The sequence below is a fragment of the Mesoplodon mirus genome (assembly GCF_964341445.2).
Source record: "Mesoplodon mirus genome assembly, chromosome: 7".
In the NCBI taxonomy this organism is placed as follows: Eukaryota; Metazoa; Chordata; class Mammalia; order Artiodactyla; family Ziphiidae; genus Mesoplodon; species Mesoplodon mirus.
In genome coordinates, this window is record NC_138983.1 from 51,103,127 (window position 1) to 51,247,305 (window position 144,179).

The window sequence follows — 144,179 nt, forward strand, 5'->3', positions numbered from 1 at the left end:
CAAAGGTGGTGCTAAATTGGCAGTAATTGAGTTCACTATGATGGTGAGAATGGCCATATCTCTCTGGGCCTCCAGGTGCTGGTAGGTATAAATGGGGGTAAAAATAGTGCCAACATCCCAAGGCTGACACAGGATTGAATGTGATAAAATGATCACAGAATAGACTCGTAGGTATTTCTAAGGGAAGCAGTTCTAGCTTTTTCAGGTTTCTCAAATTCAAGGTGCTGCCTCCTGGGTGGTACTAATACATTGTTGAAATGCAACATTTAATTCATAAAACACATGTTGAGTGTCCAATGGGGGAAAGCACTGTCTAGGCACAATAGATAAGAGAGATGACAAAGAACATGGCCCTTCCCTCCAGCTACACACTGACTCTTAAAGGAGGAAAGAACAAACTTAAAAAAAAACAAAACAAACAAAAATCTCTAATGGAGAGTACAGGGTGATTACCGCTTTGGAAATAAAAATGAGGGGTCATCTTAGAAAGAGCCGTAATACAGCTCTAGATTGTGTTGTCACTCCCAAATTTTCACTCTCTCTGCCTTGGAGGATTATACTCCCCCCACCACATTGATGGCAGACTTGGTCATGTGACTTATCTGTCCAAGGAAATGTTAGTGGAAGTGAATGTTCTAGTCCTAAGTAGAAGCTTTAAGATCAGTATGTGATTCACCATGTTCTCTTTTTCCTTCTGCGCTGAGAACTGGCAATGGAGCTGAGCTGCAGCTGACCTGCAATGGCCGTAGACGATGAGTGAGGAAAAGCAAACCCTTTGATGTCATAAGCTACTGAGATATTAGGGTCATTTGTTACTGCAGCATAATCTAGCCTATTCTGACAGACACAGAATACGAGACAAAAGAATCCCAAGGTAGAAGAAACCGCTGAAGCAAAGGCTTAGAGGCAGATGCAATATAAGTATCTCATGGACTGGTTGTTCAGACAGTCTATACTGGAAACACAGTGAATAACTAAATTGTGTGTGGCCAAGAACACATAATCAAGGAGTTTTGACCTCATTCCATACTCCGTGAGGAGCCATAAAAATCATTCGGACAGGAGGGTGATAGGATCAGGAATCCTTCCCCAAAGCCATAGAAAAACATATCCAGTGACCCTGCAACTGATCCACCAGCCAGAAGGGCTGAGAAGCCTGCAAACTTTGGAGTGTATAAACCATATCAGCTTTGAAATTATCAGCAGGGTAGCTCATACAAACCCATAGCAGCAGAGCCCAGCTTAAAACCTCAGCCCAAAGATATTTATGTGCATGCCCACAGTAGTCTAATTACTCTGTATCAAGTACCATGTATGAAAATACCCTTCAAGCTTATAACAGGTTTAGTTAAATGCACAGTGAAATCCACTTAAGATGAGCTAATTGGGTAGCACCTGATTTTCCTTCCCGCTGCATCTGACAGGCACGAGGACATTGCAGGGAAAGAGCAGCACGTAAAGGGATGTTGAAGGAGACAGGAGTCAGAAGTTGGTGCCTTAGGAGCCACAGCAGGACTGAGGTTTCCCAAAGGCAGCAAAGTGGAGCTGGGAAAGGCTGGGAACAAGCCCAATGACAACAATTCTCTCCCACCCTAGAGGGGACATTATTCCAAACCTACTCCCACCTCTATTCTTCCCCAGCTCAGTAATAGCAACTCCTACCTTCTATTCTTCAGGCCAAAGACACTGGAGTCCTCCTTGGTTCCTCTTTCTTTCCGTCACACCCCACATTTGTTCTAACAGCTAGTCGCATCAGCCTGGTGTTCAAAACACAGAACACTTCTGAATATTTCTCACCACTCCATCACACCTGCCCGGGTTCAAGTCACCATCATACATCATCTAAATGACCGACACAGCCTCCCAACCAGTCTCCTGCACCTCCATCCCAGCAATCTACTCTCAGCACAGTAGCCAGAGTGACCCTCTTTTAAAGCATAAGTCAGTTCATGTCACTCATCTGCTCTAGGCCCTCTTAAGTGCTCCCAACTCATTCAAAATAAAATCCAGTGCAGGTGCTTACAGTGACTTGCAAGGCTATGTATTGTTTCCTCCACACATAAAGCAGATTCTAAAATGGGGGTGGTTAGGAGTTTGGGATTAGCAGATACAACCTACTATATATAAAGTAGATAAACAACAAGGTCCTACTGTATAGCACAGGGAACTATATTCAGTATCCTGTGATAAACCATAATGGAAAAGAATATGAAAAATAATATATATGCGTAACTGAATCACTTTGCTGTACACCAGAAACTAACACAACTTTGTAAATCAAATATACTTCAATTTAAAAATTAAAATTAAAATGGAGGTAAAGGTTCTGATGGATGAGCTGCTTCACCTTCCCTAGGTGAGGCAAGTCCTAGACTTCTGGACTAATACTGCTCTGAACTGGACATAGACACAAAAACAAGAATTTTTGCTCAGTAAGTTTCCAGTCTTGTTGTTGGCAAGAGAGACACATAAGCTCAGATATTAGAAAGCAGTGTGACCACTGGTGAAGCATCAAGTTTCAAGGGAGTGTCAAGAAGAAGCGCCTAATCTAGTCTGTGGGGAAATCAATTTTGACAGCCGTCAGTTTTGTTTAAAGTTGATCCTTTCCGCAGTGATATTCATTATGAATTAAATAAGAAACTAATCGATTTGTTTATTGTTTAGTTAATTCATGAGTAAGGTATAATACTTGTCAGACATTTCAGGATCATACTAAAGTCTAGGTCAGCCCCACTGCATTTCTAATCCAATCATTCCAACCCATTCTCATACTACATATAATAAGAATCCATAATGGGGAGTGGATAGGCTCTTCAATAAATGGTATTCGGAATCCACCATTTATTGTGCATGGAATCCACATGCAAGAGAATGAAATTGGACCCTTTTCTTCTACCACACATAGAAAGCAACTCAAAATGGATTAAATGTAAGACCTAAAGCCATAAAACTTGTAGAAGAAAACATAGAGAAGAAGCTCCTTGACACTGGCCTTGCCACTGATTTTTTGGATATGGCACCAAAAGTTAGGCAACAAAAGCAAAAATAAATAAGTGGTAATACATCAAACTAAAAAGCTTCTGTACAGCAAAGAAAACACTCAACAAAATGAAAAAGCAGCCTATGGATTGGGAGAAAATATCTGTCAACCATGAATCTGATAACGGGTTAATATCCAAGGAGCTCATACATCTCAATATCATAAAACCAAACAACTCAATTTTAAAAGTGGGCAAAGTACCTAAATAGACATTTTTCCAAAGAAGATATGCAAATGACCAACAGGTACATGAGAAGGTGTTCAACATCACTGATCATCAGGGAAATGCAAATCAAAACCACAATAAAATATCACCTCACACCTAGTAGGATGGCTATTACCAAAAAGATAAAATGTAACAAGTATTAGCAAGGATGTGGAGAAAAGGAAACCCTTGTACACTGCTGGTGGGAATGTAAATTGGTTCAGCCACTATGGAAAACACCTCAGAAAACTAAAAATAAAACTAAGGTATGATCCAGCAATCCCTCTTCTGGATATATATGTGTATATATATATATATATATATATATATATATGCACAAAAGAAATGAAATTAATACCCCCAAAGAGATATCTGTACTGCCATGTTCACTGCAGCACTATTCACAATAGACAAGACTTGGAAACAACCTAAGTGCCCATGGACAGCTGAATGGATAAAAAAAATTGTGGTATATATGCATACACCGCCTTGAAAAAGAAGGAAACCCTACCATTTGCAAAAACACAGATGAACTTGGAGGACATTATGCTAAGTGAAATGAGCCAAACACAGAAAGAAAATAACCGCATGATCTCACTTATATGTGGAATCTAAAAAAGTCACATACATAGAAGAGAGCTGAATGGTGGTTACCTGGGGTGGGGTGCTGGGGGAAATGGGGAGATGTTGGTCAAAGGGTACAACGTTGGAGTTCCATAGGATGAATATGTCTAGAGATCTAATGTACAGCATAACGACTATAGTTAATAATACTGTACTGAATACTGGAAATTTGCTAAGGGAGTAGATATCAAGTGCTCTCCCCACAAAAGAAGCAAAAATATATATATAAAACTATGTGATGAAATAGATGTGTTAATTGGCTTGACTGTAGTATTGATTTCACTATGTATACGTATATCAAATCATCGTGTTGTATACCTTAAATATATACAAATTTTATTTTAAAAATACAAATTAAAAAAGTAAAACAAAACAAAAACAAAAAAGCAGCAAAGGCAAAGTGTTCAGGCCCAGAAAACAAGATCAGAATGCCCTGCTTTCCGTTTCCTGATACATTTCTCTTATAACAGGGCCTTTTGAGGGGTCTGGCCAGAGAGTTGGGCAGGTCATGCCAAGCAGCTCCACAGTTCAGATGTTCCCTGGATGGCAGGAGAGGGAAATATACTTGCTGAAGCAAAATTCCATGAAGCCAGTTACCCCAGAAGCACTTGTAAGGGGACACGGACCTCACTGTAGCCGGTATAAAGGGTTGGTCTTAGCACTGGACACACAGTAGATACTCACTAACTAGCTCAGAGTTGCACAAAAAGGGGCTCCCTTCCCAGTCTGCAGCCTTCCCCAAGGGAGTTGGAGGAGTGTGGTCTGCATTAACATCAATTTATTCAGCATGAATATAAAATAAAATCAGTCACAGTCCCCCTGCCACTGGGCCCCTGACTGACAAACACATGGGCCACTGGAATGGAGATAAGATAAAAGATCAGCAGGACCCCTTTACCACATACTTGGAAAATCAGAAGCATGATAAAAGTGCTGCTATTGTCATTTTTTCCATCATGTGGTGTTTTGAGTTGTTGTTTTGTTTGAGTTTCTGCATAGTTTATCATTAATTATAAATCTGTAAAGTTTGGTAGAGGTACAAAAATGCTAACACACACACAGCAGAGGGAAGGGAACATTTTTTTAAGCTTCTTATTCAGCAAACTTTTATTGAGCATCTTTATGTAATATGTCAGATGCCTAGCTGGGCACTTTTAAATCTGAAACAAGGGAGCCATCGAACTTAGTCATCTAAACCAGGAAAATTTGTGGATAAAGGGGGCACTATTAATATTTACATCTGGGTGACTGGCCTAGACCAGGACTGTCCTGGTCAAACCAGAGATGCAGCCCTCTATTTGTATGTCAATTACGTACTGTTACCCTGAACAAAGCACCGTTCTGCCTCCCATTTTACCACTGAAGATGCTGAGGCTCAGAGAGTTTGTGATGTCCTGGGTCACTTATTTGCAACCAGGATTTTCCCTCTAAAAGCTTATGCTGACTTCATCTCACGTGGCAAAAGTAACCATAATACAACAGAAAAGTGACAAAAGTTCAACGTAAGGTGACAAGGAAAGAGGAAATACATCTAAAAGAGAAATCAGAGGAAACATGATGGAGGAAGTATCGTTTCTACCTGCTCCTGAGAGGTGGAGAGGATTTAGACTCACTGAGGTGGAGGTTGCACTTTCTAAGGGAGGGAGAATAGAGAAAAGGAGAAGGAAAGGGCAGGTGCTGGTGTATGTAAGACCTCCCAGGGAAAGCAGGTTCCTGCCACCCAGGATGGCCAAAGGAGGGGATCCAAATCAGGATCCCCTGATCCTGATGAAAATGCAGGGCCTTTTGTTCAAAAAGTACCAAGAATTTCAAGAGGGTGCCAGCAGAACATTAAACCGAGCTTGGGGTCCGTATAATCACGGGGCCCACGAGACTGCACGCTTGCGAAGCTGACCTTCCATAGAAGGCTCGTTTTGCCTAAATTCTTACTGAATCTGAGCTGAGTAGAAACAGCCTGAAACACCCACTTTGGTCCAGGCAGCAGAGTAGCGAGGAGATGAAAACCCATCCTCTGCCTCAGATAGGAGTGGAATTCCAGAGATGTGCCCAGTTGCCAGTTTGGAAGTATTACTTTCCAAGGCCCCCTTCCTCCTTTCCAGCCCTGACAAGTGAAGAGGATCTTCACAGCACTATTTTTCTCATTATTTCCTCATCTCCTTTCCTTTGGTTCACTCCCATTGTCAGTCAATATATCTTTAGGATGCAGTTTTCATCTTGAGATCTGGGGTTTCAAAAGGGCCTTTTCATGGGTACCTGGCTCTTTTCTTCTTCCCTCCCAGTCCTAACAAATAGGCAGTCAGAAAGCTGCACTTGACATCAAGAAAGAGACAGGGAAATGTATCTGTCATAAAGCAGAGGCAGATTGGGCTCTGCTTCTGATCCCCAAAGTCTGGGCTGGACTCAGAGGATTCTCTGTGGGTCCTGGCAGACAAGCCATGGGCATTCCATAGGGCAGTACCACTTTCTGCCATACTCGCCATGAAGAGAAATTCAGATTTGCTGCAGAGCTCGTCTGCAGTGCCTGCCATTCAAGGGCTTTGTGAGCCAGCTCGGCATCACCTGTCCTTGCTTCTCCCCTGGCCCTGCCTATGATGGATCTCAGGATCCACCCAGATATTTATCCCCAATTATTCCTTATACTCTGGGCTCATAATGTTGCTCCTGTTGTGTCCTCTTCTGGAATTGCTTCCCCTACTTGATGGACAAATCCTCTTTATCTCTCAAGGCCTGATACAAACATCTCCAATGGAGTCTGACCTGAGTGCTCAAAGTGATCACTTGCATTGATGGCATGACGTAAGCATTTCCACCTGCTTCCTGAGCTCTTCGCTGAAGTGATCACTGTCCTGAATTCTCTCCGCATCTCTCGAGAATCTTCCTTCTTTATAATGTCATGGGCCCGTGCCTCTATCAGTTGGAAATCTCTGTTACAAATGACTGATAACTCCAACTCACGCCACTGTCAGCAATAAAGGGAACGATGCTGGCCCTGAGCTCAGCTGAGGGCAATTTCTTGGCTGTCCTTCCTCTGGGTTGGCTCCACTCTCAGCCTGCCTCCCTCATAGTAGCAGAAGCTCCAAGTCTCATATCCTTACTTCCAACGACAGTGCAAGCCAGGGTCCCCTCCAGCACTCTCCCCGCCAAGACTTAGGGCTCATATTTTCTCCATGAATCAGTTTCTGGACTGAGCTCGCTCTCTCCATAGCCAGGGGTGGATCCCCATCCAAACAACTTGGCCTGCAAGTAGGGAAGGATAGAGTCCTCTTGCTCCACAGAGAAGATGGATGCTGGTCAACAACACGTAATCTATCTCCATTGCTGGATAGTAATCTCCTTGGGATAGAGAGCATAGCTCTCACCTTGTACGCATTCACTTTATTCAACAAATATCTAAGGAGCCCCTACTATTTCCACGCAGCTTTGTAAGCACTTGGGATTTTTAAAACATTAGACATAGTCTCAATATTGCTAGAGCTGAAAGGCCATCCATTCAGTCAACTACTACTTGTTGAACACTTACAATGCAGCCAGGCCATGTGCTAGGCTTTGGAGATACAGCAGTTAATCTAACACACACCATCCCCACCCTCGTAGACTATAACCTAGACACCAAACCAAAAATTACAAATAAGCAAATAGACAGTTGTCCAGTATTATGATGAAGCAAGGTCCAGGGCAGTTTGGGAGCACAAAGTCTCTTGACCCAGCTTTTTGCAGGGGTGGGGGGTGAGAAGGTGGAGCCAGAAAGACTTCCTGGAAAATGTACCACCTACACTGAATTATGGGGGATTTGAGGTAATCCCCAGGGTATCTTATTTACTGTCTGGCATGGGATAGGTTTTCCATAAGTGATTGATGAATGAATGCATTAATATAAAAAATGTCCAAGCCTTTCCTTCAGGAAGGACAACTGAATTAATGAAGCCCTCATCACAGTGATCCACCCCAATGGAAGGGAGAGCTGTTGCTTGAAAAATCTGCAAATCATTTATTTTTGGTTTGAAAATGCATCATGATCCCTGTGCATCTGAATGTTTTGCCTAAGCTAACATTGAAAGGGGTTTGTGCGTTGTGTCCTCACTAGAGTTGGTAAGAAGCAGCCAGAAGTAACTTAAATGAAAGGAAAAGATCAGTCTTGAACTGAAAGTGACGTGAGTAATAGATGAAGTGGATGGATCGGTTGGGATTCACTGAAAGTTAACTGTACTGGGGGGAAAAATCCCCACAAAGCAAAACGAATTGTGTGTTATTGCCTCAACTGTAAAATGGGGATAATATCTACTTGTAGGGTTGTGGGAATTGGAGGCTACTGAGTGCAAAGCATTTAGCTCTTGCCTGACACTTACTATTTGCTTGAAATCTCACACCTGCTATTGCTGCTGTTGTTATTGTTGCTTTTATTGTTGACGACGTTGCTCTTGTTGTTCCCAAAATGTGTTGCATTCGTTCTTCCCTCCATCCCTTTATCCACGATGTCCCTTCATGCAGAGCTCCTTCCACCGCCAGGTTAATTCCTATTCATCCTTCAAGTGACATTACCTCCACTAAGCCTTTTCTAACCATCCCCTCCCCCAGGCTGGTGAGATGCTATCTCTGAGCCACCCTTGGACACAAGCACTGATCACTCTGGACCCTTACTGCCTGGGCATGGGTTTGTCTCCCCCACTGGTCTGGGACTTCCTTCAGGACAGCTAGTGGATGTATTTTTTGAGCTTTATCTCCAGTCGCGAGCACATATCCTGTGCTCTACACATGTTTGCTGAGTGAATGAAAGAATGAATGAATAAGCCACAGAAAACTATGTATTCATAAAATATTAGAACTAGAAGAGGCCTCAGAGATCATTTCATCCCGTTCATTTTAATTATAGAGAAGGAGAGGCAATGACTTGCCCAGGGTTACACAACAGGAAGGAGGACGGAACTAGACTTAAAACATGGGTCCCCCTGGGGCCCAGACACCCAGTCCAGGGCCTCTCTACTGCATCACGCTTGGTCCTGAGCCTCAGGAAGACTTACCAAGGGTTTGAATTCATTAGGTCAAGCCTAGTGTATTATTTCATCCAGTATGATCTGCTGTACACTCGCTCTGGGAGAAAATAATTATGTAGACAAATAAGTTTTAGTTATGTAGATAAATAAGTTAGACAGTAAAGAGCCCTGTCTAATTTTGTTTAACCCAATTTGACCGTAGGATCCCTCCTCCTTAATATTTCCTTTGTCTGCTTTTATTTGTTTCATTCTGACTTTTACTTGATACATATTAGCACCCATGGAACAATATTTTGAGAAATGTTGACCATGCACAGATAAGCCTGGATAAATTGTCATTTTCCATTGTCACAAACCATTATATCTGAAGATAACCTTAGGGAACATCTCTTCCTCCCTCATTTTACAGATAGGCAAACTGAGATCCAGGGAGGCAAAACAGCAGTACCTGAATCACAAAGCACAAATAGTGGCATATCCACGTTTTAATTGGTTTGGTCAAAAAGTGGTCTATTAATGTCATGGGGCCCAAAACTTTCCGTAGATTGCTAAAGACTTAAACAGTGATGGTTTTGGTTGTTGTGACGTGAGTTTCAGGACTGGGCTAGGTGTCTGCTGCCTGATGCAGAAGTGTCTCTGGTAGGTATGTGAGAGTCAAGTTCATTCCCCTCTCCCTGCCATGGTGACCTACTGCCCTATAATAGCAGCATGGGCCATGCTGCTATTATTCATTACAATATAACTCCCCAGTCTGACAGCATGCCTTCCCATCAGTGACTTCTGATTGCTTTTTTCATAGAGTCAGGCTTAACCTCATGACAGTTCTTAAGACCATTCTTGACAGTTGAGGAAAAAAAGATTAAATAAAGAAGGCCAACAGCCTTGCCTAACTAAGGTGTCACATTTAGTCAAAAAAGGAAGTGGGAATAAAATTCCTGGTGTCCTGGAGCCACGTTTAAAAGGTCTTTCCAGTCTCTTCTACTCCTGTTCCCTACTCACATTGTCTTCCTCTTGATTTGTTTCTGAACCAGAATTAGATGTGTGCTTCCCAGACTCTGTTGTTCCCCTTGACTGTGTGCCCTTTCCTTTTCTGAGTTTGCTAAAGCCTTAGCCCTATTTCAAGACCTCATTCAAAAAGTCCCTTCTCTGTTAAACTTCACCCCAGCCATGAACTTGGCAGCTCACCTGCCTCCAGGTTGAAACTGATCGCATCTTAAAATTTCTGTTCACATCTAAGTCTTCCTCTCACAACTGTTTTCTTGGGGGCAAGATCTTGTTTTATCCTCTTCTACAGCCTCTCTAAAACAGTGCCTTGGAATTCAGTAGAGCTCAAACACCACCTTTGAACCAGGAAGACGGAATGGAATTCTAAGTACAGCACTGCCTCGTCGTTACCTTTCTGAATCTCAGTTTCTTCACAGGCAAAATGGGGACAACCTTGCATAGCCTGCAGGGTAGTTATGTTGCCCAAATGAGACAACATGGGCGACTGATTTGCAAAGTGCTTTGGAACACACTGGGCAGCCAATGACTAATAGAAGACTAGTGTTAGCATCATACCCAACCAGCACCGTCATACATATATGTGCACATAGCACATCACGTCCTCTACCCTGACACCACCTTACGACCCTTACCCTTCTCCAAAGTCTTTGGAGGACCCTATGCGTTTCTCAGTTTAACTCTATGCCAGAAGCCCCAATGCACTTCCCAACCTTCTTTACCTTAAATACCACTTCCTCCCAAGAGTCCCTCAGCACAGGTGTCAGAATTCACCAGTCATTCTATCCTCTATTCTAGCTTTTAACTATGTTTAAGTAGTCAGCTAGTTTATGGGTCTGTCATCCTCCTTGGATTAGGTGTTTACAGCATGGTGACTAGCCCACTGTCAACACTCAGTAAAGAATGAATGAATGAATGCACTTAGTTTTTTTATTTTGAGAAAAAAATCCACAACCCCTCACAAAATAAATCCCATTTAAAATTGTTTCCTCCAAATCATGGATTTTTAAAATCTACTTCCTGCTTCAAAAAAATGCTTGTCGACAGGGTCGCTTCTTGGTAGGGCATTTGGCACACCTTCCATGCTTTTGTATCCATATTTGGATGTAGTTGTGCTGTAACACCTCTCTATTTAGAGATCAGAGATCCCCAAACCCCAATAGTCTGAGACATACTCTCAAACTCACAGATAAGAAGAAAAAAGTATCTGGATTTTTCAGGCTTCAGGTGTAAGTGAAAGGGAACTAAGGTTTGTGGAACCTCTGCAGGTACCATCCACCGGGCTTTGGGGAAGGAAACAGTTTGCTGAACACTTCTCAGGTCTCCAGCCCTGATCCAGACATCTTCATATACACGATGCTTTAATCCTCACAATAATCCTGTAGGGTAATCATTATCCTGTTTTCCTGATGGAAAATAGAAGCCTGAAACAGTTCACAGGGCAATTAAGTGACTGACCCAGCACTTGTATCCAGGGCCAACTGTCCCTAAAGTCCTTGTCCTCTGCCTCTCACCATTGTACTTCTGATGTCAAGAAATTCCACTTTTGTGCGATACCACCTCCTCTGACAGCACTAGACACATGAGGTTGTGTTATACATATACTCCCACACAGCTGCAGCTGCCCTTGCCTGTGATACACCAAAAGGAGAGACCCATCCCTGGATCATAGGCGTCCATTTCTCACTTCTAATTGAGAATTGCCTTTCATGTTTTTCCCCACAAGATAAAATTCCTCTATATTTATTTCATGGTTATTATCATTTTCATCATCCTAACAGTTATTCCATATATACTAGGTGTCTCTGCTGAAACATACAGGAGATGAAAAATCCTTGGGTAGGTTGGCACGCTTCAAGTTGTTAGTGTATTATTCATTAGTGTATTAATATTGCACGGACTGTATTTTTTATATGCAATTTAAAGAACAGGTTGCTTAAAATGGGAATGAGACAATATGATTGGATCAATCAGAAGCTTGAGCTTTCACTCAGAGCTTTTAAATGATCATTCCAATCTGTTGGGTGAGAGAATGTGTTGTCAGTATGGTGATGCATCTGCAATGGCTCTTTTCAGCAAAGGAAAATGCTTCTCAGCCTAGAGAGGGTAGGACTGTGAAAATAAATGCTTTTCTGCAGTATGCAAATGCAGGGAAATTGAGTCAAGCCCATGGTCCATCCTAGCAGGAGGCTGTCTCAGGCACGGGTGCCACAAGGAGGGAGGGTGGGTATTGAGGTTGCCATGAGGGCTTCTGCCTTGATATTCCCAAGTCTTTCTTGGTAGAGAGCTCAAAGTGTTCATGTGCATCTTCCTATAAATCCCCCATATTCTCCACCTTTGCACTGTCCTGAAAGCAAGAATGCGTGTAATGATTTCAATTTGGGAGATTAGAACAGTAAGATCCAGTCAACCCACTGGCCATATTCAGACAGTTCCAGGGAAAATATCCCTCAATCCTGAGTACCTTGAGGCTCCTGTCCAGGCACTGTTTTACTTAAAGCCCTCAAAACTCTTCAAGGTAGAGAGCAGATTAGGAGCATCCATTTTTATAGAGGAGGAAACTGAGGCCAGTACCATCTGAGACATGTTGTTTGTTCTAAGTCTCTGTTCTTCCCATTAAAATCTACTTCAAGGAGAACTCTACTTTCAGACACCCCCCAGGGTAGCTTATGTCAAAGGGCTGCCCATCCCTGTCACATACATACTTGAGCTGTATCTCTAGATCGCTGTGGAAGAAAAAGCCTGGGGTCAAGAGTCAGAAGTTCATGTTGAAGCCCCTTGTTGAAGTTACCTTCGCTCCTTCTTAGTTGATAACTTGTGTATAAAATAAAAAGACTTTTCTTTCAAGAGTCACAGACTCGAAGGCCTTGAGGAGCAGATTGGCGATAAGAATTAGTAAATCAGGAAGTATGTTAAGATAATAAGGGATTTTAAAACATTTAAGAATGAGGGCAGCCAAACAAAACCCTTCTGTGGCCAAACTTGGCCAGTAATACATCAGACTATAAGCTCTAGACTAGAAGACCACCGGGGTTCCTTTTAGAATTAGTTCTGCTCTATGTAATCTTAGTCACCAGCTGAGCTTGTTAAAGTAAGTACAGCATCCATAAGCATCTGAGGGCTCCAGAAGGGACTTCCAGAAAACCTGCACAGGCACTGTCTCTTGTGGGTATTCCTGACCCAAAATCAAGCTAAATATTATACTCGCTTCAAAAAGATCAATACAGACATGGGATTTCAAAAGTGGAAAGAGCCTTAAGTGTCATTTAAGGTAAACTTCCCATTTTTTTGAAGAGAGAACCAGAAAGAGGATGGACCTGGCAAAGCTCATACAGCTAATAAATCCTACTTATTTGTCTGGGAAGTCGGGACCCTGCTCAAATGATCCGGTGGGCCTAGGATGTGCTGTGGTAGGCAGTGACAGCCAGCCCTGCCCTGGCCTTCTCCCCCAGCACAGGGTCCGTGAGGCCCACAAATACAGGCATCAGCACAGATGCAAGTGCGGCAGGAAATGGCTGCCCTCTGAGCTCCATAAATGTTCCCAGAGAGCTGAGAGACTCCAATGACCCTCTTGTCTAATTACTGCTGGCCGTAAAATAATCTACCATTTATTACTGCCTCTGATAGCAGGAAGCGAGTTCTCTTAGGTACCATACTTCCTGAGTCCAGAACCACACGGCTCTGTTACAGTGGACCAATACCTGCAGGGATCATCCATTTTGACATTGTCCCCATTAGCCTTCAGTAGTTCATTTGCTCACTCATTGATTCATTGACTTGTGAATTGTTGTGTAAGTACCTTCTTTGGGTCAGGACTCATGCTTGGCTGTGAAGCATCAGAGATGAATGAGACAATGGCCCTCATTAGCAGCCAAGAGAAACAAACTTTATATTTACTGAACATCTACTCTGCGCCCGGCTTGGTATCAGCTCACGCTTATGTAATCTCAAAGTGCGAATCATTAGACATCTTACAGACAGGAGTCTGAAGCTCCTAAAACCCTTGCTCATTATCATCCAGCAAGCAAGCGACCAACTGAGCAAACTGCAGGTCCACCTGGACCCCTGTCTCCTGCTGGTTCCATATAATACTACACAGACGCAAAGAAATCTTTACACGTCAAAAATGCTCACAAAGTTTCCTTAAAAAACTACAAATAGAGCTACCATACGACCCAGCAATCCCACTACTGGGCATATACCCTGAGAAAACCATAATTCAAAAAGAGTCATGTACCACAATGTTCATTGCAGCTCTATTTACAATAGCCAGGACATGGAAGCAAACTAAGTGTCCATCGACAGATGAATGGATAAAGAAGATGTGGCACATATATACAATGGAATATTACTCAGCCATAAAAAGAAATGAAATTGAGTTATTTGTAGCAAGGTGGATGGACATAGAGACTGTCATACAGAGTGAAGTAAGTCAGAAAGAGAAAAACAAATACCGTATGCTAACACATATATATGGAATCTAAAAAAAAAAAAAAAGGTTCTGAAGAACATAGGGGCAGGACAGGAATAAAGACGCAGACGTAGAGAATAGACTTGAGGACACGGGGAGGAGGAAGGGTAAGCTGGGACAAAGTGAGGGAGTGGCATGGACATATATACACTACCAAATGTAAACTAGATAGCTAGTGGGAAGCAGCTCTATAGCATAGGGAGATCAGCTCGGTGCTCTGTGACCACCTAGAGGGGTGGGATAGGGAGGGTGGGAGGGAGATGCAAGAAGGAGGAAATAAGGGGACATATGTATATGTATAGCTGATTCACTTTGTTATAAAGCAGAAACTAACACACCATTGTAAAGCAATTATACTCCAATAAAGATGTTCAAATAAATTAAATAAATAAATAAAAGAGAAATGTTCACAAAGAAGTGTAGTTACAAGAAAGAGTAGGGGGTGGTGATCAAAATGGGGCAGCCAGCCTCACCCTCTCCTTACTCCTCTCGGTCCCCATCTTCTGTCTCCTTGCCCACTCCCACGTCCCGGAAGCCAGCTAGAGCACATCATGTTCACAGAGCAGGGCCTCTCTGCCACTGGGAAAACTGTTTGTGAATTTCTCAGAGTGTTCCTCATGGGCTGCAAAGACTGTCACCCCATGACCTCACCTGCCATGAGACGGATGATGAGAAAAACAAACACTAACAGCTTCTGTGTGTTAAGCACCTTCTTTGTTCCAGGCGTGTTACTCGCCAAACATTCTCTCTGAACCTCACGGCAACCTGACATGGAGAGCTCCCATCACAGATGAGGAGACCAGCCTCCCTTAGCATCTGCAGGGTCACCAGCTAGCCAGTGGCCAAGCCTGGATCCGGGCCCCTGTCCACCTGACTCCCAGTTCTGCCTCCTCCCCTCCATGCTACGCTGCCTCTTATGCAGTAGGAGCAGTTGTCATGTATTCAGTGCCAACTATGGGCCAGTCATGACGTGCATTTTTTCCGAATATCTACGACAAGCCTGAGGAGTGGGCATTAAGTGTCTCCATTTAGTAAGTGTAACTAAGGCTTAGACAGATAGGACCACAGAGCTAGTCCCCTGGATTGTGAATCAGGACCTGCCTGTCTCCAGAGATGATACCCATCCAACACAGAGTCCTTCCTTTCATCCCTTTCCTGCTGTCTTGTTTTAGAGATCAAGTGCTCTGCCCACAAGCCAAACTCGGACACTCTCTTACTGTGCACAGTACCCCACCCCCAGCCTCTTAGCACACCTCAGCGAGTAGATTACCTGCTCACACCGGCACCCTTTCTGTGAATGAGCTCAGGTGTGTCCAAGCTTAAACCTTCCCTCTGCCTGGCTACCATCTCTCACCGACCTCTCAGCCCAGAGCTTGCAGACTCGGTGGGTTCTACTCCTCCCCGCTACAATTCCTGCCATCCAAGGGCTCTTACAGACCATCCAAAGCTGCTCCCTTACAGGCCCCAGTCACCACCTGCTCATCAAAGATGGGAGCCTGGAGCCTCACCCTAGTGCCCCCATTGTGGCATGGCCTCTGCCTGAGCCACTTCCGCTTCAGGAGTCTCCCCGTCATCACTTTGCTGTGCCCTTGCACTGTCCTGGTTTGCCTCTAACCTAACCAAGGTTTCTTCGAGCTAGAGGGGTATTCAGATGTCTTCAATTAAATCCCCCAACCAGAGCGGGAATCCTGACTTCCAGCCCACCAGTGTCTTCCAACTGTCTTCCTGGGTGGCCAGCCCATTCCCTGGGTCTGTTTGCTAACTATTATACTTTATTCATCCGTTCTCATTCTGTATTCCCATTATTTCAGGTTTTTTAAATTATGAAAACAATTTATGTGCATTCCAACTAACGATGAAAAAGTGAAAATCTAATATCACCCGCTCCACTCCCTTTTCCACACCTTTCTTTGTAGCCATAAAAATATACGTATGTGTACAAATAGCGTTGTTGTTGTCATTTGTTTTTACCCTCAAAATTATAACATATACATTACGCTTGCTTTTCTCATTTAGCAGTACCATGTGAGAGTGCCCCAAGTCAAAATTTATACAAAGATGCACAACAAACTCATAGAGCATAACTGCATAATATTCCATAGTATAAATGTACTACTATTTATTCACAATTTTCACATTAATGGGCATTCAGATTGTTTCCAGGTCTCTTTGGTAATGTTTTATGTTGTTTGCTGCAAAAAAAAATTTGTTAAAAGTAAATCCTTACATACCAATATTTTTAGGTGTAGGATGGATTTCTAAATCTGGGGTCAAATGGTTTGTGTGATATTAATTTTAAAAGATACTGTAACTTTCCAAAACCATCACTAAATCATACTCCCACCAGCCATGCATGAGACCTGCTGCTGCCCCGCGTCCTCTCTGTAAATAGGTGCTTTTGCCATCTGTGGTGTTTGCCAGTCTAGATGGTGAAAAGTGGCATCTCACTGTGGCTTTAATTTCCATTTCTCTGGCTTCTAGCCAGATTGAGCATCTTTCACATGCTTATTGGCCATTTAGATGTTCTCTTCCATTAATTGCTGTGTATAATTTGTGCCCATCTTAAAAAAGTTAAGTTGCCTGGCTTTCTTCTATCAACTTGTAAAGGCACTTTGTCTACAGGCACATTAACCTAGGACCCTATATCCTTATTTCATATGCTTTGCAAATATTTTTGCAGACTATTGTTTGGGGTTTGGAGGTGGGAAGCGTGGTGCAGGGTTTGGCCTTCGTTTATGGTGTCTTGACGTGCACACATTTTCACTGCTTATATATTCAAATATACTTATTTTTTCCTTTCAGGCTTCTAAATTTCCTGTCTTGTTGAGGAAGGTCCCCCTAACTCCAAGGTTATACAAATACTCTGCTAATTTCCTTCCTTTTTCCATTTAAATCGTTAATGCATCTGGACATTATTGTTGTGTATGGTGGGAAGTAGGAGATTCATGAGAATACTGATTATTGGGGTGGAGTCTAAAGCTGCCTCCCTATAATCTCAATCCTGGGTCTTGACCTTGACATTTACACCGCACAGCTCAAGCTAACACTGTGGGGCACTAACGCTGGGCCACCTTTCTCCACCTTCTCCCACGTAGGCTGAACCCCCAGCCTTTGACAGGGTTCCAAAGAATCCTACTTGGGAAGACTTAGGACATTTGATTTTAGTTGTAGTCCAGTTCGTTGTTTTGCATTGTATTGGTTTTTTTTTCCCCTATCTCTTCCTCTAGTTGTGAGTTCCTTAAAGGTGTGAATTTCACCTGAAGCTTAGCAAATACTTGTCAGGTTGAATTCCCATCACTACACCTCAGATGGCAGCACCCTTCACCCCCAGAGGTCACCACACCCTCCCCTGTGCTGTCTGAGGCCGGAGCTCATCAGAAGTGTTTTGTCCCATTTGTCTGGGGATGAGCACAAGGGAAAGAGCCACACAATTAAGCCCTTTTTGGGTTTCCTTGGAGCACTTGCCAAGATCATAATTACATATTAATTTACAACTCAACTGGGTTTCCATGATTGCTGTGGGGGACGGGATCGGAGTCCAGGTACCACCTGCATCTGAGGGAAGAGGGGATGCTGCTGAGTCACAAATTTCTCCAAGAAGGGAAACGGGAGCCTCACAGAAAAATCCTCATTTCATCATCCCCCAAAGGCCTGATGGGTATCATGGCGCCTCCTTGGGCTTGGCTCATTTTCATGCACATGCCTGCCTGGGAGCTCTAGGAACTAGGATTCTTTTTTCTTGATGCTCAAGGTAAAAAAAGGAAAGAAAACATACACACACAGACGGAGAGACCAGAAGGAAGAGTTCAATCTGCTTCATCCTTCCCCCTCCCCTCTGATTTAGTCCAGTTAATATTTAGTTGGGTGACTATTATGACTTTTGAGGTCTGAGTCCTACTAATTCATTAACATTTACCCTCTGTAAAATGGGAATGGTAATTCACCAACTCATGGCTGTAAATGAAATGAATCATATAAAATGCTTTGCACAGTGTCTTGAGTGAGTGCTCAGTAAATGACAGCTACTATGATCATATCATTATTATCATTATCATCATTGTTATTATCATTACTTGGTTCCAAGTAATGTATGAGCCATTGAGAATAAAGTGATGAATGACAGAGGTCCTGCCCTCAAAACAACAAATGCCTGAAAAAGAGAGAAGAAATTCTAAGTAGAGGCAGGGGTTTTATGGAGGAAATAGGTGTGAAATATGAATTATTAGCAGGACTGGGAGAAACAGAGAATAAGGGGAAGTGTAAGATGATTGTCTATATGGTGAGAGGAGGTGGTGGAGAAGAGAATTGAAACAGAGTGTGAATATTTGGGACCCAGAGCAGGGACACCAGAAATGAAAGGCAATTTTCAGCTCTGTGTACTCTTTCAACACCGACTGACCATTATGGAGTGGCTCCTTGCTGAGACCACAGGATATGGATCAGTCATGGCTCTGCCTATGGAGACTAAGTCTCTGATGCACCTGAACTTTGAAGATAGGACCAAGCTACACAACCTCTTCCCGCAATTCAGCCTTCTCTGTCCACAGCCCAGAACATACCTGAGTTTGGGACTGCAGTCACAGCAGCCTGCTTTCAACTTCTGAAGGGCCCCAAATGTCAAGTCTAAGCTGTGACTGTTAGGGGTTTCCCCTCTTTTCTAAGTCCCCTCTGTCCCTAGAAGCCCTAGTTCCTCTCTGACAAGTGACATGCTCAGAGTACCTGATCTTGAAAGTGCCTTCAGGATCTGCTCTTCTGGGAATTCTCTTTCTGGACGCATTTCGCAAGAGTGGGAGAATAACCATCCATCAGATGAATCAGTGGTTCCTTTACCTTATTCAAGAAATATTTATTAGGCATCATACACTCTTCTAGAAGTGGGGTTTCTGCAGTGAACAAATCAGACAAGTGCCTGCTCTCAGGAAGCTCACATCTTAGTAGGAGAAGAGACAGTACACAGGCAGAAGCCCCTGGGTGCCAGGAAGAAAATAAAGTAGGCTACGGGGAAGATGGTGAGGGAGACACAGTAAATGGTGGCAGGAAAGGCTGGACTGAAAGACAGTGTTTAAGCAGAGGAAGGAGAAAGGGAGGAAGAGAGGGAAGGAGTCAAGGGGTCACTATTCCTCTTGAGTTGGGATAAGCCTGGGCCACCGTCTGTTCATCCATGGCAAGGAGAATCTCTGTGACCTGGCCCATGTTGTGGCCTGCCAGCTTCTTAGTAGCAACCTTCAAGACTTCTGTGTCTTTGTCTGACACAATCCAGAAGGAATCATTTATTGCTAATAATGAGACATCAGATCAGAAATTCTGCAGCTCCTGAATGGATCTCACCAGTGTTTTCCCTCCCCTCTGCATGATGCTTACAATTTACTAACTCTTGAACTTATAACCTCTTATTTGACACTCACGGGAGCCCTGCAAGGTAGGTCAGGTTCATTTTATGGCTAAAACTTGCCTCACAGGTTCTCTGGTCCAGTCCCCTGCTATTACAGATTATAAAGAAGAGCCCCATAGAGGGAAAGAGGTCCGTTGCCGTCCAAGGACCCACAAGTGAATGGTCGGTAGGAGGACCCAGACCTCATGACCCCCAGTGCCATGCTGTTTTCTTCACCACCACCCAACGTCTTGGTCAGCATCCAAAGATGATGGGAAATATTTGGTTTTTTCTTTTATAGACCAACAAACAGTACCCAAAGAGCTACAGAAACCTGTCCAGAGTTACACATTTAGGTGCAAGTCTTCTATTTCTTTGCTGTTTTTCCATCTCACCGCCTTTGCTATCTATCTCAGTCATGGTATGATAGAGTACAAGCTATATTGTCAGACCAACCTGGATTTGTATGCTGGCCCTGCCCATAACTAGCTCTTCTGCCTCATTAGGCCTTGATTTCATAATCTGTAAAATGGGATCATAATAAAAACTATCTGCACTGGTCAGAATAGGTCGGACTTTGCTGCAGTGAGAAACATCCCCCAAACCTCAGTGGCTCATTACACTCTGTATTACTTGCTTGTGCTAATAAGTCTGATGTGGGTAGGATAAACTTCCTCTGTCTTTTAACTACATTTCTGGAACATATGACCTCCAAGTTTGCTGTGGCAGGGAAGGAAAGAATTGGAGGATTAAACAGGGGCTTTTACATCAAGCCTGGAGGAGATATAACACTGACCCACCTCCCATTGGCTAGAACATAGTAGTATGGGCCCCAACATAACTGCATGTTGGGATGGGAAACGCCTTCCTTGTGTCTGGGAAGACATACGATGAACACACAGCAATGTCTTTACCATCCTGCTTCATAGTGTAAATGTGAAGGTTAAATAGGGTCAGGTTGTCAAGGTGCAGTACACGAGGTATCAGTAAATGGCAACCACTCATTAAAATGCAGCCATTGTCAGCATGGCATCACCACCTAATTTAGCTCTAGGCCTGGCCAGGGCTGGGCTAGCCACCAGCACTCAAAGCCTTCTCTCCTCTCTGGGCCTCAGTTTCATCATAAGAAGAGTGAGTGGGATTGGAGTAAGTAATCTCTGAGGCTCCTCTCAGCTCCCTGAAAACCTTGTCACTTGAGTGGTCCTTCCTCATACTCAGTGGTTCTGAAATATAGACAGAACTCCCCTTTGTAGTGATGACTCTAACTCTCCTTTACAAAGCTTAGAGGCGTCCTGCTAAACGGGGGATAAGTCCCCTTGAAATGCCTGAAGAAGATCTAATAGGAAATGGATGATCCCTCACCTGGGCCTACCACCTCATAGCTTTTCAGACTCGGGTGACATCAAGTTTCCCTCTGTTAAGCCTTTGCAGAAGGATGGACTCCGAGAGTCTCCACTACTAAGGAGGCTCGTGGTCACTCACACTGCAAAGAAGTTTTGGTTTGTGTCATTGTGGGAGAGGGGAGGAGTTGAGTATGGTGGCTTCTGACACCCATTCCCCTCTCTTCGTGGTTTTACATATTGGTCTTCTGTGTAGAATGCTTCTTCTAGGAAAATTGGTGTTCACAAGAAAAACTTGGAAAGCTACTGCTGTAGAATCCAAGAGACCTGAACTTCTGTCTACCTCTTAGGACCATCCCCACCCCCTTATCTTCAGATGACGTCTATTGGCAGCAAAAGCTGAGTCTCTCCCATCTCCCTCATAGGAAATCTCCCTAGGCTCTGCTAGCAAGTCATTAAACAAAATAAGGCAACCCCATGTTATTTATGTAGTATTGGGCCTCCCTGGTGGCGCAGTGGTTGAGAGTCCGCCTGCCGATGCAGGGGATACGGGTTCGTGCCCCGGTCTGGGAGGATCCCATATGCCGCGGAGCGGCTGGGCCCGTGAGCCATGGCCGCTGGGCCTGCGCATCCGGAGCCTGTGCTCCGCAACGGGAGAGGCCACAACAGTGAGAGGCCCGCATACCGCAAAAAGAAAAAAAAAAAAAAAAAAAAAAAAAAAGTACTATTATAATAACTTTTACACAGCACTTTTCTTTCCTTATGTGTAAAAATGGAATTATAATCTTATTTCAATTTTCAAGGGTTATCATGAGATTCAGCACTGATTATTAAAAGCTGCCATTCTCTGAGTGCCCGTCTGTGCCAACTACTACATTAAAGCATCTTCACTGAGGATGACTTAACCAACCCCTTTTCCAGATGAGGAAACTGAGATTCAGAAGGGTAAAGAGAATTCACACATATAAAAATAGTTCATAAAGCCCCATTTACGTATATGGTGTTACTCTAATCTTCTGAGTAGCCTTAAGAGATGGATCTGAAAGGTGTTATCTTCCTATGTCCCCATCTTCCTGCTAAGGACACAGAGGCTTCAGGAGGTGGTGACTTGCCCACTGTCCCAGGGCCAACAAAGTGAACATTTTGGATCAGCTTTGGAAAACAAACCCTGTGTTCTTGTCAAAACATTCTACTTCTTGGTATAGATGCTGTCCATATAGAATGTGCAAAGCAAGAGGGTGCTACATGTCTCTGATTTGAGGGAATGAGATCATAGTTAACTAGAGATTAATAGAAGATTCTGTGCTAGAAATTGGGTAAAATCAAAATTCTGTTCTGCATAGGACAGAAGACCCAGTTTCATCATTTTGAAAAGAATTATTTGAACTATGGAGATAACTAGGCAGCAGATTTCTGAATTGATTTGGATTTGTTAATGATACATGGCAGAGGGAAAACCGACTTGGACACCTGCGATCTGGCTGGTGTAGCAGAGGGAAAAGCAAGTGGCCGTGGAGTAGCAGAGAAGTGAGATCTTCTTAGCAGACTGCTAGTTTGTCCTTAAAGAAGGTCTATGTCAAATCAAGGATGCTAACGCTAGACGGACAAATTCCCTAACATCTGTTTTAAAAATGAGAACACTGACATCTAGAAAGGTAATGTACTACATCCCCTGGTGCACCAGGAGTTGTGGCTGAGCCCGCATCAGAATTCCCTTACCCCGGCATCCAATGCAGTCTCCACATTAATTATTTCCTTTCCACAAAGGAAAAGAGGAACAAAAGAGACTAACTCTTGTTTAGCACTCACTGGGGGCCAAGCAAGCACTGCTAGGTGATTTTAATATGTGATTTCATTAAATTCTCTCAATCCTGAGAGGTGGATGGTATCTTCCCTATTTTGCAAGTGATGCTTAGGAAGTGATTTGCCTAAACTAGTCAGCGGCAGAGCAGGAATCCAAATCTTGATCTGCCTAATTCTAAAATTCATGTCCTTTCCACAATACGAGGTCATCAAACACATCACTGAGTACTAAATGCCAACCTGTATCTGTCCTGTCAGAGACTGACTTTCTAGTTCCAGAGAAAAGTTGAGATGCAGACTTTTTTCCCTCTAAATAAAGGGCTTTACACAAACACAGGATTAAAACCCCTCTTGTCTTCCCCAGGCCCCAAGAATGAAAAAAGGAGGCTCTCTTGCCAGAAAAGAGAGTCAAGGATCTTGCTTTTCACACTTCAAGACACATACTGCTCACTCTTGCAATAATGAAGGGGCTGTGGAGATATCCTGACAGTGTGCTTGTCCCCAATACACTGTCAGCAGGAAGGAAACTTCTGAGGGCTGACTCTGAGGCAACAGCCACAGCTCAGATCTAGTGCACATCTTACAGCTCAAGCAGCCTCAGAAAGGTGGCCATAACACCCTATCTATTCATGGGAGGCCTAGGTGTGGTTTTCATCTTTGTAAAAGCATTCAGGCATCAGGACTGAATGTCCCAGATACAAGTAAACCCAACTCCATGAAAACATAGAGCTAAAGTCAATTCCTCACTAACTTTTCAACATGTATTTTTCCTACGTTCAAATGACTGCAATATAATTTGTTGCATCAGCATCAGATATTACGTCTATAGGCTCCAACTAAGTCAGAGAACAACTAGTGACAGAGAAAGAAAGCATCACTACGAAGTGTTCTGTTTTTTTGGTGGGGGCAGGGAGATAGGCAGCAAAAGGGGTTTATCTGGGGATCTGAACCAAGACATAGCCCTGAGCTGAATGCTGGAAGGACACAGCCATAAATTGTCTGAGGTCAATGGGCTCAAGGTGACTTACAGGAGATATGACAGGGACACAAATCCTGCTAATTCACGGGAGAAAGCAACATGAATCATGAAAGAAGCATAGACAGTGTGTTACAGATGTGGAAGATCACAGTCAGCCATGTATGATTGTTTAGTTTAGTTGTTGTGGTAGCCGTAGTGATGGGAGGTGTAAGCTACCTTTTGTTGAGGGCTTAATCCTGGGCCGAGCTCCCTGCCATGAGCTTTACGTGCTTCTCTTGTTTCATCCTCACCACAGCCAGACAAGGTGACTGCTAACATTAGGCCTACCTTACAGAGGTTCAGAAAGATTGAGTGACTGGCCAAGGCTTCCAGATCTGAGATGTGAACTCAGACATAGATTCCCAAGCCTCCCCATTTGGCCAGTCTGTTCAACACTGTGTGACCAAGAGGTCCTCTGGTGGTCTCCTGGCCCCTTAACATCTCAAAATCTCATTCTAAATCCTATGGAAAATCCAACATGTTCACTCAGAATGTTGCAAAGTCCATCGTCTCCAGTCCTACCTTTAGTCCCTAAAGAAGTTCTACCAGGAGCCACCTTGCACTTGGACTATCACCACCTGTGGAAACAATTTTCTCTGGGTCTCCTGCCGAGCAGAAAACCTATTTCCAGAACTGTCCTGGACCAATTATGGCAAGTGGCCGGTAGAGTGAGGTGCATGTGGCATAAAAAAAAGCTCTCTTTGAGTTCTCTATAATTCCGCAAGTCAAGGAAGTGATTGTATAACTATTCACAGAGATAATTTTGACATTCCACCTAGGAAAAGGGCAACTAAATGTGTAAACAGCATCTAAGGCTGGTAATTAGGCTCTTCTTTCAATGGTTGGAAGACTGGACCTGATCTGTACTTGAATTTTTCCACCAAATCTCTACAATAGCCAAAACTGTCTCCCTCTAGATATCGGCAAGCTTAGCTCAAGGCAACTGCTGGAAGCTTCCAATTTCTTTGAGGTTTCCTTTATAGATCTTAAAATGTCATGTAAATTTTGATATCTACTACCTAAAGCATGTCTTTGTTTTGGTATAAAAATAACACTTCGATTACTTATCATTTAAGTTATTTAACTTCTTTCCCAATCAGGGGTTCGGGAGTGGGGTGGTATATGTCAGGAAGTGTACTTAGAGCTTTACAATGCCATTTGGTATTATTCCCACAACAACCCTAGGAGAAAGGTATTAATATTACCATATCTTAGTTGAGGAGACTAAGGTGTGCACTGGTTAAAATGCTCACCCATTGTCATGTTACCAAGTCCACGCTCATACTGCTCGCCACACAACAGGCCAATAAATTGAGAGACAATTTGTTGGGGCAAGGAATAGTGACTTTATTTGGAAAGCCAGGAGAGCGAGAAGATGGTGAACTAGTGTCCCAGAAAACCATCTTACCCAAGTTAGAATTCAAGCTGCTTTTGTACTAAAAGGGGAGAGGGTGTGTGATTGATTGTTGCAAACTCTTGGAATCCTTTGTTTTCGCAGGTGTCCATATAGGTCAGGTCATGATGTTCCTGTAAACCTCCAAAAAGACAAATTTTATTCTCTGTTCTGCAACTTTTTATCTCTATATGAAGGGGAAAGTGTTACACCTTTAAAGGTCAGAGCCTTGAAAATGGACTATCCTGTATATTTCAGGCTATAGGCAACATTCTTAACTTGTAGCAAAAGCAATAGAGTAGAAAGATTCAAAGTAAAAGAAACGTATCCAATATGGAGTCAGATTTGTTCTTCCCTGTTACAGTCACACAACTAGTAAAGGGAGGAGAAGGATTCTAAGTCCAGGTTGTGTGACCCTCAAAGTCTAAGCTCCTGAACAGCGTGGCCCCTCTGTTGACTTTACATGGTTTGCTGAGTACCCATCTATTTACACACCTTTATTGAAAGAAATGTCCACATCCAGTTAATAAAGTCACACCGAGGATGGCACTCAATTTAGGAAAAAGTAGCATGACAACTCAGCCTGCCAGCCCGTCGGAACCCAGAAGCCCACGGAATCTAAAAGATGATTACATCATATAGAAGGAGGTCTCCCAAATTCATCCCCAGAGACGCTCTATCAGGAGCCCCTATGCACCTGGACTAACAACGCCTATGGAAATTGCCTGTCTCCAGCGCCTCTGTAAGCTGCCAACCCAATTTCCCGAGGCATCACGGGCGGCGATTAGCCTGAGCTGTGGTGGAGTGAAATGCACCTGATAAAATAAAAAAGCTTTGCACAAAAACACCCCAAATCAGATAATATGAATCTCAGCAAGCTGTCTGGAATCCAAGTATAAAAATAGCTCAAGCAATTTGGCTACAACTTGCAAAATGAAACAAACCCTATGACTGAAGACAGATCTCTCTCTGCACATGCCCAAACCCACTTCTTGCTAGACATTTGAGGATCACTTTTCAAACTCATCAGAAATGTTCCAAACTGAAAGAGAGTACAGTTTCAGAGAAGCAGACACTGTGTTCACTCTCAGGGTTGAGGTTGATGAAGGTATGCTGGGAATTGCCAGTGAATTTCAGTCCCTTAGCCCACTGCTCCCTGCCCCTCACATGTGCCATGGGTGTGAGAATGGGCCCCAGATTCAGCCCTGCCACTTTCATGCTTTGTGCTCTGAACAAATTACTAGACTTGATCCCTATTTTTTTCCTCCCCTTAAAATAAGGACAATGCTTCGCTAGCAAGACAACTGAGAGCATGAAATGCAGTAACAGATATAAAGCTCCTGCATGTAGTAGGTACTCATGAAGTCCAGTTCTCTTCCTCCTCTAGCTACACATCCTATATTTTCACACCTGCATAACTTTGCACAGGTTGGTTCTTTTGCCTAGAATGTCCTTCCTCATTTTCTGCCTAGAAAAATTTCCCTGATCCCCCATGGCCCATTTCAGAAGTCGTGTATTCAAGGAAGACTCCTAGGTTCTACCTCGTACCCTCAGTCACGGATGTTACAGCTTCTCCTTCCATGCTCAGTGGCCATCAGTCCATACTTGAAGCAAGTGCTGATCTAGGAAAGCACGTAGGCACCAGCAGGACCAGCAGGTTAGTCTGCTCATCCTGAGGCATATGGTGCAATGGCTGACAGGGAAGTTGCTGACTGGTGCAATGGACCCAGACTTCTGCAATTCCTGTGTCATTAATCCATCAGTGCCACAAATAGGGATTAGAGACCTACTATGGGCAGGCCCTGTGAAAGATGTACAGATGAATCAGTGGAAAACTCAGCTCAGAAAGAATCCATTGCCTAACAGAGGAAAATACATGGACAGAGAGACTATAAAATTCAGATAGAAAGCCAACCAAGTCGCAAAAGTGACTCAGATAAAGTGCTGTGGAAATTGGGAAGGGAAGTGAAATAAATATGCACACGGCATCCAGTTTGTGCCAGCCACTGTGCAAAGGACATTTACAAAATCATCTGCCCAACCAACCTGAGAGGAAAGCGTTATCATCCCTATTTTAGCAATGATAAATCTGAGACTGAAAATGGATTCGGCAAACCACCCAAGGTTATAAGGCCAGTGGGGACTGGAATTGAGATGTGAGCCCATGCTGACTCCATGCTGTCCCCCTTTATTCCCCAGTTTCCAACTCGCACGTGGTCATGGTAACCTACAAATCTAAAAGACACTACTTCCTTCATATTTGAAAGGACAGCAACATTTCATCCCCAGCCTTTACACAGAGCATGTAACAGCCTGTTATTAATAGGCTGATACCCTACAGTAGGGCCTCCAGGTCAATACTGGCTCATTTTTTCATAGTAAGTGAATGCTCAAGTCAATGGCCAAAACCCCCATTGCCTAACTCTCTGCCTGTATTAAGACAGAGCTGATCACTTTCTCTAAGGCTGAGCACTAGCCCCACCCCATGTATGTAACTGTTACATAGTTAATTGCCTTCCACTTCCAAAGAGCCAGGAATTGGGATACCCCTTTTGCAATGGTTCTTCGGTATTTTATCTTTCTTGATAGCCAGCCAATCCAACAAGGGACCCCTCTCATAATTTGTATTGATTTGCATTTATCCACAGCAAAGCCCATTTGCAGACCATCACTGGAGTTCTTGGTCAACTTCAATGATGAGGGAAACCATCATTTGGAGTTGACACAACTTCAAAGCACCCATGTGAAACTCAAGGATGTTCATCCCACTCACCTTGAGGGCCCCCAAATCAGCCCAATATCAGTGGCTTTAAATAATTTGACCACAAAGGCAATTGGAACTTTTCTCTTGCTCTGCAAGTCTGAGCCACTTGACCCATGGTACCATCTCCAGGGCGGCATCACAGGGATGAACAGCATGGGTCACGAGCTGGCAGGCTGATGCCTCATCTGGCTCACAGAGGGGATGTGTTTGAATCATGCAGCATTTTTAATTAGAAGTAGTTGGCAACATTCAAAATTTTGTGAGATGTCATTCACAAATCAGATTTTCAACTTTCTCTGGAACCTGCAGACTGGACTCCCATGCTCACCTGACAATTGTCAGCTGAGCTGTTTGGTGCCTTCCTCCTGGATACGCAGGTCCCCCCCACTTCAGATTATATTTCACCCACATGCTTTGGTGCTTATGTAATCTGCCTGGTCCCTTTGGACTTTTGAGTGTGTGGCGTATGATTTAAATATAAGAGATTGATGTTCAAGTCTTGATTCCCCTGGCAACCAGCTGCATGGAGTTGGGCAAGACCCTTATGCTCTGATCTTTTTTCCCCTCATTCATAAAAATGAAAACGTGATGCTATTCATTCTTTTCTAATCTGGGCTAGACACTCTGCTAAGGTGTACTAAGGATACAAAAACAAATTAGAGGTAGTACTTATCCCCAGGCTTATTATTTAGGATAACAGTTTAAAATGTTATTATATAGGCTTATTATTTGGGATAACATGTAAAAATATATTTCAAAATCACGTGTCAGCATGCAGCAATGCAGAAAAGTGCAGAGTGCTAGCAGGCCCATAGAGGCGTCATCCATTGCAAAGATGAGGGAGACCAGGAAGACTGTCCAAGGAGTGATGCTGGGCAAGGACCACAAGGTGGAAAGAGTGTGCCCAAGGCCTGTGCAGGGAACAAACCAACATCCATCCTTGACTTAAATCAAGAGAAGAGACAGAGAGTTGAAAAGTCGTGAATGCCTTAATCTAAATACTTTGGTCTATGGACATTGGAGAGCCACTAGAGATTTTGGAGAGGATGTGGGAGGGATATGACCAAAGAAATGTATTAATAAGGCCACTTTGGAAGAAATTGGGCACCCAGGCACTTCCAGCCTGCATGAAACTCTTGGGTTTGGTCCAAGAAGGCTGGGTGAGTGAAGAGCTACAATTCACTCTCCGAATGGAACCTACCAGATATCTGATATCCCTAGCCTCTGACAGATCTGATGGAAACCCCAGGCTGGAAGCCAGCTGGAAGGGTATGTTGGGTGTGTACCGTGGGAAAAGATCATCAAGGGTAGAGAGGCATTTGGATTATAAGAAACTTCAGAGATCCAGGCTGCTACAAGGGAGATTGTCTCACCTGTGCTGGATGGTCCAAACCACCGACAAACACTGAAATGCCAGCTGTCATTCACCTCAGAGAAGACCATGCATGGAATTTCTAGCATCCATCTTGGTTTTTGTTTTACTTTTCAGAGGTATAGGTGATACAGTGGTGAACAAGAGAAAAGCAATGGGTCTTACATGGCAAACATGAGAGAAAAGCAATGGGGCTTACGTGGCAGACACTTAACAAGTAAACAAATCAGTAAGAAAAACAAGTCAAGCAAGTGAAGCAAGACATGAAGAAAATAAAATAATACAACAGAGAATGGCCAAGGAAGACTTTTGATATGGTGCTGAAAGAGAGCCTTTTTAAGGTAGGGTCATATGAATTAAAATCTGAAAGATGAGGAAAAATCAGCTCTGGAAAGACCTGAGGAAAAATATTGCAGATCTCACAATCTACCATGACCTGGTCCAAGAGCACTGAGGGAGGAAACTGAGCCCAGAACAGTGGAGCTGCTGTTTTTATTGCTGTGACTTTCAGCAAAATAAGATGCAGAAGAGTGCCTTTGGGAAAGATCTCAGAGCCATGAGCCCAATAACTGAATAGAAAGAGATCTTCTTTTCTGATTCTCCAAGCTATTAATGGACACTTCTATGCTCTGTTTGAATTATGAAGGAATGCCAAGACAAAGCACACTCAAGCAACACTTTTTTTGTAAACCCCTCTGTCCGTCTTCCCATCTCCCCATCCAGCATCATGTTTATATCGAGGTCATCCAGGCATGAAGTGAATAGAGAGCCTGGCCAAACTCAGGTCACATCTTAAGGATAAGGATAGGCCTGCCTCCATTTCACTGATTGAGGATAAAACAGATAGGAATGAGCCAGGATGGGAAATCAGTCCATGGATATCAGGTAAATGACTCATACACATCACCTTCACCTCCCTTGCACATGGCAGACATTATTAATAGATCATGACTCTCTTTCCTGCTGAGACCAAATGTGACTGCAGAATCCTTCCCAATTCATGGTTCCAAGTACCACAATAAATCGACCAAATTTGGAACAAGAGATGAAATCTATTTGTCAACCCAGAACTTCAACTATTCACTGAAGCAAAACAAGATATTTTGATGCAGCTACATGGAAATGGAAAAGCTAATTTACCAAGTAATATATGCAGAGATATCTTTGTTCCCCATCCCAACACACACACACACACACACACACACAGCTCTCATTACTGATTTATTAGCTTGAATAAAAAATGGTCCCATGACAAAGTAGCTGTGTGGAGTATTTACCATTCTGACACCTCTAGGGAGGGGCAGTCACTAAGCCTCACTGAGTCCCCATATCATTGAGTCTTACCATCTCTGCTGCTGGTGAGGAGGACATAGTTGCCCAGTCAAAAGGCTACATCCAGGAATTCAGGCTCTGGAGCCAGAGACCCAGGTTTGTATTGGCTCTGCCATTTAATAGTTGTGTGACTGTTATTCAACCTCACTGGGCCTCAGTTTTCTCATCTGTAAAATGGATATAACAAGTATGGCTACCTCATATATCTGTTGAAAGGATTAAATAAGTTAATACGTGTAAGGTGTTGAAATCCATGCCCAGTATGTACCGAGGGCTTAATAAATGTGAGAGTATTTAGACAGATTAAGACAAAGCAAAATTCAGAGGCAGCTGAGACTCAGAAAAGCAGGCAGGAAGTTTGTTTGTCTTCAAGCAGTGAGTGGTCCTGTCGCCTGAGAGGATAACCAAGAAGAGGAAGGCAGGGTCCAGACCCAGGAGGCATGGGCTCCCCTGGAGCGTGGACTGGACGTGGGCTCTAGGGCTGGGAAGAACCGGGTGGTGAGCTCAGCTCAGCAGCTTCTCAGCTGAGTGACCAGGAGCAAATCACTTGCCATCTAAGAGGTTTAGTGTCCCCATTTGTGACGTGGGTACAGTTAGTAAAGCCTGACTCACAGCTTTGATGTGAGTATCAAACATGGGCATTGTGCCCAGCTCAGAGAGCGTGCTCAGGAAATGTGAGTTACTGCCCAAAAATGGGGGTTCTCAGGGCCAGGGATGAAGGGGCAAATGGAGAGGGAGAAGATGAGGAGAGGGGGGACGTGTTCTAGTGCCTTGATGGGGACTCTAGGTGGAGACTAGGAGCCAGGAAGTTGGAGATTAAAGTCAATTGCTGCAGAGGCCCCAACATGAGAGTTTGCAAAGTCAGAGCCAGGCCTGGAGCCAGGGCCATATGCTGCAAGTCGTAATTCCCACTTTGAAGATAAGGGGATTGACAAGGGATTGGCCCAAGGATCATGCAGCTGGAAAGTGGTAGATTGGGACTATTGGTTGTGCCACCATTTTACCATGGTGGATCCTTTAAGTAGGATCCTTAACCTCTCATGGCCAAGGTCTAAGAGGGTCTTAGGAGAGGGGAAAGGCCCTGGATGTGCAGGGCCTGGAGAGAGGAAGAAGGAGGCACTGGGCCAGCAGGGCCTTACAGCTCAGATCTGCTCAGCCAAAAGAAAGCCAAGAACCTGGATTCTCTAGAGCTGTGGTTTTCAACCTGTTTTCTCAGCATCTGAGGGAAGGTCAGGAGAGTCGAGCCCTGCACATTAGCCAGAGTTGCTTCAGTTTTACTTGTTTTATAAATTGGGATTACATGGTGTTTTGTTTAAAGGTAAAGTTACGCTGCTTTTTACAAAGGGTTTCCAAACCACTCGTTTGAAGCCTCGAAGTCTTGACTTTTAGAATCATAGTCTCTTGGGAATTAAAAAGTAATTCAACTGCCATCTTCCTTGGCAGTTGAACTGAAGAGAGGGACACACAGGGATTGAGATAACACGCAGGAATCTGATCCATCATGCCCTTCTCTGAGACTGAGAGTGGAGAAGCTCACAATAGCTGCTAGGAACTCTCGCTACAGGCTTCATGCATCCTGCAAGACTAAACTTCCAGAATCTTAGCATCCCGTAGAGTAATGATTTGAGTCTGTGTCCTCCACTAGACATGAGCTTCTCTAAGCAGAGGCCTGGTAAAAATGGTGACAGAACCAATCGTCCCAATCTACCACTTCCCAGCTGTATGATCCTTGGGTGAATCCCTTGTCAATCCCCTTATCTTCAAAGTGGGAATTACGATGCCTGTCTCATGGGGATTATAGTAAGGATTATATAAGTGTAAGACTCCCAGCGCAGTGCCCAGCCCAAAGCAAGCAAGCAATGGATGGGAAATCCTTTCCCTTTTCCTCCTCCAGGACAGCAAGCAAGACTTACTGGACTTGTTTCTTTAACTAGTTCCTAGCACCGAGTGAGGGCTTCATAAATGATTGGTGAGTGAGTGAGTGCGTAAAGCTTGGCATCGTGTTTGCTACCTTTGCACCAACTACTCAGAGCCCCTTGACTCACCTTTCTCCTCCCCTGCTTCTCACGGTGCATCATTTCTTTTGGGAACATGAGGTGCAGTCTCGATAACTGATCTGTGACTCACTGTGCAGAATGAATAGAATGCTGTTCTATCGCGGGCGGTTTTGAGTGGTGCAGCTGCAAGTTGAGGTGGAAGTACAGGGTTTAAAAAGAAACCACGGAGGTGTCTTTTCATGGAGCTCTCTGTTTTCTCACATTTAATTAATACAGAAGTCAAAGAGTTTGGGAACCATTTGTCATCACTGGGTAAAGTGGCCTGGGAACTTTCACTGGAGCTGATAGAGCCTGGGGAAAATGAGTCATAGAAGGAATGTCAGCGATTGTCCTCACGACAGTGATGTGTGACTTGCAGAGTGCATAAAATGTCATTGCCACTTAATCACATACGTGCAGTATATAGGGTCTACCCCATCATGGTCCAAAAATAAATATGTAAGGTAGTACATACATACTTGCTGACATTTATTACAGGATTATATTAGATGAGACACTGTGATAAGTCATTTGTAAGTAGCATATCATTTACTCCTGGCAATGGCCTCATGACGTAAGTACTACTTTGTACTTATCATATAAGCAATTCTACTTGCGGACTTGCAATGCCTAAGTGAAGACTTGGAGTCATGATAGCCCACCGGTAAAGAGTGTGGGCTCTGGAGTCAGAGGAGCTGGAGTTGCTTCCCTGCTCTGCCAAGTCCTAGCCCTTGACATTGAGCAATGGCATAAGCCTCTCAGAGTCTCCATTCTCTTGTGTGCAAAATGGAGATGATAATGTCATCCCCTCCTTATCAGATTACGAAGACTCATTGAGATAATCCAAACAAAAGCTTAGACTAATGTCCGGCACGTGGTACATGCACAATGACTATTAACTATTGTTATTAAGTAACTTATCCAGGACCACACAGCTAGTAATTAGTGGGAATCAAACCCCAGGCTTCCTGAGCTTGAAGCCACACTTTCCCTGCTAGGTCATTGCCTCTTCTTTTTCTCCCCACAGCCTCATGTGATCCTCATTCTGTCAAGTGAGAAATTTGATATGCAGTGTGCGTGGGTGTGTCGGGGGCAGTTAAGAACCTGCTCAGGGCCACTGAGTTGGTATTTGACAGGGCCCACAAAGAACCTAGAATTGCTTGCTTTTGGTGACACCAACCCGCCTTCCCAATCCTGAGGCAAATCCACATTATATGTCCAGAAAAACCAAGTTTCAGAAAGGTTCAGCCACTTGCTGGTGATGCACACATTCCAGTCATTCTCGTTCTTTCTCAAGTGTTCTCTCCTGTGCAGTAGACACTACTGCCTCTCAGAGAGGTTGAGTGGTCAGAAGACAGCAGAGAAGAGGAGACAGACAAAGGGGCAGACACAGAAACAGAGACAGGCAGGAAGAAAAAGTAAAGAGAAAAAGAAAGTCAGAGTCCTAGAAGCTAAGAACATCTTTTCATCTTTCTTCTTTCTTCCAAGAGGTCCTTAAAATGATGAAAAGTTGGTGACTTTTTAAAAGAGGCGGGTGAAAAAGAATACAGATCTTTGGCAAGTCTGAATAACTCAGGAGCATCTCTGAAACTGTTGAAAACTGAGAGGAAAATCATGGCTCTGACAAGCTTCAAATTGTTCAGTCAAATATTCACGCTTTCCGCCCCGCTTCCCGCTCCTGATCTGTAGGAAAAGTTCATGCTGCCATGAGGACTATCCAGGTGCCCCTGCACAGTGGGAGATCTGAGAATCAACTAATTAAGCATTCCAAAAGTAGAAACAAGCATTTTGCAAGTACATATTCCCATCACTTCTTGGAGTTACCACGATCTCACCTGTACTTGTTGAATATCAAAAGTGTCCTAAACAGGAAAGCCAGGGGATTTCTAAGCTTTTGTTGCACTGATGCAGAGCCCACCAGAGGGGAGAGGAGAAGCAGTGATCTGGGTAATGCAGGTCATTTAAGCACTGCAGAGGAAAATGAAACCTAGGGGTGCTTGAATTGTATCTCATCTGAAGGTGCCAGTGTTCTTCCACCCAGGACAATGATTTGTCTTCAGCTGGTCCTGACACGATGCTAGGCAAAAGGTCTCACTCATTTTTGCAGGCAGACATATGTTCCCACCCGTTTATCTGTGTGTATGCTTGTCCCTCAACCTGATCTGCTCTTCCTGCTCTTCCTGCTCAGCCCCATCTCCAATCCTGGCTTTTACTATCAGGGCTCAGTTCAGATACCCTTCCTCCAACAAGATTCTCTATTCCACAGGCTACAATCAATCCCCCCTTCTCTGAACATGCATAGCGTCTTCAAGTTTCTTGTGACTCTTGTAACTTTATTTTCCATGAGACTTCATAAGGACAAAAAACACTCATTGACAGTCCACACCAATTCAACATATGTGCGCTTACCGTGCCCAGGGACCCCTTCTAACTGACTCAGTCCTTCCACTGCCCCCAGCTCAGGGAACAAAGGCAACTGTTCTTTACAAGAAGTGACCACTGACTGGCCCAGGGCAAGTACCTAGTCCAAGAATGAGTTCTTCATTGGCTATCTGGAGAATCATTCATTAGTTCAAAAAAATGTTACTTAAGTGGTGATTATATGCCAGGCATTGTTCTAGACACTGGAAAGATGGGTGAAAAAAAAACAAGGTCTCTGTCCTCATGGAGTTTACAATTTGGGGTAGATAACAATAAATTTTAAAATAATAATAAATAAATACATAATACGTCAGGTTAGTAATAAGTGCTTTGGAGAAAGAGAAAGCAGGGCAAGGGGATTTGAAGGACCCTGAGAGAGGGAAGGAGTATCTTTATATATAACTGGCTGAAGGAAGTCTTATTAAACAATATTTGAGCAGAAACCTAAAGGTGAAGGAAAGAGTAGATGATGAATTTTGTGTGTCAACCTGACTGGGCCATGGGGCGCCCAGATAGTTGGTCAAGTTTTATTCTGGTTATTTCTATGAGGGTGTCCTTGGATGAGTTTAACATTTAAATTATTAGATTGAGTAAAGCAGATTGCTCTCCCTCATGTGGGTGGGCCTCATCCAATCAGTTGAAGGCCTGAATAGAACAGAAGGCTGATCCTTCCTCCAGTAAGGAGAACTCCTCCTGTCTGGCCGCCTTCAAGCTAGAACATCATTTTTTTCCCTGCCTTCAGACTTGAACTGAAACCTCAGCTTTTCCTGGGTCATGAACATGTAAACCCCCTATACCATTGGCTCTCCTGGGTCTACAGCTTGCCAACTGCAAACCTTGGGACTCATCAGGCTCCATAACCACGGGAGCCAATTCCTTGTAATACATCTCTTTCTATACATATAAACATCCTATTGGTTCTGTTTTCAGAATCCCGACTACAACAGTGAGCCATGTGGATAATAGGAGAAGGAGAGGTGCAGGCAGTGGGAACAGCGAGCAAAGGCCTCGAGAGAGGAGTGTGGCTAGTGTGGCAGAGAAACCGTGAAAGCAGGGGAAGTGGGATGGAGAGCTGCAAGGCCTGAGGTCAGAGAGGCACTGGGTCCAACCTGTAGGGCCCTGAAGGCCGTGGAAAGGCTTTGGGTTTCACACTGCATAAGATGGGGATTCGCTGGAGGCTTTTGAGCAGAGGAGTGACATGGTCTGATATAGTTTTAAAGGATGACTCTGGCTGAAATGAAAACAAGAGATCTGTTAAGCAGATATTACAGTGATCCAGGAGAGAGGTGATGGTGGTTAAGCGAGAGTGGTGGTAGAGGTGGTAGGAGTTGTTCATTTCTAGACATAGTTTGAAGCCAAGAGTACCTACAGGTGGTTTGGAAATGGATTGGTATAAGGGATGACTCCAAGTGCTTGAGCCTGGGTATCTGGGAGAATGAAGCTGCAATTTCCTGATGTGGGATAGGCTGCAAGAAGAGTGGGCTTGGGATGGGAACAGGAGTTTGGTTTGAGATGCCATTGGGCATCCAAGTACAGATGTCAAATAGGCCATTGGCTGTAGGAGCCTGGGGATGCAGGAGGAGGTCCAGGCTTTGGTGTGAATTTGGGTATCATCTGTATCATGAAGCTAGAGGAGCTCACCAAAGGAGAGTGTGAGAAAGAGAGCAGAAGAGGGGCCAGGAATGAGCCCCGAGGCCTTCCAACTTTTGGATCCGTGTTTTTCAAAGTGAGGGTTTCTACTCATTAGTGGATCATGAAATCAATTTGGAGGATAATGAGCCGTACGTTTTCTAATACGATAAAAAAAAGAATGGAAAATATCAGAGTACTTTGTATATAGTGTGGTTTGATGAAATATTTCTCAGTTATATATGTTTCTAAAACAAACATATATGCTTATATATGTGTGTGTGTATATTTATATATCTGTGTGTTTTTGTAAGTAGTACATATAAATTTATATCTTTACCTCATAATGTGTGTGTATATATATGTGTGTGTGTACCTACTCATGATGTAAAATATACTTTTTACAATAATGAATTTTTTTTTTTCCAAATATGAAAGTCACTGTTTTCAAAGCCCAACGAGTTATCTGAGCACCTGAGTCCTGCCCAACTGGCGAAGGGGCAATGGCTAAGCTACTTCCACTGGCCCCTCTGGGTACGGATGGGGAGAGTGGAAAGAGCTGGCCAGTCAGCATGAGGGGAGACTGGGGTAGGTGGGCAGAGAGCATGGAAGTCTACATGAAAAAGAAACAGATGCAAAGCCTGAATGCTTTCTCTCTGAAGCCACCTTTCTTTCCACCAGCCTGTGGCTCCATTTCAGGTCCACACATGGGTTTATTCACAAAGACTTAGTTTTGGTATCTTCCTTGCAACAAGCAAGCTCACCCCAGTAAAGAGGTAACCGCAGCAACTCACTTTGTTTCTTGAGCTTTGCACTTCTATATCAGTAAGACGATGCTAATACTATCTTCCTGAGGCTGTTATGAGGACTGAAAAGTAACAAGCAGTAAATGCTTCACGGAAGTGGTGCTTTATGGAAGAGGTGTACCCTGCAGTGCTCCTTCAATGCTGCTCCGTGCCCGGGCATCCACCCCATTGGTGGCACATTCCAGGCGCTGGGGAAGCCAAGGCCTCCTCCCCATCCAGAGGAGGAGCCCGGAAGTGCCCTGCACAGGCGCACACAGTGAAGCCTCTTGTAACAAGGTGGGACATTAAAGGAAAGGCAGAAAGGCACCATAAAAACAACTGGACTGAAGCTAGATTGTCTTCCCTGCGTGGCTCGTCTTCCTGATTGTCTGAGCTCCCTCCTTGGCAGCTCGCAGGGAAGATGGGCACAGGGTTGCCCTTACAGGGGCCAGAACAGAGCAGAGGAGAAAAGAAATACAGACAGGGTGGATTAAGTGACTCTGAACTAGGTCTTGAAGGAACAGGATCGAGTCATCTTCCCACTCACTTTTTCCTACAAAACAGTGATGCATTATTGAGGACAGGAGGAACCCAAATGGGGCCCAGATTGGAGGAAAGGGGTCAAGCAACAGGCTTCCACACCTTCCTCTTGTCCAGACCTGCAGCTAGAGATGACTGAGGAGCTTCCGAAACTCACACGTGGTTCTGCCGTATTACCAGGTTGGCAGACTTTGGAGCCACACCTCCTGATTTCCCATCTTTGATTTTTATGTGACGCTGCTTCAGGTAGTTGTAACACCATCATTTTAAGGAGGAGCTTCCATGAATGTGTATGTTCACCTGGGGTGGGGTGGGGGGGTCCTGAGGGCTACTGTCCTCTCTGCAGAGTGGTCTGTACATGGAGGGTGCTCAGAACCTCCCAGAGGCCACCTGACCCCACGCCCCAAGCTCACCACCATCCCAGTGCTGGATTCCCACCAAGAGTCCTTTCCCTAGTCAGAGACAGCATGCAAGCTGCCACTGCTGCCCAAGTCCAATGCAGCCAGATTGAGGCCAGGGCCTGAACTGCTACCCCTGCTGCTTTAGCACTGTGGCTGCTTCTGAGGGCAGGTGGCCTTGCCTGGTGCCCAGTGAAGTGTGTGCCTTCCCACACTATGGGAACTTGACAAACCAGGTTCCAACTCAAAGCTTACATCTAGGATGAATTCTTTTATTTGTAATTAGTTATATATGCTTTAGTGTCCAAGCTCTAAAACTCAGCCAACTGGGTTTCAGAAGGCAAGCCCTGATAGGACACTTGTTATGGTGCTCGATCAAGACCAAGTGGTTATCAGCTGCCCCAAGCCTCACACACTCTTCAGTCTGGATCCATCCTCTTTATTGTGGATAAATACTGTATATTTTAACTTGATCATAGTGAAAGAAACTACGGCTTGTATAATCAGATCATACCCCAAATATCAAAGGACTAGGCCAAATCTTGCCTTCATCATCCCAGTCATACAAATTTTTCTCTCTTCTAAAGTATTAGTGGTTCACTTCTAAGTACTGACTTACTACCTCGTGGTTATGTGTCTATTCTTTATGTACGTGGTAGCCATCCCCATTCCTGGGGCTTTCATAGTACTTACACCCACCTCTGTGATTCCATTGATGACACTCTGTTTTATGTTTTATATATGTATGTCATTTCCCAAAATAACTCCAAGCATTTAGAGGGCAGGATCTAGAAGCTACTCTTTGCACCTAGCAAAGAGTAGATCTAATAAATATTTGTTGGCTGAATGAATTTATCTGTTCAGTCCAGAAGCATTTATTGAGCATGTACTATATACAAGTCACCATAATAGGTGCTGAGGACACTAATAACCTACTTTTAAGTATCTCACACTTCAATAAGGGAGAGAAACATTGAACAAAGAAACAGTGTTGAGTGTGAGAAGTGTGTTCAACATACAGAGTTAGCCCAATTTAAAGGAAGGATTAATTTTTTTTATGAAAGAATGGAGAAGCTTCTGGGAGGCGGGGATACCTGAGCCGGGCTTTAAAGAATAAATAGGAGTTCAACAGGTGCACAGTGGATAGGGCTGGGTGAAAGAGGGAAGCATGATTAGACAAAGTAATAACGTTAACAATCAGGGAATGAATTGCCCCAGTTGCAGCAGGCGTATCGTCAGGTCAGCAATGTTTCTACAATGCTGTGAGCTTGGTGCCAAGCCGTCAGTACATTCTCAGGGAGTGCTGGCTGGTGACGGCGAAAATTGCTTAAACCTCCTGCACAATTACAAAGCAAACATGCCTTGGGAGCTGTCAGCGGTAAAATAAGGCAATTTTGGAAGATCGTGGGTATGAGGACAATTGATGTTCATCTTGTATTTTTTCTTTTTAATTTTTCTTCCTAAGGATGGTAGAATCTAATTTAACATGTTAAGCAATCTGTTCAAATGAGCCAGACTGCCTTCCAGGGCCGAGGGGAACTCCAGAGGCGACATTACAGAGGAATGTAAGTGTAGAGCAATCCAGTTGATCAAAAATGAATTAGCCAGAGAGTGCCATGAGTTATGGGATCAGAAAAGATGCTTCAGGGGAAGATGAGGTAATTAAGGGTTTAGTCATGTAAATGGCAGCCAGGGACCATGTAAGCTAATGTTTCAGTCCCATTGTCCAAACATATCCAGGCATTCATGGGGGCCCACTTGCTGTGTGCAAGGCCGTCCCTGTGAGGGCCGTTGAGATGCATGACGTGAGGCCTGTACCTTTAAAGTGCTCATGATCAAAAGAAACAAGTATGACTGTCAAGAAAGCAAGTATTTTTTGAGTACCCACTCTATGGCAGCCATTGTAGTGTATCCAGACCCAATAACATAACTCACCTTCCTTTCAACACTGGGATGTATCGTAAGCCCCATTTTACAGATGAGGAAACTGATAGACGGATACGAAGAAGTGCCAGGTGAGCACAGAGACAGGAGTTACAAACACCACAAGGGGCAGTCTGGAAGTATTCACAGAGGAAGTCATATGTCGTTCACTCAGCCATTCATTTAAAGGGCATTTAACGAGCTGTGAGCAAGCACGGTGGTAGATGCTGGGGATACATTCATGAACAGTGAAAGACATGGCCACTGCTATCATGGTCCTCACAGTCAAGACAGGGCATGGATTTAATCAGTAAATGTGTAACTGTAAATTAAAATAAGTGTTCTGAAGGAAAGAGGCATGATTTTCTGAGAGCATATGACAAAGGACCTGGTCACCAAAGGGGGTATGGGGGTGGGGTATGGGAGCAGCAAAGATCCCCTGAGGAAGGGATGCTTGAGCTGGGGAAGGGGGGAGATGTGCTTCATAGGGCATGTGGGTGGCAGCATTAAGAGCTGTAGTACAGACCAAAAAAGCCCTACAGGAGAGAGCACAGCACAGTCAAGGAGCTGAAAGTGGGCTAGAGCCCAGAAAGCCAGGGTAAGACAGGAATGGGGTGGAGGACAGGTGCTTCCGGGCACTTCCCAACAGGGAAGGTTTGGTTCTTGTCCTAAGAGAAGTGGGTTATAGTCAGAGTGACATGAACCCAAGGACATTGTGAAAAGACAACCCTGGCTGCCTTACCGTGTGTAGAATGGCCTGGAAGGGAGGCAGCGTGGATGCAGAAAGGCCGAGGACGGAGGCTCCTGCGGTATCCAGGCAACCTGCAATGGAAGCATGGCTCAGGGCAAGGGACACAGACGCAAATAGAGCGAATCCGGAGCTGCCTGGGAATGAAGTGGCCTGTTTGGTGATGGATTGGAGGAAAATGCGACCGAGCAGGAAGAAATATCAGGGCACGTCAGGACAAGTGCCCAAGCGAGGACGAGGTTTCTAACTAGTGCCCGCTTCTCTGAGATGGGGAACAGGGCAGGAGTGCTGCATCCTAGAAAATGGGTGGGAGAGTCAAGCAAGGACACTGTATTTCAGAATTCCAAAGTGAAGAAGACTTCCCTGAGGCCCCACTTCAAGGGGCCAGTATTGTTCCCGGAGAAAAGCTGCTGAGCCTCCACTTCAGGTGTGCCCTAGACATAGAAAAACAAGTTCCCCTTTATTTATGTACCCATCCTGTGCCTACTTGTACACTAACAGACTTCCTGGAAAGTTGCTGCTTATTGGAATGAAGCTTTGGAAGTGCAGGTTCTTGAACTGCCCCCAAGCACCTGCCATGTCCTCTTCTCAGTGTATAACTGACCACAACCAAAAGTACACTTGTGAAAGCAAAGGAGGGGACTGCTTGCCAGAGAACTGTAAGGTTTGCAGTCTCCCCAGCACAGCCTCACCACCCTGCAAGCTGAGGCAGAGTGCCCAGTGACAGTGTTGGATGTCCACACGAGTCTAAATACAGAATGAGGGCATAGGAAGAGACCGCCTTCTCTTAGCAGTTTCTATTATACATGGGAAGTTCTAGATGGATCATTGCCTTTGGCACTGCTCCATCGAATACTGAAGCTGACTGGAAGTCAGGAGACCTGGGTTCCCAGCCACTCACTCATTGGGGGCCCTTAAATCAATCTGTTGGCCTTATGCTCCCCATCTGACAATGAGGTGGGATGACTCACTCCTTCCAGAGTGAGGGTTTCCCACCCACTTCGTGTGACAGGAGGCACACTTTTGTCACACGTAGCAGAAACATAAGCTATATTGGGGGTTACCCACGTATGTGTTTCTCATCCCTCTGCCTGCTGTACCAGGATAATGAAACACCTTCTTGGTGGAGGATGAAAAAGGAGACAAGTGTAGGGACAGGAGATTCTGAAGCAAAGAAAAGCCTCGAGAAAGACTAAGCAAGTCTTCAAGATTGACTCCCACAAAGGCCCCAGTGTAGTAAGTACTGTTACTGGAGTCCATGGAATGGCTGAAGAAGCCAAGCTCCATGATGGGGAGTGGATGGGGGCAGAGGGAAGCAGGACAAGCATCAGTTGTTTTTTCTGATCATAATAATCCTCTAGGCTCTCTATCAACATTCTGTAAAGTTCCGAGAAATACTGAGATGCAGGGCAGAAAGAATTCCTCATAATTCCACTACCCAAAGGTAACCTCTCTTCTTCCAGCCTTTTTTTAAGTAGATTAGTTATGTTGTTGAGATCATACTGTATACACCCTTTGCATTCTATTTTTGTCAAGTAACATGGTATCTGGCTCGCACTTGTTCACGAGAGCCAAAGCTCATCTCTTTCCAACTCTGAATTCAGTGACATCACATTGGTAGTTTGAAATCAGCCACAGTGGGAATATTTACACCACAGAAATTGGCAGACACTACAAAGCAGGGCTGTTTTGTTTTTATTTTTTCAGACAGCCTGTGGTTAAACATTTACTAGCAAGCACATCACTGATTATATCATGAACATTTCTTGGGTCTTAAAAAATTGAAAATGTTAACGGATACATGATAATCTATTAATGATAAACATGGTAATCTTATTTCCAGACATTAGATCCAATTTTTCACTACTATAAATAATATTAATATACTAATACGAACATCTTAGGGCATAAATATTTTATATTTCTTGCTGTTTCCTTAGCATAGGTCCCTAGGTAGGGAAATATTGGGTCAAAGGATAGAAACAGGTTTCAGGGGGAATTCCCTGGCAATCCAGTGGTTAGGACTCTGTGCTTTCACTGCCGAGGGCATGGGTTCAATCCCTGGTCAGGGAACTAAGATCCCATAAAATGTGTGGCACGGCCAAAAAAAAAAAAAAAAGAAACAGGTCTTAAGTTCTTGAAATCTATTGGCAAATTGCTTTTCCTGAAAAGTTAGATCAATTATATCCCACCAAAAAAAGTGTGTGAAAATGCCCACTTAATTCACTAGCATTAAACATGATATTAACACAGAAAATGACAATTCAATGGAGCAAAACACCCAGCCAGAACAAATACTGATACATAAGGACTACATAAAAATGAAGTTTCCTTTAGTGCCACAAATAAAATTGAGATCAACAACAAACTAATCTAAAAATGTGATAACTTTGGCATATGGTGGGTTATTATCTTTAATGTAGAAAGAGTTTATGCAAAGCAATAAAAAAAAAAGAGGTTATAACAAATAAAAGAGCTAAGAACTTGCACATACTACGGTTCTAATGCATCTTCACATCTGACTTTGAAGACTTTACAGTTTTCAAGTCAGAACAGGAGCAGATTTAGCCTTGGGGTGACAGGGCTTCCCAGCCGAGTCTCTAAAATGTCTGGTTATGTGAGGAGAGCGCATGAATGGGACTGGAGTTTACTAGCATTTGTTATAGTGTGAATAAAACCAAATTCCCCCTTCTACTGAAAAAGCCACACTAAAAACAACACAAGGATCGTGATATAAATAGGCCATGTAGTTTACCACTCAAAAAAGAGAGAAAAAGAGAAATTCAGAGGATGCGACAACAATCTGAGGACAATTCCAGCAGAACAGATGGCTCTTCCTTGGTGAAACGGAAGCTCTGTTGATGTTGCCCACCTCCGAGGTTCCTGGAGTGGAGTTCATGGTTCCTTGAAGATTTTAGCTGTTTCTACAAAGTTCTGGCTCAGAGGCTGTGGAAAACTGAAGGAAAGTGGAGGATGGGGGGAAGCACCCAAGGCAATCATTGTTTCTGGATGCCAAACTGCTGTCAAGAGTCTGGTCTGTGTATAAGTTCGAGAAAACTAGTCTACCGGCAAGCAGATATCAGACCCAGAGAGAAACACATTCTGGTTTGTGATATTTACATTATGTAAATTGCATAATACCATGTATGTAAGCCTGTACTCATTCACCAAGCATGTGTGGAGTATCCTTCAGCATCAATCTAGCTGTGTGGGGAATAAGACAGGAAGGCCATGATCTCTGTTCTCAAGGAGCTCCGCATCTTTCCGTGAAAATTGTCTGGAAATACAACCAGAAGTAAAATAAGAGGCTAACTTCTGCCAAGCAGGCACAGAGCTGTTGGAGTTCAGAGTCAGGGAAGAGAAGAGCAACACAGCATGTTGTAGCAATCCCAGAAAGTTCCATGAAATAAATGGAGATGAGCTGGGCTTTGAACTAAGGATAAGGCCAAAGGAGGCTACTACCTGTCAGTATTAGGTACCAGCACCATCTTTATTTCCAGACCAAGAGCAGCACATATCTTATTTCCCCAAATAAACTAAACAGCGTCCTGAACATACTAAACTGTTTGGCAAGAATACAAAGTCCCCAGTCAATGCAAGGGCTGACCCAGCCTGGTCTCTCCTCTAGAATATCAAAAATGGAAAAAAAGAAAAAAGATATGTTTTTGGCTCTAGCCTACCAAGCATTAATGAGCAATCAGCTTTTATTTCCCCCTATTTTTTTTATTGTGGTAATATATACATAAGATGAAATTTACCATTTTAACCATTTTTAAGTGTACAGTTCAGCAGCATTAAGTGCATTCACATTGTTATGCAACCATCACCACTATCCATCTCCAGAACATTTTCAACATCCCAAACTGAAACTTTGTAACCATTAAACAATAACTCTCACTCCCCTGGTAACCACCATTCTACTGCCTGTCTCTATGAATTTTACTATTTATTCTAGGTACCTCATATAAGTAGAAGCGTTCCTTTTTTTTTTTTTTATGGTAACTATCAGTCAAGGTCCCAGCAAGAAACAGATGACACACTCAAATTGGATAATTGATGAACCTAAGAAAAGATTTGGACAGGACTTAAGGCAACTACAAGGGAGGATATAAACCACGTGAATGGTAACATCAGGGAGTTGTTATCACCCCCAGACCCAAAGGGACAGTTACCAGAACCAGAAAAGGTGGCTGTTTGGCCCCTGACAGGAGCTGTGGTCTTTAATGGAGGGCTCTGCAGTGACCCAACAGGAGGGGAGCCAGGGGAGTTGATACCCTGACCTCTACTCTCCTCCCGCCCTTTGACCTCCTGCCATTGCCTCCCATTGGCTAAACCCAGTAAAATACCAGAGTCAAGAAAGCCCACGGATGTAGAGCTGTCGCTCTATGAGTACAGGCAGGGTAGAGGAGAGTGGAAACGGGATCTGGGGGTCGAATGAAATATATCAGCATGGTGACCTCCTTTGACGTACACTGGGCATGTGATTAATGTGACTGAGCCAGAGGCTGAATATGCAGTAAATTAAGAGGAAGATGATGTGGAAAGAAGGAAGAAGCAAAAGCTGTAGTTTAGAATTTTTCAGACAATGGGAATAAGCATCTCATCTGTCAAAACAAAATAAACATCTAAGAGCAGGTGAATAAATGGGTCTAGTATTTGGGCCATGAGTGTGAAGCCCATACAGCAACTATTGCGTTATCACAGACTGTCAGAGGTGAGAGATTCCTAAGCTTGTCCACTTGGATCATTTCATGTATGAAAACTCTGAGATGCAGAAGGGGGTGGTCTCTACATCCTGTGCCTCTTCAAAAACTCCCACTTACTTGAAGATGTTTAAATCAGTGGTTCTCCTTAAGCTCCTGTTAGCCCTTAGTCAGCCTAAGTGTGACTTGGAACTCATCCATCACTTTGATCAGCAACAAGCCCAGTATCTAGAGGGTGGCTTTACTCTCCCGACCTTCGATCTCCACATGTGTGGCAGGGTATTTTTCAACTCTGAAGCTCCAGATGAATATAAATGATGTTAAACTCATCATTCAATGTGAAGAAAACATGGGGAATCCCTGGCAGATGATAGTATAAACTAGACAATATAACAAGTCCAATTAGCTTTGGAAGGGTATGAGGGAAGGCAGAAAAGATCATTTTGTAAAGTCTAAAATAGTCCATTAGTTTCTTTGCACTGGACACTGAACTAAGTGTTATAGAGTACAAGGAAGTATGAGAGGTAGCCCCTCCACGAGGCAGGAGCTTCCAGTTGGAGAAATGATCACAGGGATGAGCAGGAAACTCACATAGCAACAGGAAGGGAAGGTGAGTGTCCTGTGAATGTCAGAGCCCAAGGGACCATAGGAGAGAAGCCTCTGAGCTATGGGCTCTCGGTGTTCATGGAAGGCTTCTTGGAGAAGGAGGGAGTTGAACCAGATCCTGAGGGGAGGACAGGATTTGGAGAAGACCAAGAGGGCATTCCAGGTTGTCAGTGAGTGTTGGAACCAAACATACACTTACGCCTTTATTCACGGAGTCAAAGTGTATTGTGTCTGTGTTGGCTACACTGGGCTCTCAATGCTTCTGCCCAGGAGCAGTCAGTTGGATTTTCCTTCCCCCCACAAAGCATCAGGCTGAAGTGGAAAAGCCCCTGCAACACTCCAGCCACCTGGTTTACACAGAGGCTGGAACCAGCACTCAGGTGGCCCATCTTGTTCCAGCACTCACTCCACCCCCAAACTCCTTGGGCAATTCCAGAAAGCTCCACGGAGCATCCAGGTGCCTTCCCTTCTCTGGGCCTCAGTTTTCTCACGGATAAAATAACACACTTGGGCTAGATGATCTCGAAGTTTCCTTCCATCTCTCTAAGTTTGTGATTTTTGCTTTGGAAGACTAATTTTTTTGTGTGTTTTTTTGTTGTTGTTATCTATTTTATATAGAGTAGTGTGTGTATGTTAATCCCAAACTCCTAATTTATCCCTCCCTGCCATTCCTCTTTGGTAACCATAAATTTGTTTTCTATGTCTATGGGTCTATTTCTGTTTTATAAGTAAGTTCATTTGTATCTTCTTTTTTTTCTTTAGGTTTCCACATATAAGTGACATCATATATTTGTCTTTCTCTGTCTGGCTTACTTCACTTAGTATGATAATCTCTAGGTCCATCCATGTTGCTGCCAATGGCATTATTTCATTCTTTTTATGGCTGAGTAATATTCCACTGTATATATACACCACATCCTTTTTATCCATTCTTCTGTTGATGGACATTCAGGCTGCTTCCATGTCTTGACTATTGTAAATAGTGCTGCTGTGAACACCGGGGTGCACGTACTGGGTTGGCCAAAAAGTTCGTTCAAGTTTTTCTGTAACATCTTAAGGAAAACCCAAACGATCTTTTTGGCCAGCTAAATATCTTTTTGAATTAGAGTTTGCTCCGGATATATGCTCAGGAGTAGGATTGCTGGATCATACAGTAGCTATATTTTTAGTTTCTTGAGGCACCTCCGGACTGTTCTTCTGAAGACAAATTGGCTGATTCCTATTGTTTACCTTCTCATCATAACTACCTACTCTTAGATTTTCTTCTTTGAATGAATATTCAAGCTATGTTCCAGCAGTTCCCTGCTTCTTATAGATCTCCAGAGACACACTGTACTCTCAGGCTTTTACACAATCCATTTCAAATGCCTGGAATTTGTACCCACCCTCCCCCCACCTGGCTGGGACGGAGATGCTCCTCCCTCTGTTCCTATGTCACCTTTTACATTTATGCATTTTGCTACTCACTGCTGAGCTGTGTCATTGCCCCTTTACACATTTCTCTCCCCCACAGGACAGTGAAACCCTAGGATCAGGGATCTTACCCTGATCACACCTGTATCCCCGCAGTTAGTCTAGGGTTTACCGTAGACCTGTTCAATGCACAAACGCATAAATAAGGCTTTTGTAGTTCGTGGAACAGGCATCCTCTCAGGGTCTGCAGTCTGTCATCAGGATGCCTCCCTTCTGCACACGTCTGACCCATCCTTTCCTTCACTCTCCCTCTGCCCATGTGTCTCTGTACCACGACTGCTACTCGCTCATCATTTTGCTCGCATCTGACTTCAGCTTGCATGTAGCCCATCAGTACACCTCCCCTCCGGTCTCTCTCCATCTGACATTTCAGCTTCAGCTCTACGGTGGTAGAGGGATCAAATGTTTTAAAGGGATCAAATGTTCTAATCTCTGATTTCCTAAAATTGCTCCCAGAAATGAACAGCCTCGTTCCCTGGGGATACCTTAGTTCTCATTCCTAAGACAGTAAGTGCATTGACCCAGCTGACCTTTTAGCACCAGACCACATTGTGGGTCACACACCAGCCTGTAGATTGACTACTCTTAATGATTTCAATCAGCACTGTCCAGAGGGTAGGGTTGTATATATAACTTAGGGATATAGAGGGCCATGACCTTCAGCTTGGGCTCCAAACAGAGCAAGCTTGACTCTAGAAAAGATCCATGTTGACCCATCAGGGCTGACTTTCACCTCTGACTTCAGGCTAACTTCCTACAGAGTACTGGATCGTGATCCAGCCTGCAAGTCCCAGCTGAGGATATGAATATTGTAAGTGATTCCCAAAGAAGAGAAATCCCCGGATAGGACTGCCAGAGACATCACTGGATACTTGGAGGCAAGAGGAATGAAAGCCAGTTTCCACAAAAGACCTCATTGATAAGAAGCCATTGGGCAGCACCATGAATATCACCCAGATACCAGCCATGCTGGCTACAGCCCTGGGACATGCCAGGATCAAATGTTCTCATCTCTGCTTTCCTAAAATTGCTCCCAGAAATGAATAGCAGCATCTCCTTCAAGCCCTGGTGAGGCTCTGGCCAAATGTGGCTGGAATGCAGAGGCGTGGGTAGCGGGAACAGGATGTTGCCTGCAAGCTTCCTCTGCTCTTAGCCCGTGGAGCAGATTCAGAGATTGATTTAGAGAGGACCCTTTGTCATAAATTGTTCCTTTCTTCACTCACAGCAGGGGGCCAGCTGCTGCCAGCACTCTCAGCTTGTAGGGCACAACTGTGGGTTTAGAACGCGAGGAGAACAGATGGGCGACCTCTCAGCATCTTGAGGAGGGCTGTCAATTTGGGTTTGTGCTGCCACTTGATCTATTTTCTTTCTCCTGATGTTCACCTTTTGCAATGTGTGGGGCTGTGTGGTGTCTGGGAGAGAGCACTGGACCAGGGGGGCAGGCTGGCTCCCCCAGTGTGTTCCTGGTTGCTCTTCACAAAGATTTGAGCTCCACTCTGCAGCATGTCTTCCATTAACCCCAGTGGGCTCCGTCCCCTACCCCAGAGGAGCTCACATTCCAGTCAGGGACGGACCCGTAAACAATCACCATCACACGTTGCAGGTGTGATGATAAGTGCACAGAGCCGGGAGAGCTACTCCAGAGCAGGGAAGTGCTATGCATGGAAGGCTCCCTGGGCAATGCCTCGAGAGAGGATGGCAAGGTAAATAAAAGGAGGACCTGCCAGACAGAGAGGACGAAATGAACAAAGGGACAGCCACACACAAAAAGCATTTGTCCAACATTTATTCGATCAGTCGGTGTACAGGTGTAGAGTCACACGCTCTTCTGCTTTACCAGAGAAAAAAGAATAACGTGACGAACAGCAGGAGAAAATTCTGGAACTGTAGGCAGGGGCCAGCTCATGCAAGACTGTGAATGTCATCCTTCATTAAGAGTGTGTACAGGTTGGGGGGGCTTCCCTGGTGGCGCAGTGGTTAAGAATCCACCTGCCAATGCAGGGGACACGGGTTCAAGCCCTGGTCCGGGAGGATCCCACATGCCACGGAGCAACTAAGCCCATGCGCCACATCTACTGGGCCTGCGCTCTAGAGCCTGTGAGTCACAACTACTGAGCCCGTGCACCACAACTACTTAAGCCCACGTGCCTAGAGCCCATGCTCCTCAAGAGAAGCCACCGCAATGAGAAGCCTGAGCACAGCAACGAAGACCCAACACAGCCTAAAATAAATAAATTTTTTTTTAAAAAAAGAGAGAGAGTGTGTGTACAGGTTGGGGATCATCAGTGGGATCCTCAAGTGAGTAAGTTGCATGGACTGTCCAAGACTCAGTTTCCTCCACTGTGTGACGGGGGATGATACAAGGTCGCACATTCACTTCGCAGGGCTGCTGATGGGATCATTTACTCCTCGTCAATAAATACGCATTGAGTGTCCCAAGTATGCCAGACATTGCAGGAAGGCTGCAGGTGCAAAGATGCATAAGAAGACATTATTACTGCCTTTAAGTGTCTACTGTCTAGGCTGGAGGTACCTACAGGAAGAGCTAATTCATCAATCAGTGAAGTTAGGGCAGAGGGCAGCCAGATGAGGAAGAGGAAGGGTAAGGAACTAGCACTGTGCTAGATACTGGGGGATATTATGCTATTTAGTCTTCCCAGAAGCCCTCTATGGTCAAATGGAAGGCACAGCTACCAGAATATCCCATCTTAGTGGAATCACAAATTTCATGGGAGATGGAGGCTTTGGTCCAGGCCTCTGGGTCAGGCTTACCTGCTTAACCATCCAAGGCTGGAAAAGTGAGCCCTTAAAAATATCCAACCCAACTCTTTCTTTTTATTCTAAGCATTTGCTTTTTCACACTTTAAAAGAGAATATTCATCTGCTCTCCTGACTCTGATGAGAACTTGATTTACAGGTCTCATGAAGAACTACTTGAATATGCTTTTGAGGCTGGGTATTTTGGGGTAGAGGTAGTCTCATGCTGAGATACCTGTTGGCAAGAATAATTCATGCACAGAAACATTTTTCTTTTTAATTAGGATTTTGTTTCCCAGAATATTCATCACATTCAAGTTTATATTTTGCATTATTTCCTTGTCTCATTGACGATCAATTGTGAAAGAGAATTGGACTATTGGAACTCTAACAAGAACAACCATTATAAAAGGAAAATTTAATAATTAACATCATTAATGATAATGACAAATGAAGTAGCTTTTTCATTCATGAATTTGATCGTTCATGCAATCACTTGACAAATGTTTACTGAACACCTAGCATACATTAGGTACTACACTCATTCCAGGCATATGGTAATAAGCAAGACAAACATGGTCCCTGCTCCAGAAGGATCTTACCATCTACAGAAAGAAGACAGTAAACAAATGAACAAACAACAAAACCATATAATTATATGATTGCAGTTGACATGTATATCATATGCAAATGATCTTATAATTGATATAATATAGAAGTACAATATACTTTGAGAACATAATGTAGGGGGACATAACCTAATCAGAATGTTTAGGAATGTTTTCCTTGAGGAGGCTGCCTTTAAGCTGAGCTCTGAAAGATGAGGAGGTGTGAGTGAAGTGAGGAAGGGAAGGAGTACTCCAGGCAGAGAGCAGTGCACCAGAAAGTCCCGAGGCAGAAAGAGGCTTCCATGCATTTGAAAGACAGCCAATGTGGCTATTGAGTAATCAAGAAACTGAAAAAAAAAAGGGCCCTGTGATTGGTGCTAAGCGGTCAAGATGGGCTGGGGGAATGAGACAAGGGAGAATAGGATAAAGGAGAACAGGGTGTTATAGGCAAGCCCACAGAGTCCATTGCCACTATGGCCAGCTAGCCAGCCACCAGGTCTAATGTCTCATACTCAATTTCTACCTACCCTTCAAGGCACAGCTTCAATACCACATCCATCTACTTTGGAAAATGGTACCTTACAGTTTCCTCCTCAGAGGCTCACGATGCAAATTAGGATATAGAGAACTCTGAGAAATCCTGTAAATGAGTCCCAGAATTTCCTAAACATATCAGACTACAGGAACATATGAGACACTGGTGTTCCAAGGAGCACGATTGGGGAATTGCTCATTTAGTGGACTGAGTTGTCCAGACTTGGATTGAATTCTGACTGTGATGTTTAACAGCTGGGTATCTGTCCGCAAACTCTTCCACTGCTCTAAGTCACAGAGTCCTCACCTATAAGATAGCAATGCCAACAACTGTTTTGAAGATTTTCTATAAGGATATAGTTAATAGCACATGAAAATTCTCTATTTCTTTTTTTTTTTTTTTTTTTTTTTTTTCTTTTTGCGGTATGCGGGCCTCTCACTGTTGTGGCCTCTCCCGTTGCGGAGCACAGGCTCCGGACGCGCAGGCCCAGCGGCCATGGCTCACGGGCCCAGCCGCTCCGCGGCATATGGGATCCTCCCAGACCGGGGCACGAACCCGTATCCCCTGCATCGGCAGGCGGACTCTCAACCACTGCGCCACCAGGGAGGCCCAAAATTCTCTATTTCAATGACTGACACATAGTAGCTGTTCAAACGTTAATTGACTTCCATTCTTTTGTGTAGAGTAAAACAGATTAGGCCAAATTTTAGGGAATCTTTCCACCAGAAATCAATGTAAAACAAGAAAATTTCCCAGAACTAAACAACATGTGTCTCCAATTGAAAGGATTCATCAAGTTCTGAGTGCAATGCATGCAAAAAGACTTACATCAAATCACATTATCATGAACTTTCTGAACTCTAAGGATAAAAAGAATATCCCAATGCTTCCAGAGCGAATAAACGGTCACATACAAAGAAGTTGGAATCAAATTGGTCTCAGACTTCTCAATACTAAGACCAGAAGCTGGATGACAATGGAGAATTGCTTTCAATATCCTGAAAGAAAATTATTAATTTAAAATGAGAAATTTATACCCTGCCAAACAATCACATAAGTTTAACTGAGTAATAAGACAATCAAAGACTCAAAAAATTTTATAACTCATATACTCTTTCTTAGGAAAGTAAATTGAAAAATGAATCACAACATAGGAAGCTATGGGCTGCAGGAAATGAGAAATCAACACAAGAGAGCCACAGAAGGACTTCTCAGGATGATAATCAGAAGAAGATCCCATGCACCAGCTGTGCAGCCATCCAGGAAAGCAACCAGTTAACACTGGAACAGAAGGACAGATGGCTCCAGAGGGATAATCTCTAGGGAAAAGAAAAACCAAAAACTAGAATTGATATGTTTGAGTTTATAGAAAAATTCCTGATAGGTGAGTGACCCAGATATGGGAACATATAGAGGAAGTTAGAGATAGTGTAGAAGAAAGTATGGAAATAAAAAAGCAAAGTAATTATTACCTTTCAAAAACCAAAGTATAATCCATTTAACTTGACTCTGCACAATATCCACAAATGCATAATAGAAACCCTCATGACTTAGGGACCAATGAATGATATAACCATGCTGGTGGTAGGGAAGGGAAGAAAAGGGAGAGAGCAGATCTTCATCTACCACTCAAGGAAGTCAACAGCTAAAACTGATCACTCAAGAAATAGCCATATAGTGGAATTCCCTGGAGGTGCAGTGGTTAGGACTCCACACTTCCACTGCAGGGAGGCCAGGTTCCGTCATCCCTGGCCAGGAACTAAGATCCCACAAGATGTGCAGTGTGGCCAAAAAAAGAAAAATTGCCGCATAAACATATGATTTAGTAACTGGAGATCAATGTCAGAAGAGAGAAAGTATGACCCGGGATTGGGGTTTTCTAAGGCATGTATTTTACACTATGTGGCTTTTTAAAAGATGTACTTGGATAAAAATGAAACTTAATCTTAGAAGAATACCAGAGCATAGCTCTACAATAATTAAAGTTTCAATTATGTAAAGATTATGTATACACATGGGCTTGGAAGCCTGGAAGAACACAGAGCAAGTGGAAACAGTTTGATTTGTTAGGCTAATAATATCCAAAGATAGGGAGAGCCTAAGCATAAAAGTCAGACTTACTAGAAGCTATTAACTTGCGACACAGCAGCTCTTTGAGTCTTGCTTCCCTCTTCTGTAAAATGAGAATAAAATAGAACCTGTTTCATAGGAGGGTTATAAGGGTTACATCAGAGAATACATATTAAGTCCTTGGCACAGGTTTTGGACCATGTGATCACTAACTGGCAATCGCTTTTATTTAAGAAGGAAGAAAGAAAAGAAGGGAGAGAGGGAGAGAGCAAGATTTTGTTCAACGTAAATCGCGGGAGGGAGTGCCATCTACACAGCCTTGGAGCGTGTCTTCTGGGCAGGCTGTCCTCTTAGTGACCATCTACTTAAAGGGACTTTGTCAACATTAACAGGCTCAGTTTAATATATATTAAAAACAGACTTAGCTTGTTCCCTGTGTTCCAAAAAGGCTTTCAGTGCCTGAGAGAGGGTCAGCTTTCCCACAAGGTTAAAAGACTTGCTCAAGGAAGACATTCCCATGGTCCAGCACCTCCCTAATCATTCCATTTTGTTTTTACAGCATCCAAGTTCTCACTTGGAAAATACTTTTTGCCACACGTACGCATCCTTGAAGGCCTGGATCCCACCAGGTGAAAGTTATTCTCTGGGGATAATTAGGCTTTTCCAGGCAGGATTAAGGCTTCCCTCCCACAAGGTCCATGCTGTCAGGCTGCTTTCTGTGTGCTCCGAGTGGCTAACGGGGACCAAGCATTTGTGCCCCAAGGAGCAGTTCTCCCTCTGAATTCTGTTGTATTTGCTTGTATAAAGCAGGCTACAGCACAGAGAGAGCCTGGTATAGCAGAAAAACATGGAGAGTGGAAATCCATACATAGCCAGATAAGTTTTGAAGTCAAGATTCAAGACTGGGTCTGGGGCATCACAAGTCCTGTGCTTGTATCCAAATACCACTCCACCTGGCTTTCAAACAGGGCACTGGGCAGCCTGGGCAAGTGGGAAGAATTTATATGTGTGACCCCAGCCTTTTCACTTCTTAATTCTGGAAGCTTGAACAAGGTTCTTGATACCTGTGACTCTCAGTTTTACCACCTATAGAAATAGGATAATCATGTAAGTGGTCCTTGCCTTGATGACCTCATTGGTCAGACTCACCAAAGTGGGTCTGAAGTGTACAAAAGCAAACAGTAAGGAACAATGTTAATGGTCATAGAGCAGATAGCAGCAACCTTCTTCCCGGGCCTTGACATGGCTCAGGCCCGCCCTACCTCATGCCAAGGAGAGTCGGGCACATCAGAGCTAGTCGCTGGCAGCAAGCCCGGGCTCACCTGGAACCACCCTCCTGCTGACTGGCTTTGATGTGACTTCACCGCTCACATCTCCCTGGCTCTTCCATTCCCTGGCTCCATGCCCTGCTTACCTGTGGCTGCTCTCTCCTTGTTTACCAAGCCAACACGACTCCATCTCCCACCATGTGATGCTCAACTCCACACAGGCCCTGGATTGGGGCAGCACCTACCTCTCCAAGTTAAAGACATTTCTCCCACCCCTTTGATGAGTTACAGCTCAAGTCAGAGGATGGGAGCAGGGCTGCAGATGCCAGGTATGGGCCAGGGGCTCCTTCCGTCCGTTCATTGCTGCCCTTCAGAGTTTCATGGCTCACCCTCGGCAGCTCCTGCCAACTTCCCAGCTCACAATGATGTCAAAGGAAAGTTTTCTTTCCTGGAGCTCCCTCTTTTGTTTTCAGAGTGACCACCCTGTGACCAGTCCTTCATCAAAAATGGATGAGAATGGGGAGGGAAGAAGGGAAATGGGGGATTGTTTGGCAGAAGGGATGGAGATGAGAGAGAAGGGAACATGAAGGATGAGGAGACTAGATTGTGAAAACAGAAGCAGAAGGCAGGCAGAGGAAGAGGAGGAACGGGGAGCAGGTAGATAAGTGTGTTTGTCTTGCCTGGCAGTCTCTGTGCCCCAGACTCTGGAGCTGCGATGTGACACTGGGACATAATGCAACAATCCTTGGCTTTAGCTCAGACCTGAGATCTAATCCTGTTTCAGCAAGTCTTTGTACAAAGGGGCAGGGTACTCTGAACCTTGCGGTCCTCGTCTGTAAAACCAGAATAATACCACCCGCTGTGCAGGATAGTTTTGAAGGTGGAAAGTAACGTGTGAAGAGCAGGGGCACAGTATCCAGCACACGGGAAGTACTCAGTAAACGGTCATTATTATGAGGAGTTTTAGCTCCTCAGCGTGGGGCTGCTGTATTGATTATAGTGCCCTGTAGTTCTCAGGGACCCCGTGTTGCTGCTATTGACTGCTGCTAAGGGACAGCGTGGTTTCAACCCGTCCTACTCATTGTTTCCTCTTTGATCAACAGGCTCTGCCCTCCAATCAAATTTCCTCCTGTGTTTCACCTCTTTTCATTAGTTTTCTTAGAGTTTCTTGGTGGTGGTGGGGTGAGGAGGGGGTACATTTTAAAAATCCTGCAAGCTTCAGAATTAGCACTTGGAAACCATTGTAAATTCATAAGCCAAACCGTCACAAGAAGTGCCACCATCTTGGAGGACATGCTCCTAGAGTATCTGCCTCTCATCTGTGTATACACATAAACCTGTGCTTGGGTGAGGCCTGGGTGCCCTAGAGACCACATGCACGCCCACAGGTAGATGTGACATCTGTAACTCCAAGTCCACTTTACTCACCCCATCCTCCAAGGAACCCTTCCAATTCCTAGCTCCTGTGTGCAATTAAGTATATTAGATCAGCTGCTGTAATTGTGTTCAGTTCAATTTCTCACTTCAGACTTGGAAAATTATGTGTAAGGAAAGACCCACATGCCTTTCTAATCAGCCAGAGGTGACAGGAGAATGAAAAAAAAGAAAGAAAGAAAACTTCTGATCACTCAACCATTAAACAAACACCGGCAACAACATCACTCTAATTACTAGGTTACTGTGGGCTTCTGGTATTTTTAAAAATAACACCCTAAGTCGACAGGCCTCCACACTCCAGAAGTCAATGGCTTCTCTCTTTCACCCCCTTCACTTCCACACAGGGTGCTTGGGTGCCAGTCTTAGAGGAGACTGGCTCCTGAGTGGGAGGTGTGCCCTGACACACAATGGCAGTAGCTCTGAGCACATTTTGTGCTCCATGCATTTTATTACCATTTTCTCCTTTACTCCTTCATTCTTCTTCTGATGGTAGGTATTTAAAATACACAGGAAGAGTTCATTGAAGCATTATTCACAATAGCCAAAAGGTGAAAGCATCCTAAGATGAATGGAGAAGCCAGCTGTGGTATACCCATACAATGGAATATTACTCAGTCATAAAAAGGAATAGGGTTCTGACCCATGCTACAACATGGATGAACTGAAAACAGGATGTTAAGTGAAAGAAACCAGACACAAAAGGAAAGACATTGTAAGATTCCATTTACATGAAGTAGCTAGAATAGGTAAATTCATAGAGACAGAAGGTAGATTAGAGCTTGTCAGGGGCTAAAGGGAAGGGGAAATGGGGAGTTATGGCTTAATGGGTACAGAGTTTTTTTGGGGGGTGATGAAAACATTTTGGAACTAGAAATTGGTGACAGTTGCACAATGTAAATGGATTTAAGGCTACTGAATTGTACACTTAAAATGGTTAAAATCTTACATGGTTAAAATGGTTAACATTTTATGTTGTATATATTTTACCGCAATAAAAAAATAAATATTAAAAGGAAAAAAAAAAACAGATACAGAGGAAGAAAATGAAGCTCATTTAGGCCACTGTGTCAATTAGGATTCTACTGGATGTAAAGGACAGAAAGCCCTGTACAGCTGGCTTAGGTAAAGGGGGAATTTACTGGCTCACATAAACTGAGCAGTCTAGGGGTAGGACTGGGTTCAGGATTGTGCAGGATTGTTTCGCTTTTCCCCTGCAGATCCACTTGCTACCCTTCCTCTCCCTGCCCTCTGTCCCTGGAGCCTGTGCTACCTGAGCCATATCCACGGGGCTTCCGCAACCTCTGGCTGCCAGGGTAGCCAATGGGAAAGGCCAGCAGAGGTTTGAAGGGAGGGAGCGAAGGGAGGCCAAGGTATTTATTCCTCGGGCTCCCCCCTGCAGGATCACCCCAGGCTGGCTCTGTCCTTCAATTCCAGGTCATGGTTTCTCTCAAGGTAGCACTCTCTACATGACCCTTTTCCTTGCAGGTTCTGGAAACTACCCCCTCCCACATCCCTTTGGACCTAGAAATGGTAACAGTTCACTGCAACTGGCCCTGGGTCCCTGTAGTATGTTTGCACTAGGTGGTCCAGCACCCTGCATCTCTGCCTGCAGTGAACTGTCCCTTTAGTAAACCTTGCTGATATCATCTAGTTCAGGTGAACCATCTATTTCCTGTTAGACCCTGACTCGAAAGAGATCTCTAACGTGTCTTCCTTGTTGGGACCTGACTCTCCGTCTCTTGATCCGTTTTTGCTGAACTGACATTAGTTTCAGGTTCGCAGTAACAGCTGTAGCTCCTGCCTTCTCTTAGTTTCAGGACCTTGGGAAAAACAGATTCTCATTCCAAAAAGGTTTACCAAAATTCCCACTTCCTCTCAGAGGCTCAGAGTGTGCAATGTGCCCCTCCCTGAGTCCAGGACAGTGATCAAACGGAGTCTCTGGGCTGACTGGCTTGAGTCCTATGCTCCATCCTTGGTGAACGGTGTGGGATAGAGCAGTTCTGCAGGGGAGAGTCAGGGGGCCTTTACTGTGGTATGGTGATTTATAAGAAATATGTATCTGGTCTTCATCCATGTTTCTGGCGCACAGCTCCTAAAACCCTTGGAATTTCCTCAGTAAATGGGAGTGATTAAGGTGTGTTTTGTTATGTTAATGGTGTGACTTTTGGACTGAATCTAGGATGGGGTCTGGCTGCCAGCAGAATCAACCTTGTGATTAGAGTGTTGGAACTTCCAGTCCCAACTCCCTGACTTTCTGGGAGCAGAGAGAAGGGCTGGAGGTTGAATTAACAGTCAGTGGTCAACGATTTCATCTATCATGCCTATGTAACAAAGCCTCTGTAAAGACCCTAAAGGACTGGGCTCAGAGAGCTTCCAGGTTGGTGACCACATGGAGATCTGGGGAGAGTGGGACTCAGGGAGAATAGGAAAGCTCTGTGCCCTTTCCCATACCTTGCCCTGTGCCTCTCTTCCAGCTGGCTATCCTCAAGTTACATCCTTTTAAAGTAAACCAGTAATCTAGTAAGTAAAGTGTTTCTCTGAGTTACTGTGAACAGCTCTAGCAAACAAATAGAACCCAAAGAGGGGATCATTGAAACCTCCAATCTATAGCCAGTCAGTCAGAAGCACAGGTGACAAACTGAGCTTGTGATTGGCATTTGAAGTTAGGAAAGGGCAGTATCGCCTGGGACTCAGCCCTCTACCTGTGGAAGCGGATGCTATTTCTAGGTAGTGTCAGAATTGAGTTGAATTGTAGGACACCTAGCTGGTGTTGGAAAATTGCTTAGTGGTAGGGGGGAAATAAACCTACACATGGTAATGAGTGCAGAATATTAGTTACCCAAAGGAGGGTACATGGAAACCGAAACGGTGTAACTCAGGTTGAGACTTGAACCCACACGCCGGAACTCGAACCCAGCTAAAACCCAGATTGGGACCTGAACCCACGGTCTTTTAATTGAAATCACACACCTGATCTCAGGACTTAATGAAGCTCAGGTTCTTGATGTCTCATTGCAGAAAGAATTCAGTGAGAGACAAAGTGATAGGTAAGAAGTGGATTTATTTAGAGAGAAACAGACTTCACAGAGTGTGGGCCACCTCAGAAGGCAGGAGGCCCTGATATACGGGGTGGTTAGTTTTTATGGGCTGGGTAATTTCATAGGCTAACGACTGGGAGGATTATTCCAGCTATTTGGGGGAAGGGGCAGAGATTTCCAGGAATTGGGCCACCGCCCACTTTTTTTTGTTTGCTTTTAGTTTTGGCTGCATTGGGTTTCTGTTGTTGTGCGCGGGCTTTCTCTAGTTGCGGCGAGCAGGGGCTAGTCTTCGTTGTGGTGCACGGGCTTCTCATTGCGGTGGCTTCTCTTATTGTGGAGCATGGGCTCCAGGTGCGCAGGCTTCAGTAGTTGCGGTATGCGGGCTCCGTAGTTGTGGTGCACGGGCTTAGTTGCTCTGCGGCATGTGGGATCTTCCCGGACCAGGGCTTGAACCCATGTCCCCTGCATTGGCAGGCGGATTCTTAACCACTGTGCCACCAGGGAAGCCCCACCGCCCACTTTTTCATCTTTGTTGGTCGGCCCGGATATCATGGCGCTGGTGGGTGTGTCACTTAGCTTATGTTAATGTATTACAATGAGCATACGATGAGGCTCAAGGTCCACTGTTAGTCAAATCTACCACCATCTTGGACCTAGTTTGGTTCTAACCAGTTTTTGTCATGTCCTATGGCTGTGTCACTCTTTTAAAGGTTGTGCCCTGCCCGCTTCCCTCCTGTTTCAAAACTGCTTGGGAAAAAAACTCGGTTGCATGGCAGTCACTTTCCTAAGGTCTCACAGCTGCGAGGGACTCACATTATTTGCCTGACTCCAAGCCCCAGCCCTTCCCAGTACTCTCCATCCTTTCCTCGGCCCCTTTTCCCAGGCAAACCTTCTGCCAGGAAGCTGGGCCTAGGCTCAGGACTGAGGTTCCTGTAAGCGTTAGAGCAGGAGTGATCCTAAGAGCCATGAAAGGCAGGAGACGGGGCAGCCCATGTGCTGGGGTAGAGAAGGAGGATGGTGTGAAAGAAGCACCCTCCAGGTCATCCAAGCTTGATCAGCTCTGTCATTTTTCACTTCCTGAGACATGGGAAAGCATGACCAGGTGGAGGTAGGTAAACTTGGGTAGATACATTCCTGAAGGCTCCACCTGATCTGTTTACTCTCGTAAGGAACGAAGTAATCAGAGTGGTGTGAGCCCCCCATCTCTCAACATTATCGCCCCCCCACACCCCGGCCCCCCGCAACCTAGCAGTGTTGGCTTCTCCAGATAGCAGGCCTGGATTTCAGGATAAGGCACATGCACAGCTCGTTTGGTCATTTCTCTGAACGGTAAGTAAGGCATCTGCCACAGAAGACGGGCAGATTGGACAAGGTGGATTTAAGGACTAGCCCAGGAAGGAACCAATGTGGCAGGAACATGGGGAGGAAGTTGAGTTTGGCAGGCTAAGTATGACTTCTGGAAACCAGGGCAACAGTTGGCTTTCAGGGTGCAACATGGGAGTAAGCAAGGATGAGCCTGCCTGGAAAGTCCAGGAAAGCCAGCAGGGCACGAGTCAACCCCAAAAGGAGCAATTTGCCTGGGAAGCTATGCTTGAAAACAAATCCCAGAATAGTTATAATATTGACTGTATTGGAACTAATCAGGATTAATTAGAAGTCTTTCAGAAAATATTTATCGGCTAGGCGCTAAGTATAGAATGAATGAGTGCATATGTGAATGAATGAATGAATGAATGGGCTAAATGATCTTTAAGATCTTGCTCATCCCTAAAATGCCACAAAATCCTTTAGATGCTAAAGCACAGTTGAGCCATGTGAGGGAACAGAGCACGGGAAGAAGTGCCTGACCTGAGCCAGGAAAGGCTTCTTGGAGAAGATGATTCTATAGCTTTCAGAATATCACTGCTGATACCATCTTTATCTGGCCCTTAAATATAGGACTTAAATAAAGGACTCTTCTGATTTGGTTGCTGTTTGTGCCAAGAGCCTGCTGCCTTTAGGCCAAAGTTACAGAACCAAGGGCCCAACAGACATCCAGAGCATTCATGATTTCAAGGGAGAAAATAGCTCTTCAGTTCTCCTTCACTGTACCCCTCTTTTTTAATTATAAAAGAAGTACATAATCATTATAAACAATTAGAAAATTCAAGCAAATGTTATCCCATTCAAGAGTCAACCACTGATAACATGTGGACACATTCTTTCCAGAATATTTCTTAAGCATATTTTATCTTTACATATTATTATTGATATTTTTTCCAAAATTTGTTCTGCTTGATTTTGCTTAACAGTACATCATAAGCATGTTGAAAATACCTATGTAAGCATCATTTTAAATTACTACAGGATGTTTTGTCCTATATAGATGAGTCATAATTTACATAACTAATCCCAGATCAGACACTGAGATTATTCACAACATTCATTATAATAATAAGCAGCCCTGTGATAAACATTCATGTACATAAAGCTCTATTTGCAATTCTGATCAGGTCCCTAGGCCAGATTTGAGGAAGTGGAATTACTGATCAAATGACATGAACAGTTTTTAAGCTCTTGCTATTCAAGGCCAGGTTATTTTCCAAGTGACATTGCTCCAGTGTGGACTTCACCAACAGAGCATAAGGAATTGAGCATAGGTCACTCTGTCTTATTTTCTCTCTCCCTCTCTTAACTTCACCCATTTACCCAGTTATTCCTTTGCCTTCATCTGAACCTGTCTTCCAGGTCAGAGAGACCTGGGGAAGGAATGGAAGGAGGGCTAGATTAATTGCATTTAGCCCCTTTTCTTCCTACCCAGCAGGGAAAGCAAAGCCACCTCAGGCTCTGAAATTTTAATCAACCTCCTAGCATCAGAAATCTGATCCCTGAAGTTAGTCATTGCTCTGAGCTCAGTGCCAGACCGCCTAGGAGAAAAAGAGAGAGCCTGTACAGGTGATTTACAGCAGCTGGATTTGATCCTGTGTATAGGAAATGGTCTGGGGTGATGAGGTATGGTCTTAACCCTCTGGACAAGGAAGTCACATGACTTCCTTTAGCTCACGAGCAGGAGATGAAAGAGCCCATTAGACATATAGAAACATATTCAACTGGCCTTCCAAGAGCCTGCATCAGGAGCAAATATCCTCCATGACATATGGCAGTTAAGACCTAGCCAGTCTCCAGCCTAAGTGACTTATGGAGGTAAAAGGCAGGTTCACACACCTGTACCTTAAGTAGGGAACAGAAGGTGGGATGAAGCAACTTTCTCTTACTTACCTGGATTCTGTGTCATCACCTCCACCTTGAGCATCTCAAGCTAAGTACAACGTCTAACAGAGATATGGATCAGCAGCCTAATAGATGACAGCACTTCACAATTACACAGCCCAGGCACCCAAGTCCCAGCTGCACAGCAGGGATAGACAGAGGACATGAGGAAGGGAAGGGCCAGAACATTTTTGGTCTACAAAATGAGGTGGGGACACAGGGCATTGCTATGGTTTGTTGGAGCACAGTCAAGGGGAAAAAATGCAGGAAAAAAAAGCCAAGGTCTCAAAGGAACACATATTCTCAACCCATTGTCACACCACTCACCTTCATCAGGAATGGGGAAAATTGCAATAAAATGCCTTTGTTGCATTTTGCATTTTTCTCATGTGTTTCCACATCCATGATGCATTTGGCCTTCAGGTAAACCCAAGAAGGAAGCAAGACAAGACTATTAGCTCCATTTCCTAGTGTGTCTTGGAGGCTTGAAATAACTTGCCCAAGATCGCATACTCAATGGCAGAGTTAGGCATGGTTGTCGTGGCTGTCCTGTTTGTCATCACTGATTCTCTTTTAATAAGCACATCTGATCACATTGTTGTCCAGTCAAAAGCCTTCGATTATCTCAGGAAAACCTCTAAATCTTCCATGATCCCTGCCACTCACTGCAACGTCCAGCTAATCCATGTTCCAGAATTGGCTAAATGTCCATACATCACACCATTTCACCCCCGCATGATGATGTTCCGAATCTGATGTTCCTCTGTCTGGGATGACCCCACCAACACCACCAATGTCCCCAGGATCTCTAGGACCCCCTGCACTTTGAAGACCCAGCTCATTCATCTCCTCTTCTCAGTAGCCTTGCCACTTTCCTTCAGTTAGACTCACTGGTAGAAAGTCTTTTGTTTATTTCTTTTTTCATATTTGAGCTAAAATGTAGCTTCCACTCCTCAGTCTCTTAGAGGACGTATACAATAAGTCTTCACTCTCTTTCCTCAATACTGTTCAGTATTTGAAGACCCCAATATTGTCTCCCCTGAGTATCTGCTCTTCAGATTAGACATTTCATCTCCTTTCAGAACACAGAACATGGATTGAAGTCCCTCATCGTCCTGTTCACTTTTCAGAGCACATGCTAAACTATTATAGCATTTGAGCAGAAAGGAACAGAATATCCAGGTGTCTCTTAACCAGCACACAATGTTGGAACCAACAGGGAACGATATGTATTGAGCTGGATCTAGCATTCGGCCAGCTGCTTTATCAAGTTTATCCCATTTTAATCTTCATTGAATAATGTAATGGTGTCACTAATACCATTTACCAATAAGGAAACTGAATCTCAGAAACGTTAAACCATTTGCCAAGCACACACAGCTAGTAGATAGAAGAGCAGGAATCTAAACCTTCATCTGAACAACACCAAACCCATGCTCTTTCTACTATATTACCAGATCACTCCTATTCCTCTAGATATTTCACTTCAATTAATTCAGCTGCACGGGAGAGTCAAACATAAAAGCTACAGCCAATTTTTTCCTGCTCTGCCAAGTGTCCCATGATCATCTTGAATTACCTAGATTCCAGATAATTTTCTGATTTGTGAAGGTCAAAACTGTGATCTCAGTTCCCCTCTTCAAGAAAATTAAAATAATTGGTGTTCTTCATCTCATCTGCTCTTCTGCACCTCTCTCGTTGTGCCAGTTGCTGAACAAACATGCCAGCTAAAATAGGCACATCTTCACAATCTCCATCTGCTTTATTGGTTTCTTTAAATAAAATATTCTTGTGATGAATAATACCATCTAATTGTAAATGTACACATCGCCGCTCAGCTCCTACTACTTTGAATGGCTTCAGTGCCCTGATGGGGACTACAGACCTCAATGGATCTCAGAAGTAACCACGAAAAGTCATTTGGACAGGGACCACAATCCACTTCTTAGCCACTCAAGACCCCAGTATCAGTGCCCCCTACTCTCTGTTACAGCCAATGCCATCCAAGGATTCAACTCATAGGGTATGGATGTGACTACATCCAGGCACTTCCCACTACACCACAGCCACCCAATTCAAGATGAATGGATGGGTTAAGTAAGTAAGTAATATAGGTATGAATAGATGAAGAGTAGACAAGAGGATGAGTGAATGAACATCTGGTGGTTGGATAGATAAATGGATACGTCAATAAAAAGATAGGATGCGTGGTAGTTGAAAGAAGAAAGGCAAGGAGAAGAGACAGGAAAGAAGAGATTCAGACCAAAGCTAGGGCATCCATGGAAACTTACAATGCAGAATTTAAAAGGGCTACTTGATAATATTAATAATAACAGAAAACTTCGAATACTTACTATGCCCCAGGCAGTATGCTAAGCATTTTATAAAATTATCTCATTTACTCTTCACAAGTAGCATTATTATCCATGTATTAATATAGATGCAAAAACTGATAAAATAGACCATAATAAATTTCCCTCTCCATAGCCACCCTGATCCAGTTCTGTTATCTGGAGTCACACAAACCAGGTGTGCCCCCTTTTCCCAACAATACAATATTTAAAGTCAAAAAACATTTATTGAGTTTCCATACTATTCAAGGAATTATAGTTAATGTTAGGGATTTAGGCATGACTAAGACTGGGTCCCTCAGAAAACTCATGGTGAGACAGGAGAGACAGGTAGGTAAGCAAATTTGTAGGTTACAGTCTGATCTGTTAAACAGCAACACACCAAGAATGTTTAGAGTTTCGAGAGAAGATATGAGGGTTGACCCTATGAAGGGAGCATAATCATATACACCCACACCCAACATTCCCTTCTCTGGAAAGAATTTCCTGTCCCTCTTTTCCAGGCCCCTCACCAATCTGACCACCATCCTCTGGGTGACTCCTGTTTATCTGTCTTTCTCTGAAGGTAATTCCTGGAAGAATCTGATTGGGGAAGAGAAAGGATAGTTTAGAGAAACATTTTCTGCCCCATCCCATGTCTCCATCACTGGAATAAAATTGTTAAACAGAGAAGACCATGAGGACTAGAAATTCTAACCCCCTTCCTGGATAGTACGCTGGTTTGGTCTACACAAGCACTGCTATTGGCCTCCATAACCAGCTGCCTGCACTCTGCATTGCTAGGAAACAATAAGAGCAAATAATATCATGTAGCTTGTTTTTACCCATTCATTTTGTCTGTTTCTATTTTAGATAAGGTTTCCTTTTTTGATTTCTAACCCAAATATGACTTAATAAAATGTGTTACATTCAAATCAATAACCAAGTAATATCACTCTACCCTGTAGTGATGAATTTCTAACAGTAATGCATTGTTAGAAAATAAAAAGATTGACCATGCATTCCCAATCAGCTGATGATAGCTGAAGTCTATGTCTGCACTTCTTCACATTAACGAATATGATCTAGTTAAAGGCACATTGTCTCAAAGCATTTATTATCAGATGTCATATTTTTCCCATACTTAATTTACAGGGTCGTGTACTTATAAGAGGGTATGGTGACTCATCTCTTGAAATGTGAACTTTAAACAGTATAATGATAACATTCCTCATTTGTCTGTGTTCCCTGCAAATCCTTCAAAGCCCAGCTCAATCCTTCCTCCTTTCTGAAGACTCTCTAGATCAGTGGTTCTCAAAGCATGGTCCCTGGACCAGCAACATCAGCATCTCCTGGGAACTTGATAAAAATGCAAATTCTTGAGCCTTACCAAATCAGAAACTCTGGAGGTGGGACCCAGTAATGTCTTTTAACAAACCTTCCAGGTGATGCTGATGCATACTAATGTTTGGAAACCATTGCCCTAGAGTGACGACCCCTGGGGAGTACACAGCTCGATTCAAACCACAAACATTTATAGAGAAACTACTATGAGGCAAGTCCTGAGCTAGGCACTGGGGACTGGGGTCATAGACATGAATAAGACACAGAACATGCCTTTAAAAAACTAACATCCCATAGAGACTACAAATGTGGCTAACTCAGCAGAAACAGAGTGTAGCACTGTGCTGCCTGACCAGAGCTGAGCAATAGAATAGTAGGTAGGTAGGTAGGTAGGTAGGTAGATAGATAGATAGATAGACAGACAGATATCACCAGAGACTGAGGAAGTCCAGCATAGATACCAGGAATCTCACCCTGCTTTGGAGCACCATGTAATGTTAAGAGCCCAGGTCTGGAAGGAGACTCTGGTTTAAACCTTGCCTCTGCCATTTGTTAGCTGTATGATCTTGGGCTGGTTGACTGTTCTGCTCAGCAAAAGGGTACGGTGTAGTGATTCCAAGCATGCAGTCTAAAGCCTGATTGCCTGACCTTCAATCCCAGATCTACTGCATACTAGTTGTGTGACCTTGGGCAAGTGGCTTAAAACTCTCTATGCTTCAGTCTTCCTATCTGGAATATGGAGCTACTTCATAAAGTTATTCCAAGGATTAAGTCATCTATGCAGATGACTTAGAACATTGATACAAGCTATGTAGAAATGGTGGTGGTAGTGGTGGTGATGGTGAAATGGAAAACAAAATAATAGCACCTATTTTACAGGGTCAGTGGGGTAATATTAAATGAGAAAATGCAAAATTAAAGAATATTTTATATGAAACATATTTACTCCAGTTCTAACTTAGGGTTTATCTTGTTTTGTTTTTTCTCCTTTGGGTATACAACTCACTGTAAATTTACAGTGAGGAGAAGTGGCTGTTCAAGGAAGATTCTGGTATCCCTGGATCTCCTAGCCAAATAGCATAACAAGAGCATCTTAGTATCACCCTTTAATGTTATTCAAACTCCCCATGACTTTTGACTCTACTGCATATGCTGTATCTCCTAAACCTTGACAATTCAGTTACAAGCATTAAACTTTTGAATGTGCCCCTTTCTACCTTACTTTGAAGATTTATTGTGCATGAGAATCACCTGGAGATCTTGTTTAAAAGCAGGTTCTTATTCAGTTAGGTCCAGGGTAGAGCCTGAGAGTCTTCATTTATAACAAGCTCCCAGGTGTTGCTGGTCCATGGCCCACACATTGAGTAGCAAAGCTGTAGATAGTTCTTACCAGACCTTTCTGCACAAAGTTCCTTAATGCTCTCCAAACTTCCACAAGTGGAATCCCAAATGCTGTCAGACTCTTCTTTGAAGGTTACCCCAGCATCGGTTCAGAGCTCCTGAGAATGTAACGGAACCCTGGAAGGAGCACTGGACTGGGGGAGTCAGGAGGCCTAGCTTCAAGTTCTGCCTCCCCTCCTCACAAGCCATGCGACTTGAGAAAATTACAACCTGAATGCTTCTAAGACTTCCCAACTCTACCTGCTTTACATCCTTCATAGGGTGTTGAGAGTCAAAAGAGATAGCGCATGTGAAAGCACTTGGCAAACTGAAGAGCACAGCACAAAAAGAAGAGGTTATTGCCAAGTTTCAGTAAAAAGGGATATATCATGTAGGGGTCAGAAAACTGCAACCCATGGGCCAAATCTGACCCACTGCCTGCTTTCATGAATAAAATTTTTGGGGTTTTTTGGAAAATAGCCACACCCATGGCTGTTACCATCATCCTACAAGGCAGAGTGGAATAGTTACAACAGAGACCATGTAGCTCACAAAGTCTAAAATATTTACTGCCTGGTCCCTTACAGAAATTTTACTGACCCCCTGGCTTATAGGACCACTGAGAGAGCTGAAGAAATTGACTCTAGGCTGAGCTTCCAGGAATAACCCTCAAAGCCACACAGCAGAATTGAGCTTCCAAGAGGGCTGCTGCCCCTGCTGTCATCAGGAAGCAGTAGAAACAGGAACTTGCCTAACAGAATGGGAAGCTACCACTGCATGTGCTGGCTCCAGAGCAGTGCCTCCTTTGCTGATAGAAATGCTCTCCCACTAGGGACCTCTGCTAAAGCCACACAGAAAATCAAAGCCTCCATGACTATCCTTGCCAGCAAAAACAGTAGAAGCCCAGGGCAAAAAGTTCCACTGTGGATGGGTGTATCTTAATAGGGAAAACTAAATCACATGTAGACCCCAGACATACAGCACTCTGGGAAATACCATTTTTAGCTTTCCAGGTTCTACATTGTAGGCAGACATGATAGAAGGAGAATTGAAATGGATGTAGAGCAAACCAGTATCCAGCACAGTCCTCAGTCAGAAGATACAGTCTGGGCTTCATTCCATTCCATACGATCCACTCGTTTTCTAGGCTTCCCAAATGAGGTCCTGGCATAATGATTCCAAAATTGTTTGGGTCTGTCTCCCTAACAGCACCCAAAAGGTATCCTATAAAATCAAGGTTTTATAAGCTCAAGGAATTATTTCTTGAGAACCTAACCCATACTCTGGAAGGAACCACCCAGAGCTCATTAAAGGATGGCTTAAGCACAAATAAGTCGGTGCAATTGCAAATCACTCAAGGGCCAGCCCACACACGGAGGGGAGCTGGGCTCATATCCTGCGAGGCCATTTGGAACCTGTTGAGTGACTTGGGGAAGCACCTCCTCTTCCTTTAGGCTTTGTCTCCCTAAACTGGACATTTTCTGAGTCCCCTAAAAGTCTATGATTCTCAAAACACTTTAGCTCCCCAGAAATGACAATGGGATAAGAAAGCATGTTGATAGGAGGTAAGTGTGGCAAACATCCAGGGTTCCATTAGACTGAGATAGAGGAAGAGGGGCCCTGGGGCTTCAGCATCATGTGAAAGCCAGACTCTGCACACCAGATTAGTCAGGGCCTGTCTCCTGGAGATTACCTCCTTAATTCCTGCATCCAGAACAGCCATTTCTGAGGACACACTGACCTGTCACCCTCACCTGGGGGCTTAGCCACCCCCTTCCCAATGCCTCTCTCCCCCTCTGTCTTCCCTCAATTTCATTTTGACAACTGAAAATATGACAGTGACAAGATGAATACAGCCCAGGAAGATAAAAACAATGTGAAATGCAGAGATTGGAGCTTATCAGCCAAACAGGACATGGGATATAAAAAGTAATCAACCTAAAGCTCTTATCAAAATCTCTCCCTGGGAAAGGTTTTAAAATTCTGTCATTGCTCAAGGAAAAATTATCGGATTATTATAAAGGAATTTTACTCACTATTCATTCTGTACACAGAGAATGCATACGTTCATGCTAGAGGCTACGGGTAGTTTATGTCTTGAGAATTATATCTGGGAATTTTAGGGATCACATTCTTTAAGACATAAATGACATACACAGGCTTACCAAGCCCACTCCCATTATAATTGTAAGACTCCCTATAAAGTTCCTAAACTTGGTACTTGATATAGCATGTGTGTTGTTCCATGTATTCCACTCAATAACTCTATCATGCTTGATATTACCATGTCCATTTCCCAGATCAGGAAACTGAGACTCAGAGCAATTGCCCAAAGTCCCACAAGTAAAAGTGTTAGAGCCAAGTTTCAAATCCAGGTGAGGGCCCCTCCAAAGTCCAGGGGACACTCAGGTAAATCAGAACCCTTCTGTGGCTCCCTTCTAGCTTCGGAGTAAAATCCAAACTCTCCCACCCCATTGCTTCAGGGAAGTATAGTATTAAAAAATATGTTTTACTGACTCTCAGTTCTACCAAAGGAAGAGGAAGAGGCCCAGGCTGAACCCTGAGGACCACAGAAGAGGGAAAGGGCCAGCCAGGCATTCGAAAGAGAATCGCCAGCTGCAGACCCTCCTAATTAAGGCTTATTTCTCACCATTCACCCTCCTTTCCCCACCTTCAAAGTATTTTTAGATAGTGGCATGACTTGAATTACAGTATCTAATTTATGCATTTGGCTAGTTTCCCCTATAGGGCAATCTATCCTCTTTAATTGCGCAAAGCACACCTAATTCAGTCAGTGTGTTCAAAGTAATGTTGTGTTTGAGGAAAGCTGGTTTGGAAATTTTCTTAACTCCCTATCAGCAAACCTATCCAGGAGCTTTACTAGAAAGAGCAGGGCATAGGGCAGCATCCTGGAGCTAGAGAATACCTTGGAGGGCATACAGACCAGACCTCTCCATAAAAATGAAGAAACTGAGGGCCCGTGAATGGGCGAGACCAGATCCGCTTCACCAGCAAGTCAAGGGCAGGGTCTCCTGGTGCCCATTCCAAGGGCTCCTACTGCCTGGCCAAGGTTCATGGATTGCTTTTTGACCAGATAAAGCTTTATTCAGGCAACCTGAGACTCAGCGAAGGGAAAGAAAGATGGGAGTTGGATATTTTTAATGGTATGGGGAAATGCTTATAATATTAAAGGGTAAAAAGTAAATTTCAAAGTTGTATTAAAAAAAGACTCGGTTAGGTTTTTTTTAATTAGCAAAACAACATACAGGAAATATGCCAACACATATATAGTGATTATTTCAGAGAGATGAGGTCATAGTAAATGTTCCTATTTGCTAACAATTTTTAATATCTTCCAGATATTCTGCAATTATGTGTGTGTGTGTGTGTGTGTGTGTGTGTAGTACAAATTTAAAACCAGAGAAAATAGAATGCCTCGCCCCCAAAAATATAGTGATAAAAACTGTCAGGAAGAAGAATCTCTTATGAGAGCTGAGGCTTCCTCAGGCAACTCCCCTCCCACAGCGAGTGTCCCAGAGAGACAGGGCTGCACAGAGCTCTGGCCCTTGGCTTACATTGTGTCTATGGCTGTTTGTGCTCTGCCACAGCAGAGTTGAGGATTTGCAACAGTGACATTTTACCTGAAAAAGTTAAAATATTTACTCTCTAACCCTTTAAGAAAAAGTTTGCCAACCCCTGATGTATTCGTTTGCTAGGGCTGCTATAACAAGCCATCACAGCCTGGATGATTTTCAGAAATGTATTTGCCCACAGTTCTGGAAGCTAGAAGTCCGAGATCCAGGTGTTGACAGGGTTGGTTTCTCTTAAGGCCTCTCTCCTTGCTTGTAGGTGGCTGTCTTCTCTTTGCATCTTCCATGATCTACTCTCTGTCCATGACCATGATTAACCTCTTAAAAGGGCATCAGACAGGGCCTCCCTGGTGGCGCAGTGGTTGAGAGTCCGCCTGCCGATGCAGGGGATGCGGGTTCGTGCCCCGGTCTGGGAGGATCCCATATGCCGCGGAGCGGCTGGGCCCGTGAGCCATGGCTGCTGAGCCTGCGCGTCCGGAGCCTGTGCTCCGCAACGGGAGAGGCCACAACAGTGAGAGGCCCGCATACCACAAAAAAAAAAAAAAAAAAAAAAAAAAAAAAAAAGGGCATCAGACATATCAAATTGGGGCCCACCCTAATGGACCTCAGTGTAACTTTACCCCTTTAAAGACCCTGTCTTCAAATATAGTCACATTCTGAGGTACTAGAGGTTAGAACTTCCAACATATGAATTTGGGAGAGACACAGTTCGGCTCCTAACACTGTGGTATAGACACTCAGTACCTATTACATGAGCTGAGTCTTTTTACCCACAGGGTTGGGCACATAGTTTGTGCTCAATAAATGGGTTTCATCCCCCACTACTCCACAGCAGTCCAAATAACTTCGTTAAAGTTACAAAGGTTCATGAGGGCAATTCAAATACCAAAATGGAAATTAAAAATCTGTTTATTTTAGCAACTTTCCAACATTCATTCACTGGCTTCCGGAAAAGTCTTCCATACCCTCAATTGTGATCTTTCATATGTTGTGGAGTTTCTGTGTTGTACATTCCCCAATCAAAAAACCTCTTCTTGTATTTTGAATACTGACAACAACAACATGGAAGCTGAAAAAAAAGGCATGAAGCCATAATGGAGATGCTACCACAAGGGAGCCATGCCCAAACACCAACAAAAAGGGTGTGATGTGATTTGTATATGTCTTAATTGTGAAGTGCCAAACCCCCCAAGGAAAGATGATTGTCACTCCCCTCCCTGACAGAGCACAGCCACAAAACACACATTTCCAAAGCCTGACCTAGAAATTAGGCAAATGGGCGAGGGCAGATGTTGCACTAACCCCCAGCAGAGGGATGCTCATGCAGAGATGACAAGTCCAGGTATCAGTGGCATCTTGGCAGGGACTATCTGACCCCATGATGCCTCTGACTTGCCCTCAGTAGAACTAGCCGCTCTTGACTCTGTGCTTCCATAGTCTGTATATCTCCAAGGCCTAGTGTGTTATGGACCAAATGTTTCTGGAATGAATGACCCCAGGGCATCATGAGCATACCTTTGTTATATCAAGCACTATTTTGCATACCCTAGATGTCGATCCTCTCTGCTGGAATGTGACTTCAACAAGATAGGACACTGGGGTTTTCTGTCTCCAGGACCTAGCACTGGCTTGTTAAAAGGCGAATTTTCTTTGCATTTATAACCTCTTGTGATTCTATGGCAGAATCAAAGAGGGGGTGTCAGAGAGAGACATGGGGTACTAACAGGTATTTAACATGTTTTCCTTGAAAGGTGTAGCTGGGTTTGCAGATACTAATTGCATATGCCATTCATTGACTACATACCCTCTACCAGGCATAGTGCTTAGCACCTTATAAATGCACTACTGTTTAATCCTCCCACTAACCCTATGGGTTTGGTACCATGATCCCCTTATGGGGGTCCACGTTGCTCAGTATTTAGGAGACTGGGTCTTGGAGTCAAACAATTTGGGTTCAGCTTCAATAGCTGAGTGGCTTTAGGTAACTCAGTTGGTCACCCTCTACTTTAATTTTGTCATCTGTAAAATGGTAAAAATAGAACCCAATTTATAGGCTTATCATGAAGAATAAATGAGATAAGGAGAAAATATATAAAATGTACATAAAACAAATAAGATAATGTTACCAAACCAAACTTGGGTCCACTCTCCCACATGCAGTAAAGCCGATCTACTGACACCAGTTTGTGGTGAAAGAAAGTGCAGCATTTATTGAAGGGTGCCAAACAAGGAGTCCAGGGCAGCTAGTGCTCAAAAAGCCCAAACACCTTGATGAGTTGCAGCCAAGTATTTTTAAAGGCCAGGTGAGGGAGGGGTCTCCCATGGTATGTGATCAGCTCACGTACAGTTCTGACTGGTTGATGGTGAGGTAACGGGACAATGTCGTAGTGGTAACATTATCAATCCTTAGGTGCCAGAAGGTCTGGGGGCTACATTCTCATGATCATCAAGTAGTTAATTTCTTCTGCTTGGTGGTGGTTTTAGCATCTATAAAACAACTCAGGAGATGTGCATCAGATACTGTTATCTAGGTACTTCAGAGAGGAGCTAAAGCAGAGGATATGGGGGAGGGGTCTGTCCTGGGAAGGCCCCAAAGGGCCCTGTTGGGTTACAATAATGCATTTATAAAACTCTTTGTACATACTAAAAGCTCAATAAAGATAGCTATTATTCTTATCACCTATTTATAAATAGTCAAGCCAGGTTTAGGCCCAGTCTGCCTGATTCCTGTGAACTCATCCAACTCTGCCTCAGTAGATGGTTTGTTCAACTCCCAACCCTTTTAGAGAAGGCAGTAAAAAGGACAAGAGTGTTCCCAACTCTTAAAACAGCATGAGAAGACATGATTCCTCATCTATTCTTTTGGATAATATGGATTTCTTTCCAATTATCAGTTAAGGAAACTTGTTCCCACACCAAATTATTTCTTCAAAAGTTATCCTGTCTGAGAGAATTAAGATCGCAAGAGATTTAGTTTCATTTTCTGCTTCAGACCAGTTTAACGCTCAAGGCAAAGAGGCAATGATGGTTTCTAATTGGGGTGACCATAGGACCCAGTTTGCTTAGAACAGTCTCAGCTTACTCCAGTTACCCCAGTGTAATTGGTGATAGCACTCCCTTTCACTTTCAAAAGCATCCCTATTAGGATGATAAATTACATGTCCCTTATTTATAATAGAATATGCAAAGATTTTCAAGTCATGGAGACCTGGGTTCCAATCCTGACTCCACCACTTACTAGCTATGCTCTGTGGTAATTCATCCAACCTCTCTGAGCTTCACATTCTCCTTCTGTAAAATGAGGACAATACTGCATGTTGTCGAGGGTGTTGTGAAGACTCAGAAAATGAGCTAACTTTGGAAAGCGCCCTAGTAAATATGCCATAAAGATGAATTATCTTTTCCTTACTCTCTTCCTTCCATTTTCACCTAACCCTATATGAGTCAGAAGAATGTGGATTCTTATTTTATAGTCTCCTAAGGACCTCTTTTGGTTATATATCCATTTCATAATTCAACTCAACACCTATGAATGGAGAAGAACATTCTGTACCCTAAATGTGGTACAGGCATTTTCACAAATAGCTCTAATACAAGGCAGCTTATAATAAGCCCTAGAGAGGAAACACAAAATACCACAGAGTTCTGAGAAGGGAGTGGTCACTCTGATTGGGTGTTCAGGCTTCCTCCAGAAAGTAGCACTTGGGAGAGATTCTCAAATGATGGGTGTAATCGCAACAGATGTAGTTAAGTCCGGACACTCCAGGCAAAGGAAACAGCCTGAGGACAGGAAAGTCTGGAGGGTATTCAAGGCATGCTAGTAGTCCAATTTAACTGAAATTTGGGGTAAATTGGGAACATTCTGTAGACCTTGAAAACTAAAGCAAGCAATGGGGAACCACTGAGGGTCTGTGAGGGGGAGGGCTGATCTTACCACTGCTGAGCTTTAGGAATGGTTCTCTGGCTGCTGTTGAGTAGAACTGATTGTGGACATCACGAAGAGGCAAGAGGCAGGGAATCCCAGTAAAGGGGCTATTATTAGAGAAGTGTTTAGTCAACTTTATAATCAAGAGTTCAGTTCACCTGACCCTCATTGCCTCCTGACCCTCAGATCCAAAGAAATCAAGTCTCTGTGAACAGGATTATATATACTAATTTCCTTCTTTGTTACCTGGCCATCTTAAGAAGAAATTAAATTGCTTTTTCCAATTTCTCTTCATAAATCTAAGTTGATTTCTAGACAACTGGTCCCAGGAGAAACTTTAAGGAGCTCACTTATCTCTAAACTCCATGATCCAGTATTTCATATGATAGAGGACATGACCTTCCTTTTCTTCCTGGAATTTTCTCTCATTTTTCACATCTCTTTCTATCTATTCTTCTAGTCCCAAAAGTGCCTTCTTCTCTAGGAGACTGACCCCAAAATGCTGACCTGCTGTGCTCTCAAAATTGCTCCCTATGAGTTGCTCCTCTTTCTAGGGAGGCTTGGCCTACACTCCTCCCAAAGCAGAGTCTAAGACCATGTGTGTGGGTCACATCTGGGAATGTGATCCCAGGGAAGGGAGAAAGAGAGAGCAAAAATAAGGATGTGACATTGAGTTAGTCACCACAAAAGCAACTGGTTCTCAATCCTGCCAGGACCTTCCCATAAATCTTATGAAAGCAACTCAGAATTAACTGCCTGAGGAATGAGAGGGAGAACTTATCCTTTGGGCATCCTCATTAGTCAGATTTGCCCCATAGGTGTTAACTCCCTTGAACTTCCTAATTGCTGTATGTGAGTAGAGCAGATTCTATAGGTATCCCACCCTGTGGTGTGTGAGAAGTCCCAAGGAAGGAGTGTAAGATACATGGCATGAGGCCCAAGGCAAGGTACTGTCCAATCATACCTACCCAAAGTAGCCAAAACCTGCAAAAAAAAGGGTCATCAGAGCAGTGACTAAAATAAGGAGTTAAGCCTAGAGAATGTTGAGATGAACCCCAAGAGGCATCCAGTACATAAGGTTAGTCTAGGAAGAAGCCACTCTACCCTGTGCTGACCACACTGGGCCCAAATTTACAGAAGTCCCCTTTGATGGCCAGAAATCCCGAAGAGTGAAACTCTAGTTATATATCTCAAAAGAATTGAGGATTGTGGGTTTCTAATTGATGATGTCATAAGCAGTATAACATAAATATATGTTGCCTTGAGTTGTGAACTTCTTTTTGCAACAACACCAATCTTCATCTTGCCTTAGTGAGCACAGTGACCATCACTGAATCTTTCTGGTGCATATCAGGATAGTGCTATTATTCTAAACACCAAGACTCACAGTTTCTTCCTCTTTCCATATTAATCACTTATTAATATCAACTAATTCTATCTTTCCAATGTCTTTCAGGTAACTTACTTTTCATTTTCTCTGATACTCAAATACAGACCCTTATTAACTGCTTTGTTGAAATTTTTTTTTTTTTTTTTTTTGCCTTTTGACTTTGGTTGTTATCCCCTTAGGTGTCCGTGGTCCCCCACCAGTGCCTGGTAGGTGCCCTAGCTGTGCAGAGACGCAAATTCCTTTTCCTCCTAGTCCGCCATCTTGACTCCACCCCCCTGCTTAATTGAATTTTAAGGAGACTCCTTAATTCCATTTTCTCTTACTTTCTAATTCAGTTCTGTTCATCGGTAAAATGGGAATACCAATAACTACTATTTTATGAGATTTTCATGGCACTAAAGTGAGATTTATGAAATAAAGTGTATGAAACACTGAGCTTGTGCTTGGCATATTGGAGTACTGAAGATTGGATCTGGCTGCAAGCAGCAGAAAGACTGAAAATTACACTGGTTTAAACAAGATACAAGTAGACATTTCTTGTTCTCTTTCTTTTACAGATGAGTATAATCTCATTTCCACTTACGATGTGATTACTGGTACTAGACTAGCCTTTGTACCATAAACAGCTAGAAAGCTGAACAAACTATATCAAACAACTATTTTTAGACACTGGATAAAAGGCAGTGCATGTCCTGAAATAAGGGAAACAAAAAAGGTGAGACTAATGAGTGCCCCAGATTTCTACCTGGAGGCTTTCCCCCTGGAACAGGGAGGGAAAGAAGCAAAGCACAACAATCTTGCAAAAATAGAGTGTTCAGGGAGGCTGAAGCAGCTAAAATGCAGAGTATTTTACCAGAGAAGAAGGAGCTATGCAGGAAAAGAATTCCAAAAACTCAGCATAGGGATCTCCTTGAGTTTTAGGCTCAACACTAAGCTTCACATATGTAAGATACAACTTCACGATGCCAGGCAAAGAATAAATAACAGAAAGAGAATAACTGGGAAAGCTGTAAGTCGAACAACTCCCAGAATTTGAAACACATTGAACACTCAGTTAATTTTCAGTAGAGACTCCAGAAAGATCACATCTTAGGAAGAGAACTAAACTATCCTTAGAGTAAAACCTCTTGACCTGCCCTAATAAAACTTCTTTTAAAGTCTCAAAAAAACAGCATATCTGTAAGTAAATTAACTGCTTGCCAAAATCAAACTCAACACTCAAAGAGACAACAAAATCTAGACATTCAAAAACATAGCATGCATAATACCCAGAATCCAATAAAAATTGCTAGACATGTGAATAAGCAGGAAATTGTAATCTATAATGAGGGGGGAAATTAATCAATAGAGTTACAGAATTTATCAATATTTTTGAATTAGCAGAGGAAGGTTTTTTAAAAGCTATAACAAATATTTTTGAGGATTTCAGGTGAAATATGAACATATGGAAGAGAAAAATGGAAACAATTATAAAGAAGGACGAACAAAACTTCCAGAGCTGAAATCTACAATATCTGAAATAAAAATTTTCCAGATAGGCTTGCCAGAGAATTAGATTCAGCAGGAAAAAAACAATCAGTAACCTTGAAGACAAGACTATAGAAGTTATCCAACTGGGTCATATAGAGAAAGAAAGCTATAAAAATAATACAGAGCCTTAATGACCTGTAGGACAATAAAAGTCATCCAACATGCATGTAACTGAAGTCTCAGAAACTGGGAGTTGGATGAAGGGATGAAAAGAATTTTTAAGGTCATAATGGCTTAAAATTTTACAAGTCCAAGAATTTTACACTCCTCCAGAAGGATAAACGCAAAGAAAATCACACCAATGCACATCAAAATCAAATTGCTAAACGTATGCAATAAAAAGGAAATCTTAAGAGCAGTGAAAGAAAGTGACACATTACATAGAAAGGGACAAACATAAGAATGACTGCAGACTTCTCATCAGATGCAATCCAAACCGGAAGGCAATCGAATAACATCTTCACAGTGCTAAAATAAGTCTGGAGACAGTTCATTCCAGATGTGGTGCTCCATAGCATCAGGCACCTGACGTCTTTATCTCTTATTGATTCACCATTCTCAGTGCAATGCTTTCATCATAATGAAAGATGGCTGCTCGAGCTTCAACCATCAAATCTACATTCCAGCCAGCAGAAAAGAAAAAGGGAAGAAGAATGGCACATTCCCTTTCTTTAAGAACCGTTGCTTTAAGTAGCATACAACCACTGAGTGGAACTTAGTTACATGACCCACTCAAAGGCAAGGGAGACTGGGAAATATAGTCAATTCTAGTGGCCATTACTAGTCAATTCTAGTGGCCATTACGCCACATAAAAATCTGGGTTCCGTTACTAAGGAAGAGGAAGAAAGTGGATATTAGGTGACAACTAACAATCTTTGTCATGGTGCATAGTCAATAAATGTTCAATTTCTTTCCTTTCTTGATGCTGCTCTTAAGATGTTGTGTAACCTCGAGTAATCAACAAATTCTCATAAATACAATCAAGGACTTGGAATTGGATTGTAAGAGTCCTTCCAGTTCTGATCGTCTTTGTTTCTATCTTGTTGCTCGCATAAGATGATAAGAGTCAGCAATTTATAGTTTACAGGCCAAATCTGGCTCACCACTTGTTTTTAGAAATAAAGTTTTACTGGAACACAGTAATACAAATTCACTGGTACATTGTCTATGGCTGCTTTCATGTTACAACAGCAGCATTAAGTTATTATGAGAGATTGTATGGCCACAAAGCCTAAAATATTTACTATCTGGCCCTTTACAAATAAAGTTTGCCAGTTCCTGCTTTAAACAAATAAATGAATCCATGTGACAAAGCAGTTTAAGAAAACTCTGCTTTCAGCAAAGTTTGTCTTTCTTTTCTTCTATTCACTCCTTTAGCTTATTTTCTGTAATTTGAAAATGAATGCAGTATGGTCTTAATTTTTAAAGATTTCAAGAGAAACAAATGCAGATACTCTGCCAAAGAAATAAGTGACAAAGTGTTTTCTTAATTCTTGAAAAAACCTTCATCTGCCCTTAAAATATCAGATTTTAAACACAGTAATCTCCTTCATCAGAAATTATACTGGAAAAAAATTATTTTGGACCGTATCCCAAGAAGAGTGAGCACATAGGGGATAAAATCTTGGTAAAAATGCTCAAAATAGTTCTGCATTGTAGAATATGCTCTCACATCAGTGAAAAGGATCATAACCCAGGGGACCTGAGAAAGAAGAGTAAGCCATGCAGGGTCTGTCTGGAACTCACACTAAAGAAAATCACTAGCTAGAGGACTGGCCCCTGAAGCAAGTAACCTGAAGTTCAAATTATATGGACTAAAAAAAAAAAAAATATGGCAAAGCTGGGCCTGATTCATGGTGGTTGAAATGTAACAGCCAAAATGCCTATCGGCAGTGATGTCCAAGGTTCAGAAAACAACAGTTGTCCATAAAACTTAGAGAGGACTTATTTTGGGGGTTTCTTGGGTAATGATGGTTAGGGTCCATCACCCCAGGCAAGATTCTGGAAGATAGCAGTCAACATGTTCTTCCAACAGATGGCTAGAGCATTAATCAGGAACTGTGAAAGAGGCCCTAAACTTGAACTGAAGCCAAGAGACATGCATTTGGAGTGGGCTGCTTCTTAGTGACCACACAGAAGCCCAGATTTCTCCCTCAGAGGTACCCGTTATAGAAAGAAATAACTCTCTGCAGTCAGGTAGATCTGGGTTCAAACAGCTGGTCACCACTCCCAAGACGTGAGGTCTAGGATGATACATTTGTCATCTTTTAGCCTCAGTTTCCACATTTACAGAACGGGAGTGCTGCAGTATTGTCAGGACTACTGCTGAGTAAATGCTTGATAAATGGTAGGTGCTGCTATTGTCACTACCATCATCATTATCATTATCGTCGTCATCATCATCATCACCATCATCATTTTGGTAGTCAAGATGCCAGGTCTAATGTATCAAGGTTAGTTCTTCACTTCTGGGTCAGCCCTTAACTAAGACCAGCTTGGGAGCTGAAAGGACTCACCCAGAAGGCTGAAGACATCATTGTCTATAGAGAAGTGGAACTGAAAAATGGCAGAACCCAATGGGTAAGAATTCTGTAGTGTCTGAGCTCTGTAGAAGGACTCTGTTGTTGCCCTGGTTAAGAGTGTCCACAGAAGTGAGTGGACAGCAAAAGCAAACAAGTGTGTGAGGGAATACAGTTGACAGTCCACCAAACCAAGTCGTTGTCCATTGACATAAGGAGAAAATGCAATCATCCCTATCATTCTCACTTTTAGATGTATACACAGTGTGTCCAAGGCTCCCTATTAGCTCTCTACCCTTATCTCCTACTGCTCTGCCTCTCGCTCAGTCTATCCAGCCACCCCTGTCCTCTGGCTCTTCCTTGAATTCATCAGATTTGCTCCTGTCTCCTGGCCTTTGCTGTTTCCTTAGATTGAACGGCTATTTCTTCAGATGTCACCATACCTTGCTCCCTAACTGTTAAAGTCCCTGTTCCAATCTCCTTTTCCCAAAGAGGCCATCTGTGACGTGAAATGAAACTCTTCCTCTAACCTTCAACCTCTGCCCCCTTACCTTGCTTCCTTTTTCTCTTTGGCTCTCATCATTTCCCTATATGTTATACATTTATTTTCTTATGGTCTACCTCAACCTTTTAGAATGTAAACTCCATGAGGTCAGAGATTTTGCTTTGTTATTAATGTCTCTGCACCTAGAAATGTACTTGAAATATAGTAGACATGCAATAAATATTTGTTAAATTAAATATTTATTGCATGAATATAACCCCCTGCCTCCAGGGGAAAAAAAGAAATAATTTTGTTTAAAAAGAGTAGGCAACAAATCTACAGAGAGTAGAAAAATAAATATCCTTAGCAGAAAGAAATTGAATAATGATGGGGGAAGGGGAAATAATTATCCTAGAAAATGTAAACTATGGGCACTATTGCAGTTGAAAACATCATAGTTCTGAGCATCTTTGTGGCCAAGGCAAAAAAGAGAGAAGTAAAGTCAATGATAATCAAAGAAGAAGGCATTTTTAAGAAAAAAAAAAGCACATCTTAAGTCACTGATTTTCAAACATGTTAAGAGCGAAAAACATTTTCGCCCAATGAAATCTTATCAAGAGCCCCAATAAGAAAACCAAAAGTCTATTTAGCTTCAATTTATTCTTATGTGCAAAATGTAACATTGACTTATAAAGTCAACGAGAATAATGAGGTTGTGAAGTTACAGACTTACATCAACCTCCGCATTCATTTTACTTCTCTACGTTGTGTCGTTCTGCCAGTCTCCAGAATACCCTTCTTTGCACACATACGTAGCTACAAATGGCACGTTTTTAATGGCTTGTCTTGCAATCTCAGGATGTTCCTCAAATCATCTGATCCAACAGCTCCAAAGAGCAGCAGCAGCAAACTGTTTTCAAACTTGAATCACTAATGACCTCCAGCAACACCCTGTATTTTTTTTACATACATCTGAAATAGAGAAAGGGAATCCCCCAAAGTTACAATAAACAACAAAACTATTCCTAACTCAATATCACCCCAAAATACAATATTTAAAATGTGATTGCTACTTTTATCCAACTGTGTGCACTTTGTTCTTATGGAGCCAAGAATAGAGGCGCAGGAGCCATGCTGGGAATAGGTCACAGCATTCTCTTCAGCAGACCCGGGCTGGAGAGTTAATAAATTCCCGTGAACAACATGCACAAGCCTGATTTTTTTTTTTTTTTGGTCATGAGGCATGGGGGATCTTAGCTTCCTGACCAGGGATCGAACCTGCACCCCCTGCATTGGAAGGTGAAGTCTTAACCACTGGACTGCCAGGGAAGTCCCAAGCCTGACTTTTAACAACCAAAAAATGCAGAGCTGCAACTGGTCTGATCAATGACACATATGCAAGAACTTCCAAGTATGCGCTAAAAGCTCTGTATAGACGAAGGAAACCAGTCCTTCATCTATCATGTGTGCTGTATGTGTGCATGTCTGTGTGTATGTGCCTGTATATTCACACATGTTTTCTAAATATTTAATTTATGTATTTATTTATTTTTGGCTGCATTGGGTCTTCGTTACGGCAAGCGGGGGCTACTCTTTGTTGTGGTGTGCAGGCTTCTCATCGTGGTGGCTTCTCTTGTTGCGGAGCATGGGCTCTAGGTGTGTGGGTTTCAGTAGTTGTTGCATGCGGGCTTCAGTAGTTGCGGCACCCAGTCTCAGTAGTGTGGCTCACAGGCTCTAGAGCGCAAGCTCAGTAGTTGTGGTTCATGGGCTTCATTGTTCCACAGCATGTGGGATTTTCCTGGACCAGGGATCGAACCCTTGTCCCCTGCATTGGTAGGAGGATTCTTAACAACTGTGCCACCAGGGAAGTCCTAAATATTTATCTTTAAGGTTTAATTTTTTATTAATCTAGAATATATTTTCATGTAATGAATGAGGAAGGGGGTCTAGCTTTATGTTTCTGTCCTAATGACTAGACATTGGTCCCAAAATATTTATTGAAGAATTTATCCTTTTTTTAATGCTACCTTTAATTACTTAATAAATTTTCATCTGTTTAGGTTCTATTTCAAGGTCTCCTTTTTCTGTTCTCTAGAAAAAAATAAAACTTTTAAAATTCAAATTCAAGGGGACTTCCCTGGTGGCACAGTGGTTAAGAATCCACCTGGCAATGCACGGGACACTAGTTCAATCCCTGGTCCAGGAAGATCCCACGTGCCACAGAGCAACTAAGCCCGTGCACCACAACTACTGTGCGAACACTCTAGAGCCTTTGAGCCACAACTACTGAGCCCACATGCCACACCTACTGAAGCCCATGCACCTAGAGCTGGTGCTCCGCAACAAGAGAAGCCACTGCAATGAGAAGCCCACACACCGCAATGAAGAGTAGCCCCCTCTCGCCGCAACTAGAGAAAGCCTGCATGCAGCAACGAAGACCAAATGCAGCCAAAAATAAATAAATAAAATTAAATTTTTTAAAAAATTCAAATTCAAATTGAGCATTTGGAGGACCCTGCAGCACCTCTGCATGATTCTGAGGTTTCTACATTAGTTTTACATTAGTGCACTTAATTGAGCTGATGTCATAGGCAGGTGTAACAGGGACCTCTGTTCTCAGCAATCAAGTATACCACAAATTCCGAACCCCTTCTACTTCAACTTCTCACCCAGCTCAGGAATCCCAGCCACAGCATCCCAATCAGAGGGCCAACCAGCCTCTGTTGGAGCATTTTCAGAACAAGATGCTCAACACCTAACACAGGTGCCTATTTTATTGTTGGATAGTATTGACAGCTAGAGAATTCTTCCTTTTATCTGCTTCCTTGAATTTCCACCAATTGATCTAACCCTGTTATCCACAACCTCACAGAACAGGCCTAATTCCTTTCCCATCTGCCCTTCTACTTGAAGACAGAGAGAATATCTCCCCTTGGACTTCTCTGATTCATGCTCTTAATCTCTAGCTCCTTCAAGGGGTGCTGGGAAATCCCAAAAGATGGGGGCAGAACTTTTAAAATTAGGTGTTTGTAGTGGAAAGAGTACTAAACTTAGGGTCAGAAGAGCTGAGTTTAAATCTCAGCCACGTGACCTTGAATTGATCTTTCAAATTCCCTGAGCCTCAGTTTCCTTACCTATAAAATGGGTATGATGGTCATTATTATGATTATGATCAACATGAAAGAGATTTGATACTGACAACTACAGCATCAACAATATGGTGTGACTTTGCGCTGGAGGAATTGTAAAGGGTGAGAATAGATCTCTTTCTCTCACCTGCCTCATCCCTACCACCTCTACATCCTTAGGCAGATTCTTACTGCTCTGACTTCATGCCCAAGTAATATTTTTTACTCCAATATTCAAAAGGGGAAAACAAGTCACAGCCAGAATTTAACCAGTGTATTGGTGTATTGGTTTATTTCCCCATCTACACAGGACAGTGTTTGCAGTGTAATAGAAATGCCTTTTCTTTCTCACTGCTGTCAGGCTAAGTTGGTTTCCCATCTCACATTTTAGAACTGATTCCAAATGTTGGTCATAATTATCAGGGCTGAAAAGGAGGCAGACTTCAATCCTTCCAGAGTTTGGTGGTTTCACCAAGGGGAAGGGAAAAGCCTGGGAGGACAGGCTGAGACAAAATGTGCATGTCTTTCTGCTAACTCCTTCACAGGAAAGTGGAATTTTACTCACATGGGTAATGAAATAGACATGGCTTGCTCTGTTAGGTTTACTACCTTGTTTGCAAACAAGACAATTCATAAAATTAGTGCCATGAAAGTTTCAGGGGAGGAAGCTGCACCATGAAGTTTCCCCACAGTTCCTGAAGGTAATTCATGTGCTCATCATATTTTGAGAGACTCAGCCAGGCTTGAACGGTGCAGTAGGTGTTTCCCATACTCAGTGGTTTATGAATATTTAAAGGTAATAAATGTCAAATTAAGTGTTCAATGATGTTCTTTACATGTAAAAGTCCTTGAGAAGGCTCTGTTAAAGATGAAGCTGATACCAATTTCAAAATGTCTTTATTCTTTTTACGTTGAGGACGAGAAGATGTCTTTTAATACAGTGTGGATTTTGTGGCTTCTGAGTCCTAAGTTCTAACAGTGGTAGCAGTAGGAATTTGAATTTGTTCTTTAGAGTTTTAGGATTTGTCAAAAAGACGTTGTTTCCACTAACAAAAAGAGAAAACTTTAGATGGACATTTCCCCCTACTTTAACTCTTGCCAGCTTTCTGGAATTAATCTAGCTAAAGAAAAGGAATCCAAGCAAGGCTGCTGATTCATGGCAAAGAAACCCTGGGATTTGGCATTGGACACAGCTGGGTTCACTGTCTCTGTGACTTCTTAGCTCGGTAACCTTGGGCAAGTCCTTCAACCTCTCTGGGCCTCAGATTTCCCTATCTGTAATCTACCTCATGGGCAGCTGTGAGGCTCCAGTGGCATAAATTCAATGAGATAGCAGGTGTAAAAGTAACTGACACACTGATACTCAATATATGCTTGTTACAAAATTGTAAGTACTGAAGATATTCACTGTCCAATCTACTTTGTATGTGAAGGCTAAAACTTCAGCAAATGAAGGAATCTCCAGACAGTCAATAAACCGTTCTCTTATATCAACAGCATGAGAATACAGGTAGAAGTTGTCAAGTTCCATCAATTCAAATTATATTTCACTTAATTTAACTTAACTGTGGTCAGTTGCCATACAACAGAGCTCATATCTACCCTGAATTAAGAACTCACTACTGGGGAGCAAAGAGCACTGGACTTGGAATCAGACAACCCGATCTCAAGTTCTCCACCATTATCCGGGTGAACTTAATGATGACCTTGCTCCTGTCTGAGTGACGATAACACTACCTGTGAATGTTGACATGTGAATCCAATAACAGGCCTGCATCAGCCGTGAAGCATCACTGTTTTAGTTGTCTATTACAGCCCCAAAAATATGACCCCCAAACTTATTGGCTTCAAACAACAAAGTTTATTATTTCACTGTTTTTGTGGCTTAGCCGGGTCGTTTGGCTCGGGGTCTCTGATAGGCTGCAATAAAGGTGAGGGGATTCCACAGGGGGTGAAGAGCAGGAGGCCGTAATCACTGAGAACCATTTTAGAAGCTTTCTACCCAGCCACCCAGATCTGAAAGGTCAGCATTCCCACCTCATTATGAGCATGCCTGTTCTCCTCCACGAAAACTTTGGCCATTTCTTTCTTTCTTCTTTCTTTTTTTTTTTTTTAACATCTTTATTGAGGTATAATTGCTTTACAGTGGTGTGTTAGTTGCTGCTGTATAACAAAATGAATCAGCTATACATATACATATGTTCCCATATCCCCTCTCTCTTGCGTCTCCCCCCCTCCCACCCTCCCTGTCCCACCCCTTTAGGTGGTCACAAACCACCGAGCTGATCTCCCTGTGCTATGCAGCTGCTTCCCACTAGCTATCTATTTTACATTTGGTAGTGTATATATGTCCATGCCACTCTCTCATCTCAACTCCTGTTGCCCCGATAGGCTGAAACACCCAACTGAACTCTTTAGCTCACCTTAGCCCACAAGAAGCCTTACAATAAGGCTTCCCTGGTGGCGCAGTGGTTGAGAGTCTGCCTGCCGATGCAGGGGACACGGGTTTGTGCCCCGGTCCAGGAGGATCCCACATGCCGTGGAGCAGCTGGGCCCGTGAGCCATGGCCGCTGAGCCTGCGCGTCCGGAGCCTGTGCTCCTCAACGGGAGAGGCCACAACAGCTGAGAGGCCCGCGTACTGCAAAAAAAAAAAAAAAGCCTTACAATAAAAATACATATTATACAGTGAAATACATAGCATATAATGAAGCATAAAAGAGGTATTCATAAATACGTAAAGGCTAAAAGTCAAAAATTGGGTCTGGAGAAAGAACAAAAATATAAATGCTGAACAAATCTATAAAGATCTCTCAGATCTGGCTCTGAGCTTCTTGGCAGCTGAAACCAAAGGGAGACCCGGTTGGTTATAGTCTTAATCATCAGAGAAAGAAATAGAACTGTTTCTCAAGAGACAGAAAATACTTAAGTATTTCCTAGCAGTTAATAGTTTTTTTAAAAATTCCATATGAGGTGCACCAAACGATGTAGTAAATGGTGACCTTAACAACTTCCCCACAGAAATGCAGAAAACAGTTTCATAAGGCAAATCTTCTATCATTTCTCAATAAAAGCCTAGGGTATAGCTGCCAAATGCAAAGAAAATAAGATAAAATGTGAAGCCTTCTGATGGTTTGGCTTGATCCAGGAACAGGATCTAGAGTGCTTGTGATGTCATATAGGTTTTATCTTGAATGCCAAGCCCAGATGATTGATAGTGACTGCCACATGCAGTAGAGTGAGGATTATGAGCCCTGTCTGAACTCCACAGGAAAGAGTGTGGTGATCCATTAGTGATGTCTGACACAGACGCAGGAATAAGGTGAGATGCCACAGGCTCTCTGAATATGTACCCTGGACTGGGGCAGAAGTCCTTACTCCAGTTTCTTTTGACTGGAGCCCCCTGATGTATGTCAAAAAATACTGCAGCCCAGCTGTCACCTCTGTCTTCTTCCTAGATGTGAAAGGACACAGAGACAACAAAGAATTAAGAGGGCAGAAAGAACGATTAAAATAGGGCCAATCATTACTTAAATAATAACAAAATAATCAATAAAAATCCAATTTAACAGTGATTCTGCATACTATATTTCATCAAATCTAAAATGCCACCAAGGACTCACAACTATCCTATGTACATGAATAAAGGAAAAAATTCCACTAATTAAACTGTGGCACAATGCTTCTTTAAGATTTATGTATCTTAGAAATCAGGCATATTGTGATTGGTGAAAGAGTGTCAGCAATGGAAAATTCCATGCAACTCCAGATGACACAGATATACTCTGGGAACGAAGAGCACTGTGTTTCTGAGACATCCCTGTATGCCCTCTGTGTGTGTGTGTGTGTGTGTGTGTGTGTACACGTGTGCATGTGTTTGTGAGTGCTCCCTCTGTATCAGTGCTTCAGGGGAGGAGAGAGGCCCCGCCTACCAGTATCTCAAGATCTTGTCCCATTGATTCTTCCATTTAATCCTTCAGTTAATACCTACTATGTGCACAGTCTGATTCTACCTATAGTCTCAAGAGGGTGTCACAGACATCAGAGAGCTAGAGATTGAACTCAGAAATTCTTATTCTTAAAGCCCTAGACTTCACACTTCTTCTAAGAAAAATTTCTTCTAAGACAAACTTCTAAGTTCGGTTAGTTTTGTTTCCCTGACCATATTATGTAAAACTTTCTAAGTAGATTTTTAAAAAGCAAAGAGTTTATGTGTAACTGCCTAAAGAAACCATTTTTGATTTAGAGGTAGAGATAAAGTTTCAACATAGATGCCTAGTACGTAGCCGGTACTACATCAGTGAAGGTGCTGCTTTTCCAGGCTCTGACTTCTCTGCAAGTTGTGATTAATCAAAGGGATGTCCCTCCACTGAGCAGTGTTAGTTAGTTGGACACTTAACACAGAGACCTCCCAGCACGGGAACTTCCCACCCTGTCCCCACTATGCCTGACTCAGGCCCGCCTGCGATTGCAGGGAATGAGTTCTCTTGCACGGAGAAGGATCCCCACTGATCCAAATAAGGCACCCTGATCGAGCAGTGCTTCCAACAAAGGAGCCAGGATGCTGGACCCTGTGAAGGCAGAGATAAGAGAAGCCAGCAGTCATAATCCTGGGAGCATTCCCCAAAATACTCCCCATTTAACACTCTCCCAGGTGTGTACATTCTGCTTCCCATTCTTTAAAATTCCAAGGCATAGGGCATTCCATCCAAAAACAACAGAATACACATTTTTCTCAAGTGCTCATGGAACATTCTCCAGGATAGATCATATCTTGGGTCACAAATCTAGCCTTGGTAAATTTAAGAAAATTAAAATTGTATCAAGTGTCTTTTCCGACCACAACGCTATGAGACTAGATATCAATTACAGGAAAAGATGTGTAAAAATTACAAACACATGGAGGCTAAACAATACACTACTTAATAACGAAGTGATCACTGAAGAAATCAAAGAGGAAATCAAAAAATACATAGAGGGGCTTCCCTGGTGGCGCAGTGGTTGAGAATCTGCCTGCTAATGCAGGGGACACGGGTTCAAGCCCTGGTCTGGGAGGATCCCACATGCCACAGAGCAGCTGGGCCCGTGAGCCACAACTACTGAGCCTGCACGTCTGGAGCCTGTGCTCCACAACAAGAGAGGCCGCAATAGTGAGAGGCCCGTGCACCACGATGAAGAGTGGCCCCCGCTTGCCACAACTAGAGAAAGCCCTCACACAGAAATGAAGACGCAACACAGCAAAAATAAACAAATTAATTAATAAACTCCCACCCCCAACATCCTAAAAAAAAAAAAAAAAAACCTAGAAACAAATGATAATGGAGACACAATGACCCAAAACCTATGGGATGCAGCAAAAGCAGTTCTAAGAGGGAAGTTTATAGCAATACAATCCTACCTTAAAAAACAAGAAATATTTCAAATAAACAACCTAACCTTGCACCTAAAGCAATTAGAGAAAGAAGAACACAAAACCCCCAAAGTTAGCAGAAGGAAAGAAATCATAAAGATCAGATCATAAATAAATTAAAAAGAAATGAAGGAAATGTTAGCAAAGATCAATAAAACTAAAAGCTGGTTCTTTGAGAAGATAAACAAAAGTGATAAACCATTAGCCAGACTCATCAAGAAAAAAGGGAGAAGACTCAAATCAATAGAAATAGAAATGAAAAAGGAGAAGTAACAACTGACACTGCAGAAATACAAAAGATCATGAGAGATTACTACAAGCAACTCTATGCCAATAAAATGGACAACCTGGAAGAAATGGACAAATTCTTAGAAATGCACAACCTGCCAAGACTGAACCAGGAAGAAATAGAAAATATGAACAGACCAATCACAAGCACTGAAATTGAAACTGTGATTAAAAATCGTCCAACAAACAAAAGCCCAGGACCAGATGGCTTCACAGGTGAATTCTATCAAACATTTAGAGGAGAGCTAACACCTATCCTTCTCAAACTCTTCCAAAATATAGCAGAGGGAGGAACACTCCCAAACTCATTCTATGAGGCCACCATCACCCTGATACCAAAACCAGACAAAAATGTCACAAAGAAAGAAAACTATAGGCCAATATCACTGATGAACATAGATGCAAAAATCCTCCACAAAATACTAGCAAACAGAATCCAACAGCACATTAAAAGGATCATACACCATGATCAAGTGGGGTTTATTCCAGGAATGCAAGGATTCTTCAATATATGCAAATCAATCAACGTGATACACCATATTAACAAATTGAAGGAGAAAAACCATATGATCTTCTCAATAGATGCAGAGAAAGCTTTCGACAAAATTCAACACCCATTTATGATAAAAACCCTGCAGAAAGTAGGCATAGAGGGAACTTTCCTCAACATAATAAAGGCCATATATGACAAACGCACAGCCAACATCGTCCTCAATGGTGAAAAACTGAAAGCATTTCCACTAAGATCAGGAACAAGACAAGGCTGCCCACTCTCACCACTCTTATTCAACATAGTTTTGGAAGTTTTAGCCACAGCAATCAGAGAAGAAAAGGAAATAAAAGGAATCCAAATCGGAAAAGAAGAAGTAAAGCCGTCACTGTTTGCAGATGACATGATACTATACATAGAGAATCCTAAAGATGCTACCATAAAACTACTAGAGCTAATCAATGAATTTGGTAAAGTAGCAGGATACAAAATTAATGCACAGAAATCTCTGGCATTCTTAGACACTAATGATGAAAAATCTGAAAGTGAAATTAAGAACACACTCCCATTTACCACTGCAACAAAAAGAATAAAATATCTAGGAATAAACCTACCTAAGGAGACAAAAGACCTGTATGCAGAAAATTATAAGACACTAATGAAAGAAATTAGAGATGATACAAATAGATGGAGAGATATACCATGTTCTTGGATTGGAAGAATCAACATTGTGAAAATGACTCTACTACCCAAAGCAACCTACAGATTCAATGCAATCCCTATCAAACTACCACTGGCATTTTTCACAGAACTAGAACAATGAATTTCACAATTTGTATGGAAACACAAAAGACCCCTAATAGCCAAAGCAATCTTGATAATGAAAAATGGAGCTGGAGGAATCAGGCTCCCTGACTTCAGACTATACTACAAAGCTACAGTAATCAAGACAGTATGGTACTGGCACAAAAACAGAAATATAGATCAATGGAACAGGATAGAAAGCCCAGAGATAAACCCATGCACATATGGTCACCTTATATTTGATAAAGGAGGCAAAAATATACAGTGGAGAAAAGACAGCCTCTTCAATAAGTGGTGCTGGGAAAACTGGACAGGTACATGTAAAAGTATGAAATTAGACCACTCCCTAACACCATACACAAAAATAAACTCAAAATGGATTAAAGACCTAAATGTAAGGCCAGAGAGTGTAAAACTCTTAGAGGAAAACAGGTAGAACACTCTATGACATAAATCACAGCAAGATCCTTTTTGACCCACCTCCTAGAGAAATGGAAATAAAAACAAAAATAAACAAATGGGACCTAATGAAACTTCAAAGCTTTTGCACAGCAAAGGAGACCATAAACAAGACCAAAAAACAACCCTCAGAATGGGAGAAAATATTTGCAAATGAAGCAACTGACTAAGGATTAATCTCCAAAATTACAAGCAGCTCATGCAACTCAATAACAAAAGAACAAACAACCCAATCCAAAAATGGGCAGAAGACCTAAATAGACATTTCTCCAAAGAAGATATACAGATTGCCAACAAACACATGAAAGAATGCTCAACATCATTAATCATTAGAGAAATGCAAATCAAAACTACAATGAGATATCATCTCACACCAGTCAGAATGGCCATCATCAAAAAATCTAGAAGCAATAAATGCTGGAGATGGTGTGGAGAAAAGGGAACACTCTTGCATTGTTGGTGGGAATGTAAATTGATACAGGCACTATGGAGAACAGTATGGAGGTTCCTTAAAAAACTACAAATAGAACTACCATATGACCCAGCAATCCCACTACTGGGCATATACCCTGAGAAAACCATAATTCAAAAAGAGTCATGTACCAAAATGTTCATTGCAGCTCTGTTTACAATAGCCAGGACATGGAAGCAACCTAAGTGTCCATCAACAGATGAATGGATAAAGAAGATGTGGCACATATATACAATGGAATATTACTCAGCCATGAAAAGAAATGAAATTGAGTTATTTATAGTGAGGTGGATCGACCTGGAGTCTGTAATACAGAGTGAAGATAGTCAGAAGGAGAAAAACAAATACCGTATGCTAACACATATATATGGAATCTAAGAAAAGAAAAATGTCATGAAGAGCCTAGGGGTAGGACGAGAATAAAGACACAGACCTACTAGAGAATGGACTTGAGGATATGGGGAGGGGGAAGGGTAAGCTGTGACAAAGTGAGAGAGTGGCATGGACATATATACACTAACAAACATAGGGTGGATAGCTAGTAGGAAGCAGCCGCATAGCACAGGGAAATCAGCTAGGTAGTTTGTGACCACCTAGAGGGGTGGGATAGGGAGGGTGGGAGGTAGGGAGATGCAAGAGGGAAGAGATATGGGAAAAAATATATGTGTATAACTGATTCACTTTGTTGTAAAGCAGAAACTAACACACCATTGTAAAGCAATTATACTCCAATAAAGATGTTAAAAAATAAATAAATAAATAATAAAAATATAAATAAATAAATAAACTAAAAATAGTCCAAGGCAAGAAATTACATTCTCCGACGGTGACGTCCCCAGAAAATGACTACCTAGGGAAGCAGTCCACTTCCGCCAGCTCCCTGTGGGCCCTTCTGCTATAACAGGCACTATGGTGGGTCCCCAGAAGGACTCAGGGATAATGTCACCCAGTCCCTTCCTCCAGGAAGCATGTGGTCTGGTGAAGTCAGACAAGTGACCAAGAGGAGGAAAAAATATCACTGCAATTTACAGCATAAATTAACAATAGCCACTTCTGCTAATTTGTACTGGGATTATCTCATTCCTAAACTGCTCCCTTGCCCTCACTGAGATAGGCAGGGGAGGCATGAACCCAAATTCCAAAGTCCCTGCCAATTTTTTACTTCTGCTAAATGATAGGGCTTGCATAAATAGCTCATTGTTTAGCAAAGCGTATTTTTTGAGTCTTTGGACATGGTAATGTGGGCCTTTCAGAGCCTGGGGATGGGAGTGGGGAGCAGTATGGGGACTGAGTAGAGAGGAGCCTGAGAAGGTGAAAAGCCTGAGGGGAATGCGGCAGAGCAACCTGGGCCAATAAATGGCTTCAAAGGTTCTCTTCCCCATCTGTAGTAATATAGAAACAAGACAGACTGAAGGAATGGTGAGATGCTCCAGGAACTGAAAGTGTTAAACAGAAACAGAACCTTGGAAGCAGAAGGGACTAAGAAAACCACATTCTCTCTCTCTTTTCTCTCTCTCTCTTTCTCTCTGTCTCTTTCTCTGTGTCTGTCTCTCTTTCTCTCTCTCTCTATCTCTCTCACACACACACTTAAAGTCATCAGAGAGAGAGGATTTGGGGCTCCCACTGCCCATGAATGGGGTTCGAGCCAACTTAACTTGAATGTCCAGCCTCAACTGGCATCTTGGTTATGTATAAAACCAACTAAAATGCAGCCCAGGATGAAAGGTGCGCTAAAGAAAAGGCAGATAACATACTTTGAACTTGTTGGGACAAAATGTTTTGAACTTCGTGGAAGAAACTGTTCATTCATCCCACTGGACAGTGGGATGTATAGATGCAGTAGTTAATGGGACCTTTATCCTCGAACGCTATTGACCAGCTTTTGGCAGTTCTCTTTCGTCAGAAAAATGGGAGGGATTCATCAAGTGAAGTGTCATGGTTAAGAACTCAGGCCCCAAAATCAAAGTCCCAGATTCAAACCCTGTGCCCTGGAGAAAACTGCTTGGATTTTCTGTTAATCAGTCTTGGTCTCCTCCTCTGTAAGATACGGGTGATTGTGGTTCTCAACATTAAATGAGATGCTGTCATGTGTTTCACACAGTGTATCTCACAGAGTAAGGACTCCCTAAGGGTTGGTTCTTCTAAAGCGCCAGCTGGCCTCCCTAGGTTTAGGCTGAAGAATCATTAACCACACTGAAATCAGTCACCGCCTGCCGCTCACCTGGAAGGCAGGTACACAGAACTGTCCTTGTGAGAAGTAGCTCCTTCACAAATCAGAGCCTGCAGGTCCAGTGTCTGTCCTTGGGCACTTCTATTTGGCCCTGTTGCTGTAAACCACTATTTGCTTTTTCTGTCCAAGATGTTTCGAGATATATGATGTACCTCTCCCAGGCAGTAGTTACATGGGGTTTTCCTGAAGCGTGGCTGTCTATCTCCTTCAGGAGCCTTCAAAGGCAGCCGAGTTAAGTGCATGTCAAACACATTGCCTTACGTGTTCAGCCAGACCACCCCAAACAAACTGGTCAAGATGCACGCAGGTATTTTAAACTTACGCAGTAACGCTTCCACAGAAGGAAATTCAATTCTGTTTTTATAGATTATTACTAGTATTATCACCATTGCTGTCACCAAAATCACCATCCAATATACATCAGTTTCCTGAGGCTGCCCAACAAAGTACTAAACAACAGAAATTTATTCTCACAGAGTTTTGAAAGCTAGCAGTCTGAAATCAAGGTGTTGGCAGGGTTGGTTCTTTTCTGGAGGCTCCAGGAGAAGAATCTGTCCCAGGAGTCTCTCCTAGATTCTGGTGGTTGCCAGCAATCTTCAGTGTTCCTTAGCCTGTGGGTGTATTAATCCAATCTCTGCCTCTGTCTTCACATGGTACCCTTCTCTCTGTGTCTCTGTGTCTTAACTTCCCTCTTCTTATAGGACACCAATCACTGGAGTAGGGCCCATCCTAACTCAGTATGAACTCATCTTAATGAGATTACACCTGCAAAGACCCTATTTCCAAATAAGGTTAATTCACAGGTTCTAGATAGACATGAACTTTGGTGGAGAGAGAATATTCAACCCAAAACACAAGGTAATGACTATTTTGGAAGTTCCAAATTTGTAGCCAACATTGGAGATAGTAGTGATGGAAAGCTCCAAGTCTTTTTGAGATCTTATGACCCACGACATAAAAGGGTCTGTCCGACCCTTTGTTAGTTATACAGATGAAGAAACTGAGGTCTCAAAGTCGCACTGTGAATGAACAGCATAACTGGGTCTAGGGCCCAAGTTCTTGATCTCTAGTTCAATGCATTCTCATGTACTTCTGCTGCATCTTATAATATTAGGATACACATTATAATTTATGTTTCAGTATGTGAATTCTCTCTTCTGAATCAAGTTAGACACTCTTTCTTATAGACTCTTTCTTTTTATAGGAATAAAACAATGTGTAGCTCATAGGCCTGGTCTGAAAATTAAATGAGAAACTAAACATAAAGCACAGCTGGAAACATAGTAAGTGTTGGATTAATGGTAGCCAGTATGATAACTGTGCCTTTTCTATCTTTGGTTTCCTCTGAACTGAAACACACAGAAGGATACACAGTCAATGATCACTAAAACTGTGGAGTATGATAACTTGAATTACATTACTCTTCTCTTTAACGCTGCCATTACCAGTGATGTCATCCACTGCTATCATGATATTTGAGGTTGGGCTGTATTCAATTCACTAGCCATTTATTGAGCTGTTCCTATGCATCAGGCACTTACCTAGGCATTGACAAATGATACAAAGTGCTACAAATAGAAAAAGATACAGTCCTTGCCATCAAAGAACTCGGAATCTTCTGGTGTATTCATAGTGAGCTGCCATTCAGTCACAGCGTGGTGGATGCTACGGAAGAATGCAAAGTATGGTGCTTTGACAGAGCAGACAAGATGATAGATTCTGGCTGGGGAACAGAGAAGAGTTTTTATAGAAATGCCCTTAGAATGGAACCCCCAAGAGAAGTAGGAATTTGCTGGATGGAAATAGCATCCCAGGCAGAGAAAATAGCAAAAGCATAGGCATTCTGATGTGAAAGTCCATGGTGGATTTGAGTTGTAGTAGATACTCTAATAAAAACAGACAAGTGGTATGTGTTGGAAGGAGATGAAGAGAGCAGTGGGAGATAGAAAGACTAAGCTGAGACCACTGTGAAGACCCTGCAGGAGCAGGACAGAGATGACAGACAGACCTTCAATGTCTGACTCCACCTTGATTTCACTGCCAGCCCCACTACTTGCCAGAAGGTTTCTTCAAGCAGGTGAATTCACCTCTTTAAGTCTCCATTCCCATCTATAAAGTGGGGGTAAAAATGTCTTCCACACATGAAGATTAAATAAGATAGCGAAAATAAAGCTTTAAGCCCAATGCAATAAACAATGACTACTGCTATTTTTAAAAAGGTACTTTCATTTTTTGAGCAAACATTGATTCTTTGAAGTAAGAAGTCATTGGAGGGTTCAAGCGAGTAATTAACAAGGCAGGCCCGGAGATAGAAGAACACCACTAAAGGCAGCCAGAGGCTGAGAGGAAAGGCAGATGGTGTCAGGCTAAACCAGGACACTGGCAAGGAGTATGGGGTAGCTGGGATGGATAGAACGGGTAGTAACAGAATAGAACCGACAGGACTCAATGCCTGATCAGATAAGAAGTACAGACCTAGGGTGGGCTCAAGTTTCTGAATTTGGAGACTAAGTGTCATTAATGAGAGCCCCAAACTCAAGAGGAAGAGAAAGTTCTGGAAGGGAAAGTGATGAGTTCAGTTCTGAGCATCTTGATATTAAAGGATCTGTGGACAGCTGGATAAAGATTCTCAGCATGATGCTGACTCTAGAGCCGGAGCCACCAGTGTCCTCATCACATGGGTGGTAGCTCTTGCCTTGGCCCAGGCAAGAGCACACCCATCATGAGTGTGCAGAGAGAGGAGAAGCAGGTGGGAGATTCAACCTGCGAAACCTGACACGGTGGAGATAAGACAGAGGAAAGCCAGCAGAGCAAACTACAGTGGCAGAGTCACCTGTTGACTCTCCCACTCAGGGCCACTGTATTTTAGAGCTGAAAGGACCCATAGACATCCTGTAACTCAACCTCTTCATGAACGCATAAGGGAAGAGGTAGGAAACGTGACTTACCCAAGGTAACACAGCACAACAGTACTCCTGGCAGGACTAGAATAGAAGTCACCTGACTTCAGCCCAGGGCTCCCTCCACCACCCTGGCTGCAGTCTTAGGCTAGACACTGCCAGCATGGAGTTCTCTCCCCTTTAGGTAGGTGCTTAGGGTGATGACTTTTTTCCCTGCTCTGAACAGGTTTATTTCTCTCAGTCTGGAAGAAGGACAGGGCGACAGCTTCCAGTCAGCTAATGAACCAGTAGCAGTTGTCTGCCACGACTTCTTAATTTCCCCCAAATGTGAGTTCTCCACACATAGCCACAGCTTCAGGCAAAACACATTGCAATCCCAGCGAGATGCCCGGAAACCAGGGGGAGACTGATGGGGGCTCCTGGTGTGCAATCTGTGACTCTGTCCTCCAGTTGAATCTGGAGGTTATGATTAGAAACCAGAATAAACAGGATAATCAGTATTTCCTTCTGATGCATGTAGAGTCAAGACTGTCAAAGAGACCTGGCCCTCTCAAGACTTCTGAGGGCTCTGAACAGCAGCAAAGGAGCAGTGGACACCAAGGGAGAATTCACAGGGACCTCCCTACCCTGGTCTGTGCATCCTCAACACCAAGGTTGGTAGGGCAAGGGAAATACATATTGGCACCTAACTGCCAATGCAAGGGATTGTTCTATACTAGGCAAACAGTAAGGGATAAAGCTGTGATTAGACAAAACCCTACCCAAAGGGCATATTACAAGTGTTTAGGGAATGCTTGGATGAATCCAGTACCTTTAGTCCCAATCTATCTCCTGACTCACATATCCAGTGGTGTATAGGATATCTCCATTAAAATATACAAAAAGCATCTCTCAAAAGTGCACTTGTGAGGGGCTTCCCTGGTGGCGCAGTGGTTGAGAGTCTGCCTGCCGATGCAGGGGACACGGGTTCGTGCCCCGGTCCGGGAAGATCCCACGTGCCGCGGAGTGGCTGGGCCTGTGAGCCACGGCCGCTGGGCCTGCGCGTCCGGAGCCTGTGCTCCGCAACAGGTCAGAATTTTAAAAGTACTTCCACATAGTTATCATGTGATATTCAAAACAGCCCTGGGAGGGGAAAAAGGTGAATCTTGTTCTTCTCATTTTTCATTTGGGATCACTAAAGTTCAGAGAGGTTAAGTGCTTGGTGAAAAGTCTCACAGCAAGTCATTCATAAAACCTGAATTGGTGTCCCAGGGTCCTTCCCCCAGCATCAAGCTTCCATCGTGCCAGAAATAACTGGGTTATTGCATCAGAAAGCAACATGAGCTCCCCCACAATGTTTTATCTACTGTTTCCAAATGCCTTACTGGGATGTTTTACTAGGGAAGGAGATTTAAACTCACTTGACCTGTGATTGCTGGGTGTTAGGGAACAGCCATCTCTAACAACGATATGACCAGAAGGTAGACACCTGTGTGTCACTTTACAAGGACTGACTTTTTTTAAACCAATACGGGAGTCATTGCCAAGGACAATTTACTTTCTATTAGCAAAATGGAACTTAAAATTATTCAAAAATGCTATTAATCATAGGATGGAGAGGTCCCCCCACTCCCCCTACCAGAAATGAGAGAACACTGCTCCTTGGAATTAATAATGTGCACTTCCAATGGCACCCTGGGCCAAAAGACAATGAGAAGAAATTAATTAAAATAATGAAATGCCCTGTAATTAATGGGACTGTTGTTATTTCTATGGGAGACATCGCCCCTCTTCTGAATATCCAAAGATTATTTAGTAATAGCATTTATGCTCGGATATGGAACAATGCATTTTAGGACTTTAATTTTCAGGAAGATGATCTCCCATCATGCTCAGACTTAGACTGCATATATTTTTTTGCTAAAACAGGATAATACAGATTTTTTTAAAATAACCACATGAGTATACCATTGCTTTTAGAAATGCATTTTTCTTATGTGGAATAGATCTTGCACCGTGCCCTCAATCTCTTTTTTGCTCTCAGATGAATTAAATTCCTGCTGTCTTAGTGTCAGAAATTTTGAGCTGACAGAGCCCTTGGAGACCATCTAGTTGAAACTGCTTAGTTTCCAGATGTGAAAGCAGGGGTTCAGATGGGTTAAGGGTTGCCTTAGTTTTCTCTTTTGTCAAAGGTAGACTCCCCTCTCCTCCCCCTTTTCCACTTCTCACTATAAGGCAGGGCTCCTCTAACATCAAAGGAAAGGAGGGAAGCAGAAGGAAGGGCTTGGATCCCTAAAGCAACAATCTTCTTAAAAAATTTTTCTTGAAGTATAGTTGATGTAAAATGTTGTGTTAATTTCTGCTATACAGCAAAGTGATTTAGTTATACACATATATATATATATATATATTCTTCTCCATGTTCTTTTCCACTATGGTTTGTCATAGGATATTGAATATAGTTCCCTGTGCTATACAGTAGGACCTTGTTGTTATCCATTCTATATATACCAGATTGCCCCTGCCAACCCCAAACTCCCAATCCTTCCCTCTCCCATCCACCTCCCACTTGGCAACCACAAGTCTGATCTCTATGTCTGTGAGTCTGTTTCTATTTCATAGATATGTTCATTTGTGTCATTCTTTTTTATGGCTGAGTAATATTCCATTTTATATATATACCACATCTTCTTTATCCATTCATCTGTCAATGGACATTTAGGTTGTTTCCATGTCTTGGCTATTGTAAATAGTGCTGCTATGAAAAAAGGGGTGCATGTATCTTTTCAAATTATAGTTTTGTCTGGATATGTGCCTACGAGTGGGATTGCTGGATCATATGGCAACTCTAATTTTAGTTTTTTGAGGAACCTCCATACTGTTCTCCATAGTGGCTGTACCAATTTACATTCCCACTAACAGTGTAGGAGGGTTCCCTTTTCTCCACACCCCATCCAGCATTTGATATTTGTAGACTTTTTAATGATGGCCATTCTGACTGGTGTGAGGTGATACCTCATTGTAGTTTTGATTTGCATTTCTCTAATAATTAGCGATGATGAGCATCTTTTCATGTGCCTATTGGCCATCTGCATGTCTTCTTTGGAGAAATGTCTATTTGAGTCTTTTGCCCATTTTTCAGTTGTGTTGTTTATTTTTTTTTGCTATTGAATTCTATGAGCTGTTTGTATATTTTGGAAATTAAGCCCTTGTTGGTCGCATGATTTGCAAATATTTTCTCCCAGTCTGTAGGTTGTCTTTTTGTTTTATTTATGGTTTTCTTTGTGGTGCAAAAGCTTATAAATTTGATTAGGTCCCATTTGTTTATTTTTGCTTTTATTTCTATTGCCTTGGGAGACTGACCTAAGAAAACATTTGTATGATCTATGTCAGAGAATATTTTGTGTATATTCTCTTCTAGGAGTTTTAGGGTGTCATGTCTCCTAAAGCAACAGTCTTGAGTGCCAATAATCAATATTCACACACACAAAATGACCTTCTCTTCATTGCCCTGGCATCTCAAGGCACGCACACAAAGATGAGAGCAGGAAGACAGAAAGATAGAGATGGGCTTTTATCCCAAGGAAGGGGAATGTTAAAGTATTGATACAATCAAAAATTTTTTTAATTAGAAAAAAAACCTTGGGGCAAGAATCAATAAAAGGAAAGAGTGATAACAAACAATTACATAGTACTTCCTGTGCACCAGGCACTGTTCCAAGAACCTAAGAACTTTACATATGTTACTGAACTAACAGCCCCTAAGGCAAGTCTCATTATTATCTCCATCTTGCAGATGAGAAAACTGAGGCTCAGAGAGGTAAAATCCCTTGCCCAAGAACACTAAGCTAGGGAGTCACAAGCATGGGATTTGAACACACAGCTTTGTACCAGAGGTGATATTCTTAGCCACAGATCCTACTGTCATCTCTGGTTGTCAGGTCATAGTTTATCCCATATCCCATCCCTGAAAGCTGGTGATGTCTTTAGGAGAAGAAACACACTCAGAGTTGGGGAAATGCTAAATGCCCCTGAATGTCTTGTCTTCGGATTTCCTAAGGCTTGGACCCTGTATACCCAGTGCTTTTTCTGAACAGCACACTTGCAGTTGGCAACTTCTCCAGTTGCCTTTGGGAGCCTCAGAGGAGAACATGGGGTAGGGTAAAGATACCTAGGAAAAGGAGGAAATGATCCTACTAAGCTTCTAGTATGTTCCAGACTATCCTCATGACACCCTCAACCAGCAGATGAGGACCGTGAAGTTTCCTCAGAGAAATAACCTGCCTCACAGAGCTAGCAAGTAGCTGGCCATCATTTGGAGTTTTAGGGTGTCATGTCTCCTAAAGCAACATTTATTCCTGGATCTTCCTGGAGCCTCAGTCCTTGCTGTTAACTGCTATGCTGTATTGCCTCTCAGATCTTGTTTTTATGCTGAGTTTGTCAATTGTGTGTTGAGTGTATAAGGCACTGTGCAGGGCACAGAAGCAGAATAAAACTTGAAGAAGCCATACCAGGCTGGGCACAGGTCAGCTGGGATCCTGGAAAGAAACTTGCTTGGCTTGGGCTGTGCATGAGGCCAGCCGTTTCCCGGGATTATTTCTGCTGCCTCAAGTTCCTCCGTGTAACTCTGCAAAGTTGTAATTGTCAAGCTAAGCCTTGTGTGAGGCCTACACACCTCAAGGAGTAAACCTTTCTTACATAGCTCTCCCCACTCCCCCTGCCCCACCACAGAGAAAATTACAATCATTAATCTCAATGAAGAGAAATATCAGACTTTGATTTCCTAACTGTGGGTCCCCATTATTCATACTTTAAATATTTGGTAGAGCTAAGATGACAAGTGTGGAAATAAACTCCCAGGAAAGGGAAGGGCCAGGACCAATGGATCCTGTGTTCTCCTGGCTAGGAGGTCCCTCTTGAAATATTTACCCATCTGTTGCTTTGCAGATTCAAAATATAATGCAAACTTGACTCTACCACTTCCCCGAAAGAGAGCTGATTCCTTGCCTTACACCTTTATGGTGGGAGCCTTTGCCCACTCATCTTTCCACCAGAACTGTATTTTCCCACTTTTTCCTCCTAGTAAACTACCACAGGTCCTATCAGGACCAGCTTCAAATCCACTTCTTGATACCTTCAGCCAGAAAAACATACCAAATATCCATCCTGAGGAATTCTACATGACTCTTCTGGAATCCTGGCTTAGATGTGTTCTTTCCTGCTGTCCAGGACCTCCTTGAGAGTAAGAACCAACTGGCTCTTCCCCATCTGTGCTGGAGGGCTCTGTCACAGCCACTCAGTCCTAGATGGCACAGTTGGTACTCTCATGGTCAAAGGCACTTAAGGTACAACTATCAGGATGAAAAAAAGAATTAGAGGACAACAGAATGAAATCAAAGAGATTTCTCTTACTTAGGTTGATTTCAGGTCAAAGATCTAACTCTACCTGGTTAGTCACAACATCTTACATTCTTGGTTGAGGGACTTCAGAGAAACGTGATACAACAGAATCATTTACAGTTATTTCACCAGACTCTGCACAAAGCAAAGAGAGTGAGAGTCATCCAAGTTGACTTGCAACAGGCCTGGCAATGGCAGTAAGCTCCTAAATGGCCCAAGACATTCCAGGACACCAGGGTAACCATGCTTCTCAAATCAGGGGCACGTGCTCAGGGGACATCCAATCAACCTCTCTCTGTTCTTCAATTTCCTCCTTCATAAAATGGGAATGGCAATTACACACACACACACACATGCACACACACGTGCATGTGCACACACACACCAAAAGAGTTTATGTAAGCTTCAACACAATAATATATAGAAAAGACACTTCCATGACTGGTAAAAATGAAGCTCCAAGAGGCTCAAACTAGTATTTACCAAGCATCCCCTGTAACTCAGTCACTGAGTACGTGTTTATACTTGCAACACCTCATTCAATTTCCCAACAGATCTATGAGGTCAATTCTTTTTCTTCCCATCTTCCAGAAGAGGGAACTGAAGCTCACTTTTAAAGCTATGAAGTCAGGATTTTTAATCTGGATTTTCTGTCTCCATGGAAATTATTCCCTGACAGTACAGTACTTCCAATAGGAGTATTTCCATGTCAGAGGAGTGTTTTCTGGAAGTCTGGAGGGGCAAGTGTATACCTGACTAAGCCCCTATGATCCAAGAAACTGCAGTCCAGAGGGAGAACTTGACATATAGCCTTGAGAGGTGGTAGAGGGTGAAGGTCAAGTGTGCATCTTCTGGACTCCCTTCCAACTCTTACCAACTGGGGAGCTACTGAACAAGGGATTTAGCCAGTCCAAACTCTCCTCATCTGTAAAAGATGATAAGAGTATCCACCTCCAAGGATTTGGGGGAGAATTAAATGAGTCGATCCATTCAGTTTAGCACTTGACACATAGTGAATGCTAACGTCAGCTATCATTGACAATATTAACTATCATTTGCAGAGAATACAAGACAGTCCATGAGAAAAGAATTGAGAGCTACAGTGTGAAAGGGGAGACAAAAGAAGGGGTAGCTATCACAAGCCTGGACATATATATGGTTTGAAGGGGAAAGGGGCAAACATTGAATAAGCCCCCAATACAAGTCAATAGCCTACATTAGTCAGGATCCACTTCACTTGGTGTTATGCTTTGTTTGACTTATGGTGTTTGGTTTGTCACGGGTCATCTGAAATATTTTACTCAATCAGAGTTACTGATGGTGGCAGGGGCATGATTGGAGAGTTAGATGGAGGTGCCAAAGAGGAGCAGTAATAGAAAAAATTAACACCAGGATATACTTACAAGTTTACATCACACATTTATAGCCAATAGGTCATTAGAACCACAAAGCAATGCATGGAGCTAAGTGAGATAAGTAACTTCATACACAGTTTACAGATGGGGGGAACCAGTACTCTGAGGAATGAGGAAAGTAGGAAAGGAAATTGGCAATTATTGAACAACTCCTAGGTAGCATAATTTAACAGATCGTGTGTAAGTGGGTGCCTGCACTAGGCCCTAGTGTTATAGAGCTAACTAAGCTACTTTTCCTACCCTCAAGGAACATATTCACAGTCTGATAGGGGAGCACCTGACTGAAGATCATCTCAATATAAAGTAGTAAGTACTTTGATAAAGGGATGCATAACACAAATCAAATCAAAGAAATCAAGGCTTCCATAAAAATAAATGAAATTGAGTTATTTTCAGTGAGGTGGATAGACCTAGAGTCTGTCATACAGAGTGAAGTAAGTCAGAAAGAGAAAAAACAAATACCATATGCTAACACGTATATATGGAATCTAAAAAAAAAAAATGGTTCTGATGAACCTAGGGGCAGGACAGGAATAAAGACGCAGATGTAGAGAATGGACTTGGGGACATGGGGAGGGGGAAAGGTAAGCTGGGACGAAGTGAGAGAGTGGCATTGACATATATACACTACCAAATGTAAAATAGATAGCTAGTGGGAAGCAGCCGCATAGCACAGGGAGATCAGCTTGGTGGTTTGTGACCACCTAGAGGGGTGGGATAGGGAGGCTGGGAGGGAGGGAGACGCAAGAGGGAAGAGATATGGGAACATATGTATATGTATAACTGATTCACTTTGTTATAAAGCAGAAACTAACACACGATTGTAAAGCAATTATACTGTAATAAAGATGTTTAAAAAAAAAGAAATCAAGGCTTCACAGGAAAGGTGAGAGATAAATTATGACAAAACTTGAGTAAGAGTTAGCCAGGTGAAGAAAAAGTGGGGAGGAGGTTTTCCAGGCAAAGGCAACAGCATAAAGAAAGGGGAGGAGGGTGGGTACCACACAGAGAAGGTGACAAGAGCCAGTTCTGGGTCCCTGGAGTGTAGGGTGAGGGGCAGGGCAGGGAGAGGTGGTCCATGCTGGGGAAAGATAGAGGGGTTCAGATTCAGGTCACTTGAGGCCCTGCAGGTCATCTTCAAGAGGTGAGATGTTTTCCAGCAGGTGATGGGGCACTTCTGGGGAGATTAAGCAGAGCAATAGCAGCTTGATTTGTGGTTTTGAAAGGTCATTTTGACAGCTGTGGGGAGGATGGAAAAGGGGCAAAGTAAGGCCTTTAAGGCTGAGGCAGTGAAATCTATATGGAGGCTGTTTGTTGCAGGGGTCTAGGGGAGAGGGGATAAAAGCCTGAGAGTGGGCAGTGGCAGTAGAGATGGAGAGAAAGGGAGAAATTCAAGGAGGTGTGGTCAGTAGGCCTTGAGGACTGCCTGGACATGGGGAGAGAGGAAGGGCCTCTCATTCGTCTCAAACTTCTGTGACTTCCTGATAATGTGACCTTGAAAAGGAGCAATTAGAAGGCTGATTGAAAAGATAATGGGTACAGGTTGCACACACCAAATCTCTAAGGACTCAGAAGGAGACAGAGGTGCAAGATGCTGTATGCTGCATATTTTTCAGATTTCGGCAGTGAAAAGACTGTTGTTGGATGCTTTAGAGCTCCCTGTAAAAATATACACTCAGATAGAAATGTCCAGGCTCCATAAATTCCTAGTCAATTTCTTCAGGCTTGGGACACATTTTTTAAAATATGAGGGGAATAACAGGTGATGGGAGAATGACATTTTGTGCCAATCATTTTATAAACAACCTGACTTTGCTGATGGGAAAATAGACCTTGAAAAAGAGCAATTCATCAATACAGCAGAGGTCAGACTCCAGTAAATAAAAGAAAATTGCTATAATTGCTGATAAAATGCAGCTTTTGTCATTTCATTTGTGCATTTCAATTGCAATTAGATTAACAAGGATTTCAAGGGGGGGAAATTTCCATTGCAAACTACTTTCCAGATTGAACCAGCAAGGAGTTTCAGAAATAGCTCAGAATCTACAATCATGGGCTCAGAGGGATAGCCAGGGCCAGGTCTTCTATCTCCATAATCCTGGAGTCCTATCTCAAGTGAAGTGGCTGTATTTGCAGCCCTGATTGGGGAAGGAAGGGCAGGGAACTGTCCAACTGGGGTATAAACATAAGAGGGTACCCAGTCTGTAGAGAATTTAAAAACAGTGATGGAAGCAGAAGTCAAACTTCTTTTTATTATCCCCAAATTCTGGCAATTCCAAACAATGTCAATGATGAAATATCCCTCCCAGGGGCTCTCTGCTCCCATCATATTCTTTGGTAAGCCATTGCCTAAGTCAGTGAATTTTTAGGCCAACTACAGGGATCCAGCATATGATGGAGGACGCCATTGACTCATTTATTCACTCATGAATTCAGTGAGCATGTATGCAACCCACCTAACCTTGATCATTATCCTATGAGGGAGATATTATGGTTCTCATTTTACAGTGAGAATCCTGAGGCTCAGAGAAGTGAAGAAACTTGCCCAAAGAAATACAAATCCTAGGTAAAAAATTGGAATTGGAATCTAAGGCTATCCCAACTCCCAAGCCTGTGGTTTTTCCACCTTGGCAGTGCTCAGACAGTAGGTGACCCAAGGGACCACTGGTATTTTCCTGGAGGCAGATCCCTGACTGGACCCCCCTCATGCTTCCTTCAAGAGAAGTTAGCCTTGGGAGTAGGTGGAAGAGAAGGGGTTTGTGTAAGATCCTAATATAAGTGACTGTTTTTGAACCTGACAAGCAATCCCCTCAAATTTAAATTTCCATCTCAACACTTACTACGGAAATGAGATATTTCTACGCCAGTGGGAAGAAAGAAGGAAAAGAAAGAGAGGAAGAATAGGAAAGTCATTTTCTAAACATATTGAAATATACAGACCTGACTCATTTTTTAAAAAAATGCTACAAGTCAGACAAAGATAAGAGTCAGGGAGAAAAGAGCTGTTCTTGGGAATATGATAAATTCAACTCTGCAATGTTCCCAGAACATAGACTTTGTGCCTAAGATGCCAAAGGGCTGGAAACACAGTCTGGATTAAGTCTGGATCCAGACGGCAGAACTCATGTTCCTGGGAAGTGTTTCTCCTAACTCTTCCACTTCAAGGGATGATGTTCACATAGGTGAACCCCTTGTCCTCCCCAAAATAACCAGTTTTATATACACACCAAAAAATGATGACAAAGAAAATTATAAAAATTAACCATGAAAATCATACTTCATAATCACACAATAATGTTTCATTGTTATCAGAGCATCAGTGAGCATGACTCTTTGTTGACGAGGGCATTTATAAGTTGGTTATGTTCAGTGGCTGGCTCACCGGCTGTTCACTGTCTGTAACTCTCATACTTGAGGAAAGCTGAGGATGCAACAGAGGGAGAGAGGATGGGAGAACATGAAGCTCTGGACCAAGCGCTGTGAGAGCTCAGAGCCTGATGGATTGGCTTCCAGTTGAAGAGCTAGGACAGGCTTCCCAGCAATGGTGACCCTGAATATGAGCCTTGATGGACTTCTGACACATGTAGCTGTGAAAAGAAGAATAGGATTCAGGTGGAAGTATAGCTTGACTAGAGGTGTTAGCGACTTAAGTCGTAGGAGCCCCTGCTCATAGGCTCTTTTTCTGTTCAGGTTCATGCAGCCAGAAAACAAAACCAAAGCTGAGATCAATGCAGTGTAAGTTTTATTCAATGGACAAAGAATGGAGAAGTGGGAACTTAGAACTTAGTTCACAGATGAACTTCTCGCCCACGTGGCAGGAGGGATTTGATTTTAAAGAGTTAGGGCAATGGGGAAAGGAGTGAGGCTAATGATGGGGAGGCATATGCATGAGTCTACAGGGAGGCGTCACAGCTTTCTGAGGGAATGGGGTGCCACCCTCTTTTTAACCTTTTTTGGTCCACATCTTCCAGTCTTGGTGTGTCATTTAGTACGCTAATGTATAAAATCAACATAAGATGAGACTCAGTGTCTGTTGGAGGTCAGATTCATCGCCATTTTGGTTCTAGCTGGTTTCACTTCGTTTTTGCTTTTCTCTTCGTATAGCTTCCTTTCTTTGCCTCCAGACCCTGTGACTTAAAGATGTATGTTAATTTCTGTTCAAGGGGAGTTGGCAGGTTTTGAGCAAGGATGTGGTGTCAGCTCTGGCAACATAAGCACAATATGGAGGAAAACAGACCACAGAAGGCCCAACAGCTAGACCTGCAAAACCAGATGAATTTATAATAGAATTAGGATTGTAGTAGATAACGGCCTGGGACCTTGAGTGCCAACACAGTGCCTAGATCATTACTGTCTCCACAGGACATAAACTTCATCCTCCTTCAGCCAGAGCAAACTGAAATTCCCCACTTGTTGAGCCATACCCATTGTGAGGAGCTTTTTCACTGAAAGGCCATATTGAAGGTGTGAAAATGGGGATTCAAAACGGTGAAGCTGAAAGAACTAGGAAAGTAGTGAAGATGTCATGAGCACTCAGGTTAATCAGATTTAGAAGTCTATGGCCCTTGAATTGCACGAGATCACCTCAAAGGTTCCCTGCAAGTACAAGCGAATCTTATGGGGTTTTATGTGCTTCACAGATATTGCATTTTTTACAAATTGAAGGTTTGTGGCAACCTTACATCAAACAAGTCTATCAGCGCCATTTTCCCAATAGCATTTGCTCACTTTGTGTCTCAGTGTCCCATTTTGGTAATTCTCGCAATATTTCAAGCTTTTCATTATTACTATATTTGTAATGGTGATCCATGATCAGTGACTGAGCTACTACCATGACTCTCTGAAGGCTCAGATGATGGTTAGCATTTTTTAGCAATAAAGTATTTTTTTAGGAGTTTATTAATTAATTTATTTATTTTTGCTGTGTTGGGTCTTTGTTTCTGTGCGAGGGTTTTCTCTAGTTGTGGCAAGTGGGGGCCACTCTTCATCGTGGTGCGTGGGCCTCTCACTATCGCAGCCTCTCTCGTTGCGGAGCACAGGCTCCAGACACGCAGGCTCAGTAGTTGTGGCTCATGGGCCTAGTTGCTCCGCAGCATATGGGATCTTCCCAGACCAGGGCTCGAACCCGTGTCCCCTGCATTAGCAGGCAGATTCTCAACCACTGCGCCACCAGGGAAGCCCACAATAAAGTATTTTTAATTAATTTATGTACTTTGTTTATTTAGACATAATGCTATTGCACACTCAAAAGACTATAGTTTACACCCAAATTTTATACACACTGGAAAACCAAAAAAAATTGTGTGACTCGCTTTATTGTGATATTCATTTTATTGTGGTGGTCTAGAACCGAACTTGCAGTATCTCTGAGGTCTGCCTGTAGTCAACTCTCTGGGGCCTGACTTTCACTTTCACTGGCAAAAGTGAGAATCTGGGATCTAAGGCTGAATCTAATCCTCCCTGACCAGAATCTCAAGCACTTATGCAACTGATATCAAGGAATCCCATGGTGACATCCGCAAGCCCTCTCCTCGCTGCTGTCAAGGACAGAGTCATATGTTTTTAACCTAAGAGACCTAAATGATGACAGTATTGCCTAGTTTATAAGGGCATCCTTAGGTTTATATATGAATACCCTTACTACTGTTTCTTACATGTAGTAGGTACTCAATAAAGAGTTGTAATTATTCATTCATTTAGCAAAAAAATCATGAAAAAGATACTCCCTAAGTAGTGACAGCAGCAAAAATGGTAGAATGGGGAATTCCAAGAGGCCATCCCTCTATAAAAGCAGTGAATACCTTGGCAAAATCTGTAAGAATCAACTTTATCAGAACTCAGGAAACTAATCAAAAGTGTACAGGAGCTATGCAAATGCTGAATGAAAAAATAACAGTTACGCCACTCTCACTTTCTGAGTCAGTCCAAATTCTGTCTATGGAGTGTGTATCTCCCTGAATAAATCTGTTTTCACTCAAGAAAGAACGAAAGAACGAATGAAAGGAAGAAAGGGAGGAAGGGAGGAAGGGAGAAAGGGAGAAAAAGAGAAAGAGAGAGAGAAAGAGAAAGAAAGAAAGGAAGGAAGAAAGGCAGAACAAACAGCTAAACCTTGACATTTAAAGCAGTCTCTGTTGAATCACTAGCTGACCACTAAGTTATCAGGACAGAATTCAGTGGCCACACAAGACAGATTTTAGAAAATTGGTTCCCAGTCACCAAACAAACAACAACTAAAAAAAGATAAGAGATAACAAATGCCAACAAGGATATGGAGAAAAGGGAACCCTTGTGCACTGTTGGTGGGAATCTAAATTGGTGCAGCCACTATGGAGAACAGTATGGGTGGCGTCCTCAAAAATTAAAAATGGAACTACCATATGATCCAGCAATCCTACTTCTGGATATCCAAAAGAAATGAAATCACTGTCTTGAAGAGCTATCTGTACTCCCATGTTCATTACAGCATTATTCACAATAGCCAAAACATGGAAACAACTTAAATGTCCATCAATGGATGAATGGATAAAGAAAATGCAGTATATATGCATAAAATGGAATAGTATTCAGACATAAAAAAGAAGGAAATCCTGTGATTTGCAACAATATGGGTAGAGCTTGAGGGCATTATGCTTGGTGAAATAAGTCAGACATAGAAAGAAAAATACTGTATGATCTCACTTATATGTGGAATCTAAGAACCTCAAACTCAGAAAGAGAGTAGATTGATGGTTACCCAGGACTGGGGGCTGGGGAATATGGAGAGATGTTGGTCAAAAGGTACTAGCTTCCAGTTATAAGATAGGTAAGTTCCAGGGATCTAGTGTACAGCATGGTGACTATAATTAATAATACTGTATCGTATACTTGGAAGTTGGTATGAGTATAAATCTTAAACGTTCTCACCATAACAACAGCAACAACAATGAAAAGGTTATTTTACGAGATGAAGGATGTGTTAACTAACCTTACTTACTGTGGTAAACATTTTTCAATATATACATGTATCAAATCACCACTATGGCCTTAAACTTATACAAAGTTATATGCCAATTATATCTCAATAAAACTGGAGGAAAAAAAATAAAAAATGTTCAGCATCATTAGTTACTAGGGAAATGCAAGTCAAAACCACAGTGAGATGATACACCCACTGGGTGGTTATAATTTTTTTTAATGGAAAATAACAAGTATTGGGGAGGATGTGATTAACTTTGGAGCTTCCTACATTGCTGCTGGAAATGTAAAAATGGTACAGACACTGTGGAAAATAGTTTGGTGGTTCCTTAAAAAGTTTAACATAGAATTAGCATGTGAACGAGCAATTCACTTCCTAGGTATTTACCCAAGAGAATTGAAAACAGGTGTTCAAGCAAAAACATGCCTATAAATGTTCATAGCAGCTTTATTCATAACAGCCAAAAAGTGGAAACAACCCAAAGAATCATCAACTGATGAATGGATAAACAAATGTGGTATATCCATAAAATGAAATAGTATTCAGCCATAAAAAAGGAATGAAGCACTGAGACATGCTGTAATATGGATAAGCCTCAAAAACATTATGCTAAGTGAAAAAAGCCAGACACAAAAGACAGTATATTGTATGACCACTTCTGTGAGATGTCCAGAATAGGCATATCCATAGAGATAGAAAGCAGAACTGTGGTTGTCAGGGACTTGGGGGCACAGGAGAATGGGAAATGACTGCTTAATTAACATGGGTTTCTTTTTGTTGTGATTTAAATGTTCTGGAATTAGATACTGGTGATCATTGGAAATATTGTCAATGTACTAAAAGCCACTGAATTGCACCAAAGTGGTTAAAATGGTGAGAAAAATGCATAGGGAAGTGGTGAGAGATGCTATCCTCAAGGAATAACCAGAGTTAGGAGGATGTGATGTGTTCATAAAAAAGGATAAAACATGTCAAAAAATTAATCAATCAAAATCAATGAGGGAAGTGAGAGGAAAATAAAATATCAGACTAAAATATTAAAAATCTATGAACATTTCAAAACATGAAGAACAAAATTAAAAAGCTAAGCACAGATTAAGAGAATATTACCAGTGAACAGGACAGATGGTTGTGAGAATGCGTATGTGAGTAATGTACTCATAAATAAGAAACAACCACAGAAAAGATACAAAAACATGAACAGAACAAGAAATACAAGTAGCCCCTAGATTTGCAAAAAATGTTCAACCTCTCTAGTAATTAAAGGATCTAGTGTACATGAGATGCCATTTTTAACCCATCAAATTACTATAAATAATAAGAGTACTCAATGCTGCAATTGTGTAATAAGGTAGGAATTGTAATGCATTGCTTGTATGACTCTAAACTGTTATAATCCAGAAAGGAATTTAACCACAGGTATCAATGAGCCTTAAAAATGTTCAAACTCCATCTAAGAGTCCATAGCTTTTAAAAAATGAGTTATGTAGACATGGACTGAAATACAAGGATTTTTCTTTGCAGTATTAGGATTTTAAAATATAGTACACATGCTCATTGAAAAATATTTCAAACAATACAAGCACAAAAAAGAGAGCAAAATAGTCAACCAAAATCATATTACCTAGTAATAACCATCATTAAAATAAGGTGACCACATTCCAGATACATTTCTGAACCTGTACAGAGAAAGATGGATAGGGCACATTGTTTGGTAAGTGTTTGGATGGATGGAAATAATTTCATAAAATAGTCTCATATAATACTGTTTTTAGGAAAACAAACCAGTCCACTTATTTTACTTAGTTCACAGAAAAAAAAAATTGAAGTAAAACTTGGGCATTATTAGATGTTAGACAATTTTTTTTTTTACTATAAGAGTGTTTCATTTATAAAACAATGCATTTTAAACCATTGTATTAGTTTTCTAGGGCTGCTTTAACAAAGTACCACGAACTAGGTTGTACAACAGAAATTTATTGTCTCACAGTTCTGGAGACCAGAAGTCTGAAATCAGGGTGTCAGCAGGGCCATATTCCCTCTGAAGGCACAAGGGAAGAGTCTGTGTCAGGCCTCTCTCCTAATTTCTGGTAGCCTCAGGTGTTCCTTGGCTTGTACCTGGCCATCTTCTCTGTATGTGCATATCCCTGTGTCCACATTTTCCACTTTTTATAAGAATATCAATCATACTGGATTAGGACCCACCCACCCTAGTGACCTCATTTTAATTTGATTACCTCTCTAATGACCCTATCTGCAAATAAGATCCCATTCTGAGATACTAGGGGTTAGAATTCCAATGTATCTATTTAGGGAGACACAATTCAACCCATAACAAATATATAAATGAAATAAAAATTTCCTTTAAGAAAACTTATTCTGAAAATATCATATGAAGTTTGATTCATTATGTTTTTATCTCCATGGCCTGATTTTAGGTAGTATTGCTAGACCCTTTGCTATGAAAGATGAGAAAGTTAGGACTTTTATAACACTCCCTCCTCCCCTGCTGTATTTTCCAGTTTGAGGGGTCTATTAGTAATTTTACTTTATCGGCATTTGTAATATTTAAATTCTCTTATATAACTATACTCCCTGTAGTTGTTTACTCTTTATTTTATTTCTTCTTTATTTAAATCGATTTAATGCTAACTCTAGCATCCCCATTCTAGAGTTCTGGGTATTGGTTCATCTTAACGGTAACTGAATGTCATCAAGCAGCGTTTTTGATTTTTGTAACAGAGGGCTCATATTTATAATCTCTGATTCCTAAAAGTTGAAAATACAGTATTCCTCTGTTGCACTTATCTATAACAGATAATTTGGCTGAATATAACAATCATGGGTCACACATTTCCCCCTGGATCTTGTAGGCATTGCTCCACCATCTTCTGCCTTTGAGTGTGGCACTAGCTTTTCTGCCGTATCTTTTCCATTCATGCCATCAATGGCTGTCTACCTTTCAACTGAGTGGTTTCTCTGGAGGGGTTCATGGATGGTCAGTCCCTCTATTTCATTTTTTGAATGTCTACCTTTTGCCTTTATACTTCCACAATAATTTGGTTACATATGGTCATGTTTAGTTCCTTTGTTGTTACCTCAGAACTCTTTAGTCATCGCTCTACTGCCTTCTGGCATTGAACATCTTTGTGGAGATGTTTGAGGTCAGCTTGATTTCTCCCCTTGAAGGTGACTGGTTTTTTTCTGTTTAGATGCCAGAAGAATTATTTCTTCATGATTCAAGTTTGGTAGTATCAAGATATTCTCTCCTGTTTATCAAGAATAAAATGTATTTTCTATTCCACTTGTGGGTTCTCCTCAGCAGAGATTATCCTTTTTTTTTGAATCAACTTTGTCCTTCACATGCATTAGCTTTATTCTGTCTTAATCTCTCTCCTTTTTGTCAGCTTTCATCATTATTACAGCAAACCTTCTCTCTATGTCAGAAATACAATTTTCAGCTGTCTGATTCAGTTTTTTATTTATAATTTATAATTTCTGTAATATTGTAGTGTGAATCATTAATTTTCCTAGCATTGTGAACTTCTTTTAATCTTATTGTATTGAGTTTTATCAATATTGAAAAAGGAAATAAGCTACAATAAGAAAACTCTTGCTTTGAGTTGCAAGAGTTTTTCTTTTTGTATTTAATTTCTCATTGTTGAATCCTTGTTTTATGGGATTCAGATTCTTGGTAAATTCCTCTGTAGTACAAAATATACGTTGGAAGTTTTCTTTGTTCCTTGGAATATGTTTCCTTTCAGGTTGGATTTTTCATTTGTTTTGGGTTTTTTGGGGGTTTTGGGGGGTTTGGGGAGGGTTTTTTGCAAGAAATGCACTTTCTTTTATCTATTTGTCTTTTTTCATTTATTTCTAGGTTGGGTGGGGACTATAAGTGGTTGTTTACTTTCTACATGGTTTCTTTTCATCTTTCTCATGCTTAACTTGGGCAGTTCAGACTATCCATTTCTTTCTATTTCTATGAAATACGATTAAATTTTTCTCAGATCCCTTCCCATTACATCTGATATCCGTTCTTCCTTTTCCAGCTCTACATTAATAGCCCTGGTATTGCAATACTAGGCATTTTCGGTGGTCCCAGACAGTGCTTCCTGACATGTTTCACAGCATGAACATAATATCCTAGAAAAATGATGAGCTGAGGCAGACTGCCCATGCTGGCTTCGATCCTAAAGTTCCAGCGATAGTGAGTAGGAAGTATGAGGCTTTTCTCTGAATGGCATGCCCACATCCTTCTCTGCTTCTCTCCAGATGTGGGGTGATCAGTGAGAAGCCTCAAACCTTTGCTCAGTCATCTCATCTCCCCAGTCTGGCCTCTGACTTGAGGGGGTTGGACTAGGAGACACACCAGGAGGGTCAGAAGCTTTCCTTGAAGTTTATGGCGTGACGTGGGAACTTTTTTTTTTTTTGATGCTCCTTATGATTTGGTGGGAGAGAGAAAGTGAGCAGATTTTTATTTTCTATTGTTCATTTAGTCAGAGGAAAGCAATTGCTCAACTATCTTCATATTGCCACCTTAGATAGAACTTCCTTGTAATTATTTATGTAAGTGAAAAGACATGGAGAATCTAAATGCTCAGATTATTTAAATAAGTAGTCCTTAAAACAATATTAAGTAGTCATTAAATGTATTTTTGAACTTATCTGAGAAAATTAAATTCTCACAATGTAATAAACAGCAGATTAAAATATACACAGAGTATGACCCATTTATGTTTTGCTTATTCAAATAGATAGATAGATAGATAGATAGATAGATAGATAGGCTCCAAAGAAAAGATTTAATCAGTATACACATTTTTCAAACCTGGAAGGAAATACACTGAAGTGTTGAAGACTTTTATTCTGGGTGGTTACTTAACCTCTTGCAGCTTCTGTTTCATCCAGAAAAACAAAAACTTCTTTGAGTATTTGAAACAGAGGGAATTTATTGTATGGAACTGGATACACAGGAGATGGAGGGCTGGAAAGCCAAACAGGGAAGAATGAGGCAACTCAAAGATTATCCACAGCAAGAAGCTGAAGAGCCCACCCCAAGGTCAATGGGAGTCCCTGGTGTTTCCACAGTCCAGGGCTGGGGTCTCCCTGTTGAAGCTGGAACCGGGGCAGACATGTCTGATGGAAGCCAGTGCCAGGAAGTAATACAACCTCCAGCACCCCACCCTCAGGCCAGTGCATCCCACTGGCCAAACCCAGGGGAAAACAGCCAGCAGGGGTCAGCATCCCCTGCCATATAAGAGAGAAGAGAGAAAGTTTCAAGAGATGTATCTGAGGGCAAATAGGCCCAGATATAGCACAGTCTCCTCTTCCATAAAACAGGAACAGAAACCTACCTCAGGCAGTTGTTGAGAGAATAATGGCTGTAAAGCAAGTGTCAGGACCGAGGCTCACCCAGGTGAGTCCCTTTCTTCAGGGATAGAGGGATGCTTGGCAGCCACGGACCCAAGGAAGGTGTTAGTAATGGCACAGACGTGTCAGGGGCAAGAGGGAGGGTGATTAGACACCTGAAGAGCACTGTCCAGCTGGAGACCAGGTGACCAGGGGCCAAGAGCTAAGGCATAGGCTGCAAGCTACTCAGACTGTGAGAAAGTCCCAGAGATGGGAGGAGCACCATTATCATTGACATAGTGGGGACAGGCCTGCCGACGCCCACATGTAGTGTCTTTAGTCAGCTCCATCTTCACACCCCTCCTCCACCCCACCCCTGCCCAGGAGTCCACCCTCACGGGCGGAATAGCCCTTGGTACCTGCCCACACTCACATCCCAAAGCATCTTGAGCAGCGGCTGAGAAAGCGAACCTGTGAATACCAAGCATATGCTGACAGCACCCTGCCACCCCCAACCACAAAACCTCTCTGTGTGGGATTTCTCAGAGTTATTTGCCTCATCCTTTTTTTCTCCCTTCTCTGGTTCTTTACAACTGTGGAATGAAGTGTGGGATCATAGCCACCAAACAGCCTCCTTATAGCATCAGAACTATAGCCAAAACACATTATGCTTGGCTAATACATTTATTTTTTAGGTAATGGAAATGCCATCAAAGCATAGTTAATGGGAACTGAATTAAATCATAATTGGAGCTCTTGTGCACAAGGAAGAGAATTTATTCTTTATTGTTGCAGACTGAAAATGCTCCAATTGTAATTTACTTTTTAAAGTAAATGACCATTTTTGGCCAGAGGGCGTGTGCCTGACACTGGCTCTCCAGGACCATCAGTGCCAGGATATCTTATGTCCATGAATCCATGGGTGTAGTGGTAATGAGAAAATGCACTGACTCAGGGTAAGGCTTTTTCCTTCTCTCTGAGAGGGGAATGCTGATACATGCCACAAAGAGAGGCTTTGAGAAGCAAATAAGATGATACAGTGTGAGTTGCTGGTCTCTGGGTAGTGCTTAGTAATGGGAGCTCAGACTTGGGTCTGGTTCCTACCCCATGACCTGTCCATTGTACCAATGATGCATAAGCTGTACCACGGCTCCTAGCCTCTACCCAGCAGTACAGGGAAAGCCTTTTAAAACACAAATAGATACCTGGTTCCCACCCAGAGCCTTCTTATCAAGCTCTCTAGGGGTGGGGGCCTGGGACACTGCAGGGTGTTTTGTAAGCTCCTGGGTTCTGATGACAGCCAGGTTTGAGAATCACTAGACTAGATCTCAGTACTTCTAGTAACGAGATCAACCATACCTGTCTTTGTCCCCAACAGAGCAGGTTAAAACAGACCAAGCCTGTAGCTTCTGAGAGACCTAGAGAACTTTCTCAGAAATGGAAGAGCTCAAACCAAGGTCAAGGGAGCATGTGCACACATACCCACGCACACACACACATGCACACACACACGCACACACACACACACACATGCACCCAGGAAATCTTCTACCACTGAGTCGCATGGTTCTTATTCACTGCCCTGCCCCAACGTCTGCAGGAAGTGGTTGCCATCCACCTCTGAGAACGCCCCCTCCTCCCAAGCCATGTTTTGGGGATATTTTTCTTCTCCTCCTCCATATTACATGTAGAACAAGTGAGAATTTTGTCATCACCCTGTAATGAGGGTGGGAATCATGCACTGGGAAATGAGTCTGATGAACCCAACAGTTCCCACCCTTGGCAATGATTCATGACCCAGAACAGCCCCACACAGATGGTCCCTCAGCCCTGCCCTCCCAGAACTTGCAGACTCAAAGTCACACACAGGAGGGGAAGGGACGGGACTCAGGTTTCAGGGGACCTTTGAGAGCTCTCTCGGCAGTCTCTCTAAGAGCAAGGTCATCCAGAACTAGCGAGGGATACTATAACAGAATTATCACCTTCTGAGCTCCTGTGGGTCAGACAAATTCATGACCTGCAAGCATAGACATTATTATTTCCACTTTAAAAGATATTGGAAAGTGAGGCTCAGAGAAGCTAGGGAACTTGCCTGATATCATGGCAGGTCACATTGTAGCAGGGGTTGAACTGACATTTATATGCTCTTCCCATTCTGCCATGCGTGTTCCCCCAAAGACTGTGAATCTTGATCAGAGGGCAGGAAGCACAGCAGAGAGAGGAGAAAGAAAACGTCTCAGAAAAGGACATCTTTTACCCACGTGCTGGATCGCAAACACCTACCGTGGGACTTTGCCAAGGCTGGATTAGTTGAATGAGAACTTTTGACTGAGGGAAAAGAATAGAGATTCAAGAAAGAACACGGGCTTAGAGTCAGACAGCCCTGGGTTCATTCACAGCCCAGCTCCCACTTTTCCTAGTTATGTGTCCTTGGGTAATTTAGTTAGCTATTCTAGGCTGATTTCCCATCTGTAAAGATGAGAAGAGTACTTGCCCCATGGGTACCATAAGGGTTAGAACCAATGCAAGTGGGTACTTAGCATAGAGTCTAGCAAGTAGCAGATATTCAACAAGAAGTAACTGACATTGGCAGTGGTGGTAACTGTAGTAGTAAAACACTCACATAGCGCCTGACACATAGTAAATGCTCAATAAATATTATTTCTCATGTGCCTTCACCTAGACTCAAATGCCCCAGGCTTTCTGTAACCAAGGAATCTGGAGACCTGAATTCTGGTACTAGGTGTGCCTCTTACAGGCTCTCTCTCACCTTAGGGATTATCACATTACCTCTCTGGACTCCAGTTTTCCCCTCTCTGAATTCAAGGATGATGCTGAACTCGGCCCAGCATATAATAAGGGCATCAACCCACATGCACTGAGTGGAGGGGAATCTGTGTCCTATTTCATTGTCTGGGAACCCAAACAGGCAAGAATCGTGTCTTGCAAACTGATGGGGTCAACAGGACTTGGCAGAATTGCCCCTGTAGCAATGATATCAGGCTCCTAATTTTCCACCCTTGTTCTCTAACCACCGAGGAAAAGATTACCTGACAATGAACCTGGTTGAAATGAATTATGATCCGGTTATCAAAAAAAAAAAAAAAGTAAAAACAAAACAACTTGAGATGTCATAGGTGGGAGGCAGGGAGAAGACGCTGAATCCAAAAAATAAAAAGCAAAAGAAGACAAGAGCTTTTAAACATTATATATTAAAAGCATTTAAAGCTCACAAGTGGATTTTTTTAGGTCCAAAGTGATTTTTAATGTTTGATGGTGGAGGCTTAATTCCCTGGGCTCTGTTTCCGGTAACCTTGTTTTAAGCACAACTTTCCAATATTACAATTTTTTAAAAAAAAATCCAACACACGGGGGAAAAAGCTTATTTTTCTCAACCCACTTAAAAATAGTAACACCAGGGCTTCCCTGGTGGCGCAGTGGTTGAGAGTCCGCCTGCCGATGCAGGGGACACGGATTCGTGCCCCAGTCTGGGAAGATCCCACATGCCGCGGAGCGGCTGGGCCCGTGAGCCATGGCCACTGAGCCTGCGCGTCCGGAGCCTGGGCTCCACAGCGGGAGAGGCCACAACCGTGAGAGGCCCACGTACCGCAAAAAAAAAAAAAAAAAAAGATAGGAACACCAGCCCCTCAGCAGCCTCAGCAATGCCAGTGCACCCGACCACCCTCTTTCCCGCATTAACCCCTCAGCTTCCATCATCAGCCCTCCCCTCCTCCCACCGGACACCCCCCTCCCCTGCAGATCCCCTCGCGCAGGGAGCTCCCATTGACAATTCCTCAGCCTAATTGCTCTGCACCACCTCTGGGGCATCCAACAGTTCAGGCTGACATTAAAGGGGAGCTTTGGATGTCTTTGGACTTCATCAAAGCTACTAGTTCCTTTTACTTGGTGGCTTTGCCAGGATTATTTCTCAGGGTAATAAAGAATGAGGAGGCAGGGAGGAAGGCGGAAGGATAACAGAGGGCTGAGCCGTGAGATCTGTGCAGTGACCAGCGATTACAGAGGGTGGAGGAAGGAGGAGGGAGTGGCCTGAAGAAAAAAGCATCTGGCCCACTTAGAACTTTAACAAGGCCGGCCTCGTGGGCATTATGTAATACCTTGAATTGATTTATATGCTGCCTTACTCTAGAAAAGATATGAGGAAAGTTGCCAGAAAAAGGCATTCATAGTAAACTTCAGAAAAATAAGAAAAGGGACGGGAAGAGAGAGAAAAAGAACAATTTGTTTGAATTTAAATGAAACAGGAGAAAACTAATGGGCATCAGGGCTTTCAGGCTGCCGAGGTAAACGGCGGAATTTGATAGTTTACACAGGCTCCTTATCGCAGCGGGAGAGCGCAGGACTCTTCCTTGGGATAGGACATGCTTTTCCCACACAAAAGTCAGGGAGAAATTCCTGACATAGGGTACTTCATGCAAATTAGGGAGTGATTTGCAAGGATAAAAAAGATGCCGCTGCTCTCAGGGAGTGTGGTCAAAGCTAAAGCCTTAGTCCTACAGAGCAACCTGGCAGCAGTTTAGGGTGCCAGGGCTGCCAGGGCCAGGGGTCACCTGGTAGCACTTTAATCATAGCCAAGTGGCACACTGTTCTTTCACTAGCACATATGAAAAATGTTCCACTTTCAGGTTTTTTTCAGGTGGGGGTGGGAGAACGTTAAGACTGGGTAACACAGAAAACGTTTCCTGAGGTTGCGTATGCATGTGTCACATCAAAATTTGAAAGTTTTATTTCTGTACATTTAAAATGTAGCAGAATTGTGCCATATTTATCCTGTGGCATTTTTCATCTCCCAGTGCCCCACTGACAATCCCTAGCAGTTTGAGAAGCACTGAAAGAAAGGTTTGAGTGGTCATATCTAAGCCTCCTTCCACGTCCTGTGTTCTGGAATTCAGGCTTTGGAAAATGATTCTGCAGCAGAGTTGGGTGTGAGCTATACAGGCAGATGGAATCCTCCCCACAACCCAATCAAGTTGGCCCTCTGTCAATCCTCATTTTACAGATGGGACCAAAAGAGGTTTGGAGAAAGCAAACCCCTTAGGAAGCAAAATGATGCCAGTAGTGAGGTTGGTACTTGAACCTCATGCAATTCTGACCACAAGGCCACAATTTCTGTGAGCTTTTTAGCAGCCAGGGTATCAGAAGAAAAGATGTTCCATCCACAAGATATCCTTAAGGTTGAAGACAAATAATTTTCTCCAGACACATGCAACTATTTATGATACTGAAACGACAAAGGTCTCCCAAGGATCCTCCAGTTATAATATATATGAAAGTGGGCTTCCCTGGTGGCGCAGTGGTTGAGAATCTGCCTGCCAATGCAGTGAACACAGGTTCGAGCCCTGGTCCGGGAAGATCCCATATCCCATGGAGCAACTAAGCCCGTGCACCACAACTGCCGAGCCTGCGCTCTAGATCCCGCGAGCCACAACTACAGAGCCTGTGAGCCACAACTACTGAAGCCCGCGCACCTGGAGCCCATGCTCCACAACAAGAGAAGCCACCACAGTGAGAAGCCCGCGCACCGCAATGAAGAGTAGCCCCTGCTCGCCGCAACCAGAGAGAGCCCGCGTGCAGCAACGAAGACCCAACATAGCCAAAAATAAATAAATAAATAAATAAATACATTTATTTAAAAAAATATATATATATATATATATATGAAAGTGATTGGAAAACTATAAAAGTCACATTATTTTTATTATTTATTATTAATGTTAGTGAATACAATAGGTGAACCCCAAATCTCAGTGACTTGATGTGGTAAAAGTTGATTTCCCACATCATAGGTTGCTCTTAGTCTGCAGGGACTCAGCAGTCATTCAGGGACCCAGGCTCCTCCCGTCTCGTGGCTCCACCTCCTTTAAGCCTTCTAGCAGTAAGAGAGCAAGTTCACAAGTGGGAGGTGTGTAGGAGCCATGCCTGGCAGTGGCACACACCCCACCCACCCACAATCCATTGGCAGGATTGAGTCACATGACACACGTAACTACAAGGAAGGCCGGGAAATTTGTACAGCTGGTAGCAGTGAGCACTAGCGGTTCTGTGCCACACGTTTCTCCTTGGCCCCAAATCTCTTTTCCTGCCCACAGTTCTATCAGTCTCTGAAGCCCTGATATTCTGTCACCCATCTCCCATGCAGCCGACCATGCAGGGTTTTGGAGAAGAGCAGATGTGACAGTGATGTGAAGGCATTTATGCCAAGGCCCTGCACAAAGCAGGGTCCCCATGTCCTTCAGCTCCACGTGGCCCTGTCAAGTGGTTCTCGAGATGAATGGCACTCTGCATGTCTTGTGAGTCCCGGTGCAGTGTGCTCAGCTCCCTTTACCATCATTAATAATACAGACACACCCCCGGGAGGCAGGCACATGTTAGAGATGAGGAAGTGGAGGTACAGACAGAGGTTAAGTGTCCTCCCAAGGCAGCCCTGCAAAAGTGGGTAAACCAAGGAGTGACTTTTCCAACTTTAGAGCTAAGAATTCTCATTCTTGCTGGAGGAGAAACCTGACTAGAACACTGAGGGAGGAAATAAGACAGGAGGTTTTCCCCGCAGGACCCTTCCGGAGTGGCAACAATCCCTCCCATGTACCCAGCCATTCATGAGTTAAAACCCAGCTCTCATATTTGCTGGCTTCTGTGACCTTAACCAAGTTACTTAACCTCTGTGAACTTTCTGGCGTGCCTCAGTTTTCTCATCTCTAAAATGGGAGGAAAAATGCCTTTTCACAGAGATTTGGGAGGCTTAAATGGGATAGTCTATAGCAAACATCTTTATATCTGGAATATAGCAAGTGCCCTAAAGATGCTGGAAGGCGATGGTGATGATGATGATGATGATGATGATGATGATGATGATGATGATGATGATGATTAGCAGCTCCTAGCACCATGTCCAGTTCCAATGCTTCTGTCTCAATATATCTTCAAGAAAAAAGGACTCCTTGGGCTTCCCTGGTGGCGCAGTGGTTGAGAGTCCGCCTGCCAATGCAGGGGACACAGGTTTGTGCCCCGATCCAGGAAGATCCCACATGCCGCGGAGCGGCTGGGCCCGTGAGCCATGGCCGCTGAGCCTGTGCGTCCGGAGCCTGTGCTCCGCAACGGGAGAGGCCACAACAGTGAGAGGCCTGCGTACCACATTAAAAAAAAAAAAAAAAAAAAAAAAGGACTCCTCTATCACTCTTGTAACATCACCAGAGACTAACACAGTCTGGGCCAATAACAGAGGTCCTATAAATGCTTGGTGGTAAGTAAAGTTGCACAGAGAATTTAGTGACAGCGTGAAATCTGCACAGCAAGTTAATATGAACTGGATTATAAATCTGGCTTTAGTTTACACCTCTCTACTCTCTGTTCAGACACAGGTCTCCTTTGGGGCATACCAAACTCAAAACTGGCCAGCTATGGACTTGGCTATGGGACCTTGCAAAAATTACTTCCTTCTCTGCACCTCGGTTTCCTCATCTACAAAAGTGGAGTGAGAATTGTTCATGCCTCATAGGATTGGTGTGAAGATTAAACACCTGAGGATTAAAAACAATGCATGTTACGTGCCTGGCACCGTCCAGGCATATCTAGAATATTAGCTATTTATAAGAAGCGTAAGTGCAACACTCCCTGCAGGTGACACTAAGGCTTCAGAACAACCTGAGTAAAACTAGTGGTGTAAACCTAGGGCATTCATGACTCTAATGGGGCTGAAAAGGCCCAGACCAATGGCGGAGGGCAGGGTTCACATTCAAGGCAATTCTGTATCCCCTACCGCATGTAGCGCAGGGGCTTGGCATTCATTCATGGAGAAAGAAATCAGATGGATGACAACGTAGGTGTGACGACCAACTGGTATTAATAAAAAGACACCAAACATTTAATGAAATTATGCTAAGACATATGCTTTACATCTGGAATATACCAAGTGCCCAAACAATGTTGGATGATAACGATGACAACGATGAAGATGATGAAGATGATGATGATGATTAGCTCTAAACGCCTTGCCCATTTCAAAGCCTTCTGTCTCAATACATCTTTAAGATATCCTGCACCACACTAAGTACTCCACAAACATAATCTCATTTATTTTCACCCTCCTAATCCTGCAACACAGGTGTTACCTCCATTTTATAGATGAGGAAGCTGGAGCACAGAGAGCTTGAACCACTTGCCAAAGGTCACCCAGCTGTAAGTGGGGGTCTGAGACAGGAACCAAACCTAGGTCTGGGCACCTGCAAAGCTCTGATGCTTCACCACCAAGCGGCCCTGCCCACCAAGGCAAACTGGCTTCACTCCCCAGCAGCTGCCTGAGGGACATGGGCCTTTGAGTCTGCAATTGTGCAAAATAACTAAGGACTGATGAATCGAATCCCTGCTCAAAAACCTTGCTTTCTCTGTAGCCTCAGGCCAGTAGTTTAATCACCTTGTGTTTCACTTTCTTCATGTAGAAGCAAAAACTTATACTTAGCTACACGCAAGGGACTGGAAAGATTAATCGGACGCTCCAGAAGTGCTTTTAAGATGAAAAGTATGGATTATTTGCATTATTATTCTAATAGTTTAGGACTTTAGTGTCCCCAGTTTACACAGAGAGCTTAGATGAGGGAGGTTGGTGAAATTCATTTTCTCCAGCCTTGTCCTCTGAGCCAGGCAGGAGGAACACGGACACCTCCTGATCTGAGTTTTAGTGTAGCTCATCCCACATCCAGCCTGGGTGTGCCATGGCCCTGAGGGCTGATGGCTGCCTACAGCCATCTGAGAAGCCAACAGCCAAAGACCAGAGAACAGCAGCCTCTGTCTCCATGACCAGAATGTGAACACACCAAGGACAGGGGCCTTTTCTGTCTTTATCAGCACATCCCCAGCACCTACAATAGGCTCTCATACCTAGTGGTACTCAGTAATTAAATGCTGAATGAATGAATGATTAGAGGGAGTGAATGAATGAATGAACAATAAAACAAACCAGAAAATGTGAGAGTAGAGAGAACACACAGGAGAGTCTCTTGGCCAAAAAGAAGCAGAAGAGTCTTCCAATGGCCGTCCATATTATGAGCACCTACTATGTGCCAGACACTGACAGGTGCTGGGATAGGAACAAAATTTGACGGTTCTTACCCTCAGGGAGCTCACAGTCTAAGAAAGAGAGAGAGTATCAAGTTCACTGGCAGTTACAGAACAGTGAACTTGAGCTTTGGTAGCCAACTACAAAGTGTCACATGAGCCATTAATTTCACCCAGAAGGTCAGAGAGGCCAGAGGAAGTAGCATTTTAGCAGGACCCTCATGGGAGAACAGGGTCTTCAAAAGATGAGGTAAGGAAATCTGCCACAGAATGGACATTCCATGAGGGCAGGGATTTGTGTGTGTTTTGCTTACTAATGCACCCCCTACCAAAGCACAGGTACATAGCAAGATCCTATGAGCAAACGTGTGTGTGTGTGTGTGTATGGTGCACGTGCATTACAAACATGTTGGCCAGCAGAAGCAAAATTGTGGACTTGCGAGGATGATGAAGAATTGCTTTGTTCTGCAGTGAGGCAGAAATGTGTGTTTGCTGAGGAGGGGGCCAGTAACATGGGGAAAATTTAGAAGGGCCTGAACACCACACTCACACTTGGGAATTTGGAATGTTTCCAGTCCTCTGTCCTTGCATATTTCAATTTAATCTTTCAAGCAAAAAAAAATTTTTTTCTCCTAAGGCTTTCCTCTGCCAGGACTGAGGGCATGCTCATAAAATGTAAAATCTGTTTAAATAAACCTGTGGCCAACAACAGTGGTCAGGGTAGAGGCTGGCCTGTGACGTCGTAAATCACTGCCGTGCCTGGTCCTTGGCGCAGGGCAGGAGAGTCTGGGAAAGCATGTGAACAGCCGGTGGAGCCCTGCAGTGGAAGTGCAGAGTCAATGCTGGGCACTTGGTTTGGGATGAGTTATGGAGATGAGGCAGGTGCTCGTGCCCCGTCCCTCTGACAGCTAAGCCGCCTTGCTGACAGGCGGAGCACGTCTTTGACGTCCTCTCTGTTCCACTCCCTTCTTTAGCATCAAGCAGGCTTCTTCCTCTGTTCCCAGTAGAGGGACAGGAGTGGAGGTAGGGCTGACATGTGAGCCCCGATCCCCCCCCCCCACCGGGGGAATTCAGGAGAGGAAGGAACAATAGGGTCACCTCTCAGCTCTCAGGCCACCAGGGGCAGGACCCTGCACTCCCTGCTTAGCACACATCTCCTCATCTACTTACTTGTTTGGAATTGAGCACCTACTGTGTGCCAGGCTCTTCACACGCAGTATTTCAAACAGTGGTTAAGAGTAGAGACCCTCATCCTAAACCAGCCAGATCCAAAAACTACCTCTACCACTCAGCTGGGTAAATTCAGGAAAGTGATTGAACCTCTCTGCCTCAGTTCCCTCTTCCTTTAAATTGGATCAATAATAGGGTGGTTGTGAGGATCAAATGTGTGTAACATACATGTCAATCACTTTGAGCACCGCCCGACTCTTAGTAAATGATATATAAATATTATCTCCGATGACCAACCAACTAGCAAATACTCACCGAGCATCTGCTCATATGTTCAGCGCTGGGATACATGCTTTACAAATGACCTCATTCATTCATTTATTCATTTAACTAACGAATACTAGGAAGTATCTATTATATGCCAGATACGGTGTCGGGTATTTCCTCTGCATTTTCTCATGGATCCATTTTAGAAACATTTATTGAGTCTGTGCTCTATGCCAGGCCAGAGCCAGGTATTTACACAGCACAGCACATAATTTCACTAATGCTCCTGCATTTGCTTCCTAGTCCTGCCCTATCGTGGCACCACAGACTGGGCAGCTTAAACAACAGAAAATTACTGCTTCACGGTTCTGGAGGCTAGAAGTACAAGATCAGGGTGTGTACGGGGTTGATTCCTTCTGAGGGCTGTGAGGGAAAATCGGTTCCAGGCCTCTCCCCTAGCTTCTGGTGGTTTGCTGGCAATCTTTGGCATTCCTTGGCTTGGGGATGTATCACCCTGATCTCTGCCTTCATTTCCACATGCCTTCTCCCTGTGTGTGTCTCTGTGTCCAAACTTCCTCTTTCTAAGGACATCAATCTTTTGGGATTAGGGTCCATCCTAATGAAGTCATCTGACCTTGATTACCTCTGTAAAGACCCTGTCTCCAAATAAGGTCACATTCTGGGGTGCTAGGGTTAGGACTGCAATGTTTCTTTTGGGAGGGGGGATGCAATTCAACCCATAGGGCTCCCCAACAATAATTTTCTTTGCTAAGACTTCACGTGCATTCTTACACATTCAACAGCCAGTTGCCCTGCTGGGAACCACACCCATATTGACACCCATCCACTCCTTGAGCAAGTGTTTCTTCCTTGAATTTTCCAGATGCCATTACAGGCACTTCACAGACAGCAACATGACCTCCTTATTACCATGCACATTTACAGCCAAGGTGCCTATGTCTTGGGACAGGTCTACCTCAGAGCCTACCATTCTCCTAAGGTGCCCACTCCCTCCGAAATTCAGGCAACTTTGTTTCTCCTGTGGTCCAAGTCAAGGGAAACTCATCACCTTCCCCTGTCCTAGGTGTCCAAAAGATGCAGTTAATATGCTGCCTGTACTCCAGAGCAGCTGAACAGACAATTTAAAAAAAACTCCACTACCCAAGAATGGACAACAATCCCATTTGTTGTTTGGCAGAACTAAAAATAGTCTTGCACGGACGAGCTGAAGGGGCATTTGGTGCCACAGCCCATTTCCAGCACACAAAAGGAGCGGGGATTTGCTGGCTCTGGCGGAGGCTTAGTTGGAAGAAAGGCAGAGGAGGAAAGAACAGAAAAGTTCACACTTGATGAGAAATGACCTTTGTAACTCCCTGGGTCTCCCTAGAGTTTCCTTTGTAGAATATTACATCTCTCCAGATCTAATTCCAACCCATCTGTCTTATCACAGTGTGGAAATATTAATAAATATAGTTTTGTTTAGGATGTTTATTTATTTTAATATATAAAAGAATATTCTGCTCTTTTTTCCCCTTGTTTTGTAGGGTCTTTGGTATTTATTTCAATGTATTTAATATCCCATTGGGTAAGACTGACACCCTTGGCCCTTTGCTACCCACAGATGCACTGGCAGGGGCCTGGGCATGGTCCTCTCTGCCCACCAAGACTTGTGGCCACAGCCAGGACTGGCCAGTAGCTTCTCGTGTCACAGTTCATCCTGACCTGGCCCAGAGTCTCGGTCCAAAGCTCTGTTCCCTAGGAGTGGCCCACGATTCATTTCACCCTCCATCTCTTTTTTACCTTGTGGGTACCCCTGTTCCCGGCTAGCAGCAACTGTAAGGAAGGGCTGGGAATTTTCCTTTGGTTTCATATAGTCTTTGGCCCTGTTTTGTCCTTCTCTGGTAGCTTAGCTCCAGCCTCAGCCTTGCTTCTGTGCAGCTGGGAAATCCGCAGAGACTTTTACACATTCTGGAATTTGACTCTGGGTCCTCCTTTCACTAGCTCTGTGCCTTTGGGCAAGTGAATTAGACTTCCTGAGCACAGTTTCCTCAAACATAAAATGCGGTCGCTGTGCCCAAGTCATAGCATCACTGCTACAATCAATGGGAGGATGTAATCTAAAGATCGGAAACGAGAGATTTGGTTACTACCACGTAATGATAGCATTTCTATTAAAACTAGCCTTTATCTAGTTTGGACTCCAATTTTACTCAAAAAAAAAAAAAAAAAAAAGTCACAGCCTTCCCTGATTTGATACAACCACCAAAGGAGGGATGGAGGTAGGTATTATAACCCCCATTTCACAGAAAAGAGAACTGAGGCTCCTGAAACAGCTTGGAGCCAGAATCAGAAGGCACCCTGATACATCCTCTGGTACCTTATATAGACGACAGAACAGTGGCCAAGATGGGAGGGGATTGCCCAAGGTCAAAGGCAAAGCAGGCCCCTAACTCCCTGGGTTCTCACTGCCCCCTCAGACTGGGACGTGCCGGTTAGATACTCAGTGATTACACACATTTTAGTTCCTAGTCAAATATCTTCTTCTGAAAATGCTAATGAGAAGTCTGGTGCTAACCATGCTGGGAAAATCTTCAACTTTCCTGAAGCAATCCAAATAAACCTTTCTTGAGCACCTCTGCTACTCTGCCCTCCCTCACCCCACCACAGCCGCAAAGGCCTGGGTCCTGGTCAAGGAACATGCCTCCCACTGCAGCCTCTGCATCCCCTCTCTCCATCTGCCTGTGACCCTTCTCCAGGATACCTTGTGGCTGGCTCCCTTACCCACTCCAGGTCTTTGTTCAAAGCTCACAGCCTCAGGCTGACCTTCTCTAACACCCTATTTAAAATTGCAGTCCCTTCCCACTCCCTGTGCCCCCTACCCTATCCCATCAAAAATACTAAATGCAGTTAATTTATTGTGTTAGGTATCTCTTTTCTCCCACTACGATGTAAGTTTCCTGAGGGTCTACATCCATGTCTATTTTGTTCACTTCTGTACCCACAGGCCCTAAAACAATGCCCTGCGCTTAGCAGTTGCTCGATAAATATTTAATGAGTGAATGGATGAAAGAATGAGTGAAGGAGGGAGAGAGTGAGTGAAGGAAGGAATCTATACTGAAACAGACCATCATTGCACATTTTTTTAATAGGAAGCACAGATAAGGGAACAGCTGCTTGGAAAGGAAAAGTCTGGAAAAAACAGAGCTATGACCTTATTTTAGCTCTTCCCTGGTGTCAGGAGGACTGAGTAGAGAGCCAGCACACCAGGCAGAGGGAAGGGCACAAAGTCTTGGTGTCAGGAAATAAGATAGTTTGGTGACAGTGAGTATTTCCAAGTAAATGCCAGGGAAGCATTTCCCAGTGGGTATTTTATGGAGCACCGACCCTGCAAGGTGCCCCTTGATGAAAGGATGTCTTACTCTCTTCAGAGCAAGACAGGCTAGAGATTCATAATTCACAGGAAGACCTGCGTTCAAGTCCTACCTCAGGCACCTCTTGGCTCCTTGTGTGCTTTCTTCATTTCTGTTTCCTTGATAATAACCGTGGGGTTGTTGTGAGGATTCAATGAAAGAACACAGCGAGGGCACTCACCACAATGCCAGGTACTTAAGAAGACCTGAAAGTTTGGGTCTAGCATAGTGGCCACAACTGCTGATTTCAGAGGATGTCTGGGCTGGAGTCCCAGCTCCCCTGCTGACTAGCTGGGTGAATGTAGGCAGGTCACTTAACTTCTCTGTACCTCAGTTTCCTCATCTGTAAGATACGGATAATGGTAGCACCACCTCCCAGAGTTGTGGGGATTAAATGAGTTAATAAAGCACAGGGGCCAGTGCCTGGCATGTAGTAAGTGCTATGTTAGTGTCAGCTATTGTTAAAACTAAGAGTCCTACTGTTTTCAGGGCAACCTTGCCAGGGATCCACTGGAGAGCTTTTGTGTCATAAATTTGCATAACAGAGGCTCTGAAAAGTCCCACAACAAATAAACCTGCTGAACCCTCCTTCAGTATTTTTCCCAGACTAAATTCCCCATGGAATGCTCTACCCTGCTACCCCTCCCCATTCATCATCCAAAGACCTACTTTCTGGGGACACGCCTTTCAGAACTCTGAGCCTCACTACTTGGGTATTTGGGGCTTGGGGTGAGACTCAGATGGGGCTGGCGTGAGACCTAGAAGATCGAGATACTGGCGTGGCCCTGGGAAGCTTGGGAAAAGACATAAAGAGGGAGGTGACCCCATGAGATTCACATTTGGAGAGGTCCCTCTGGGGCAGCCCCTGGGGATTGAGGGTAGACCAGACCTGTGTCAGGGAGGCCAGTTAAGAGGCTGTGGCAGTGGTCCAGCTGAAAGAAGCAGGTTTAAATTGGGGGCAGTGGCAGCAGGCTAGGGAGGGAAGGGTGCATATAAGAACTATTTAGAGTCAGAATGGTCAGGGGAAGAGCAAAGGGGGGGCTGGGGCTGAGGGAACCATACATGATACCAGACCATAGGGGCACCACCTGGACTCTGGTAGACCCAGCCAGGAAGGGAGAGCCCCTGGTTTTCACAGCCCCTCGGTGTGCTCTTAGCAGGGGCAGGATGGGAGAGTAACCCCACGGGGGTCACTCTGGATGACTTTGGAACGCCTTCTCCCATCATTTGTCTCAGGGACACCCTGGAAGCCAGGAAGGAGGAAAGGGGAGTTAGATTCTTATGGACCAGAGCTCTGAATTACAGTTCCTTCCCCTTTCTCTCCACCAACCTTTCTAACATGTCACATGTGCATGCGCGTGCATACACACACACGCACACACGTCCACAGCTCCTGACACCTAGCCCCTCTGCTCAAATTCCCAAGAGACACAGCACACAGGAAGTTCCAGCCTACATGGAAGAAGGATCTTGGAACTGGGAGCGCAGAGCCCTGAGCTCAAGGCCCATTTCCTACCCTTCCCACTTGAGGAATTCAGTTCATCCCTGGGACTGTTTCCATATCTGAAAAATGGAGCTGAAATGCCTTGCTGAGTCCATGTGACGATTAGCTGGGATGCACGTCCAGTGCTGGCAGATGGGCTGGCAACAGAGGTACCACACCAATGGCTAACGTTTATAGAGTATTTCCAACGGGCCGGGCGCACCTGTCTGAGCCCTCCCTGCTGTCCCTCCTGCTGTCCCAACAACCCAATGCAGGGGCACTCTCCTCCCTGCACTTGACAGGTGAGAACCTAGGACTCAGGGAGCGCAGGGAACTTGTCCAGGGTCACACACCAGTCCGAGGCTGGGAGGCAAACGCAGGGATTCTGGCCGCACCCCTTCACCACTCCACCGACTAAATGCTCTGAGGAAGGACGGACAAAGACAGCCACAGTGAGAACTCACGGTAGAATGGCCTGAAGGGAGTCATTCCTTACTTCTGAGGCCCAGTTTCCTCGCCTGCAAAGTGCGAGCCACAAGAGAGCTGAGCCCCCAGCACAGCACCTGGCTCCAACGCCCCACCCGGGCACTGGCGGCTGTTGTCCCTCCCGGCCCACGTTGCCTTCCAGCGGAGGGATGGCTGCCACCATTAGCTATGCCTGGAGCCCTCGCCACGGAGGAAGAGAAACCACAAGAGCTGGGGTTGAACGGTGCGGGCAGGCCCCTCGGAGCCCAGCCCTCAGGCCGGCTGCCTCGGCAGCTTCTCCTGGCACCTCTGTGGCCAGGCGCTAAAAATAGCCTTGGATGGCTCTGCAGCCAACCCAGCTCCCCACGGAGGATTCTCACCCTTTATGGGCCGTGATCATCTGCTTCCTTCTGACTGCTGTTGGCAATTAAAGCACTAGATTATCTCGGCAGAGGCTGTTCCAGAACCCAGGCCGGGCCTGCGAGGCCGGAGGGAGGTCATTGATCCAGCCTCCCCGCTGAGTGGTCTTCAAGCCAGCTGCACAGGGAAGGGGAGTCAGGATCCTGGGATGGGGGGAAGGAAGGACTAGGAGAGGAGGATGGGAAGTGGGAGAGCGGGGTGGAGAAACCAGGCCACCAGAAGGAGGGCAGGGCTTCCCCGTGGCGCAGTGGTTGAGAGGCCGCCTGCCGATGCGTGCCCCGCTCCGGGAAGATCCCACATGCCGTGGAGCGGCTGGGCCCGTGAGCCATGGCCGCTGAGCCTGCGCGTCCGGAGCCTGTGCTCCGCAACCGGAGAGGCCACAACAGTGAGAGGCCCGCGTACCGCAAAAAAAAAAAAGGAGGGCAGCTGAAACCCGGAGAGAGAAAATTAGGAAGGGGCCTGGGTACTTTCTTCCAAACCTAGAACAGTCTTGAGCCAGAATATAGGGGGCAAGTCAGGGGCAAAAGAATCATAATTAGCACAGTCATAACAGCCGCCCATCATTGGCAGGCTGCACTATACAGATCTGCCAGTTGCACACTGCACAAAAGCCCCCAGGCCAGAGTGAATTGGAGCTGAAATCTGTATGGCTGGGTCTCCCAGAGGAGGCATCTTTCTTTAAAGCCTAATTCTCAAAAGGCTTTATGGATTAGCCTTGGTGCTGATCATTGGGTACCTTTTGTATGCCCACCAGAGTGGTTAGCAGATTCTGTTCTTTCATTTAATCCTCACAGCCCCACCAGGGAGGTCTTATTTCCCCATTTTACTGAGAGCCAGAGAAGTTCAGTCACATGCTCAGGGACACAGACCTAGTAAGTAATGGAAGTGGATCTCCAACCCTGATGCCACCAAGTAGAAAGCCTATGCTGTTTACACCACGCCATTAGAGTGAGTTAGAAGTACAACCATTGGTTGATCATTACGCCAAGCATGTGCTAAACATTCTACATACGTTCAGTTCTCAAAATAACCCTGCGAGGTAAGAAAGGCCATCTTCAAGCTGTAGATGAAAAAACCTGAGAGGCGGGCAGGTTAAGAGTTGTTCAAGGTCACCCATTAAATGGCTAAACTGGGATTCAAACCGAAGAGTCCCCATTTGAGAGCCTTGCTTCTAACAGCTGCAACCCAGAGGCCATCTAAGATTCCCTAGTCCTTTGAGAATTGCGTAAATTCCCCCAACCTCTAGCTGAGCTCTCCCCGAATGTCTGCAAATTCCCGGGAACTTGCGTCTTCACTGCACAGCTGGTTTTGATTTCCTCCAGTCCTGACAGTGGCTCTCGAGTCCCTCAGCTAACAGAGGAAGAGCAGAAGTGACTGGCCATCACTTATTGGGCATGTACAGGGGGCCCTTCCTACCCAGGTGTGCTCTGTTCCAGCCCAGTCTGGCACCTGATCCATCAGCTTTGATCTTCCCCCAGGTGTGCCCCGGACTGTATGGAGGTCTGGGAGAGGGGAAGGGTATTTACATCCGCAGCAAGTCAAACTATGTAAATGAAAACACTTGCCTCCCTAGCCTTTGAAAATCTGTAGCCGCCCACCCACAAGAACCCCTCACTAGCCACTGTTCCCCATGGGCACCGGCGCTCTGCCAGGTTACACGGAACCTTTTCTCTTCTTCATCCTCCTCTGCTCTGCCCCGACCCACAATTTTCTATTAAAGTCTTAAGTAAAACAGTATAACTTAGCATCGTTTCAGACTATCCCTCATCTTCCTCTGCACCCCCAAGGGTGGTGGCTTCCTGATGTATTTTCTTAAACAGATTCAATTCTCCCTTACAGTGAACTTTAGTGTCAGCTGTTAAAGTATTCACCCCTTTGATATCCTGCCAAAGACGGAACAGGCTGCTTTGAGAGGCAGGGTGTTCCCCACCACTGGAGATAATCAAGCAGAGGTGGGGTAGACAGATGTCAACGGTATCATTCAAGAGCACAGGCTCTGGAGTCAGACTGCCTGGGTGTAAATGCTGGCTCCACCACTTACTGCTAAGCCTCAGTAACCTCATCTGGAAAATGGGGAGAATAATAATGCCTACCCCACTTATTGGTGACACCTACCAATGACTACCAAGTACTGAAAAGATTACATAAAATGTATTTAAACTGCTGATTATGGTACCTGGAACATAGTAAGCCTACAGTAGAATTTACTATCATTTAAGTCAGCTCAGGCTGCCACAACAGAGTACCACAGACTGGGTGGCTTATAGCAACAGAAATTTATTTCTCATGTTTCTGGAGGCTGGGAAGTCCAAGACTAAGGTGCTGATAGATTCGGTGTCTAGTAAGGTACTGCTTCCTGGTTCATAAATGGTCATCTTCTCACTGTGTCCTCACATGACTGAAGGGAGAAGGGGGTTCTTCAGGGTCTCCTTTATAAGGGCACTAATCCCATTCGTGAAGGCTCCACCCTCATGACCTAATCACCTCCCCAAAGCCCTACTTCCAAATAACATCACACTTGGGGTTAGGATTGCAACATATGAATTTGGAAATGGGGAGGCGGGGCACGGGTGGTGCATAAACATTTGGACCATTGCAGCTATCATCACTTTTTATTTATACATTATTATTTTCTAACAATGCTAAGACTTCCTAAGACTCTAATTTTGTTCTCTGATATATCACCAGGGTTTATTTCAGGACTTGACACATAATAGGCACTTGATAAACATCTTTAGACTAAATAAATGGATGGAAGGATAGATGAAAAATGAATAGGGCTTCCCTGGTGGCGCAGTGTTGAGAGTCCGCCTGCCGATGCAGGGGACATGGGTTCGTGCCCCAGTCCTGGAAGATCCCACATGCCACGGAGTGGCTTGGCCCGTGAGCCATGGCCGCTGAGCCTGCGCGTCCGGAGCCTGTGCTCCGCAACAGGAGAGGCCACAACAGTGAGAGGCCCACGTACCACAAAAAAAAAGAATAAATAAATAATGAGGAGTGTTCTATACACCAGACGGACATTATGAATCATTCCTAGTGCTCAGTGGTTTGATTTTAACATCTTGCTAATCACTGTGTGTGTTTTCTTGTTTGCTTGGTGTTGCAAGAAGAAAGTACAGTCAGTTCTGCTATAACACCACATATGTGTTCTGAAAATCACTGTGCTATCCAAAATCATGCATTAAAAAACCCCGGTTTGTGGTAGAAATGGAGTTAAAGCCACAACATTCAAAAGCTTCACCAATGACACAGTTTAAAAAAAGAAAAAATGGGACCTTACTAAAAATGGCAGCACAGTTTTAAATATATTGAATGGTTAAGTGCATAAATATTACAATAAATATAGCCCTTTACCTTGAAAAAGACCTGAGGTTTGCTTGTGGAGGCGGACATCAGAACCTTGAGTTATTGTGAAGAATTGTCTGAAACTGGACAGAGATTTGGAACCCAAATGTGGATGCTTATGGCTCATACCACAGGCAGTGAACTAAAGTAACTGGTGGGTGTTTGATGCGTATGTATGTGTGCATTTTGTGTCTTATACGGTTCCGTTCAGCTGGGATTTGGGCATTCATTTAGTGTTTTTCACTGGGGAAATTAGGTATGCTTACATTGTTCCCTCGTATAAGTTGCGTTAAAACAAATTCCTACTTTCAAAACGAGCATTTCAGCAGAACCGAATGTAGGTTGTTCTGATGCTTGTATTTTACTGCTTATTTGTCCTCTTCAAGTTCCTGTTTCCTACAAAAGCTGAGCTAAATTATTGGTGCCCTTTTCCTCCAATCATCCATGTTTTCACAAGTGCCTGTCAAGTACCTACTGCGAATAAACACTGAAAACACAGGGATAAATATCCAGATGGTCCCCGACTTCACAGAGCTTACAGTCTAAAGACAGAAGCAAAATAATTATATACGTACTTCAAATGATAAGTTCTGCCCCTTGGCAGGGGCATTTCTAAGCTCAGTAATGCTAAGTTCCCCTCCACGTTGCATGTAAGCCCTCCCTCACTGTAATAAATCACACCCAAGCTTACAGCGATGTCTGCTGCCCATGGTTCACATGGGGGCACCTGCCCCCGACAGAACTGGAGTGCCAGGTTGGCACAAAGAAAACCCCGTGCTTCCTAATGAAGACTGGACCCGTTCTCAGAACCTGGTAGAGCACAGGAGGACTAATTTGGAGGATGGGTTGGTCTTGACTGAGTTTAAGTTTTCCTCCACCCAAAGGAAGGGTCTTTGTCCTTCTGGGAACTTTAGACAATGCAATGGCAGTTTATCTCTCTCCTGGTTGAAATCCTTCAAGGGCTTCCCATTTCTTGTAGTCCAAAATCCAAACCCTTTGCCATGGCCTGATAGGCCTGGTATGATCTGACTCCAGCCTAACTCTCCATCCTTCACTGAGGTCTAGCCTCACTGGCCTGTGTTTGATCTTCATCATATTGCCTCCTCTGGGCCTTTGCAACTGTCGTTCCCTCTGCCTGGAATGCTCTTCCTTGGGCTGGTCCACTTTCATCCTCTCGTCAGAGAGTCCTTCCCCAGTTGTTATATCATCAAGATGTTTCTTTCTTTCATAGCTTTGACCACAATCTGTAATTACCCTGAGTATTAGTTTCCTATGGCTGCTGTAACACAGTACCACAATTCTAATGGCTTAAAGCAACAGAGATTTATTTTCTTATAGTTCTGGGAGTCAGAAGTCTAAAATGGGTCCGTGGGACTGCGTTCCTTCTGGAGGCTCTGAGGGAAAATCTGTTTCCGTATCTTTTCCAGCTTCTAGAAGCTGCCTCATTTCTTGACTGGTGGCACTCTTCCACTTTAATCGCATTAGTCCGACCTCTGTTTTAGTCATCACATCTTCTCTGACTCTGAGCCTACAACCTCCCTTTCCTAAGGACTCTTATTATTACTTTGGGTCCATCCACCCAGGTAAACCAGGTTAATCCCCCAACTCAAAATTCTTAACTTAATCCCATCTGCAAAGTCCTTTTTTTCATGTAAACTAACATCCACAGGTTTGGGGGACTAGGTTGTGGACATCTTTAATTGGGGGGGCATAATTCAGCCTACCACGTTTTGTTTATTTATTTGATTACTTGTTTACTATCTCTCTACTACACTGTAAGCCCCATGAAACAAAGACTTTCTTTGTCTTTTTGACTACTGTTTCCCTAGAACCCAGCATAATTCCTGGTACATAAGGGCTCAATAAATATTTATAGAATAAGAGAATTGATGAGTGAGAGTTTGATAAATCTCAGTTTTTAAAATTATATGTAGACTACTCAATATTCTAGTTACAGGGAAGGAACACTAAATTTGCTCCTAAACCTTACAGCTAGCTAGCTCTGTGATTTGGGGCAAGTTGCCTCACCTCTCTGAGGCTCCATGGTCATATCTGTAAAACTGAATATATTTTAAAAATACCTCAGAGATATTGTAGGTATTAAATAATATTATGACTAGGAAAAGTACTTGGAAACTGCAAAGCATTAGCAGTTATGATAATTACTGTTGCATTGACTACAGATGAGCAAGGTAGAGTCTAATGGGGAAATCACACATATAAATAAGTAACACAAGGTATAGGTCTGTTTTACTGGAGTTACTGTGTGCTGGGGGAGATTGTAGAGCATATCAGGAAAGGTTAATTCCAATTGGGAGGCTGGGGAAGACATAGTTATGGAGTGACCCACACAGCAGCCAGGAATAGCAGAGAATAGGAAGGTATTAGATTGTTGCCAGGAACCAAATTTAAATAAATCTCCGAGAGCAGCAGAGTTAGAAAAGGGAGATGTTAGAGGATCCATTTGCAATGACCATCTGGCTTGTTAAAATTGGTTAAAGGTAAAAAAGAGAAATAGAGATCCATGTTGGTGGCATTAAATTACTCTTCAGATGAGCAGGTCTACAAATTGCAGACTTCCCTGGCTGCAGTCTCTGAACTATCCAAAGACGTGATTTCAATTTATAAAGAAAATTCATTTTAAAACTCCACTAAAAGCAGGCTTCATTGAGAAATGTTCAACATTGCTCAATTACTTTATTAAATCCCCTTTTTTATGTGTTGTGAAGGGTCATATGGTATTCTGCAAAAATAAAACAGGCTTTGTTTCATGTCCTAAGTGGGGAATAGTGACAAGAGCATGTATTGTCACTATTGAAACCTTTTTTAAATTTTAAACATTTTGTAACAAATTTAGAAGAAAACAATAAATAGATTTTGGAGTGAGACAGACCTGAACACAGGTGTCTGTTCCACAGCCTCCTGGCTGTGTGACCTTGAGCAAGGCATTTATATTTCTCAGCCTCAGTTTTGTCTTCTGTGAAATGGCAATAATCCTGACTACCTCACAGATAGCTGTGAGAATGAGAGGTAACACAGGTAATACTCCCTGTTCATGTCACAGAAGGTGCCACCTAGCAAGAAGTCATTAAATGTTAGTTCCTTGATGTACATGAGATAAGAAAAATCACTCAGAGAAGCAGGTCCTGCTGGGATTTCAGGTGTTCTTGCACAATAGTGAACTAGAGAAGTCACTCTTCTCTGAGCCTGTTTCTTCTTCTAGAAAACGCTCATTTTGTCTAATACTCCAGAATAGCCAAAAATGCTCTCTTGCCTGCCAGCCTCAATTAAAAGGTAAAGCCACGTGGATACTTTGTTGCAAAGGATTCTGAAGACATGCCTGGGTTCCTGAGGAAAGATTGATTAGTGATGTCTGCCCCAGGCAGGGTTGTGGAACTGGCAGCACCCAAGCTTTATATATTTTTGCTCTCTGGAGTTTCTGACCTCTGGAAAACACTGACAAAATTGCTTCACAACAGCCTCCTCTTCTAAAAGTTGTACTACACACACACACACACACACACACCACCACCACCACCACCACACCACTATCACCACCAACAGCTCTTCAACCAAAATTAGTAACTAGCTCTTTTGTATTTTCAGAGATATGGGTAAATATCTCCATTATCTCCCTAATACCCTGGTTTGTAGTAGGTATTTGTTTATGTGCCTAGCTGTTCCATTAAGCCCTAAGCTCCTTGAGGGCAGAGGCCAAGGCTTTATCATTTTTTTTGTAAAACCAAAGAGGAGGCAGTCTATTGTAATGGAATGAGCATGACTTTAGGTCACCCTCTGGCTCCACCACTCCAAGAGCCCTCAGACCTCAGAGAAGTCATTTAATATCCTGGACCTCTGTTTTCTCATCTGTAAAATGCAACAATAGCTCCTTGGAGAGTAGGTGTGGGAGCCAGAGTGGGGTTGGGATTGAGAACCCAAGTGGAAGCCTACCCCAGGATTCAGAGAGGGGAGAGGCCCAGAGAGGAGCAAGAAGGGGCAAAGTGCCACAGGAGAAACAGAGCTTCAGGGCTGGATGAGCTGTCCCCACCCCCAGGGTGAGGCCCAACGGTGAATGCAGCCGAACTCTGCTGAATGCACCCCTCTCTTTTTCCTGTGCCACCTTGTAAGCCCCTCCTCATCTTTCAAGAGTTACGAGTCTGATGCAGGTTTGAGAATTGACGAGAACACTGATTCAGGTGGGAACGAGGTTATGGTGACTGGTTTTACTAACAAAGCAGCTTGCCCAATTGAGCACAGGTGGTGAGATGCATGCCTCTCCCTGGAGCCACCCTTGCTCCTCCCAAAGGCACCTGGGGCCAGTGGTCTCAGCAGCCTGCACGGATGTAGAAATCCGCATGTCAGAGGAGCCACAGTTCCCCAAATGGGTGATTTATGGCTTCTTGGGCTATAGGACTTCCTGGAGGGTCAGTAAAGTGGGCCTGGTCAGGACCTGCCACAAGGGGGAGCCCAAGAGACTGAGGCTGAGGATGGGGGAAAGCCAGGTTAGGGGAGAGGAAGGGCCAAGGGAATACCTAGATGGAGGTACACTGGGGTGCACTGAGTTACCCTCGGAGGAGCTGCTCTGTCTCAGGAACAAAGACGGGTGCCAAGCTTACAAGCCACTAGGCAGATGCAGGAATGAAGCAGGCTGTGGGGAGCAAGGTCAGGACAAAGGGGTGGGTCCCCTGCAGGACCAACTCTGGCTTTTCCAGCCTCATTTGTAGGGGAGGGCCCGCCAGGCTCAAAGGAGCCAGGTGGGGCAAAAGCAGGGGGCTTGATAAAGGCCTCTTGAAACAGTAATATTGATTACCCACAAGTACACCGTAAATTCATGCACGAGGGAGAAGCAAGATTTCATTCCACTTAGAGCAAATTCTTCTTAACACTGATGAGTCGTAAGGTAAGCATTAGTGGGAGATAAAAATTAGGATCAGATAACAACAGTAATAAAAAGCATTTAGGGCTTCCCTTGGTGGCTCAGTGGGTGAGAGTCAGCCTGCCGATGCAGGGGACGCGGGTTCGTGCCCCGGTCTGGGAAGATCCCACATGCCGCGGAGCGGCTGGGCCCATGAGCCATGGCCGCTGAGCCTGCGCGTCCGGAGCCTGTGCTCCGCAACGGGAGAGGCCACAGCAGTGAGAGGCCCGCGTACCGCAAAAAAAAAAAGAAAAAAAGCATTTAAATTTGTACAGCACTTTTTTTTTTTTTTTTTTTTTTCGGTATGCGGGCCTCTCACTGCTGTGGCCTCTCCCGTTGCGGAGCACAGGCTCCGGACTCACAGGCTCAGCGGCCATGGCTCACGGGCCCAGTTGCTCCGCGGCATGTGGGATCTTCCCAGACTGGGGCACGAACCCATGTCCCCTGCATCGGCAGGCGGACTCTCAACCACTGCGCCACCAGGGAATCCCTGTACAGCACTTTATACTTTACAAAATGTGTTCTCATTCATTAGCTCGTGGGAGCCCCCTAATAGCTCCTTGAGGAAGGCAGAATGACTGCCATTAACCCATTTTATGAGTGAGGAACAGGCTCAGAGAGGTCAAGTTACTGGCCGGAGATCCCACAGCTGATGGGGGCCAGAGATCTTTTCCCCAAGTCCAATGCAGTTCCCTCAGCCTTCAGAGAGAGGCCTCATCATCCTCAGATCTCCACCTTGTTCACTGCCTTGTGACTGTCCCCTAAGGACAGCCTGGGAAACATCCCAGTGAGCCTTGATGGATGGGCCACCAACCCCAGGGCGGCTCGCAGTAACCCTCTGCGGACAAAGGAATATTTAGCTCATGAGATGTGCAACACACTGCTGGGCACGTTCTCCACCAAGAAAGCTCGGACTCTAAGCATAGCTAAATGCGGAAGTTCCAGAATTCCAGCTTCCCTCTGTAACCTTCTAGGGACTACCCTGGTGTCAGCTTCAAAGACAGCTGCACATATTTGCCACTCAGGAACAAAGGTGCTGAAAAGTGGCACCTCAAGTTTGGAAGGAGCCGGGCAGAGACAGAAAAACCAGAGACACGCGGGGAGAGACAGACCGGGAAGAGATGGGAGAGAACAGAGAGGGGGAGGGGGAGGTGGGGAAAGAGAGCAAACAATAGAGGGGAGGAAAGGAGAGAGAAAGCCAGTTTGAGAGCAAAAGGAGAGGAAGAGAGTAAAGGGGTAGAAAGGTATGAGGGGAGGGAGGGAAGGACAGAGAGAGAGAGAAAGAGAGTGAACAAGCCAGAGAGCACCAGGCTTTGAAAGTAGCAAGATGGAAAGCATTTATTTTTAAGAGAGCAGCTTTTAAATACCTTATTCTCCAGTCCCCCAAATGTAAATTTTCCTTTTCCTCACGAGTTAATCAAGCTTAAACCAATTCTAAGAGCTGAAGGGCTTGGCTTAACTGCAACAAAGAATGTGTCCAATGAAGCTGACCCCTGTCCAGTCACCGTGTCACAGCGGCAGAGGACGGGAGATTAACGAGACTGTCCTCACCCAGGCGAGGCCGGCCAGCCCTACACAAAAGCAGCTGGAGCACTCGCTGCCCCCTCGCCGGGCAGGGCACGCAGCTGTGCCCAAACAAGGAAGAAGCGCTCCCAACACTCCCGCAGTTTTGACCCAGGACGCCGATAAAACTGCTTCGAGCACCTGCTCCGTCTCTGCGGCCCCAACGACAGGAGGAGGGGGCGGGGAGAGGGAGGCTTACAGGCTGGGTTCTCATTGGCTGAGAGGCTGGTGGGCGGGGCAGAAGCCTGAGGGGCCGAGTTCTCCTGGCAGCTGGGGGGCACAGTAGGGGTTCTCGGGTGGACTACCCTCATGAGATAGTCATAATTCTAATAACACATACTGCTCTTTTATCTGGTCTCTACTATGTACTAACGCTTTATTGGATCTCTGTTCTGGTGACTGTTGCCGCATAACCAATGAATCCAAAGTTCACGGCTATCTGTTCACGGCTTTGGTAAATGCAATCTGCCACGACTTTTGAAATCCTTTTTGTCCCCCTATGAATCATTGCAGCAATTCTATAAGATAGCAAAATCCCCCATTTTAGGCAGGAGGAACCGGATCTTGGAAATGTTAAGTAATTTTTCCAAGATACCACAGCTAGCAATTAGCAAACAGGGATTTGACCCAAAACGGATTCCAAAGCTCTTGCTCTTTATAGCTACATTTTACTGCTTTCCTAAGACAAGAATAAAAATAACAGCTTACACACAGCCCTTACTACATGCCAGACACTGTCCTAAGAATTTTCTTGTTCTTTACCTCATTGGAAAAATAATAATTGCTACTATTTGTTGAGATTACTCTGTGCAAAGCATCATGTTAAATACTGCAGATGTAATATCCCCAATCCTCAGAACAAAGGCCTTAAGAGGCAAGTATTATGCCTATTTTATAAAAGGAGAAACTGAAGAGAGAGATGATGTAACTTGTTTAAGGTCATGAAGCTAGGAATCTGCCCTGCATTATCTAAAACCAGCTGGACAGGCAGCACACACCGAGTGGGGACCATTGGTTCTGCACCACGAGACTCGAGGCTACAAGAGTGGAGAGGAGATTGAAGGCTCCTTTTCAAGTGTGCAAACTTTGCTGTAGAGAGATGACCCAGGAGCTAAGGAAGCCTGTGCAAAACTGAACATAAACACCTTGCATCTGACTTCTAAGTAGTTTCACGCCTTTCAGATACCAGAAGATAACCTTACCTTTTCCAAACTAGGCAACAGATGGGGGCAAGGAAGGAAAAGTATCCCTGCCCTCAAGGGGCTCACAGTCCTGGGAGAAATATAAGGAATATAAGATGAACCCACAAATAATTAAATGTATGGAAGAGATTACAAGAAGTACCAGGCCAGA